Source organism: Castor canadensis, chromosome 12, assembly GCF_047511655.1.
Source record: "Castor canadensis chromosome 12, mCasCan1.hap1v2, whole genome shotgun sequence".
NCBI lineage: Eukaryota > Metazoa > Chordata > Mammalia > Rodentia > Castoridae > Castor > Castor canadensis.
In genome coordinates, this window is record NC_133397.1 from 94,689,910 (window position 1) to 94,834,088 (window position 144,179).

A 144,179-nucleotide genomic window follows, 5' to 3' on the forward strand; every position below is an offset into this window, starting at 1 on the left:
AATAGATTCATGTGTTTGTTTGGATATATTATGAAAAGTAGGTGTCTAGTTTCATTCTGCATGTGGGCACTTTCTATTGAAGAGACTGTCTTTTCCCCAGTGCCTGTTCTCAGGTCCTTTGTGGAAGATTGGTTGGCTGTAGATGTGTGGGCTAACTTCCAGGTTCTCTATTCAGTTCTATTGGTAAGATTTAATTTTAAATCTTAAGTAAGCATGCTAAAACAAGACATGGTGAAATTAATCTGAATAATGTATTTTTGTTTGAGCAAATATATTTATAATATCAGTTCAAGTGTAATTAAATATAACAAAATTATTGAGGAAGTTTACATCCATATTTCCCAGTTTTGGAAATCCAACGCGTATTTTACACTTCATGTCTCAATTCAGGACTAGTCGTATTTTAACTGCATAGTACCTGCCTGTGGCTCATGGCTCCTTTGCTTCCCTGTGCCCACCTGACACTTGTGATTGTTTACAGCATTTTTCTTTGTAGTGGTGGTGCGAAAGAATAGCATGTCTTTTATTTAATGATATCTTAGGTTTGATGGAATACTGTGAATATGGTAGTTTTTATTATTACTTGTTTGTTTTTGTGGTGCTGAACAGCAAACTCAGGATAGTGTGCCTGCTGAGCAAGTGATTCTCCAATGAGCTAATCCCCAGCTCTGGAAGTTTTCTTTTAAAGCATTTCTCTGTAGTTTTAAGTTGACATATAATAATTGACACATAATATTGTCTTCCTTTAGGTTTTCCAGAGCCTCCTGTTCTTTCCCAAACAGGTTGTAAAGATGGGAATAAAAGCAGATGGAAACACTTTTCTTTTCACCAGCGTTGTTTCTAAAACAATCACAGAAGCATGTTGTTGTTTTAATCCTCTTTTTTTCTCTCCACAGGAAGTCAGCGAGAACAGAGAAGTGGTGTTTTCCAAAGATGCTGATTTCTCCTCCACCTTGACCATTTTGATCACTTTCTCAGTTGGTGCCTCATTCTTCATGTGAAGGACTGCTCGTTTCTCCAGCATGAGGCAGTATAGTTAGGACAGAGGATGAGCATAGAACATGAAGCACCAGTCCTTGTGGCTGCTTTCTGTTGGCCACATTAGGGAGATTTTTCCCCTGGGCTGTGACAATCTGAGACGCTGGCTTCTTCCACAGAATGAAAGTTGTACTTGACTGGCACAAGTAGTTTAGGCACAGTTCAGTGCTGGGGATTTAAAGGCCTGGAGAAACCTCTGGAAAGGTCTGCAGTTCATCCCCATGCATTTCAAGGTACTGTTTCTCATAGTATTCAAAGTATAGTTGTATGTTGCTTAGTGACAGGATACATTCTGAGAACTGCATTCTAGTGATAGTTTCCTCATTGTGTGGATGTCACAGAGCCTGTGTACTCAAGCCCAGACAGCATGGCCCACTACACAACTAGCTACATAGTATACGTGGTTGCATACGCAATCCATCAGATGACTGAAATGTCATTGGGCAGGGCATGATTGCATAATGTCCTCTAACACTGGGCCCTTGGAGTTTTCAGGGCCTTGGGATTTTTTTAGTATTATGGCAGTAACTCAGGAAGGAGCTGCTTTAAACGACTAACATCCTATCTCTGAGCATGACTTTGAAGTCAGGCAGGATTGCAAGCCCCGTGCTGGCATCTCCTGGCTGTGTGATGGCAGGGTGATGACATAAGTTCTCTGGCCCCAATTTTCCTGCAGCAAATAGAATGTATACCTTGGAAGGTGATTTTGTGACCACAATGTCTACCCTGGAAGGTATAGGCACACCATCTGCTACAGGCTGGGCCTTATAGTTCTCAGCAGATCGTATTTATGATCAGGGTTACACTTCCTGTAAAGGACCAGATACTAATATTTTAGGTTTGGTGGACTATAAATCTCTGTCCTAATGACTCAGCTTAGCCTTTATTGAATGAAAGCAACCCGAGATGTGAAGGTGTGGCTGTGTTCCACTAAAACTTCCGATACAAAAGCAGTCACTGGGTTAGTTTGCCAATCCCTGCTCTAGGTATTAAGGGGATAGGAGAGCCAGTGTGGGAGGGCTTCCCTGTCAAGCCCTGTGTACCAGGATTCTCCAACAGCATGTCATTGCATCGTTGCCTCCAGCTGAATCAACAGGGTATGCCTTTAGTCACCAGGTGGTTTGGTTTCTGAATTAATGACTATGCAAATGACACCAGAGACCCCTGCTCTTACTTTTCACTCCCTCATTTTAGCCTCCCTTTCCTGACCCTGCTCTTCATTCCTGCCTCCTTTCATCCTAGATCACAAATGCACTGAATCCACCTAACCTCCCATGCTCAGCCATAGCACACTGTAGAGTGCAGTGGTTCCCCGGTGGCCATGGGGCTGACTGGGAGTCATGGCTCTTGTGCTGCCCAGCACGGGGTGGGCATGGGGACTGAGTATCATTGGCCCAGAAAAAGAAACATTCAAAATTTGAAGTACAGTTTCTACTTACATGGAACTGTAAGTGGAACCACTTCCTAGGTTGGGAACATCTCTCCTTCCTCCATTATCTCCTCGAGTGCTGCCTATTTAACATAAGTCCTTTCCTTCCCCTGAAGTCAAAGGACGCAGTCTCCTGCATATGCCACTTTTCCTCCAGCAGCATCCTTCGGTATTCACCTTGGCTCTTCCCACAAAGCTGCAGGAGCCAGGTTTGTTTTAATTACCTGGAAGAAAGCTGTCATCTTGTGGGGAGTAAGGTGGCCACAGTGTGGAGACGGGTTTCTCCCTGTGAATAGTATCTACTGGATTTCCCAGCTGCTCAAATGTGTCCTTACACCAAACACCTGACACCTCCTCTGATTTCAGGATTCCTTCTCATCTAACCAGAAAAGTACAAGTGACAAAGAACAACGGTTGCCCCAGGTGCCCAGTTGATCCCCCACCCCATTGGCAAGTATGAACACACTGAGGCTACCTTGACATTGCTGTAAGTTGTGGGTAACTCAACTTACAAGCAAGTTATTAAGCTTTCCTTTAATAACTTGCATATGGTTTTTCTGACATCAAGCCTTGGCAAGCTGGGAAGAGGAATAAATTAGTAAGGTGATTAATTAACCAGTACAATGCTGAGTTACTAAGTCATCATCAGGATATGTTAGCCACAAACATTCCTCTTCTCCTGATTTTGCTGCTGCCATTTTTCTGTATGTGGCATTGAACATGGAAGAAGTCCCCACCTGACCCTACTCTTGGGCCAAACAGCGGCCACAAGTGTAGTTCGGAGTCAGGCAAGCTGTTTCTTTTGCCAGTCTTCCACTTAGATTTCAGCTTGTACCATTTTCTTCCCTAGGAATGGCTCATTATTTTGCCTCTTACTCACTTATATGTAACTTCTACAAATTAAAACAGGGAAACTTCTAGGCAAATGAAAACATGTTTTATTTACAAGAAAAAGTCTGTACACTGTGTATACATAAAAATATACAAAACCAAAATAGAAAATATCAAAGTGTTAAAATGTGTACAAACACTTCCAAAATTCAATTCCTGGAAAACCTTAATCCTTAATTAGTTTGAATAGTACACATTTCATTCTAAAAATTATCATACAAAAAAATTCCCAAAGCCGTTAAAAAAGTTCACTGGTTTCCACTGGAAGGATTTCATAAGTATTTTATGTAGAGTAAAACAGGGTGTGTGTTACAAATGTTAGATTTTAATACTATCAATACATTTTATTTGCTTGAAACCTACCTAGCTAGAAGACTATTTTTCCACAGAACCAGTAAACATTTCTTTCTCCTAATCTTATAAAAGCCATGAGCTATAGATAGACTTCTCTTCAATGTTCAGAGTTAAATTAGGCTTCAGGCTAGGATACAATGGTAAGGTAATGGTTCTACTTTCTTAGTGCCTTTTAAATATTTCAGTCATACTTTTTTATGAATGTGTAGAATGTGGTTTGGAGGGGGTGGCTAAAGGATATTTTTTGTTTGCTTGTTTGTTTTGTTTTAACAGAAGAACATAGAACATTTGCTTCCTTCTCTTAAAAGTCAGTGTTTGCATAATTAAAATAAAATTTATTGTAAAGGTTTCATCATAAAAGATTAATGAAAAAGACAATATAAAACCAACCATGTGTGTAGATATGTGTATACACAATATAACTATATCTACATGCACACTTTTATACTAGGAGTAAGAACTAGATCAGTGTCTTTAATCTTCAAATTTCATAAACTTGTAGAGAATATGCTGGATTACTTTTTCTTACCAAAGGCTTCGTTCATCTACTAAAACAAGAATCAGAACTTACATTTTATTTCCATGAGCTGTCAGAGAAATGCCTTTCATTGACCAAGTGTTTAAATAATGCCCAAGTGACAGAAACATGCAGAATAATTTCACAATGGAAATATCCAGAATATAAAAACAAGTTAATCTCAGGCATATTTTACCTAAGCAGTGAAATTTCTAAACAGAGCTGCCTTGATCAGTCGTGTAACCACAGGGGAAGAGTTTTAAACTATCAGAAAATCAGAAATTGAAACAGATAATATGATAGAGCATAATATTCAGAGACTATATCCTACCTATCAATAACGTATGTGTCGAGAATTTCCCCAGTCCCATCCCTCTCCTTTTCTATGACTTTTCCCATAGCAGAGGAGAAATAGAAGCAGGTAACCGTGAAACCTGGAGAACTTTAATCATATCATTGGTGCATACAAAATTCTTCCATTATCTACCATTGCTCATCTAAGACTGATCCCACTTAATACACCCAAACAGCACCTAATTAATTCAGTAGATGTAAGTTTTTCTTACACTCAGAAGGGCCAGCCAACATGAGGTATAATCTGGTACACAGAATGAACTGGCTCATAAACACTAAAAGAGTGACCCAGGTCTTTTGATCTCCCAATACGAAAACACTAATGATTATCTGAGCTTTGTTTTGACAGAGGACTACTGGAGAGTCCAGGATCGATTAGGTATCAGGCTAAGGGCACCTTGAGCTCTGTGTCCCAGCAGACCAGCAGACAAAGACACAATAACTCAAAGATGTGTAAAAGCCCCTCACTTGCCCACTGAAGCACACCCGGACTCTTATGTGCAACTTTGAATTGGCCATCTTTTGTCCCTAGGCACCCATCCTCTACAGAAGCAGTCCTGGGAGGAGATCATGGGAAAGGTCAGTGACACAAGCCCAGCATTGGTATCCATGGGAACAGTGCAGGACTGAGAATCCTTAACCTGCTACACATTAACCTCCGCCTCACGTGAGTAGCTAGAGAAGTAAGGTAGAATCTAGATGTGCTTGAATTCAATCCCAGTCCACACCTGTCTTTGCAGCAACAACAAAACATAGAGTGGCGGTTATCTTGAGATGCAAAGGAATGTGACATCTGTTAATCCTGAGCACAAAAAGAAATGTCTGATGGCTTCAGGTTGCACCATGAAGACTTGATCAGCTTCCCTTCACAAAAGAGGATGGAGAGTTCTGGAAGGGACAGAGCCAGGGAGAAAGGAAGTGGACTCCATTTGGTGTTAACAGTTCCACAGAAGGACCATATGTTTACTGGAGCTCAGTAAATGTGGCATGTAAGGATTTAATCTGCCACTCAGGACCACTCAGCTAATGCCAGAAGTGACCAGCACATTGAATAGCAATATGTAACAGTTCTGAGGCTAAATTATTTAAACTTGTAACTCGAAGAGTGCCCAGCTGATACTATGTTAACATGTGCACCACATTTTCTGAATGTCTAACAGACTCTGATTTCCAAGAGTCCTTAGGGCCATAACAAATTTAAAAAAATAATTAAATTTTCTTTATGTGCTTCAATCTTTCTTGTAACCTCTGTAGAGAGTACCAAAAGTTCTCTTTCAAAAGCACATGTGCTGCAACAGAGTACTAGTTAGAAACATTTGAAGTGTTTTTCCAGGGCTCTTGAAATTGAATATTTACATTGACCTCAATAAATTATGCTCTGATCAAATGTTCATGTCACCAAAGCAGATTGTTCTTGGATATTAAGAATGCCCACAAGTGAATCTACTTGGAAGACCATAAAAGGAACTTTTTAATAGCTGGGAGCATTTAAAATGGCAGAGCCTGGAAGATCTAGAAAGATCCAGGGATTTTATGAGGAAATATTCGTCCTACTTTAGAGCTTCCACTCCAGAGTCACAGAAGTATCACACACTTAAACATGTGGCCAAGACTGAGCTCTTTCAGGAAATCACAAAGAAACATGGCTGCACCATGTCCACACAGACATGAGTTAGTACATAGGAAAAAGCTACCTGTCCTTTCTTACAGACTTAATGATGAGGCTTTCAAGATGGGCTTTGCTCAGATATTGTCATGGCTGAAACTTTCCATCCCTCCCATTTCACTATTGTAGTAAGCCACAGGGGGGTGTCTATTTCCAGTTTTATATCTGCTGTGTAGAAGAAGCAAATAGAAGCTGTCAGTCTCTGACTCTGAAAACCATTCTTGCTCAGGAAAGCCATCCTGAGAGCGTTTGGGAGCAAACCAATCTGGAAACAAAAATGCCTCATCCACTAAACTCTCCTGACAGGCACATACTTTGCCAGGGAGAGTGAATTTAATTAAGCTGCTACTGTCATTGACAAAAAGTCTTAACTGTACCACTGAGAAATGTTTTGGTTCAATACTGAAATGAAATAATAGCAGTACTATCTTCATAGAAGAGAGAGAGAGAGTGAGAGAGAGAGAGAGAGAGCGAGAGAGCGATAAACAGTATATCAGTGACAGACACTGAGATTTAAAAACCTGAATATAACACATTGGGATGCCTTTTAGCCTGAACATATATGTATTTTCTATGATGTTAAAGAGAAATATTTCCACCCAATTTTATATGATTATATGACTTTGTCATGCTGCTGGCAGAAGATATACCTGTGAACACAAGGACTGGATTCCTAAATGTTTGTCAGTAGAAAGAATTCATGAAAATTGAGAGTGCACCACTGACAGTTTCCCATAGCTGATCAAAGCAGCTCAGGATGGCTCCGAAGCCCTTCTTTGTAGTTTGGAGAACAAGTGTCCCTGGCTTCCTTACAGTCGTGTGTGTTACCTGCTATACAAAAGCTTAAGGTGGACCCACAGACCAGGAGGCATGAGGTGGAAAAGCCAGAGCTAGGGAGTGTCTAGGGCCACCTTGTGGCATGGTGGTCCTGCATGTACTAGTGGTGATGTCATCTGAGTGTGACTAATGCTTCTGGCCAGGTCATGGAACACTGACCGAGGCCACCTCTGTGCTGTCAGGAGTTTGGCTTTTCCTTGGGCTGCTCAGGAGGGCTGAGCTGTGGTCTCAGAAATTTGTCCCGATACACAGAGAACAAAGCATCATGGACAATGAGGAAGCAGAGATGGGGAATGCAGTACATGGAAACCCAGGTACCTGACCAGCTCTCTGGGGAATTTTTGTTAAAAACATCTGAGTGATAATTCACACATTCGTCATAAAAGACATTCACTGAGGAATGAATCGTATAAGTGACATGGTGGATATTGGACCTCAACTTGGGTGTTTCAAGACAGAAACCATTTCGTGTTATCAGGAGTGTCACTGAAACCTGTAGCTGAACCGATCCTCATAAAGAGTAGCTCTGGTCTAAGAGAAGGGTAACTTTTGTGGAGGTATTGGACCCATGGTTACACACTGTTTGCTTTCCAAACATCCTTTCTTGCATCTTTCTTGAATGTGTAAAATTCCATTTTGTATTCAAAGTGGTAATAAATACTCAATGGCTTAGGAAGAGAATTCTCATGGCCACCACTAGATTACAGTTTGACTCGACACTACATTGCCTAAAGTCTAGCTTCAAGTATGTGCTTGTGACTTGGAGGACTACAGTAGTACCTTATTGCACATTGATTCTCAACAGTCCCTTTTCAAGACTGAGCATCATCAGGGCTGGGCTCTGGGCAGCGCAGGGCCCGGAAGCCGGGCAGCACCACCTTGCCCTTGCGGTGCAGATCTGCCTGGGTGCCCGTGTTCAGGCGCTGCACCAGCAGCTTCTCATACAGCAGTGGGTGGTAGGCCCCCAGGGTGCAGGCCGCGTCATAGTACAGCTCATGGTAGTGGCAAAGCTCCGTCTGCCTGATGGACGGGATGTACTCGTACACGTGCACTTCCTTGCACATGGACATCATGATGAGGATTCCTGACATGGAAAGGAGATGAAAACCTAATGAGTGACTCCAGGAAAAAGGGTCCTTTTCTCAGTGGTGGTGGTGACGGACAGGGATGAACATGACATGAAATACCGTCTTTGTACTGGCTTTCTTGTCATCTTTACATCTGCAAGGTTACAACTTCTGTTAAGCGCTATGCATATGGTCCACGGGTATGGGGACGTAGGATGGTGTAATGCTATAAATATTCGCTCAATCAGTTGAACCCAAGAACAAGAGATAAAAGGACAAAACCATTGAATTTAAGGGGATCATGCTCTGATGAGTGACAGATTTGCAACCCCAAATTAGACACCCCTGTATCATATTCAATATACATGCCCCATGTAATTTGCAACAAAGGATGGTTATGCTCCAGAGAAACAAATATTATAAAAACTGATCATAAAACAGTTGCTTGATTATAAATTGACTATAAGCAGTTGTTGGTGAAGTTCTAATATAGAACTGTACATTGGATCTGTTATAAAATAGGTATTTTAATAGACTTAGGAGGATGTAGCGTTTAAGAGTTATATTAACAAATTTATGTGACACATGCCTGTAATCCTAACTACTCAGGAGGCTGAGGCAGGAAGATCACGTGAGCCCAGGCGTTTGAGACCAGCCTGGGCAATGTAGCGAGACCCTATGTCAACAACAAATAATAAGAGCAATCAATAATTATGTCTCTTACTGGAATTGTCAGCATTAAAGCTGTTTTCATTTCTCTTTTAAATATTTATGGTAGCTAAATAACCAAATCATCACTGAGTGACTGCCTGGTCATCTTGACCCAAGCTGAAGGTCTTCTTCCTTTTGCTAGCACCACTAGCACCATCATTAACTTAAGCTATGTAGCCCAAGCTGGCCTAAACTCTCAATCCTCCTACCTTGGCTTCCTGAGTGTTGGGATTACAGGTGTCAGCCACCACACCCAGCTAATTTGAAACTTAAAAAGAAATGCTTACCTATTTTCCAGAAGAAGTATCTTTATTATGAAAAACTATAGTCACACAACTCATGTTATGACCAATATTTGTCTACAGAAGAGAGTTAGATTATCCAATGCATTAAATATATTTATATTACAAAAATCCCAAATCAAGCCAAGGCTGGGGTTGTAGCTCAGTGATAGAGTGCTTGCCTTACATGTGCAAGGCCATGGGTTTGAACCCTAGTACAAAAAAAAAAAAAAAAAAGAAGAAGAAAAAGAAATCCCAAACCAGAGAAGTCCTGTATAAGGGATGCTGGGAGAGCAAAGAGAAGGAGCCTACTTTGGGGATCTGGAAAGGCTTCCCAGAGATGATGCCTGGAGCTAAAGGGGCTTCCTGGTAGGAAAGAGGTAGAAGGAAACAGGAGAAGGGATGCTGCTTCAGAGACTACAGTGATAACCTGTTCAAAGGACTGTAGGCCAATGGTATGGTATTGCAGCTGAGAGCCAATTGTTCCTAGCAGAAGACATTGTGTTCAGATTCTGTGAAGTGAGTTTTCTCAGAGCAATGTCATTATTGCTCTGAGAAATGGCCATTATTGGCCATTTCCTCTCCTTTTCCTACCAGCTTGCTCTACTTAGCTGCTGCTCAGCTGTGACTCTGTCCTTGGACCAGCCTCAATCAACTATGATCAGGTGGGGCCAACTGAGTACAAGGAATGGGTGCCTGCTGCATGCTTGATGTTTAGGCAGCAGCATGGAACATGTAACGCAGGCCACAAGAAGTCTTCTTTTGCATGGCAGTGGCGTTCTGTGAATACTTGCTCTCCCTGCATACTGCATAAATAAAATCATCTATGAGAAACTGACGTGGCGAATGCAAAGCCACGTACCCAGGGAGCCTTAACTTCTTTTACTCCTCATCAAACAAGACACTCTGGTATGTCTGTTCTTGGGAGGTGAAGTTTTTAGCAGCATCCATGTTCATGGAGCCAGCATGGCTTGAATGTTTTCTAATTGGAGCTGCAGATCTGCATTTTGCTTCAGAACCGGCTGCTCTTCTTCACCCAGGCACATGCACGCTGCACCGAGGGTTCCTTTCACATCATGGGCATCACTGATTAATACACAGTTAGCCCTTCATATTTCAGGGTTCCATATTTGTGGATTCAACTAGAAATATTCACAAAAACAGTTGCAGCAGAACCATACCTGGAAACCACAGGGCTGTTACCTGGTGTTCTATGCACACCATAGAACATGTAACACAACCGTATGTTGTGACTCCATTCACTGGAGTCAATTGTATCTGAATTGTGACCTTTACATCTCGGATTCTTAAACTTGATGGCTTTCCCACAGTCAATGCCACACTCAGAAAAATAAATCAGTTATAGCTTTGGCCCTCCCTGTAATACAGTAGTTCTTAAGTTTTAACATGAAAAAGAATGATCTAGGCAGCAGAGTGGCCCAGGCAGCTGTATGAGATGCAGATGTTGGGACTTGTCCTCTTCCCCAGAAAGTTGGGCTTCACTGGTTTCTGTGGGGTCCAGAAATCAGAATTTTTAACAAGCATTCCTAAACTATCTGTAGTGAAGGGCCATTTAGAAAAACAGAAAACTTGGTCCACCACAGTAAGGATTAAATATAGTAAGGATGGATTATTAGAAACATGATCACTGTTTGGATGTCATGACTGTCAAATTCCTCTAAGTTTCTAAACACTTTCCTTCCTACAGTGATCTAGTTGTGGTCCAGTAACAAGTGTTCTTGGAGCAGAGCCAGTGTGCTGATAGCGATGAGGACCAGGCTGGTTGAGCATACCTATCTGTGTGGGATCTCTGAGCTTCATCATTATAGAGAGATACCCTGCATATTGACAGCTAATCTTGAGTTGAGATTCTATCCAAACCCAAAAAAGAAGTAGGGCAGCTGGGCATGGTGGTGCATGCCTGCAATCCCAATGCTTGAGAGGCTGAGACAGGAGGATTGAAAGTCTGAGTTCAGTGTGGGCCAGAAAGTGATCACCTGTTGCAAAAGCAAAACCACCACCACACCCCCCCCACACACAAAATAAGCAAGTCAATAAATAGATAAAAGAACCTAGATGTCCTTGCTCTTGTCTTAGTCTCAAAAAGCTCTCAGATGCTTGAATCTGATCATTTTTTCTAGAGAAAATTTTTACTCTTGTTGCTCATTAATTTCACTTAAAAATCACATGTCTGCTAAACATTCAATGTATATTTTGCCATAAGACAGTTATGCTTTTGAGAATAAAGGCAACAGTTACGCTTTTGATAATAAAGGAAATGGGTATACTTTTAGTATTTTCTTGTCTAAGTACTTTATATATTAATTTAGAAAACTTGAGAAATGAAGAAATTTGTTGATATGTTCAAAGCCATGCAAACTTCAAGCCAAAAGAGGTTTAGAAAGGGTGTTCCTCTGATTTGTCTGCATAATTCTTTTTGATTTGGGCCTACCTGGTGAAGATTTAGCAATAAAGCTTTGGTGTTTTATTCTGTATTCTTATGTGACCTTGTGGCTTCTTATAACCATGCTCCTCAGCCCAGGACATTCTAAAACTCAAGTAATAGCATAATCTGCTAAGGTGTTTGAATAGTACCTGGCTATAATAGTATGGATAGGGAAGTTAGTATGAATAAAAAACTAATTTGCAACTCATTGGGTACATATGAAAGGTGAACCAGTCTGTCTGGAAGCGAGGGGGATAGTGGGGAGTGGAAGGAGCTTGGGGGAGAGGGGGAAGAGATAGCCCAAACAATGTATGCACATATGAATAAATGAATAAATAAACCATAAAAAAAAAACAAAAGAAAGGTGAACCAGGAGATTTATGGTACCAAAGGAGAATATTCTGTAATACTTTGAACTTAAAAATTAGCAGAGCTAATTCATTTGGCATATGTACACTTTGCCTTTTAATTGTCTTAAGGCTGTTATTAATACATAAATTTATATTTAGACTGTCATATAATTCAAATACCAAAAATCATCATTAAACGTTAGATATACACATCAGTTTTCCTAAGAGCTATTAATAGTGCATACCATACACAATCTCCTGAAGAATAAATTTCTTCATCCTTTTCAGAAGGAACTGGGCAGACATCGAATGTCTACAGGTGTGTAGCAGCCTTACCTGGTTCCCAGCAAGGGTATCAGGAACTGGGCACATGAAGAGCAGAACTGCAGAGAGGGAGGCAGGGCAGGACTGCGGAAGCACAGAGCCTTTCAGAGCTGTTGGATGCCTCTTCAGTTAACTGACATTTATCAAGTTACGTACAGTGCAAATCATTACAGATGTAGAGAAACTTTCTTTAAAAAGCTAAAGAATTCACCTTTAAGTTGAAAGATGAGGCACGCCCATGACTATTTTTACGATGACCTGGACAAAGTGTCCTAAACGTCACGCTGAGAAAAATGTTTGATAGCTACTCTGCAGCTCTTGGAAAGTGCTGTGACACAAAGTACAAATGACATAAATGACAACCGCACCAGGCTCTCACATGTTTCCTATATAACCACTGATTAGGCACTGTGTCTGAAGCCCTAACACACTCCTACATCTGGGTTTGCCAGGAAGACCCACAGGATCTTGCACACAGCTGTTCTCATAACCACATTCCACCACTTCTGACATGGTGGGTGGGTGAAAGATATAAAGTTCTATCAGCAAAGATGGTGGGAGGGAGCCGGGGGAGCCAGGCACAAGCTTCCAGAGTGCTCTCCCAGGAAGCCATACAGAATGATCTTAATTCCTCCAGCAACTAGTTGTGGCAATGGCTATGGACCTAACACATCCCACTGAAATTCATCTATTAAAATCCTAGTCCTCGGTGTGATGGTGTTGAAAGTGGGGCCTCTGGGAAGTGACTAAGTCATGAAGGACAGAGTCCTTGTGAATGGGACTCATGCCCTCATAAGGAGAGACAGGAGAAAGGATCTCTCTTGATGTTGTGTCAGGGCACAGCAAGATGGCAGCCGTGTACCAAGCAGTAAGACAGCCCTCACAAGGAATGGAACTGACCCTGACCAGCACCTTGATCTTGGATTTTTCAGCCTCCAAAACTGTGAGAGAGCAATTTTTGTTGTTTAAGCCCCTCTCTCTATGTTATTTCTGCTACAGTAGTATAAAATGACTAGACAGCAACACATATAAAATATCATTGACCAGGAGAGCTTTTTAGAGACTCAGTGCTCAGGGTTTTTCTTGCGAGCTGGCCACATATGCAGTCTCTGTCTTGCATGTGCCAAAATTCCACTTTCAGGAGGAGAGCAAGTGTTCAGCATAACCTATTTTGCTTGCGTAAACAGTACAGGCACAGCAACACACTCTTATCAGTTAAGAGGGGTGGAGCCTTCCCCAACCCCAAGTTTCTAGATGCTGGGTCAACCTTATATGCAGTTCTTCCTGAGGAGAAGCAGTCAAACCTGCTGTGTTACATCTTTTCTGCACTATTGCCATATGTATAAATTCAAAGGATCACATTACTTCATAACCACTTCCCCATGCCAGACTGACATGGGGGATTCACATCTAGTTATGCTAAAAATGTTCTTGATTTCTTTTTCATGTCCTTTTTTATGCATGCTCAGGATTACCTGAAATGCAAGAAGAGTACAAATTGCCCACTACTACACAATTCAGTGAAGTGTAACTTTTAGAAATCACTTCAGCAATTTTATGAGAAATAATTTTGCTAACTGACTACCAAAAATTAACTGCTTTCATCACTAATGAAAGTTTTACTGCTTTCAGCATGGAGTTGGACTTTTTGAAAGGCAGATGAATATTGAACCACTTTTAAATGTATTTTTTTTCCAAGCCAGCTATTTAAGATCTTTAACTAGAATTCAACTAATTTTAAATTTCTTGTGTGGCCAATTTTTACAGAAGAGTCTGTATGAGGAATTCATTTAAAGGAAAAAAGTTAGTATTTTTCAGGCAATTATGACTCAAAAGGTATTCATTTGCCAAATTGTAAGTTTTTAAAATATTGCATAATGCAATATAATTATCAAACCGATTAAAAAGTGTTTCAGCTGCTCTTAATAAAATGTCATGCTACATTATGCAGCACAAAAAGCAGATGGACACTTTTACTTATTTGCTTCAAAACCTGGATGAAACGCAAACTTGAACTTATGTTCGGATTATCTCAAGTTTGGAATGGAGAGGTGTCTGTCAAGTCCCATTTGCCTGTATAGGCAGATTTTATGTGCTATCAGAGCATAGTCTATTTTAGTCATTTAATATTGAACTTAATTATGATTCCTTCCAAAATTGTGCTTCTTTTCACTTGGCAGAATATTCAAAATGACACCCCAAGTTATTAAGAATAAGAGAATTTTCTCCTTTCATTGATTAGTGAAATGATCTACAGTAATAAAACAAAACATAATTCAAGTAACAGGGGAATATCAGCTTAAATCACTTCTAATATACACTTGAATATAATTCATAAGTGAAGTACATTAAGAATTTCTGAGCATGACCAATAGGACACTGCAAAAAACTTTTTTCAAAAAAAATGGTATGAGTGAAGGCTAAGGGTATTGAACGCTCCAGGCAAATGGAAATCTTGCAGCTGTTTTGTGGTTTGTCCATAAGTTTGACCATATAATGGAAAATTGTTAGCATTACTCTTAAGATTTCTCAAGGACAGTCAGTGATTTTTAAATGATATTGCCAGACAATATCTACCATGAAAAGATAGTTTGGAAATATGAAGTTGTTGTTATAAAATAATTTAAGAAGCATCTGCCATTTTAAAGAATTAATGGTGCAAGGATAATTAATAGTTGGCCAATTTTTAGCTCATGAGTATTGTAATTTGATTCATTTTTATAGGAAAATCAAAAGTTATGACACATTTTACACAATTACAAATAAAGATGGTTGTGGCTTATTATTTTGTGTTAATGATCTGAGTTTGGATGATCTATTGGAAAATTAGGTCCCTGAAGAGATATAAAATGGAAAAAAGGGAGCAAAGGAATAAAATGTCTTTATATTCTTCTTGTGTATGTATTAATACCTTAAAATGATACTGTTAATCTCATCTCTGTGGATTTCAAATATTACTTATAATATTATCAGTAGGGGTTGCCTTTGAATAAGAGAGGGTGGAAGTACTTATGGTTTCAAAAACTCAGCAACTGTACATTACAAACAAGTTCCCTATCTCTCTCTGCATTGAATTTAACACCTGGTTACAACACCTGACTATCTGACAGTGCTCAGGCTGTGAGCCAGGAGCAGGGAGCCTGGTCCCTTCTGGCTTGCCTGGATACCTTCTTCTTGTAGGTAGCAAACAGTGAGCCAGGCTTCATGAACCCCAGTGAGTTCACTCACCTTCTATAAAAATACCTAAAATCATGATGGCAAAATAGAAGCCATGGGAATCCAGGCAAATCGTTCCTTATTCAGTGAGGCTGCAGTGGAATCAAAATAACTTCATTGCTGTAAATAACAAGATAAAATCTCCAGTTTCCAGATAGGAAGGAAAGAGAGATATGCTTCTACAATGTGAACAAGCTGCTGCCCATGGGCTGAAGGGAAGGAACCTAGCAGGAAGAAAAAGCTGTGGGAAGAAACCAGTTCTTATGGATCATTTAATTACCTTGGTACATCCTTTTAACTTTACAATACATGTGCAGCTCCGTAGGTGTAAGAATCCTTTATTACTTCTCTGGAGAAGGGATGGGATCTATAACACATTGCCAGTGTACCTCTTGCTGTACACTGTGAGCACCAATATGGACTCTGATTGGAAGTCAGCCAGATAATTGTTGGGAAAGCAATATGTCAGCAATTGTCAAAATGCCATACTCTGCTGTGGCACTAGCAAGCCTGGGAACTTATCTTAAGGAAATAGTTTAAAGGAAAGTAAAATTTACATATCACATATACAATAAAATTGTATCTATCAGCACATGAATTATAGCAATGACTCTTTAACTTAATTATTTGATGGAATTGAACACTTTGAACAACTTAATACTCCACAGCAAAAGAAAGGCATAAATTACGAACACCTACTGGGATGTAATTATATGTTCTCTCTAACATCAAAGAAAACCAAAGTCTATTTCCATCTTGCTTATAGACCTTTCATTAAAGAGCAGTTCTTTTCTGCTTGGAAATTCAGTCTTATTTGAACTGGCATAGTTTTAGATGCGTGTCACAATTATGTTAAACCGTAAATATATTGTGTTCAGTCACATGACTCATTTAAAAGAACTATTTAGTATTTTGTTTTATAGGACAAAGAAGTGGAATTCAATGATGACAAACAACTTGCTTAGTCATATAGTTAGTGAAAGGTGAGGCCTCTGTAGAGTCCAAGGTTAACCACAGTGCACATGCAGTGACTGGTGAGGACATGATATCCTGCATGTGTCACTAGTGACATCAAAGGTAAGAGTCCATATGATGGCAGATAGCTACTTCCCATTTACTCCTTCACTCATTCACTCAGTAAGTAATTGCTCTGTGTCTGGTCTGCAGCATCCCACAGAGGGGGCTTATATACCACCCCAATGTCAAGATCTTGGCATGGAAGAGTATACACTGAAATAAAATCAGAGGCTGGGGGCTTGGTACTGTCCTGAGTTGGGGAGTCATTGGTGTCTTAAAAATGTTTAAACATTTAGTTAATAGTGTTATTTTCTCTGTTTTTATAAGGTCTGCAAAGTTTTAGGAAATGCTTAAAAAGGGTTGTCAAGCAAAAATAATGAAACAAGATGGAGCTGTCTGTTTCCTTAAGGTTTGGTGAAAACTTTGTACCTGCATCTACATGTGGATAAAAATATCTCTAAATCTCCTTAGACTTGCATAATAATAAAGTGGATTTTGTAAAGTCAGATTTTTCAATGATTTCTAATGACCTTTTACCAAAAGTTAAAACATATGCCAAGTTATTTTGAAATGTTTTGAAAAATAATTATCAGTAATTTGTGTGCAATTTTGAGTTAGGCTTTCATGTTTAATTGCAATAAATATGCATCTTTTTAATAATGATTCTTCAAAATATTTTGTTGGGCACAGTTGCTCAGTAATTACATGGATCTCATATTTAAAAAGTAGAAAACATGGTTTAAAAATATTATTTTGGAATTTGAGAGAACTAACTTCAGTATACATTTTAGATATTAAAACTTTAATAAATATCTTATTTAATACTAAAGTGTGTAATGGAAATATAGCTAAATTCATTAACATGAACATAAATTTATATTGTATCAGTAGTATTGTTCACATCTGTTGTATAATTCAGTTATTGTTTTGAATGTATAATAAATTATTACCTTTGATAAATTCTCTGTATACATAAATTGCAAACTTCTGAAATGAGATTTTTTTCAACAACAAGTTTTGGTGAAAAGTTTTTAAGAGTTTTCTTCCTTCAATATTTGGTCAGTGTGTTCCTCAAATCCTATAACATTTTGTTTTTTTCTCTTTAAGGAGAAAAAGAAGGCTTGTTTATTTGCAAATGTTTGTAAACTAAGTATTTCCATGCGCATCTGATTTCACTAGGTAATCTGATTTCCTTCTTCACTGAAGGTGATTAAGGCACAGATACTACAACACAAAGGAAAGGTTTAACCCTGCCCACAGGGCACTGGGGTCAAGTTTTGATGCCAAAACCTCTTTAGCCTCATTGGCCCAGGAGCACCCAGACTGGCACATTTAGCAGAAACTGCTTCTAGACACTTCTTCCCTTCCCTTCTTCCTTCCATTTTTCTCAGCACCTGCCTCCTAATCCAACAAGATCACAAAACTTGGGATACATCAGAGAGACTGCTGGTGCTGGACAAAGGATTGCTAATGCAGGTACAAAAAAGATGCCTATATTAAGACTTGAGGGTGTTGGCTGAATGTCTTGGTCTCTTCAGGCTGCTCTTAAACTGGTAATTTTAAACAGTAGAAATGTATTTCTCACAGTTTTGGAGGCTGAGAAACCTATGATCAAGGCACTGCAGATTCAATGTCTAGGGAGGACTCTGTTTCCTTGTTCAAGGATGACTGTCTTTTTTGCTGCTGTGTCCTCCCATGGTGGAGGGGGGCAATGCATTTTCTGGGACCTGTTGTATAGGGCTTTAATCCTATCCATAAGAGCTCCACCCTCATGACCTGCTCAACTCCCAAAGGTTCAACCTCCAAATATCAGCACCTTGGGATGAGGATTTCAACATATGAATTCAGGGAATATACACTAAACCATCTGACCAAATGTTACTGAGAAGGTGGTTTCCTAAAATCAATGAGAGTTGGTTTCCACACCACTAATCAGTACACCCAAGAAACTAGGATATAAAAGCAAGCAAGCAAATAAGCTACTTGTAAGGAGCCCATTTATAGTTAGCTATTATGTATGTCATTTCACAATTAATTTTAAGAACATAAAATGATTTTATTAGTAATCAGTAAATTTTATAGCTATGTTTTCAAAAGAAACAAAATAACAATTATATCTGTAGTTAAAAATCTAAGAGAGCTAGAAGGTAAGATTTAATGTTATATAATTTTAAATGACAAAGATAGATAAACAAGCTATATTTTAGTAATTCTTCATAGTTTAACTATACATAAATAAAAATAATCATTCCAATTGTGTTTTGAATAATATAATAAATAATCAATAGGAATAAATGAGACATGGGAAATCTGGCTCCTCCCACTGATCCCAGTGTTTACTAATTTGCTGATATATCTATCGATACACACCCTAGGAACCAGATTTCTAAAGTTCTCCCAATGATGGGGTTCTAAAAAGTTAAAAGAATGGTTCTCAAAGTGTGGTCCCAGGACTAGCATTATTAGCATCACTTGAGAACTTGTTAGAAATCAAAGTTCTCACCACCTCCACCTTCTCAGAATCTCTGGGGTCAGCCTAGTAATCTGCTTTGAAAAGCTGTGGTAGCTATCCTCCAAAATGTCTCCCAATGGTTCCTGCCTGCCTCCAGGCAGTCCTCCCATAGCAAGGGTGCTGAATTTTGTAACAAACAGAATGCAGCAAGTCTGATAGTTTATGACATCATAAAAGCATTGTGGTTTCACCTTTGTTCTCTCTCGGATCCCCTGCTCTTGGGAAGACAGCTGCCATGTTGCGGGGATTGCCCAAGCTGCCCTGTATCCACAAAGGATTGAGGCCTCCTGCCAACAGCCATACAAGTGAGCCATCTTGGCAGTCTAGGCCAAACTTGATGGCAGCCTCATGAGAAACTGAGCCAGAATCATCCAGCCGTTCTGGCCTCAGATTGCTGACCCACAGAAACTCTGCATGGTAAGAAATTCTTACTGTTTTGTTCAGTATCCAAGTTTTACTTTATAGCAATGAATTACTAATAATAGAAACTTATGAGTTATTGTGATAAATGCTAAGTTTTGAGAACAAAAATACACATTCATTCACCAAATACAATCATTCCTCAATATCTGAGGGGCTTGTTTCCAAGACCCCTGGAAGATAATAAAATCCAAGGATGTTCAAGTCATTCATAAAATGGTGTAGTATTGGCATTATAATCTTTGCACATCCTACTATATACTTTATGTCATCTCTCGGTGATTTACAATACCTCATACAAGGTACATACTATGAAAATAATTACTATATTATATTATTTAGGGAATAATGACATGAATAAAGGTCTGTACACAGGCAGTACAGTTGTGATTTATTTATTTATTTATTTAGTGTTGCTTGACTCCGTGGGTGTGGAACCCACAGCTATGTAGGGACAACTGTAATTTTTAAATATAGTATGTACCAAGCTAAGAATAAGAGCTCAAAGATGGGCAAAACAGGCACTCCCTGGCCTTGATGCACTGCTTTTTCCTTCATTGCACTCATCACAGTTTGCAGTTATATCTTACCTTACACATGCGTCTGTGTAATGCCTGCACTGCACTGCAAGTACCAGGTGGGCAAGATCCTTGCCTGGTTTTCTCACCACCAGACCCTTGGGGCCCAGCCCAGTGCTTGGGGTACCTGAGGTGATGAAGTAGCACGATTGATGAAGGCCTCTCCCCTTCCTTGTTTACCTCCTTCCTCCTATGTGATGAACTCAGGCCCCAGTAATGAGCCTCTGAAAAGCACCAGCAGCACTACATTTAAGGGGTTCAAGGGCATCTCCCTGGGAACCTAACTCTCCCATTGGACCTACTTCCATACAAAGAAATGTCTTGTGTTTAAAAAAGTCAACATTCAGAGTCTATTTCACACATGCAGATTCCTAAACGTGTGTAAGAACATGTAGGCAGGGGTTTAGAAGTACAGTATGCTCATGGATGAGCACATCAGCGAAGAAAGAAATTCCCACTGCCCAGTGGAGCTCAAGGTGGATGACAACAGTGGGACACCAAGGATGGAAGCTACCATGGTGCTGACTCTGGACAAGGACACCCTGGGCACGTTAGGCTGTGCAAACTGAAACATTCTAATTCTTCTTAACAGCTCTTTGGAGCTTATGTCAGAGGTGGGAGAGCTTGGAGATGAGGACGTGCTGAGACAAGAAGTCAGTACTTTTCAATGTGACTTTAGAATATGAAGAGGCATTTGAGAACACTTTTTGATAATGGGGGAAAACTCACTGGTTTTTTAAAAGTTCTTCATGGCAGATAAATTGAGATAAGGATGACACCATTCCGTTACTATTAAAGAACAGCAGATAAATGACAAATCAGACACTAATTCTCAGCATATTTCTGATCCAGAACAAAGAGTCCAGCAGCATCGGGGGTACTCAAGGGTGCTGGCAAAAGTCACCAGGTCCGTGCTTGGCGAGATCTCATGTACTTAACTATGGTGAGGTTCAAGGGTAGCTAGTGAATTTAATGTAGCCAGACTATGTCTTCGATCACATCTTCAATTCCCACCCACCTGCCCAGTGGGAACCTAATGATTTCTTATGAATTTGCTGTTTATCATTCTTTTTTTTTTTTTGTGGTGCTGGTTACCCAGGACCTTGAACATGCCAGGCAAGTGATCTACCACTGAGCTAAGTCCACATGCCTTGGTTTTTGAGATGGGGGTTTCCCTACGTAACCCAGGTTGGCCTTGTCAAACTCAAGATCCTCCCGCCTCCACCTCCTAAATGCTGGGATTAGAGGTTTGTGCCACCACACGTGGCTTTATTCTTTTTGATTGGCACAACTTATCAGTGCTATCCTCTAGAATTCTCTGTGATAATGGGAATGTTCCCTATCCCCGCTGCCCAATATGGCAGCAGGAAACTACTGAGAACTTTCAATGGGGTTAATAAGACTCAGAAGCACTTGTTATCTTCTTATTCAATTCAAATTAATTGAAATTTAAATAGTCACGTGTGAGTAATAGCTGCCGTTATTAGACAAGACAGTGCTTGAAAATACTGATTGCAAATTGGCCAGCTATCTCACCCTTAGAGCGCCTGTATTATACACCCATTTTTCTTCAAAGAATATAGAAGGTCACAGGATAAGCAACCTGCCCAAGTTCAGAAAGTTAGCTAGTGGCAGAGAAGAATCCCATCTCAAACCTAGGCAACCCCAATTTACACTCTTCCAATGCCCTAAAGGCAATCATGAGTCTTTGCAAACTCCAGGTTCTCAGTAAATAGCAATGAACGGAAGCTGGCCATATGTGGTGTGATTTCTTTCAACAAAAACACACAGGAAAGGACTTTTCTTGGCTACAATAATCTAACTTGAAAATTTGAAACTACATGCCAATAATAATTATATCTGACATTTTCTTCCTGCCCAATTATGCATTAAAACTTTTCCCCCAATCAAATGCTAGTTATATAAATTCAAGATGATGATATGGAAAAAGACAGTATCAAACTTGTCCTTTATCAAACATATACTAATATGCTGTCTATGCATTATTCTATACTGTTTACTCTCTGCTGACAAAACAAATACTTTCTTCTTAAACCCACAGGATTCTAAAAACTACATAAAAGATAAAGAATTTGAGATTTTAAGAGTTATTAGAAACAGTGTCAAAGGCATGACTTTAAAAGAGCAGGGAAAACCAGGGCTTAAGGAAAAAAAAACATGTAGTTATATTGTAGGGTTTTTCTTGAATTCTATGTAAAATATTTCACATTACTACAGTACTATGAACCCCTCCCAAACCTGCAAGCCTCACTTCAGGATATGTGGTGTATGTCCTGCAACCAAAATCAAACTAGTGTTGTCTCCATAAATCTCCCCTTTATTCACAGGACCTGCTACATAGCTCAAGGAAGGTGCAGGGTTATAAATTCATCAAAATTGAGGTGGCAACAAAACCAATATACTTTGGCTGTATTGTGACCTTTAATTTTCCCAGGCAGATCTAAAATATGCCTTAATATTGCCCATCTCAGGTAATATCAAGGAAATAATAGGGTGATAAGTCAAAACATGAAGAAATTTGGCAAAACCACAAACTTTGAGGATCCAAGTCAGGCTGAAAAAATACCAGCCAAGTATGATTATCTTACTGTATATAATCCATTGTTGGATATTAGAGCCAGTGACTCTCTGATTGAGAAAGCTTGATGAGGTACTGGAAGTAGTCTCAGCAAAGCCTTTACCTACCAGGAATCTTGCAATGTAACGAACCTCCAAGAGTCACATGTTTAGCTCATCAGTCAGGCCTTCCATAAACAAAGACAGTGGGTAAAAAATTCTTCCACATGCCTCCCTTGCCTCCCATCAAGGGGTGGGGTTTATGTTTCCTCTCCATGAATGTGGTAGTCCTGAGATTACTCTGACCAACAGAATAGCACCATGTGACTTTGTGCAAGTCTCCAGACTTTGGCCTTAAGAAACTGGCAGTTTCTGTTTCCTGTCTTTTGAACCACTCTCCCTAGTGTCACTGAGCTGCCTCATAAGAAGTCACCATGAGAAAAAGATGACATGCAGGCACTTGGCCAACAGTGCCAGGTGAGCCTGCTCTTAGCTGTCCCAGCAAGGGAGCTAGACTAAAAGTGTGACCATCCCATGAAGTAGCTGAAAACTACCAAGAGACACCGCTGACACCAGGGGATGCAAAAAATCACCCAGACAGGCCAGTCCTGACCCACAAAACCATGAGAGAAAATACAGCAGTTTTCATGTGAAAGCTTGAAATTTTTTAGTAGTCTGTGACTCAGTAACCGATAACTGAGACAGAGTGTTTCTCTTTTCCTTGGTTAGTCTCCAAAGCCACCTGTTAGTGGCTCTTACTGTATAATATGGCTGTGTATTTACTAAAGATGAGGTCTCATCCTGCTCACCCACCCATTCTTTCCAATTTTGCCATACACGTACCAATGAAACCAGAAGATGGTGGGTTTGGCTGAATCTTCTCCTTTGTGTTCTCCTGGATAATGTCCCAAAGCTGCCATATAAATTTAGGATGAAGAATGTAAAATGGCTGAGTTGGGTTTTTCTGTCGATGCTGAATATATGGAGTGAACAAGTTGTAATCTGGTTTCTTGTACCACTAAGAAAAAATAAATAAACAATTCAATCAAGGGCAGAGGACAACACTGTGGAAAGGAGACAGGACAGCATGTAGGCAGGTAGATTTAAAACTGAGCAGCCTGGCAGAAGCCAGAAGGAGGGGAAAGACCATGACTCATCACTTCTGTAGATGCTTCCTTAGAGATGGAGGACAAGTTCGAGAGAGATCAGCATTGTAGTACAAACAAGAGTTTATTCTTTGGTAAAATGAGAGAGATGGGCTAGATCAAGGTAAACAGACATTTTCTGCAAAGGGTCATGTGGTCTTTGTGGCTACTACTTAAATCTACCCCATACTGTGGATGCAGCCATAGAGAGTACATACTGAATGAGTGTGCTGTTTTCTAATAAAACTTTATAGGCATTTTTGGTGGCCGTATTTGGTCCATGTTCTAGTGTGCTCATCCTTGGGCTTGAGAAGGGTATTTTAAAAATAAGTTTTCCAAATTACATCTATAGTGCAGAAAGCACAACATTGCTGCCTGGGTCTGGAATGAAGGCCACAATGACTGACTAGGCTAGATCGACATGGAAATTCTTGGGGTGGTGGAGTTATTCTATTTCTTGATTATGATGATGGACACACAAGGGTATAAATTTGTAAATAGTACTGAATGTACACTACATTTATTATAGGTACATTGTACAAAAAAGCTAGTAAAGTTGTTTTGAAACAAAAATCTTCAGAAGTGTGTCAGGTATCACCATGATGTGGGATTTGGGGAGGGTATCTGATGAGAGGCTTAGTTCATAGAACTCAGAGAGCCCCATGTTTCTTTCAGGTAGATGCCATGGGATAGATACTAAGATTCTGGGTAATATTCCACTGATAAAACAATCGGTACTTTAAAACCTTTCTCATGACTGTATCAGATCCTCTTTAATAAACCAAGCCCTCAATCCTGGTGGCACTGGCAAACAAGCAAGAGGAATGTGGAACCAGAAGGAATCCCTCCTTCTCCAGCCTCACCCCAGTTCCTGGCATGCAGCATCAGCTCCACTGTAAGGGACTGTGTCACTTGGATTTTGGTACTGCCCACATACCTCAGGTGGGACAGCTCTGGACTCTGGACTTGGGTGAGGAAGAAACAAGGCCAACAGCCAGAAATGCTCCATCATTTCACAAACAGCTGGAAAGCTGATGGAGCTTAAGCCTGGGAAACCCAGACTGGGAAGAAAACTAGATGTTCTAAGGCCTCTTGGTGCTTGGTTTTCAGTAAAGCCAGCACAGGAGAATCACCAGAAAGCGTTCCCAGCAAATGCACATTGAGGCTGTGTCCTTCACTTCTGGAAATGGGGCTCTGTCAGATTGACTTTAAAAACTACTCTGAGGGTGATTTGGGTTTGCACCTTTGGTAGACAACCCATTAGCATTCATGTGAGGTGAATGTCAGCCCAGTCTCAACACGGACAGTAACCCCCACACTCATTTGGAGGGACTCGTTCTACCTTGGGTGGCTCTCTTGCAAAGTGATCTCTGGAGAAGCCAAGACCTGTTCCTCACATTCATCTTAAGAAATTTGCATGCTCTCTGGTTCCAGCAAATCAAAGACAAGATACTTGTTGACATAGCCAGCAGCAGCTCTTGCTAGGGAAAACATCATCCATCTTTCCCAGCCCTCATTACAAAAAGCTCACTGGCTTTTCCTGCAAGATTCTACCACAGGTAGCTATCTACTTGTTTAGGTTGATAATGTGTTGTTAGAGTTCCAAATGCAACCTGTTTGTATTTTGATGGCTAGCAATAAACTTGTCTGAGCTCTATTGCATAAAATTTAACAGACTTAAAAGCAGAAGCCAAACAGAAACACGTTCAGGAAAAACCTGGGACAGGCCATTTAGACAACAAGGTAATGTGGATGCCCAGTGTAAATCTTCTTGTCAAACACTTCCAATTTATTTCTAAAGATCTTGTAACAACTTCTGGGTGTGATGTCGTCCTATCACAGTGGAACAATTTTGAGTTTAATCATCCCAACCTTCAGTGTAACTAGGAATTTCTGTGCACTTAGAAATGCACATTTTCCCATCTCTCCAGAGTGAAAGCACTTTAGCATTAGATGAAAACTGGTCACCAAGCACACTACAGTAATGGCATTAAGATGGTGTGACTCAAAAGGGTTCGATTCCTACCTGTGATCAGTTTCACCGGCACTATCTGGCCACTGGGTTGAGGGCATCAAGGAAACACTTACCAGGTTAAGATTAGCAGAGTAAGGAGCTGGATCCCAGGCCACCAAAATGACATCTTTATATAAAGAGCTGTCAATGAAGTGATGGCTGGGGTTGGTCAGAATCTGCAAGCACACATTAAAAAAAATTTTTTTAAATCAGTACTTCCTTCTTCAAAAGAATGTTTTAGAAACTGGTAAAAATTAAAAAGAGGAACTAGAGTAAGAAAAAATGGCTCAGGTTTTCTGTTTTCCTTTGGGAGAGGAGAAAGGCTGGCATTGCTTGCTAAAGCACTCGAAGAATGTTTAGGGAAATGAGAGTTTAACAACAACAACAACAACAAACACCAATTCTCCAGCCATTCAAAGACCTAACTCCCTAGCTAATCTAGGCCCCCAACCTGCTCTCCAAAAGCCTTGACATGTAATTAAGAGGCATCATTGTGGGTGTGGGTGAACCAAGTTGTGAAGGAAGCTTCCAAAGTACCAGCCACAGGCCTTCTGGATTGATTGGTTAGTGTCACCTGTCAATCATCTTTTCTTAAGCTATCATTTTAGAGAAAAACATGTTGCTTTTTCTCAGTCTTTAAGATGCAATTTTTCACACTGAAAAGACCCACTTTTTTTCTTTATATTTTAATGTTTCTGAAGTGACACTGTATCTAGGGCAACACGTATTTTAATTTGGTGGGGCTTATCTCTTCCTCTCTGAGAAGCTGTTATTAAGTGAATGGTGCGGAATGTGGTAATTGTATCTCACCTCGCTGCAGGCTGCCTGGCGTAGCCAACTGTGCAGTGTGCTAATCGTTTGTTCTGCAAGCAATTCACCATAAATCACTCACCACCTCATTTATTTTACATATTTTTAAACTGTAGAAATCGTTGTGGTTTGAGAATAATTTTGCCATAAATTTTGGAAGCCATTCTTATTAAGAACATAAAGAAAGGAGTTATTTTCATTTCCAATTAAAAAACTCTTTTTTTGTGGGGGGGATCTTAAAATGTCCTAACAACAGACTAAAGAAAGTCTCAAAGTTATCCTATAAATCTGTAGATGTTACATCTTTCTTATTGTTGTTGCTTTGGTTTATTTTTTCTCAGTTTCATGTATACAATGGCATGTCTATACAAACTGATTTTTGCCTTTGATCTTACTTATTTCTTCCTATTCATACCACATTTAAATTCCCATTTCTCTGCAGTTTTCTTCATTAATTCTTTATAATTACAAGACCTACCAGCATGTATCTCCATGGATATCCAGGCAATTTCTGTTCACTCATCCAGTTAAACTATTTACCTACATAATGTGCTGTTGAAAACACTTCATCCATCTTACCTGGGAGTTAATGATGCGCACGGTGGTTTTATTTCCAACATCCTTCTCATAACCACGTGTAGGAGCAGAGTTAAATCTCAAAACTGCATCATGAGAATCTAGGGGACATAAGTGACAAGCTTACTTTTTTTTTCTCTAGAGAATGACATAATCTAGGAAAAAATGTTAAAGCAAATCTTGGCTAGGGAGATCTGCATAGAAACACACAGTGAAATACAGCAGTAGGGCATGGAAGTCAATAACAGATCACAAATACAATAATGGTCCCACAGATTACATTGCCTAGTGACACTGTAGTCATTTTAGTTATGTAAGTACACTCCACGATATTCATACAGTGAAGAAATTATCTAATGATTCATTTATTAGAACCTGCTCCTTTGTTAAGCAGCACATGAGTCTGTGTGTGTATACAAATTCATTCACTTCCAGGTAATCCTGCAGCTTGTAAGTTACATGCAGATGCTTGTTGTCTTCTCACACTCTTTACAAGTGACATAGTCTATACAGCCATTCTCTCAAAGGTTCTGAAACATTTGGAAGGTGGATCTCCAGGAGCAGGTAAAAATGCTGGGACAGAGCTTCTTACTGCTGAGGTTGGTTGCATCTATTGGTACTGCCTACATAGAGGTCAAAGTGCACCTCTCATAGGAAGAAAGCCATAGGCTTCAATTCCACATTGTCATGTTCTGGTGAAGACTATTGATGCTTAAAAAGAAAACCAACCCTGATTTCCATGCAGCCTTATAGAGACTGCAGCTGATGCCAAGAAGCCCTGTATGTGAGCAACCCTAGAGCTTCCACACTGCTAGAGCCATGGTTGGACTGACTGTACAGTTCTGGAGGCTGGGAGACACCACCAATGGCACCAGCTGCCAGGGCTCCTTGTACTCTGTAATATACCCCATGCTCCATTAAGCTACACTGCATACCGACATCACATTTCATTCCACTTGGCAGTCAGACTTCCCACTTCTGTGAATACCATGCAGAGGGTGTTTCGTGAAAACAAGGCCACGAGGCCAAGGGGGAGACAGAAGGAGTGGTAGAGGAAAGATGCTCATCAGATTCAGGGCAGGAAGTGAGGGGACACATTCCCTTTGCTTAAGGAAAGCTATAAACACACATCTTGAAATTCCCAGAATCCAGCCTGAAATCAAAGTGAATGAACTCAGGGAATCTCTATTGGCCGTGGTTAGTTCTCAACATCCCTTTCACAGCTCAAGGCAGCAATGGGGCCTGCATGTGAGAAGTGAGGTGACGTATTTCTGATTTGCATAGGAGCCACATGGTCATGTGCATGTTGCATTTACTGTGACTCTACCTGACACAACCCCATGGAAGCTTGCCTTCTTCACTTGGGTCCTGCTGCTCCCTCCTTGGGACTCTTCTTCCTACTCCCTAAAGAGTAGAAATTGCCATGCATACCCTACCAAAATATGGTTGAAAAAAGTGCTTTTATTGACAAGTCCTGAGTCCAAAAGAATTGGAGTTCCAGTTTAGAGCACCAAAATGATCAAACTCTGGGAATGCAATGAACGCATATAGAGTAACTCCCTGTGCCATCAAAAAATCCTACAATGCTTTTAGGGAAAATTTATAAGAGATGACAAGCTGTGACCTGCAGGCCATGCCTATTTTAGTAGATAAACTTGAAGTGCAACACAGACACTTATTCGTGTACATATGAGCTATAATGGCACAGCTGAGTTGTTGAAACAGAGACCCTGTGGCCTCCAAAGTCTAAAATATTTACAGCTTGACCCATAAAAAAATTGTGAATCTCTAGATTTGAGGGTCTATGTTCTGTATAAATGATATTAAATACCTGAGACTTGCAGCAAAGAGCTTGTTCTTTACTTCATCATTTAAGCACTTCTTTGCACTTTTTTGGCAATGAATTGCTTTATTACTTATTTTTATTGTTCAATAAAATCCAAATCATATGTGAGCTACAAAAATTAGATTACCCAAAGCAGTAGAACTCAAATTTTAGTCTCAGAAGTCTTTATAAAAATTATTGATAACCTGTTTACTTCATTTGAAAGTAGAATAGAAAAAAATTGTGCTTTATTACTTAATTTACATTACAATACATTTTTCATAAAAATAACTTAAAAACAAAGAAATAGTGAGACTGGCACTGCAAATCTAAACACTTGCAAATCTTTTCAACGTCTGGCTTCTTAGAAGACAGTTGGCTTCTCATCTCTGCTTCTGCCTTCACTCTGCTGCAATATGTTGTTTTAGATGAAGTAAATGAAGACTCAGATATATCACTGAAAAGGGAAGGCTATTTTAAGAGTTCTCACAGAGAACTGTGAACATTCCTTTTTGATACTTCATTAAAACTAGACAAAGGCTAGTTTGTTAAAAGTTTGGTTACAATGTGGCATCTGAAAACCATATCCATGAACATTTTTGTCTGAATAAATTGGTGACTCCAGATTTAAATATGAAATTAAAGCAAGACTCCACCATTAGTCAATGTCTGCATTCACCACCACCAAGCCAGTCTTCTTCCCAGGCCAGGGTTCTTAAACAGAACACTTCTGTTTAAGATAATGAGGCCTCCCAACTGAGAACTTTTAGAAAATTCATGTTAATGGGTACAAATCCAAGAGTCCAAGTCATTCTGCTACATTAAAATCCATTAGTCTATCTTGCCTTAAAGTGGGTCTTTCATCCATGCTTGATTTTATAATATTGTGCACTGATTACTTGAAAACTCTCATCAGAGAGATCTCTCAAATATTGACACATTTCATTATACAGTCTCAAAAAACCCACACTGTTTAGTATCACTATGGATCAACTCAGTTTTTTAAGTATGGGAAACATCCAAGTTCATGGTTGAAAGACTGAATTTTATCATTAACAACAAATACTGGCCAGTTATTCTCTTTTTAGAGAAAATACCTGCCAAATATCCAAGTTTGAATAAGTGAAGTATTTCTGTTGGTCATTTTTCTCAAGTACAAACTGTATTTCATGGCGTGAGTGGTTAGTTCGGCTCACAACACCAACCCCACAGGGTCTTTTTGCTGTACACTGAAACACAGAAGTGCCTTCTTTCATTCTCCCCTTGTCACACATGCACTTGAGTAGTTGAGATTTCATGAAACTGATCATTCTGACTGCTTCATAAGGCCATCTATATGCACAACTGACATCCTTTCCCCCCACTGCGATGCTTAATGGTGAAAATACTACGATGTCAAGTGTTATAGGGCTATTGCCCCATGGGTGCTCAGAAGCCAGCAGTTTTTTCCATCACTGCTTTCATGTCATGAGCAAATGTCAGAGCTACAAAAGAAAAGACTTTGGGGTTTTATTACAAAAATAGTTTTTACCTTGTGGACACCTGAAGGGGTCATAGGAACCCTAAATGCATTGCATTGTTTGAAATGGTGATGTGGGACAACCCTCTCAGAAGGGAAGAAGTGGGAGGGGATGCCAGACAGTGAGGGGCCCGTGGGGGTTCAGAAGGACTCAGTGACAGGCCAGGGAAGAGGTGTGCGGCTATGACTTCCCAATCCTAGCTCACCTAGAAAATGATGCTGCCCACCCATGACACAGACTGTCTGAGGTCAGATGGGCACGCCAAGGTCCCAAGCAGTGATGTAACCTCAAATAAATTGAAAAGTAATTCCAAATTAATCACATCACCCTTGGCCCATACCTTGCATCTTCCCCTTTCCTCCTCCTCCTTTGGATCTGTGCTGGCCAGAAAATGCAAATTCAGACAGCATTTTCAGACAGGACATTCCTCCAGCCACCAGGAAATAGCTGGCAGGGATCAGGACCATGGTCTGCAGGACTCCTCCTGATTCTCATGGCCCTTGTCTCCCTTTCAATGGGCCTGCACCCCTCACCTCTTGACTGTCTTCCCCTGGTCCTGAAACCCAGGCTCAGGAGTGATCTCCTAAAATAAAAATTGGCCCCACTGCTTCACTGCCTTTGTGTCCTGGGCACAGAGGTGAGAGCTTCAGTTCTTTGAGACCCAGACTGAGGGTTCAAGTCCAGGCTTTGCCCACGGGACTCCAGGTGTCTCCATTTCCTTTTTATAAAGTGGAACTGCACTATCTATCTATCTATCTATCCCTTACACTGTAAGGCATACAACAGTTAACACTTAAGCTGCACCAGAGTAACAGAACAAATCTTGTCTGTGGGAAACACCCTTGAGTTGTGATACTTTACAGTTATAGAGTGAAGTCTGGTTTTTGTAGGGCATCTATGCATTGCCCAACTGCCTTCCCACCCAGCTTCTCCCCTGATCCCTGCCCTAAACTCCCTGCAGCTTGATCACTTTCATACCACACTGTCCTGGTTCATGTCTCCCCATGATGCTGGGCATCTGGCCTGACCTCTCCTTCTGGGAGCAGTCTTTCCTGCCCTCTGCTCTCCCTACCCAGCCAGCAGCCCTCAGATGGGTTAGGATTCCACTGTCATTTTCTACCCTGTGTGCCTCCATATCTCCCTCTGTCCTTCTACCCACAGGGTAGTACAGCTATCTGTTTATTCCTCCTAGGTCTGGATTCCTCCTAGGACTGCACAGATTTTGAGGGCGGGGTCCGTGCCTTATTCATCTTTCTGTCTAGCACAGGGTCTGTTGGAGAAATCATGATCAATAAATAATGAATGATTATGGACGGCTTTCTTACCATTTTTAAGCTATGGTAACAAGAGTTTGCCAAACTCCAAGCTCTTCCCAGCAAGTAGCATGGGTTCCAATCCCCCACACACCTACTTCACTGCATCTCCTTTCTCCCATTTCACATCACTTGCTAGAATTCAGGAATCTAATGTGCAGGCCCTGGTCTTCCACCTAGATCTCTCTCCTCTGGAGGGCTTCCACAGGAGTGCTAGGAGTAACCTCATCAGCAAAGTAATATTGCTTAGGTGCATGGCTGATCAGGTGTCATGGCTCCGGGAAGAGTGTCCCTTGTTTCCAAAACAGTTCAGGCTGCTTTTCAATAGCATATTCAAAGTGGAAGTGTTTACAAGTGTTACACCTTTCTTACACAAAATAATTGTTCCATATGACTTGATCTAACAGAAGGGGGTCCAGGGACAGAGCAGTACTTACTGCCCATGAAACAAACACTAGGGGGAGACAAAGGGTAGCCAATCAGCGAACGGGAGGCAGGAGGCATGTGGGTCTCCCTTTTGAGGGAAGGAAGGAGCTGTGAGTATTATGAAGGGGCCGCCTGAGCGAAGAAGCACAGCCTGCCTCAGGTGCCTTCCAGTTCCGCCTGCAAGTTTTCATGGGATCACAACCTCTGCACTTAGGCAGTTCTCTGGCAGGTATTAAGGGCCAACCTAACTTTCCAAGGTGGCTCAGCAATCTGCTCCATGACTGTTTTTGCCATGAGAACCATTAGTGACTGTGAGTCTGCACTGCCACCTCCGGGTGAGCAGGAGAGAGGCTGATGCCTGGCCCACACAGTGCTGACGCTGAGACACCAGCTTAGAAAGATGAAGCTTTTCGTTTTTACAAATTGAGCCATGCCGGGGTTGTGTGTCTTGAAAATGCTAGGTACACAATCTGATTCAAAGGAAACTAGATAAAACAAGACAGACATTTAAAAAAAAAATTTCAAAGTGTGCTCTTCACTTGTAATTTTCCAGTTCTATTCATGAAGTCTCATAAGTGCATACAGCATAGATTAGATTTGGATACTAGGTACTAACAAATATGTAAGCAGGCATTTCCTGCTTCCCGGAAACACACTCTCCAGTGTTTTTCATGCCCTATTCCAAATTCTGAAGAGTTTAAAAGGCTCTGGACAGGAATATTTATGCAGGTATAAAGAGCAAGGGAATTCTCTCTGGGATGCAGGAGCTATCTAAATGCTACCTATTTACCATGCAGAAGTGTTTAAAACAACACAAAACCAGAAGTGAGTTACTGCCTGCTTTAAAGCATAATACCTAAATCCCTCCTCTGCATTATTAATGTTGGTCCTCAGAAATGAGAACGAATCTTGGTGTTATTTCACCCTGGGGACCTCTAAACCACTGCTCTTTCTTAATAATTGCAGGCCGTTTTGCTTTGGCGTTGGCTACACGCTTATGTGACACGTGGACAGTATTACTGTGGGCTTGCTGTCATATCAGCATGGAGATACAGGGACCCCAGACCACAAGTCCAGATTTCTTGTCTTGGGGCTTTTTAACTTTAAAAACTTTCCAATTCAGTCTCATTTCCAAGCACATCTGGGCTTAGGTCTGCATTTTTTCTGCCTATGGTGGCAGCACCTTATTCTAACATGGCTGCAGGCACCATCCATTCTTCATGGACACAGGAGGACTGAAGGGCCTGCTTGCAGTACAGCCTGAGCACAATTACTCCTTCGTAATGAGGGAATGATGCACCCAAATGTGACTTCCAGACCAGCTCCCACCTAGCACTGCTGGTGGCAGAATGCATTAGCTGTGGACTTGAGATCAAGGCTGTGTCTGAGCCATGTTGGTTTTCTGTACTGAATATGGAACTAGGCACACAGATAGAGAAAACATGCTTAGTAAGTGAATGACTTGTCCTATAGGGCTGAGATATTTGCTCACTGGTACAGCGGTGGATTAGCTGATCACAGACAGAGGTCCTGGGGAACAAAGGGATCAGAAGCTCCTGTCTGAAAGAAGAGCTCCAGGGACAGTTGACAGGCTAATGAATGTGTCTCTGTAGCAAGGACGGGTTAGAGCCTGGGAAGGTGGGGAAATGAGGACAGAATTCTGTGGAGAGCCAATGCCAGCACAGCCAGGGCAAGGCCTATGAGAAGTAAATTCACTCTATGAGACAGAATGTACTTCACCCCACTCCACTCCCTTCAACCACGAGATATTAGTACCCAGGTCTTCCATGAAGACTGCTAGGCAGCTATGATGGTTATTGCTAATGTGCCACCTTAGGTAGCCTGTGCCTACCTTGTTTGGTCAAGCAGCAGTCTAGGTATCACCATGAAGGTATATATACATATATATTTTAAGATGTAATTAACATTTAAATCAGTAGACTTTAAGGAAGGCAGAATACTCTCCACACGATAGGTGGTCATCACATAATCACTTGAAGGACTTAAGAACAAAGTGGAGGTTTCCTGAGGAAGGAAGAAACTCTGCCTCAAGAATGCAACATAGGAACCCTGTTTGAGTTTCCCACCCATTGGCATGGCCTACAAAATGCAGACTTGCAACTTCCTAAAACGAAAGCTCTCTCGTTTCTCTCTACCCTCCTGGCCAGTTTCTCTCCAGCTCCTTAGCCACACAGAACCTATGGAGTACATGCGCTGCAGGGTCCTGACACAGATTTGAAGGCAGGTCTACCATGTTGGAGAAGGGCCTCACTGTGTGCACTGGCTCCGACCCAAAGGTTGGGCTTGTGCCAAGAGTCGGCAGGCCAGAGCCCACTTCCCGTGGGAACCATGTCTTCCACAGCAGTCTGGCTTTTCTCAGAGCCCTACACTTGGATTTGGTCTGTAAAGTAGTCGAAACGATCGTCACATGTCCTCTTTTGGGGTACCACTAAGTGATCTCCTGCCCTTGTCCTCCCCGCTATTACACCACAGATGGGCTACTCGGCTCTTTGGGGCTATCACGGCAGCCTACTGATGTAGACCATGGTTTCTTCGGCCATGAGCAGTGAAAAGTGGTGGCGCTGCCTCCACTTCCACCAGCACTCTCGATGGGGAGCGCACCGTTCCTGTCCCCAGGATCCTTGAAACCCTGCTCCAAGAACACCTCTGCTGGGCCCCAGACTGACTCACGGTGGCAGCAGAGGGCGGGGAGCGGAGCCCCTGGGGCCCTCTGCTAACCGGCCGCCCGCCCACACCCATGTCCACACCCGTTCCCCCGGCCCCAGACGGGCGCCCATGCCGCCGTGGGACGCACCGATCTCCTGCCCCAGCGAGGAGTTGAGGATGGCGCCAGCGGACATGACCACGGCGCAGCTGCGGAGGCCGCGCGGGTGCAGCTGGCCGAGCGGCACGGCGGGCACCAGAGGTCGCCAGCCGAGCGCGGAGAAGGGCGCCTCGGTGCCGTCCAGGGTGCGCACGCGGCCGCGGCGCCGTAGCTCGCACAGCAGCTCAGCCCTGCTCCGCCGCGCCTCGCGCGGGCCGCGGAAGCGCACGCCGTGCTTGTTAGCGGCCACGTAGTCCCGCATGGCCTTCTGCAGGCGAGGGTTCAGCATCCGCGACGACACGTTCCCCTTCCAGAGCCGATACAGGAAGGCCCTAGACATGGAGGCGGACAGCCTGTCCAGGTCGTCGTCGTCCACCAACGTGCGGCTCTTTCCTGGCCTCGGGTGCCTCCTTTTCATCCGCCTCCTCTGGGCCGCTCCAGACCGCTGGGATGACTCCCCTGGGGAGGGGAACCCCAATGTCCCTGGCGTGTGGCTGTGCCACCCTGGCTGACCCGCAGCGAAAAAGTATTCGTCGCCCTCCGAGTAGAACGCACTTTGAGATTTCCTCCCGAATTGGGATGAAAAAAATTCCTCTCCATTTTCAAACCCATCTGGGGCTTGAGCCCATTTTTGTGGGTCCTCAGGCCCTGTGTGAAAGGGGCCAGCAGGGGGGACACCTGGCAGCGCCTTGTTGGCATCCCAGCTCCCTGGTGAGGAGGGCTCATGCATAGCTCCCATGATGGCTCGCTGCTTGCCCTGGATGGGCACCAGCCTTCGGGTCTCCAGGAAGGAGAAGGAACTGGGCACAGGCTCCGCAGGGTTGCTGTCTGTGAAGTAGATGAAAATTACCAAAAACAGGAGTCCCCAAACAAATATTCCGAAGAGCATTCGTTGTCTCCATTGTTTCAAGTGTGGTTTCATGGCAGACCTCGTGGACCAGCACCTCGGGGTCCTACAGCAGTGGGAGGCAGGAGGAACCTGAAAAACAACCAGGAGCTACAGTTAGTCCACCTGGGACACTTGGTCGGATATTTCTGGGGACCACCCAGCATGGGCAGGGTTTGGGGAGGCTGGGAAGGAGCATCAGAAACCAGAGTTGTTATCAGCGGTATTGCTAAATCCAGGCATCATGTCGATCCCAGCCTGGCCTCTTGACCTGTGCACATCAAAGGGTCTCAGGGAGAGAAGAGCCCTTCTCAGGTGACTCAGAGACATGTCTGCCTGGCAATATTGAGAGCCACTGTGCAGCTAGCGGCTTAGCAGGAACAATGTCCTTTGCATCTGACTTCAGAGAATTCCATTTGACTAGGCAAAGTGGGGGAAGGAAGCTAGTTCCTTGCTCTTATCTGCTTAGCAGTCTGCCAAGGCCTCTGAGCTCATAGGTTTAACAGCACCTGTGTATTTGTAAGGGCTGATCACCATGTCTGTTTCTGCATGGTCTCCCCAAACCCATCTGCTGAATTCTAGGGCTCATGCTTTTAACATTCAACTCTGGTTCCATCTGCTCATATCAACTAAAGTTGTATTTTCTAAATTAGACTTCTCAAACTCTCTGTGTTAAAGGATCATGATCCTCCAAATTGTCACTGTCTGATATAGTTTTGTATTTCTTCCATTTATGCCTGAATGTCAAGACAATGTCCAATTGCTGTCAAAGTGTCTAAGTGTTTACTGTGCAGTTCTGTACACAGCTCACTGGGAGCTGATAATGGACAGTTTGGTAAAGTTTAGTCTGAGGCCAACTTTGATAGGTATCTATGTCAGTTGCCTAACTGTCCACTCAGTGCTTCAAGCTGACAAAAGGTCTAAAAAACGGCTTCAAGTATTGCAAGTTATTTAATGACAATTATTACCCTTAATGACAATTATTCTGTTTCCACAACTGTGTCTATTACAAAATAATTCTGACATACTCCCTGGAGTCAGTGCAGACTCCACAAGTTAGGGGGTCCTGTATCCACAAAACTGCCTTCAGATGCTAGCTGCCTGTGGGGTCTCCAGGCCATCCATACTTCTGATGATCCAGGTTCTAATCTGGAAGTTCCTATAACATTCATAGGGTTTGAGAGTTTGTTAGAATGACTAACAGAAGTCAGGAAGGTGCTGAACTTGTAATTTCAGTTTTACAGTAATAGAGACATACGGGGTTAAATCTGGAGGGATATCACCTCCTAGTCTATCAAAATTTCATCAGCCAGAGAGCTCCACCGAGCTTAGTGCCATAGGTTTTATTGGGGTTTCATTACATGAGCATGATTGATTAAATCACTGGCCATGTGAGTAAACTCAATCTCCAGCTTGCCTTTCTTTCCTGAAAGCCAGGCTAGACCAAAGTTCAAATCTTATCATTGGTGACTCATCCCCAACCTGAAGCCATCGAAGGGTCTCTGAGTCACCTCATTTAGCACAACAAGCACAGTCTTATCACTCAGGAAGTTCCAAGAGTTTCAGAAGCTCCAGACTAGGATCCCAGGACACAGACCAGAAGAACTCTTTATCATACCATACCAAGGCTGCAGTTGCTAATTTAGAAGCCTGTCTTCCTGCTTCTGGCTGGGAATTACCACCCCCTGGTCTCCCTGCACTGAACAGCTGCTTTGGTGGGCAACTAACGAATAAGCAACAGGTTTCTCATTTCAGCATTCACTTGATAAAACAATTTTAAAACACAGAGACAAAGGTGAGGTGTTTGGAGAGTGGGGGGATGTGAAATAAGGAAAACAACAAAGTCTTGAGCTGTTGCAGAGCAGTCAGAAACCTCTGGTCTTGGGCCATTCCCTGGGCAGCAGATGACTTCATGTTGTTTAGTTCAGTGGCCTCAGGAAGCTGCATGAGCCTGGTGAGAAAGTGAATCTGTTTGATATCATGGAAAGATTCAGAGGATCAGATCCGGCCTAGTTCTAGGCTGAAGAAATACACAGAAGCCTTATCTGTCAAGAGAGATGATGGCAGACACGATAAGGAGGAGAGTAATCAGAGGGTATCTGGGGTCACACAGAAAGAAGCCCACAGAGTGGCCTGCCATGGGCCCAGGACCCCTGTGACAGCTTGTTCTTGTTCTTCCTGCCTCATGTGCTAGGAAGTAGAAGGTGACAGGATATGTGTTTCTAAGCTCCACAAAAGAAATAAGGAGCCCAATGCAAGCAGCAATGATGACTGTTCATCGGGTAAGACAGATGCAGCTCCTTAAGCACGGTAATTGTAGAAACAAGTGGCATTTCTGCCTCCCATTAGACACCAACTTTGAAGAATCCCAAAGCCTCTGCTGCAACTTCTGCATCTGTGAGCCTTCTGTTGCTAATTAAGGGAACATTCTCCAAAATGATTAAATCCCAAGGCCACAGCAAATCCTGTGCTAGCAAAATGCTACAGAAGCCACTCTACTAATCCCAGGTCTCTGTCATTGGAATATTTGTAAGGGATCCAGGACAGAAGTGGAGACATCGTCAAATTAAAGCCATGCATTGTTCTTTTCCATGTGGGAGGGAGGTTTGGCTAAGCAATAGAAAAGCATATTTTCCTTAATTCAGTACATCTGAACTATCATCGTGCTTAGCTTCCACCATCATCTGTTACACTCATTGCTATGTGCCGTCATTAGCTGGTATGCTCTAAATGGCATCAGGAAAGTATAAGAGGCCCATCAGGCAAGTCATCTGTCCCCAGGTGCCGGTGGACAAGTGCTCCCTAATCAGACCTTCACATGAGTTTTGTGGAAGGTGGTTTAAGTGACTGAGGCTGTTGAGTTCTCGCCAGCTTTCCCCTGGGAAGAGCTCTGGCAAGATTATACACCTGCTGGACACAGTATGGCTTTCTCGTCCTTTCCACAGCCGCTCTAGCTTATTACCTGGCAGTGGGCAGCTTGCCATCCCCAGTGGCTCTTCTCTGCCTGTAGACACTACTTTTCTTCCATTCCCATCCCCTTCTCCTATTCTGCTCCTTTTCTAGCCAAGCCTCTGGAAAACTTCTATTTTTGCAGCAAAATCAAAAGGGCTGCACTGCTGGAGATGATTTTGATTGTCCTGGTCTAGGCAGTCAGGGGTGATCATACCTTAGACACTGATTCCCAAACAAAGAAATGAGTTGCATCACTTTCTGGATATTCAGACCACTACAAAAGGGTGTTTAAATTCTCCTTCAAGTTGTTCTGAAAGAAATGACATCTTCTAAAGGGCACAACGTATCACACATTGTCAGGTGAAATTATGAAATGTAAACAGTGCTGTAGAAGGACATCACAATGCAGCTAACTACTTACTTTGTTCAAGGGCGAACAGAGGTTAATTCTAGGTCTTGCCACTTTAATGATGTCTCTCTCAGGCCTTGTAGGTAAGCTTTATCACCAGTTTTCTTGAGTGGAGTCTCTTTCTTTTTTTAAAACACACTTTGACCCATGCATCTGCTACAACCACCAGCTGGTCAGGTTTTCTGAGGGTCTGAGAAATGCTCGTGTGAGAGAGAGAGAGAGAGAGAGAGAGAGAGTTGTCTGGACTAATCTTAAATCTAGGTATTTATTTTAGTGTTGAAATCATAAAGATTTAGTGTGTGAGTTATAGTGAGCCACTCAAGTCTCATAATGGCCTTCGAGAGTCATTTTCTTTTGAGAACCATTTTTCTAAAATTAGCTCTTGTCACATGAGAGAAAATACAGGGTCTGCAGCAGAAGAAGCCGCCTCCCCCACCTGGAATATTTCTATCTCATCACAACCTCTTAGGCCCCTTTTTACAAATGGCCCCTTTCCCTTTTCATTTTTAAAAGTGTAAGAGTGTCTCCAAACAGCTAAGTGCAGAAGGCTAGGAGTCTCTCCCTCATTCCTTCTGTCATGCCCATTCTTAAGCTAATGTCCAGAACAGCAGAAAGAGAGAGGTCAACCAGGGAAGCAGAGCACTGTGGTGGTAGAACAAGAGTTCATTTCTAAAGAGCAGGACTTGTCAAGTCTTCGTCCAAGGAAGGGGCCTCCTCTTTGTGATCCAGGGATGACTGTCTCCATATGGTTGAGGCAATCCTCATCCTGTGTGCTAGGAAGGGTTCTCCCCAGTGCTGACTCAAGTGACCTTGCTTGGCAAAGGTGTAAGTTTAAAACATTGCAAAACTTCAAATACTTGAGTGTGCTACCATGGAAAGGACTATAAGCTTCCTGAAGGAGGGAGGCATATCTTACTCATCTTATAACCCAAAGTGGGTTGACACCTGGAATGTGTAAAATAAATGGGGGAAATGCCCTGCTGTGGGATTGCCCCTCTGGGGGCCGTTTGAGTTAGGAGGACAATTGTGTCTTGCTGGCAGTGCTGCTTAGCCTGAAGGAGTGTCTGTATGGTTGGGTGTTGGATGGCTAGATTTGCATTATCAACAGCAGTCACAGTACCGGTCAGGTGCTAGTGGAGCAAACGAGTACCAGCCATGTGTCAGGTGCTATACCAACATCCCATACACATTGGCCTACTTCAACCCCTCATCTCAGCTTAATCCATCACACTTCAATGAACATTATTCTCATAGAGCAGATAAGGAACTGAAGTTCCAAGAGGTTCTCTTCTAGCATTTGGTCCCTAAGCTCCTCTCATTTTTCACTATATAATGAAGGCTGAAAATTGTTAGGTGCTATGCAAGCACCAAGTTAAAATTTTTAATGAGTTTTGTTCCTCTCTGCTACAAAACTACTATGCCTGATTTTCAGACCAAGTGATTCCCTAACACCCTATTGTCCCCAACATCCCTGTTTTTGTTTGCTGCAGTAACTGACTTTCGCAGTGAGACTTCTGAAGTCATACCTCCTCATGCCTGGCATTTTCACTGGAGAAAAACTGGTCTTGGGACATCCCCAAATGGACTTTTTCTAGTCACAATTGGCATCCCATTGACTATAGGTCTCCCAGGGAGACTATAGGTGTCAAGGCTGGTGATGGCAAAAAGTGTGCCAACTGGGAAGGACAAGAGACTCCTACTGCGTTACTGCTCAGTCTCAGGACTGTACAGTGTATGGAGAAGAGATGTGAATGAAAGCAATCCTGGTGTGTTCAATGAGAAGGAGGTCTCTGGACACTTATGCATCAGTGTGAAAGAGGGTTGGTCATTTCAATACAGTAGAACACCTGGGCCAAGTGTGCTGGGCCAGCTTACTCTTATGAGACCATGATGTTACATTTCTGGGTCAGATCATTTCTGCAGTACAGGGCTTTTGCTGAAGAGGTAGGGCAGATGGGAAATAGTTTGAAAGGCAAATCTCACATATGTGAGCCACTTGGGCAGTTTTCAATTGGGCTAAGGGGGAGGGGGAACTGATTCCAGACGTCTATCGCTTGTCATGCAAAGACAACACAAGCTGCCCACAAGCCAGGGTCTGCTGGCTTCCTGAAACAGAATTCATCTGCTTTGGATACGGTGGCCTGTTTATTTTGCGATAATTAGCATTCAAATATTTGCACTTTATACCAATGATGTGCCAAGGCCCACGGCTGGAGCTGTAAATCCACTTCAGCACTGATGTCTAATTGTTGAGAAGACAGGAGGTTGCAGGCTTGCCCTTGGGACTTGGAAGGCTTATCTGAGTTCATAAAATGTTAAGTGTGTTTTGGGGTAAAATATAGGTGGCCGGCAGGTGGCTCTCACAAGGAGGCTGTGTACCAGCGTGGCTGGTATTTCCTGGGAGAAGCAATTAGGTTGCTTCTCATCCTTGCCCTGGGTGTGTGTTGGGAGGGGGCTGTGGAAATCTCAGGCATCACTGTGGACTAGCAGGGAACAGGCAAGGGAGTGCTGATACCACACAGGGGCTACCATCCTTGGCCTTACCACTGGGTGTTACAGAGTGACACGGGTGACAATGCCTCTATGAAGAGCAAAGGCAATGTATGGTTGACCAGAAAGCACTGGGGTCAGCTATGTAATTTTGGATAAGTCCTTGGAATCTCAGTTTCTTCATCAAATGTGAGACATAACAGCACTTAATCAACATTGTCTCTGAAATGAATGTATAGAGGGATATGCTTATTAGCACAGGGACTGGCTCAAAGTGAGAGCTCAATTAGTATTATTACTCAGTCCAGTTTGCAGAGTCTGTAAAAGTGGGATGGAGCATAACAAAAGTGGACCTCACTGAATGCATTTCCACGTGCTTACTCTTGAGCCCTTATCAGTAGGCTTCCTTCTCTTTAAAAGACCCTAAATTGACATGTCCCTTTTAGGTAAACACTAGTGCTGGACTCAAGCTAACGAGCACTAAATAAATCCTGTGTAAATAAGGACCTGTCTGTGGTGCTTCAGTCATGGAAAGTAAACCTGTCCTAGACTGCATGGCTAATAAGAGTCTTTTAGGATACATTGAGCTAATCAGAATCAGTTTATTATAATTTATGCTGCTGCAATACAACAAGTACTTATTAAGCCTAAGGTAAGACTGGACATACATCAGGTGATGCTTTGGCCTTGGGGAACTGACTTAGTTTTCAGGAAATTAATATTTAAATGCTTGAGTAACATAAGCACAAAGAGGACACTATAGATTCAAATTCAAAATCTCTCTTTGGTACAGACAATGAGGCCTCTCACAAGAACCCACAGAAGAAAGGGGGCATAGGGAACCCTTCAGAAGACTTCAAAGGCCCCATGTGATATTTGCTTCTCCTATTGAAAAAAGAGTTTTATGTGGAAAGAGCTACATAAATAAAATAAAATAAAAAGCTCAAAGTCTCAGCTCTGTCTCTATGAGTAAATCTCAAATGTAACCCTGAGAAGAAAACAGAGGCTTCAAAAATAAACACAAGACTGGCATTGATGCAAATTTTACAACACACAATGCAGACTGCACCTATAGAAATATTACTATGCATTAAATCTAGGCACATAAATTTTCTTACATTTCCTTGTTTTAACTCATAAAGATTTCAACAGTTGTAAACAATTTAAAAAGTTACAGAAAGTAAAGTTGTAATAAAAATTGTGAAAAGTTATTAAAATAAGAAAGGGAAATCATGAATTGTGTTTCTGTTCACATCTCTATTTCCAAAGCCCTTTAGGTAACAGTTACTGCTAACAGAGTGACACAAACATAAACTGAATATTTTACCCTGGACTCTGGAGTTCATGAAAGCTTTTGTGGGATGACATGTTAGTCAAGAAAGGATAAGTACAGTACAGTGGTATGTGAAAGAGAAGCACTGAGCTGACAGTGAAACAAGGCTCAGGCCCCGGCTCTTGCCATCCATATGAACTTTAAGCTTCAGCTCCTGTAACCAGAAGAGAATCCCAGCTCCAAAAGAGTCATTACAGAGTAAGCTAAAATATTATCTTAAAAATTTACCTTTTCTTTTTAATTGACACATCATAATTGTCCATTTTATAGGGTACAATGTGACATTTCAATATAATGTGTACTGATCAAATCAGAGTAATTAGTGTTTCCATCTTCTTTCTACTTTTATGTTTGGGAATCTTCAAGCTCCTCTCCTAGTTATTCATAAAATACATGGTAGGTTACTCTTTATTACAGTCACTCTACTGTGGAATGGAAAGCTAAACTTATTCCACCTATCTCGCAATGTGTTGGCACCTGTTATCCAACCTCTTTCTATTCCCTTTTCTCTACTCTTCCTGTGGCCACTGATTGACTCTTCTCCTTTGACATCAATCTTTTTAGGTACCACTTGTGGGAGAACATGTAGTATTTATCTCCTGTGTCTGGCTTATTTCACTTACCATAATATTGTCCTCCATTTCTACACACACACACACACACACACACACACACACACACACACACACACACACACACATTTTCTTTATCCATTCATCCATCAATGGCTACCTGAGTTGATTCCAAATCTTGGCTACTGTGAATAGAACTGCATTAAGAATGACAGTGCAGGTATCTTTTTGATAGGCTGATTACAAATTTTAAATAAGAAAATGTAACTAAAGTATCTATGGGTACTCCTATTAATAATATGCAAAAGTACCAACTATACTGCGAGACAGTAGGCTTTGCTGAGAACTCCCAACTGCTGGAGACAGTGGAGTCCCTCCACTGTTGGAGGGACATGGTTGCTCCTGTTTCCATGTTGGGGAAATCCCAATAACAGCATCCCCAGCCTCTTGCTGTACCCTTTAATTCTTCCCCATGAAAAGAGTCCCTAGTCTACAAAGAAACATGAATCATGGTGTGAATCTCTGTGGCCCAAACTGTCCCTCAGATTGGTTGGCCCAACGGCTAGGCTTGGGAGTAGAAGAAAGGAAGCAATTTATTCCTTAGACCCAGGTCACAAGCTTTGCATGTGACATTTTAACCTTTGTGTGTCTCCATCTTTCCTCCATCCTTGTAACCTTCATACTCATGGCCCCAGCCAAGGTACTGAGCAGTTTCTAGTAGTCTTCCCCAAATTCTATGACTAAGAACTGTAGTCAAGAGCATTTTAAGGGCCAGAAACACAAGTCACAGTGTTGCCACCTAAAGCTCCACTTGTCAGTATGTAGTGGGGCTGGAATGGACCTGGTGTCACTACAGGCAGACAAAAGGAAGACGATGATGTTTGTTCTCCAGTGTGGCTGAAAATAGTCAAGGAGAAGTCGCTCTACTGTGCTCTGGAATGCTAAAGTCATTCCTCCTACCAAGCAATATGTCGGCACCTGTTATTCAGTCTCCATCTACTCCCTTTCCTCTCTTCTCCCCAGTAACCACCGATCGGCTTTTAAGAACACTTTAAATTTGGATACCCTGCCACTTTAATTTAGTTTTCGTGATATGAGCAGCAGTCAATTATGTCACAATAATCTTAATCAGTGTTTTGTTTCATAAAATAAGTATAAATGAGAAGATGATTCTAGTATACATACAGAATTGCCTAGGCAGAGGTAGAAATTGCCAGAGTGAATCACAACCGGGTGAAATTTTTCTGGGCAAGTAAAGGTGGTAGTTCTTTCCTTTGTAAGCCTGTTCAGAGGCTATGGTAGGGTGAATTAACACTCCTGAAGTTTGGTCTCAGGATGGAACTTTTAGAGCCTTATTGAAAGAAAATGCCAAGTTGTTAGTAACCTAACTCCTTACGATGGGAGAAGTCAGGACATAAGCCAGTCATGTCTTTCTGGGGTGGTAATTTTAATAGAAGATGTAGTGAGAGAGAAGCATATTACTTTTTATATTAAAGTACACATATAGTTTGGAGCAAAATATAAAATCAAGTTGAATATTTACTATAAAATATGAGCCTTGCAAGAAATTTCTCAGTTTGGGGATTTCAACTTCACCTTCTGATTCCCTTAGAGTGGATGTTCTGTGTTTGCACATTTGTCCCCATGGGACCTGTGAGTGGCTGACTTTGGGTCTGTGAGAGGCCCACAGTGGGCTGCAGAACTCCTAGATGTGGGTCAGATGCCTTCTCTCCAGTACTCTGCTATGTTTTTCATGTTTCAAAGCTGGTAAAAGGTGACGATGAGGTGATTTCAGAGGTTTCTAACCTAGAGGGTGAGCTTGTGCTCACCTATCTTCCAGTTTCCAACAAGCTCCAGTCATGGCTCTCTCTGGGTCACTGTTGCCAAGTCAGCAGAAGCACAGAAGGCATTTCTGTGTTTGTATGGGAGTGGCATGGAACCAATGGTCCACAGCACACCCTCCTGCAGCTTTATTCATTCACTTGTTCTCAGACATCTGAGCACCTGCTAGACACTAATTATACAATGCTGAACAAATTGAGTATAGTTAGCCCTCTGTGTCCATTGGACTCAGTGTTTATGGAGTGAATCAACTGTGGGTTGAAAATAATTTGGGAAAAACTTGCACCTATACTAAACATGTGCAGACCTTTTTTCTTGTCATTATTCCCTGACTAATATAGTATGCCATATATCTTCATAGCATTTGCATTGTATTTGGAGTTGTAAGTAATCTAGAGATGACTTAATGTACCCAGGAGGATGTGTTTAGGTTCTATGCAAATACTACACTACTTTACATAAGGGACTTGAGTATTCACAGATTTTGGTAACCTTGCAAGGATGTCCTGGAACGAGCCCCTGCAGATTTGGAGGGATGGCTGTGTAACTTCTACCCTCGCTGAGAGGATGTGATGGGGGAGGCACACGTGGAGTACCCGTGCTGGCATTATGCTGTGCAGACTTAACTGATTTCCCCCACACTCCCTCCTACTCCATCTGCTGCCTTCCTCTATTCACAGAGAAGGAGTTTCATCTGCACAAAGGACTGGAGAACATTCATGTCAATCTTGGTTAAGTTCAAAAGGTGCATTTCAAGGGGTGAGGGCAACAAGGATTGGAAAGAACACTCTCTGGGTTAGTTTCCTCTTGGCCAAGAAGAGATGAAAGCCATGCCTACACTGATGGAGGGAGTTGAAGCAGAAGACTTAGATGCTGCCCAAGGTTTCTAAAGAGCTTCCACAGGCCCTGCCAACCCAGCACACTGGGGTTGATGCCAGGAGACAGAGAATAATACAACCCTGGGTAGTTTGGGGACTTAGTGTGGAAGGGATCTTAAGTTACCCTTCACCTCGGACCTTGGGACATTATGATCTTGCAAGAATCCTCCAACTACAGCAGCACTGAGGTGACTGTCCATGTGAGCTTCCTGTGCCCACAATGGCTTAGAGAACAGATGTATGTGGCCCTAAGGCAGAGAGGACCGTGGACCTAGAGGAACCTGCAGCACGTGTGTGGTAAGAAGGGAAGTACACATGTAATACAAGACAAGGCAAGAGGCCAGCTGAGAAGCCAGGGCCCAGCGTGTACAGCATGTGTAAGTGTACAGACATCAACCAAGGACTGCAGTCATGAGGCTATCATAGGCCTCAGGAATTCGAGGGGAACCAATGAACCACAGTTGACTAGATCTATGGATGTCAACTTTATATCTAAATTAATGAATTAAAAGGATTGGCTAAATTGGCAGTTAAGTTTCCTGATACTATGTGAAATGAGGTCTCAAAGTACAGATGACATTGAATTGAAAGTTGTATTTCTTGAACACTAGCAGGTGTGGGTTGAAAATACACACCTGCTATAGAAATGTACAGCTATGGTTGGGCTGTACTCTCTGTATACAGATGTTTTTCACATTTATATCTGCAGATGCTCCTCGACTTAAGAGTTACATTGCAACAAACCCATGGGAAGGTGAACATACTGTAAGTCAAAATGTATTTAATGCGCCTGACCCACTAATCATCACAGCTGGGCAATACATCCTGCTGCAGAGTGTCAGTTTACCTTTGGAATCTTGTAGCTGATGGGAAGCTGTGGCTTCCTTCCAGTGCGGCATCAGGAGAGAGCATTGCACCACACATCACTGGGGAGGGTCCAAACTCAAAGCACAGATTCTAGTGAATGCATAGACTTTCACAGCATCATAAGCCAAAAGGATCCTAAGTTGAGCCACTGTAAGTCAAACTGCTATAAGTCAGGGATTGTCTACAGTTTTAGTTCTTCCACATCACCTACTGCCATGTGATAGTCCCACCTAAATGTTTCCTAGGATTTTCAAACTTGAGATCCACACAAACATTTGTGGTTCTCTTTTCCTACCCTAGTCATCTCAATCCAGTAAACAGCATAGCCACTCATGCAGATGACAAGGTCAAAAACATTGCTGTTACTCTGTTTTCAACTTCTGCTCACATCCAGTTCCAACCCCTAGCAAAGCCCTACAGCCCTACCCAAAATATCTAGACTCCCCCAGCACATTACTTCCTCCATAGCCTGACCTGGTCTTAGCACCCCTCATCTACACCGGTGTCCTCACCTTTGAGCTCATCTCCCAGTTCCTTCCTAACTCTTCTGCAGAAGCACCATGATAGGCTGAGTGACCATTTGAACATGGAGATTTATTTAACATGGCCTATTTCCTGTTCTCAATTCTTCTTCTTCATCTTTTAAGCAAGTAAACCACTCTTTCACTGGCCACCAAGGCTTTGTGTGGTGAGCCTCTGTTTGCTTTTTGCCTCCTCTTCTAGCCCACATTGGCCTCTTCCCTCTACTGTCCCTGAACTCTGCTGCTTCCTGGGGACACTGGTTCATGCTGCCCAAGTGCTTTTGCACAGGCCCTTCCCTCTGCCTGAGGCCATCCTCCTCTAAAAACTAGTCTGCCTTTCTTCTGTCTTTAGTGAGGTCTCAGCTCAATTCCCACCCATTCAGAAAGGCTTTTCTGCCTATGATCCCTCACCCTCTCTACCCCTGAGATGGTTGTATTTTGATTTTTGATCCTGATCATAGTATGATATTTGTCTACTGCCTTTCTTCTCTGACAGGCTGTAGACCTTCTCATGGATCGCTGTGTCCTCAGTCCCTAGGACAGTGCCCTGCAGGTTGTATGTGCTTAGTCCATATAGGGAGGAGGTCAGGAAGGAAATGAATAAGCTGCTGTTAGTCAAAAGACTGCAGGGTGCAATTCCAGTCAGGGAGCTTGGGAAGCTCTTTTGAAGATGTGGGAAGGATTGGCTGGCCAGGAATTGGTTACTTGGGGGCAGGGATGCATTTTGAGCACAGCAAGCCAGCAGTGAAGGGTGAAGGTCACTCAGAGTCTGCCTGCCATGCCCTGCACTTCAGGTCAGTGCAGGCCACTCAACAGATTCTTTTCTGAAGGATTGAACCACTTGTCACCTTGTCTACAAACATGTCACAATACAGAAATGCTCTCTTCCATGGAGTACACTAACAACTTTGAAAATATTGCGCTTTTAACATCTTTGTGCCATCCAATGACTTAAATAAAATGTAGTGAGCTTCAGTAGTTAGCAGTCAGCAAACACCTTCCCTCATGGTGGTTCTGCCAAAACTCAGTCATGAAATAAAGGAAATTAGAAGTCTGACTTCTGGAAGTTTAATTGTGACTATGGAACTACAAAGAAGACAGAAAAGTAAAAACAGCAACACAGCCATGCCCGCCAGCTGTGACTGACTCAGCAGCATGTCTGCTGGCCTGGCTGACATGCACAGACACCAGCGTGTGGTTCTGGATCCCGATCTACTCTTGAAATGTCAGAGACAGTAAAAGGGGGAACAGAAGGGTGAGGTCACAGTCATGGCTAAATCATCACACTCTGAACTTACAACTAAACCGACGACATAAGGAAACAGAACAGCAAAGAAGAAGACAGCACTGTCATGACTGTGTGTCTCTGAGGTGACATCATGAATCCCAGACCTGAGAATTTGGCTGTCAAACCTGTGTCCAACAAGTCACCTGGTTTCTCTTCCCCAGTCCACCCCAGTCCTTTTCCTGACTGTCAAACATCTCTGGCCTGTGAGAAACATTCTTCCAATTTGTAAATTATTTATGGTATATGAACTACCCACCTACACCTACATGGGGATATTCACTTATACATATCTAGAACTATTCACACACACATATATATATATATATATGCACACACACATACATACCCCACCCCACACACATACATATGTTTATATATTTATCTACACACAACTTGATTGAGCATCCAAAGATTTCCAAAGCCAAACCTTCCTAAAAGCCAACCTAATGCCAGGGGTATGGAAAATTCCACACATGACCACATGTGGCAGGTGCAGTGAAATGCTGGAACACTAAAAATATGATAGGAGATCACCTGGGCACTGTGCATAAAGTGTGCCTAAAAGAAGTGAATTTCATGTTTACACGTCAGTCCCATGCCCCAGATGTGAATTATGTAAGTGAAAATATTCTAGGATCACTGACATGGTGCATGCCTGTAATCCCAGCTACTCAGGAGGTGGAGATTGGGTAGATCGCAGTCCAAGGGCAGCCTTAGAAAAAGTTCAAGACCTTATTCAAAAAATAACCAAAAAGCAATGAAGGGGCCAGAGGCATGGCTCAACTGGCAAGGCTCTGAGTTCAAAACCTAGTACTGCCAAGAAAAGAAAGAAAGAAAAAGAAAAGGTAATATTCCCAAATCCCCAAAATAGAAATCTAAGACACTTTGATTTCAAGCATTTAGTACAAAAGATGTTCATTCTGTATGGGTACACACACACACACACACACACACACACACACACACACAAACTGAGCATTTGTCATATGCCCAGGCACTGTGCTAGATGGTGGGGATTAACAGACAATATAACACAATCTTATCTTCCTTAATTCTATAGTTACTGGCAATAACTGGTAACTTTGTCTTCAAGATACCAAGGTTCATTTGTTCTTATTTCATACTTCATGTAAATATACAACTGGTGTTACAATTAGGATGTCTACATCATTTTCCATGTAGAGTAAATAACATTTCTGCAGCAGGAAAGAAATCACTTGTCCAACATTTATTCACTCAACAAACATCTCTTGCATAGCATGCGCTCACTCATACATAAAATTATTAGCGACCATAGCACATATATCTCATAGTTTGAAAGAAATGCTTCTAGCACCTCAGCTCCATGAAGAGGCAGCTCCGATCTTCATGCTGCCTCTCACTCCACTGTGCATTTACTCATTTTATTCTGCTGTTGGCAAGATTTAAATAAAGGCTCCTTTTCTTTGCTCTACAAATGTTTGCAGCAGCTATATTACGCTGACTTGACACTGCATTAACTACAGTCCAAACACACACTCCCCAGATTGCCTTTTGAAAAAGGAAAATGTTTATGACATCAATCACAGAAACACCGAATTTATCAGTTTCAAATTTATTTCAAATGTCAGATGAGTTGGATAAAAGTCTGTATCTGGAGCTCATTTCTGAACAGTGTAGTGTTATTTACTTTGCTTTCAAAGGGAAAAAATACCCCCCAAAATGTTCTGGTTCTCTGAGAATGTCAAGTTCAAGTTAGGCTGTGAAGGGCTACTGTGAGTTTGCACTGTGTTATGTGCTAGAAAAGCATTGCTGGTTTGGTTGCCTTTCTCGTTGGAGTAAAAATTTTAGTCCCAATGCATGGTGCTAATACCTCAGAATCTCTAGGAGTGTGTGTTTAAAATGCAACTTCCTGGGATCCACCCTAGACTAACCTGACCACAATGCCCAAGCCATGGCCCATGAGCTGCCTTGGAAAGCTCCCCACCCCCCACATACACATGCATGGGTCACATGTCCCTAAGGGACATGTGATTGACTGAGGGAAAGCCAGAAGAAGCTGAAAAAGTGGGCAACCACATTCCAGGTACGCCTCGGGTAGTTTGCACTCTGGCCATGCTTCCACAGAAACCATGTTCAACACATGGACTGGAACTCTCAAAGCACACATAAGATGCCTGTCTGACCACCATCTGAGAACTCCCTCCCATCACCACCACCAAGGCCAACCTCTCCCTGCAAACTGTAAAACCTGGAGAGCACGTGTGATGCCTGCACATGCCTACAAGCTCAGCAAGGGTGGCTTGCTTGCAGGACTTTCCTGACCTTCCTTGGCCTTGGTCCCTTCCTGCACTCTCTCAGTACTCCACATGTCACCAATCCCCAGGGAAAAACCTTCAAATCGTGTGTGGTTGGCACATTTTGCTCTCAACGTCTGATATACAAAAGTAAACAAGTACAACAATGAATGCCATATTAATTATGCTTGCAAAATCTTTTTTTCTTTTTGAAGTTTTAGTGTAACAGGATAAAGTATGGAGAAATGGGGAAAATTGTGGGAAACACCACCTGCTTGAAGTGCAGGAATGGGAGACAAACTGCACACACCTTAGACAGCACTTAACACTGTCCTCGTAGTATAATGCATTCAAGGTGGGCGTGGGCTACAGCTCAGGTAGAGTGCAGGCCTGGCAAGCGTGAGGTTCCATCCCCAGAACTGAAAAAAAAAAAAAATCCCAAATGTATTCAGATTTCTGTTGGATAAGGCAAAGATCCTCAGCATCTGAGTCACAAATACATTCCAACACAGATTTTTGTTTTTCAATTTAGTAGGTGTATCAACTTGGGCAAGTTATTAAACCACAGATCAGCTTTTTCAGCTACAAGTCTGGGGAAATCACACAGCTCACTTTGTCGTTAAGAGGATTTTAATTGGGCTCTATAAGAAAAGCAATTAATGTATTGCCAGGCACTGATGCTCAATGTTCATTCCCCTCTTCTCCTTCTCCCTTTCACACTCTCTAATGGGTTCTGTATTGGCCTACAATGGCCAAAGCTTATAACAAATCTTCCAAAGGGAACTTCTACACTAAACGTGATTCCTACTCTGCAGCATGCTGAAAAGTGTTTTAAGGATTGTCTCTGGGGGAGGGGAGGGAGCAGAGGCCTGAGTGTCAGCACTCGCCCAGGCTGTGGTGTAAGCACTGTCACCAGTGTGATATCCCAGGCAGACCTGGGAAGCGCTCCACAGAAGCTCCTCTGTGCAGAGCACACACCACACAGATGCACCAGACGCAAGTAACTGTGAGCGCACAGGTAATAGTGACGTCAATAAAACTGTCCTTGGAGGTGGGTGTCTAGTATTTACTAGCTTTGTTTTCAATCCTAGTTCCTAATTGACCTTGGAAATTTACAAGCTTGCTCCATGCTGACCACATGAGAATAGGAGTTCCAAGCACTTTGGCCTACCTACATACCTACAGGCCTTTATTGTGCAGGCTGCTTTAAAGAGACGCAGGAAGCACAGACTCAGAGCTTCTGCAGGGTGAAATGCAGCTACAGTGCGCATCTGTACATCCTGGCTTGGTGAAGGTGTGCATTGGTTCTGCTCGGTGACAGCACTGTCTGTCTGTAGAGAAGGAAAGCTGTCAACGCACAGCAAGTGCTCAGTCCATAAAAGGTGGTGACAACAAAACAAATGCACTGTGTGTCTCCTCCCCATCATGTCCTTTTACTTACGGTTATTGATGTGACTTCACTTTTACTTCAGGTCCATCTTAGTTGAAAGGCACTGTGCCTTTCAATCCTAAAGAGTGTGACATTCTTTAGGATTCATGTCACCTGTGATACTCCCTTTAGACATGAGGAAACTGAGGTAAGGAGGAAGACGGCAAGTTGACCACAGTTAAGGAGACGTGGAATCCAGCCCACTGGTTCACACCTATAATCATAGCTATTTGGGAGACAAAGATCTGGAGACCAGCCAGGGCAAAAAGTTTGCAAGACTCCATCTCAACCAGTAAAAACTGGGCATGGTGGTAATGTGGCACCATCGCAGCTACACTAAATGACCAACTTGGCTTCATTTAAGCAGAAAGACTGTCTATGACTTAGGTATCATTACTGCCTCAACTTTGTGCTGAGAAAGTGAGTCTCCCTGAGGCTAGGAATCTATTAGCTGTCACCATGGTCAGGGTGATGGGCACTTGACCTGAGCATTCACCCAACAACCTGTGCTCAGAAGGGTCGCACTGGCTAATGTTCTCCCATCACTAGCTTGAAGTGTTCAATGAAGTTGCCTCTGACATGGTGTTCTTTAAGTGGAGTCAGAGGGCAGAGAAAAGCAAGGAAAGCACATTTGTGGGCAGAGCAGATGTGTGTGACCTGTGTGCAACACAGGCGTCCACTGTGTCTGTGTCCACTCCCACAGCAGCATTCATGATGCCCTAGTGCACAGGGCTCTGGCAAGGTCACAGTGCATGGAGCTCAGCAAGACTGAAAAGGTTCACAGGCTAAATAAGGTGCATCATGACAAATGGGGGACCTGGCCGCCCTGAGTGGCTATTATTCTGCAAGAACCAGAGCTAGCTTCCAAAGCAAAAGGACACAATGGTATCCCAATAAACCCACCTGATGGAGGACCCCCATCCACCCTTTCCTAGTTCCCTGCCTCAGACAACCTTGTGCAGGAACAATGGTGACACAGGAGAGCCCAGCCTTACTAGTGAGCTGGAGGGAGAGGGTGCCAGGAGAACCTGCTTGGATCCAGAAGTGAAATTTAATAATTGAAAACAATGCCATTAAGCTAGTTTTCACAAGTGTTTCCACGGTCTGCTAAGAACAAAATACAACATAGGTGCCATCTATAAAATATGATCCGTGGAATCTTCAGTAATTCTGAAAATTAGTTAAGTGTTCTCGCTTACTTCATTTGAAACTGGCATGGCACAAGATAGCAATGAACAGAAAATTTCACACTAATAATTAAAAATTTAATTCTCCTTTATTTAGGATATTAAAAACACCATGCTAAGTTGAGGGGGAAGAGGAAGGGAGGAAAAGAAAGAGCAAAACATTTTGTTCAGGGCACTTTTTTTCTTGTTTTTTGAACAAAACACTACATTTTAATTTTGGCCAGCATCCCAAAAGCCAACCCTGAATGTCATAAGACTTATAAGTGGCAGCGTTGGTACCTGGAGCCAGGTTGGGTCCAGAACATCTTCACTCTGATGCCAGTCGCATTGGAAACAACAGGGTTTTCTGTTTAAAAAATGTTGTCATTATTCCACCATTAGAGATTTGCCTGGACACCTGGCAATTCATAGTTCATTCCCTTTGCCTTCACTTTCCTCTACCCATTTTACTGTACTTTCTCCATTCATTGAACAAACACTGTGCCAGGCAGACCTAACTCTGTGACCTGAAGGCACACCAGCCAAGCCCACAATTTTAGGCACAAGTATAACAAAGTCATTTCTAAGAACCTCAACAGAACAAAAAGGTGACAAGTTTTATGTACCCTCAAAGTCTTTCTACTGCTCTACCCTCCTCCCCCCGGATTTAGTGACCTCTAACCAGAGGCCATACTTCCTGTCAGATCTGATCTCTCAGAACACTAGCCCAGCTGAGAAGGAGGGGCCAGCAATTAGAGCTTGGCTGCTAAAAAACATCCAGTCAAAGAGGACTGGTCCTCATGAACACCTGAAGTGCCTAGAAACAAGAGATTAAAATTCTATGTGCTTGAGTCCTAGTGTGATCTCAAAGTCAGAGATTTCCATGCCAAGCCTTTTCTGCTCTTTCTTCCTCAAAGGCTTTGAAACCACTCTCTGGGTGCAAGTTACATCAACCATAAGTCACTTCAAAGACCAGGGCATTATATAAGAGGGTAATGCAAGAACAAAACAAACAAACAGAAAACCTATGTGGCTCTTTCCAGGCTGCTTAAGAGCCAAAATATTTGCTAGATGTGCAGCCAATTCCCTGTCCTTTGACCATTCTGTTGTGTTCTGATAAAGACAGTGAAGATGCCACCCAGGAGCTCTGTACAGGTGCACTGGTTGGCACTTAAAAATACTGTTTGCCAAAGAAAAAGCCAGCTAGTTTATGTTCACTTACAGAGGAAGAACCTGGAGCTTAGAACATGTTTTATATGTGTATGTGTGTTTTTTTAGAACAAAGAAAAATAGAGAAAAAATAAGAAAAGAGAAAAAATAACTCACACAAATCTCCCCAGGTGCGGCCCTGGGGTTAGAGACTACACTTGTTGACTCCACTGCATCTCTCTCAAAGCTGTCCTCTGTATCTCTCTCAAAGCTGTCCTTTGCAGTGCACAAAGCACTGTCATTGAGGTATAGCTCAGCACCATGGGCTTCAGATTAAATGTCTGATTTTGACCTCACAGTGAAAATAAACTCTTCATAGGTCATAAATTTTTAGAATGGTCATAATGAACTAAGTATCTGTGTACAAGTCCCAAAGCAAAGATACCCACCTTGGAAGCTTCAGCAGTCCTTGGGCAAGACTGGTTGTTAACTCTGAACTATGGATGTACTATATGGGAGAAAGAGGAGATGCTGGCAATAAATTCAACAGGAGACAAGACCAAGGGAACTTGAAGAAACAATCCCACATTAGAAAATGTCAGCAAACTAACATCCATGGAAAGGTCAGGGGCTCAACGGACAGTTACGGTAAACCAACTTGTGTCTGTTCTTTGGAAGGAAGTTTCTAACCTCTGCTTTTCTTCTCTAACTTTCTGCTCCCAAATGCATTAATTGAGGCTGAGAGTGGGAATTGGGGAGTGCAACAGAAAAAACTAAGCACTTGTTAAATTATTCCTTGAAGGAATGCAGCTGCATTCTGCAGTAAGTCAGAAGTGCGACATAAAGTATGTGGGTAGGGAGTGATTGCTAGGTTGAAACAAACACACATTTACTATGAAAGAGAAACTTCTTTTATTCAACAAATTTTATGGAAGACCTTGGTAGCCACCAGGGATACAAAGGGACATTAGCAATGCTGCCTTATCTTGAGGTCTTTGGAGGGGAGAGTTGGGTGGATTTGGGGATGGTGACCAAAGCATCCACAAGTATAAGATAGGAATTCCAGGAGACATAAGAAAGGCCAGGATAGCTTGGGAGGGACTGCAAACTCACTGGGATTGTCCATCTGGAACGGAAGGCCATCTTCCAAACAAGCGTGGCCAATCAGGAAGTGGGGGGCCCCTACATCTCTGGCAGCTTCTACAAGCAGAACTTAGCCACTTCCATTCAGATATTCTGAGAAAAACCAACCTCATGTGGCTATGCTAACTTCCTGTTACAGACAAAAACATGCCTTGTCTCATCCTCTCAACTCTTTCTCCAAGAGTGCCCCACCAACGGCCATCTGAAGTCAAGGGTGATTGTTCCTGTCCTAGGAAGTAAAGAAGCCCAGAGATTCTGAGTTGGGGAGAGTGAGCTGAGGAATGGCACACAGCCCCACCTACCAGTCAGGGAGGGAAAGGTCCAGCAACAGTTTAATGGGGCAGAAGCCCCCTCTTGCTTCCTGGGCTCCTTGGCAGGAGGGGGATTTCAGATCCTTCCAGAACAGGAAAGACTCGGGAGGGAAGACAAGATTTGTTTGCTTTTAAGCCTTTCTCATTACCTTGACCAATAGGAGACTCCATGCCCCACCTTACAACTGTGCAGATGGCCAGCCTGACCTCAGCTTTCCTCCGTAAAAGAAGCAGGTCTGAATAGAAGGCCTTGAGTCAGAGGCTCCTGAGTTTGGGGCTGGGAGAGAGATCATCTTTTATGCATTTGTGAAGACTGTAATGAGGCCAGCCCCTGTATGGGCTGCTCTCCACACCCACTATGCCTGAGTCTGAGCCACACAACTAACTTCACTGTGGCTGCTGGAGGCTCCTTGCAGAGTGGCGGCCAGTGAGGGCCAGCTCTGCCTTGACAGTCCCCTGGGGGACCCTGCAGTTTCTCCCTGCTGGGACAGGAGCTTCTCTAGCTCCTGTAGGGTGAGATTTTCAGAGGGGAGAGAGAGAGAGAGAGAGAAGGAGGAGGAAGAGGAGAAAGGTTGGGAAAGAGAGGAGAGGAGAATGAGATTGGGGGGGAAGAGAGAGAGAGAGAGAGAGAGAGACAGTTCTAAGCCATGATGGCATGACACTGAGGTGTGATGCATATCACTCAGTAGGAAGCTAGTTTTCCAAAGAGCAGGACTTTATTCCTTCAAAAGAATAAAGGCCATTATTCTGGCGCATGAACTTAAGCACTAATGGAAATTCACTAAGAGGCCCCACGTGGTTGAAATTTCCAATTGCCTCAGATATTCTTGACAGCTAAACAAACAAATGCAGGACTTCTTGTTAGATTGGCATTATTACCAGTTTTCTAGGAAGCCCCAAATTGTGTTTATTTTTACTGCCTGAGAATAAACCTTTTCAAAAACTCTAAAGCAGTTGAAAAGAGGAAAAAACAATCCAACAAACAAACACGCACAACACCAAACCAATGAGTGAAGGCACATCCAGACCTTTGAAGCTTGGGATCTTTCTGAAGCCACTCACTTCCAATTCCTGGTGCTTATGGGTTTCTTGCAGAATACAATGTTCTTTGGGCTGATGGGTTGGTTGTAGCACTGGGTAAGGCTTTCCTGGCTGGCACCAATATTCTGGAACAGTCATAGACTTTTCTAACCACATCTATTATCAAAAACCTTGTTAAGGACAATGACATAATTAAAGTACACACAACTGGCAAAGCAAGGCCTGTTAAATGGGCATAGCATGACTCATAAAGAAAATGAAAAAGGCTTGGGGCTGTATAGAGATCAAGATCATTAAAAACATGAAATAATTTTCACATTTTAACACACTACTATAAATAATAGCTATACTCCGATGCTCTGTGACCCAATAGGGCTTCTCCTAGTAGCCTGGGTTCTCTTACTTCAAAGCATCTCTTGCCTGGTGCAGGAATCCAGGCAGCTGGGTCTGGGCTGTGCTGTGGTGATCAGGACAGCCCAGGGCAGTGGAGGGGCTAACCAGACAGCAGCGCTGTAAGACTGTGACAATCTGCATGACAACTGCTAATAGCCAACACACACGAAGTCATTAAAATCCACTTAACGTGATTGTGGATGTGATTACAATTATTTCCACAGGCATGATGAAGCCCACTTTGGTTTTCTCTATTCACTCCCAGGCCATCCCTAGCATCTAGTGCATACATAAATGGAGCAGTGAAAACATGTTATTAAAAGGCTCTGTGTATTTTTCCTTTGTTTAAACTCCACTTTCTATGCTCTCCCTGCTCTGTGGGACAATCATTCAATGTTGCTAACTTCAACCACTGGTAACATTTTCAATTTCAATTCTTCTACAGATTCAAAGTGAAAGAAAGAGTCCCTTAAATTAACTGACATACCCAAGGCATGCACCCCAGTCCGTTTTAATTTGACCTTTTGGTAGACTGTAAAATTTCAAAAAATAAATTAGGACCAAACAGACCCTTGAGAAAGAAATGCACAGCACATAGGCTCAGGAGGCTGTGAATCCAAGAAGATGCTCAGAAGACACACAAACTTCCATACCAACTGATGACCCCAAATGTACACTGACCCTTGTCTCTGTTCTTGCAAGGCAAGGCATCTCTCAGCTCTGTGGCTGGTTCCTGTGGGAAGCACTGGCAGAATGAGGTCAGGGCCATGCATCTGACCCAAGGGCAGGGAACAGCCTGGTGCTGCCTCAGGCTTCAGGCTAACAGTGTATCAGATCCACCATCTGCAGCAGGGCTGGGTGGAACCCAGGGTCGAGGCACTGAATGTACAGTTCTTCAGAGACAGTTGTATTACCCCCATCTACGAGTGCCTTTTCCAAGTTCTAATAGGTGTTCATAGATGACACTGGGCAGGCAGGGGAAAAAAACAACACAGCCTTATAACAAAATGCTGCCGAGCCCTTCTGCTCTGCTGCTGCCTTATTCTCTCACCAGGTGCTGACACTCTGTGCAGTTCTAATTGTTAGGATTTGATGCAGCATTTGTGAATCTGAGACAACATGCTCTTAACAAACTCTCCACAGACAGATCCTGTGCCAATTATTTACCAATTACACAGGACCTCAGTTCTGAATGCTTTGCCAAAGAAAGGAACGAAGACATTCAACCCTATTTGTAATAATTATAAAAAGAAATGTGATTTTCCAGGTTTTCTCTGGGAGATTTACAAGCGGCACAAAAATTCTAAGGTTGAATGATTCAATGCTGGTTTACTGATGTTGCTAGTAAATGTGGTTCTCCAAAGTAACTATCTGCAATTCTGCAGTGCAAGTTGACGCGTACACAGAATGTTCTACCCAACCCTGGCCCTTTCTCCTTCAGACGTTCTGTTTATAAGTGGACTGATAGAATCTGGACAGCTAAATTCATGGTGATGCAACATGAACAAATAAAGGGCATGCTGCCCACTGCCCTTTAGTTTTAGAAGTCAGAAGGCCCATTTAGGAAGTGTGATTTCAAATTTCAATCATTTTAACTGAATAGAACTCTTAGCTGCATTCACTCAACAAGCATTTATGAAGCACCAACTGAGTTCAGTACCACAGCTTGGACACAGAGTCCTGGGGCCGCCAGCAGGGAATTTACAGTTAAGCAGGAGTGAGAGGGGAGCAAAGTCACCTCATACAACACAGAGTGGTAAATGCAGCAGCAGAGGACTGATGCTGTATAGGAAAAGAGTCATTAAATCTGTGTGTGAGACAGTGTGCAGGTGAGAGTGAGCATGTGTGTGAGTGTGTATGTAAGTGTGAGTTTGTGTGTGAGAGTGGAAGCGTGTGTGAGTGTGAGTGTGTGTGTGAAGGCCTATATGGAAAAAATCATAGGAATTGGTGGGGGTTGAGGGTCAGGGAAAAGGAACATGAAATAACAGGTTCTTAACAATCTGGTCAAAGGAGAGAGCTTGAAAGTGGATAAAGGAGAGAGCTTGAAAGTGGGGACCATGAGCTGGAGCTTAACACAGAAGTACCCAGTGTTCTAGAAGTTACAGACAGGTCATGCATGCACTGGGAGACAGCTGGGACATCTAAAGAGGACAGAATGCCATGTGATGGGGATTTGCCAAGTAGGTTACAAGCAGGTGTGGAGGAGCAAGTGTTTTCAACACAAAGAAATGCTAAATGTTTAAGGAGAAAGAAACACAATTGGATTATCAGATTGCACCCAATGAATATGTACAAATAAAAAGAAAATAGAAACAAAATTAATTAAAAGATTGGATGGAGACAAATGTAAAATGAATGCCTAATATAAAATGTTCCTTTTGCTATGAGCCGTGGAGAACTCTTCCTCAATTTTTTTCCACAAAGGATATGATAACATTGGGCATGGAAGCCCTCCAGAAACTCTAAATACTGTCTCTGTAAGGGAGACCCTGGACGAGTATGGGGTGCATGATCTCATTTTTCCAAGCCACTTAAATAACACAGCCCAAGGATCTGCCACAGAAGCGCTGGCACCGGCAGCAGCAGCAGCCAGCAGATACAGCACCCTGCGCGGGAGGCAGAGACAACCACCGAACCTTAATGTGCCTAACTCTGCTCCTCACCACACGGTATCATTTGCATCTGGCTTGGGACAGAAGCCAACTTCTTTTGGCTTTAGAAAAGCCTGACTTTACACAATATAGTCTGAGGAGAGCTGACCTTGATTGAGCAATGTGCTTGTTATCCTTCTTACTTAAATTACATTTGTTTCTTATTTTCTTTCTTTCTACTAAATTTTAAGATAACTTCCTCCTTTTCCTTTCTCTTTTTTTTTTTTTTTGTGGTACTGGTCTTTGAACTCAGGGCTCTGTGCCTTGAGCCATACCCCAGCCTTCCCTTTCCTTCATACCCCTTACCACCTGAACTTTCAGTAGAGTGGAAACATCTCTCAAAGTTGGTTGGCACACTCTAAGTACAAGTTAGGTAACCAGTGGGTACGGAACAGGCTTGGACTAGGGCTCTAGATTTTCATTTTAATATTTTCACATTGTGATATAGAGTTTCTCTACGAGGAAAAATGACTATATGACTTTGATCTTCTGTCTCATGTTGAATTTTTCTCTGAGCTAGTTCCTCTACAACACCTCCTACGGGAATTTAACTATGTTATATAAAACAGTTTCTAGAACTATACATGTATCAGTGTCCATTTGGCAATATTAAGTTACTTCAAATTCACAATTCCGAGGCTACATGTTGTCAAATGAAATTAAATTCAGTTAATAAAGCAAATTTCCTTTTTACAGCGTTTTCCGTATTATTAATGTACATCTGCAAAATAAAGAATATAATGTACTAGCTTTCGGGAAATTTTAAAATTTGGTTTTGATCTTTTGGTTACAGTCAAAAGAAAAATATACAGATAGCAATCAATAAGTTCTTGTGTTGTTAAGTCTATACACAACATAAAAGTTTCAGTGATGAGCAAAAGCAGAACTTTTTTACTTTTACTAGTACAACTGATACTTTCACTTTAATATAGTGTAAGATCTATTTACAGCAGAGTGTGGTTGTGTATGCCTGTAATCCCAGCACTCTGGAATGGAGGCAGGAGGATTGTGAGTTCCAGGCCAGCCTGGGCTATACAGCAAGAACTTTCTCAAAAACCCAAAGACCAAGGATGTAGTTCAGTGATAGAATGCTTGCCTGGCATGTGCAAAGACCCCAGCAGTATAAATAAAAAAGTTATTTGCATAGGATTTACATTGCTATTAGGTATTATAAGTCATCTAGAGATTATTTAAAGTACACAGTACACAGAAGGATGTGTGTAGGTGATATGCAAACACTATGTCATTTTGTATAAGGGACCTGAGCATCCACAGACTTTGCTAACTGCTCTTAGGGTGGGTGTCCTGTAACTAATCCCCTCTCTCCCACACTGAAAGGTATAATGTCCCATGAGCTCCAGATCTGTCTTGTTCAATTTTACTCAACCAGACGCCCGGATGTTCACCAAGCACTGCAGCACTGAGATTCTTTTGCTAAACTTTAAGAGTCATCTTCTATTCTGTCCTTCCAGTCTGTGACTTGTCACTCTTTTTCCCACCCTAGAGATTGTTGGAAGCAAATAAAGAAAATCTTATTTTTGAAGTACATAGCTGAACATGTCAAGGGGCTTTAACCTCTTATCTCTGAAAAAAGGATGTATTTAGCAACTACATAGTATAAACAAGAGGGTTTAAATTACCAATCCTTGTTTTCTACACTCAATATTGCAAAAGAAGAAAACAAGTTAAAGCAAACAAAACCATGCATGGCCTTCTTGCTAGAATTCTGTTCTATAGCGACCTCTCATCCCATGTACAACCTGAATTATTACCTGGGAGAGAAGATTATGTGGGTTCTTTGGAGATGTATACCCTGGAAAGCAAATTAATCAGTGTAGGTATGCCTTCCAGTTTAGCATCTACAAATGGCCTTCCAACTGTGCTTTGGCTGTCTGGACTCAGCAGAGCCCTGGAGAACAATCCTGGCATTTGGCTGAGTGTTATACCATCATAGTGAGTACTTAGGAGGTGCTACTCAAAGCACCACATGGACAACTGTGCAAGTGACCCACAGTGTCACTTTGTATGTATCAACATCCTAAACTCACTTGTCATTTTCAACACCTGTCTTGCTAAGTGCAAGGTAGACTGAATCTGGGCGAGTAAGAGGGGACCCGTGTGGAGGTCTGGAGAAAAGTGGACTGGTCTGGCCAGTCCAAAATATACATCATGCACTTGATCGAGCTCACAGGGTTTCATACAGTAACTGGGGTGTGCACACCACCCAGAAACAACAAAGCTTCCTTGACACAGGAGTCTTCAAACTGTTCCACAAGAGGCATATTTTGCAACACAGTCTAAAACTTTTCCTTTAGACCATTATAGCTTTCCATCTAATTCTGTGCTTACCAGTCATGAGATAATTTTGGAATACTCTAAACCAATAAATTTACTTCTGAGTTTTCTGTGTATGTATCAAACAGTGATGCATGGGGTATGATTATAACATGGTGCAGTATGTTTTAATTCTATGGTGCAAAAAGTAGAATGAAGCAAATATTAAAATGCTTGGGTTGAACTTAGGGAAGCAGTCACATTATTTTAAAGAACACCTTATAGACATTTTTCTATATGACTAAGTAAATTTTTGAAACTCTCCCACCTCAAATGATTGATAAAGTAATCTATTTAATAGTGCCCTGATGTTATTATAACATATTGGGCGCTGCCTTCTCTTGGCATTCACAGGAGATTTGCTCCAGGATCCCTATGGATACCCAAATCCATGGCTACTTAGGTCCCTTATGTAAAATGATGAGTACTGCATAGAACCACACACATCCTATAGTACTTAATGCTTTATAAATGCTACCTAAACAGTTGTTGTTCTGTATTGTTTACCAATGGTGATGAGAACAAATGTCCTAGAGGTTGGTGGAGTGGCTTAAGAAGTAAAGTGCCTATAGCAAGCCTAGCAAGTGTGAGGCCCTGAGTTCAAACCCTAGTGCCATCAAAAAAAAGAGAGAAAGAATAAATAAATGTCTGCACATGTTCGGTACAGACATAACTTTGTTCGAGTATTTTCAAGCCACAGCTGACTGATTCCATGGCTGTGGAGCTGCAGGTGAGGAAGGCCCCCGCACTAAATCAGGCAAATCACTTAATTAGTTCAGCTTGCCCATCTACTAATACTGAACTTCTGCTTTGCGCAGAAGACTTCAGTGTTGTTTTTTCTTTTTTAACTTACACTATGACTTAAGGAAATTATAGACCTACATCCATATTATACACACATTGCATACAAATACAAACATTGCTTTAAAATAAATCATGTGGCACTTATCCACTTTCCACTTACTCATAAATTACTGTACTCAAAAAATTACACTGAGAATTACAGTGTATTACTTTTTAAAAAATAGTTCTTGGGATTATTATTTGAATTCTGTAACCTATTGTCTACAGTAACAATCCTAGCTACTTGGGAGGCAAGGATCAGGAGGACTGTGGTTCTAGGCCAGCACATGCAAAAAGCTTACGAGATCCCATCTCAACCAATGGCTGGGCATAGTGGTTCATGCCTGCTGTCCCAACTATGCAGGGAAGCACAAATAGGAGGATCATGGTCCAGACAGGCCAGGGCACAAAGCAAGACACTGTCTTAAAAGTAACCAGCATAAAAAGGGCTGGAAGAGTAGGTCAAGTGGTAAAGTACCTGCCTAGCAAGCATGAGGCCCTGAATTCAACTTCTAGTATCACTCAAAAAGAAAAAGACACTATGATTCAGGAAAATGTCATATAGTAATGTGTTCCCCAGAAGTCAGATTGCGTCACCTACCACTATTTGGTCAAGTTCATGTTGATCTGAAACATAAGTGGCTCAGCCTGTCATCCTACCTTGTAGCTCATAGGGGTTGGGCATTCAGTCTTCCCCCTGTACCAGCTTCCCTGGGTGCCCTGCCTGGGGCGGGGGGTGGGTCTCTTCTGAGTCAGCCTCACTGGTTAAAAACATCCTGAAACCAGAAAGGCCCCCCGGACATGCAGACCACTCACAAGTATATGCAGAAGTAAATACAAGTGTGCTTTCCCCCCTGTATCCTGTTTATAAGAAATTAAGAGTTAAGCCCTCCACGTTTTTGTCTTCTTACACACCACATGTAACATGGAAATAATTCATACAGGAAAAAGAAGTTTCTTCTCTCAGTGAGAAGGCTTGGTGATAGACCTAATTTTGTTATTTAAAAGATGTGGCTCTCAAAAACTAATCTTCAAATCTTTTGATTCATGACCTAAGGACACATTAATGCAGGGACTTTGTTCCCCTGTATTTGTCACTATGTATACGAGTGTGTTTGTCTTTTTAAAGACAGTCCACTTCTTCATATGGAGATTTTTTTGTTTGTTTTTTATATTTTATTTCTGTTTATTTATTTTACTTTATTTTTCAAGGCAGAGGCTCCCTATGTGGCCAGGCTGGCCTTGAACTCCAGATCCTCTCAACTTAGCCTCCTGAGTGCTGGGATTACAGGCATGCATCAACATGTGGGATTCAAACAGAGATTTCTAGTGGGATATATTTTTTCCCCAATTTTAAAGTATAATTTACATAGCAAGACCCTTTCCAATAGTAAAAATGAACACATGCATTTAATCATTAATTATAATTTCATTTTGTAATTCAATAAACTGATGAAGAAATCCCCCATTAGATATTGTTCTTTACCTATTTGTGGTCAGTGGTACAAGTAGGTATTCAACCCACAGTAATAAACTTATACTCCAAAAAAATTGCTATCAAGATTTCAAGGAAGTTACTTCAAATTTATTTCTGAATAATAAAGTTACTGGATTATTTAAGATATTTACCCTTTCCCAAATTTAATTTAAAGCTGTCATCTTAAAAAAACATAATACTCACCACCACACAAGAATCTCTACTTGAAAAATATGTATAATTTGAACATGAAAAACCAATTGTTTGAAATTTAATAAAGCATTTTCCTCTCAGGCTCAAATACTAGAAGGAGTACAGATAGAACTAAATGTGTGAACTATAACGTTCTGAAAACAGAGGCTTATGACCAAGATGGTGGAGTCTTCTTTACAGTATATTTTCTAAGCTTTAGCCAATATATTTCTAAATGTCCCACGAGACTATTTCCAAGCTGGCTCTCTTCACCAACCCAATAACTCAAAGTTGGTGGATAATTCTCTCCAATCTTGGCTTAAATTTTTCTTTGAAAATTTCACCCAATATGACAACCTTCATATTATCCAGAATTTTAATCTAATACTGCCTGCCTGGATATTCTGAATTTCACGGCCCATTTTTAAAGTTTCAGCTTGCTGGTTCTGATGAATCCATGCCTTCTCCACCAGTGGGATCCCTGCTCCCTCCTTCCGTCCTATGCAGCCTTCCCCACATAGCCAGCTCATCCCGGAAGGAGTACATGAGGCTCACAGTCAGTCTTTGGCAGGGCACAAGCATGGAAGGAGTCATTCCTGTTCCTCTGCTGATTGGGTCTTAGTCTAACAGCATGGGGTTCAGACAACCAGACTCAGGTGCAAATCCAAGCTCTGCCAAGGCCCTTCACCTTTCTGAGGCCAGGTCTTCTCACCTGCAAAATGGGGTTAATAATGCCTCCCTGGATTGTGGCTAACGTGTACCTTGACAATCTAGCAAAGCAAATGGCAGGGTGTGGTGCATGATACATACAAATCAGTTGCTATTATTATTCTTTGAATTGCTACCCTCTCCTGGGGCTGCAGAGAGCTGCTTTTAAGTGCACTGAAACATACAATTATCACTCTTAAGGAATCCAGAACCAGAAGTCAACCTGGAGAAGATTAAATCTCAGCCTTCTTACAGCCCTGGAAGCTGAACTCTGGGGAGGTTAAACTTCCTTCAAGGCAGGTCACAATCAGGGCACTAGTCACCAGCTTTCCTTGTTCCTTTGTTCTCCAAGAAAGGGCAAAGCCAGCCCTCACACCCTTCCAGCTTTTTAGATCAATGTTGGCCTTGAATTTGGAATTCTTTCCTAAAGAGGACCACAGGGGGCAGCAGAGGCCAGGAGGGGCCCAGAACAGTTATGTGAAGATAGAATTCCCCCGGGGTGGGCAGCAGCTCTCTGATGTCACTTTCACCCAAAAGCCATTCCTTCCCAGTCCAGGAGGCACTTGGTATTGTAGGACAGCACCCAACCTGCAGGTGGCTGACAACTGCTGGGACCCAGCTTTTGCACGTGACAGGGCTAGGGCCCATGCTGGTGCCAGACCAGGTTCCCAGCTCCTGAAAAGCCTTAGGCCTGCCTAGTTCATGCCTTTCTGGACTAGGTAGGCTCTGGGTATATATTCCTAATTGCAGGGATATATCCATTCAAGGGGGTGCTGGGAATTCCAGATCAGAATCAAGTTCAGATTTGGTAAAAGGCATAATAAACCCATCTTTTTCCAGCGCTTCTGTCTTTGTTCTGTGTACTTAATAACATTTACAAACAAATTTCTCCAAAGTAGTACGGACTGCTTTCAGAAAAGTGGCAGCTCTCTGAAACTGAAAGTGTGATAGTCTGCTAACAGTGCCTGGTAATCTACCACAGCCCGTTCAGTCTTTCTTTGGCAATGACATCAACAGTTTCTGTTAAGAACACTGAAAATTTCTGTGTAAACATGCACCTGCATGCAGTTGCCTGAGTCCAAAATTAGTAACTGTTTCTATGAAATTTTTTCTTTTATACTCATTTGCGAACTTCATGCTATAGTTCTTTTTATAAAAGGATGAACTTTCAGCTTTCAAGCCTTAAAAAAAACCAAAACTTAATGTACACCTGCCATGAGAGTACTAGCTGTTTCTCTTAGACAGTTAAGCAAGTTGAATCAAGCATTTAATTTAATTTAAGCAATTTAAATTTAAGATTATAGTAAAAAAATATGCGGGAGGAAAAACAATCGAGTGGGAATAAGAATACAGTATATTTAAATAGGAAATACATTTTTTTTCAACAAGCCTACTCCTATTATCATACATACAATATTTTTATTCAGAGTATCATGAATGAGGCAGCACATCTGCAAATTAATTAAGAGTTTCCCAGAGGACAAATGTCTCCCAGTTTTTGGAGATTTATTTACGGAATCAGGAGCTGTAGAAGCCTAGGAATGAGTGTCATTTTAGAGAAGACCTGAGCACTTGAGAAGAAATGCTTGGTTAGGCAAGAGAATAAGCTTCCAGTTAGTCTAGCAATAGATCAGAGACTCACATACACAAGTCATCTCTGAAGGAGGTGATTCTCAGAGAACCAAAGCTCTAGAAACAAGCATGTAGAAGAATTTCCCAGCAGCCCCTTCACTACTTACCCCATCTTGCTGGCTAGATTGACCACAGCTCATAGACCCAACTTCCATCTCCTCCCCACAGAGCAAACTCTTTCCCTCTGAGTGGTCCTCCTCAGAAACCAAGCACAGGTGATTGCCTTGTTTTGCATAATAAATCATTTGCACACATTTTCATATCTTAAAGGGTGTCACCCTTCAGTCCACCAGTCTAAATATCTTCATCTTTACTTTCACTTCCTCGATTGTGCACACCACACCATAAACTCACCAAATGCTGGTCTTTCCTCTGCGTTCTCTCCACCACACTCTGCAGGCATTCTGAACAGTGCACTAGGAGCAAGACTCACATCAAAATCTCCACAGTAGTTGGCTCCTAACTCCAGCAACTTCAACAGCACTAAGCAAAAACCTAAGATGGTACAATTTCTACCCACTGCAATGATCAATTGGATCAAGAACCCTTGTGTATGTGAGTGCCTAGGTCTTTAACTTCCTTCTGAAATTCAAGGCATTCATCTACTAAGTTTTTCTCCAGTTTGGTCACAACATCTAATCACCTTGCCAAGAGTTTTTCTAATGCCTTACTACAACACACAAGACTTCAAGAGCTGTAAAAAATTTGGTCATCAGTTCCAGGGGGAAAAAATGGTGGAAGAATGGGTAAAAACAGGTTAAGACAATGTCATTATTTTTAAAAAAGAAGTATTAACTCTAAATTTGCAAGAGCAGCATGATATTCATAACATTCTGCTTTATTGGAATTCTTCCTTAGTCATAAATTATATTTCAAAATGGCAAAACATGTTTGATCAGAATTTCAAAAACAGTATCAAGTAATCCCACGAGTGTTTTTAAATGTGCAGAAAGTACTTTAGATACAAAACATAACCCAGCCCTCCCATGCCTCTCATCCAGGAAAGCAGTCCGCGTGCTTAGAATGCCCAATGGTCCAGAAGACAAAGATTTCAATCAAATATGGTTTACTGCTTGCCAAATTTTCAGCAGCACCAATAAAAGTAAGTTTACAAAATCCAGCTAAACATCCAGCTAAACTCACTCCAAAGTGCTTCTGAGATTCTAACACAGCTTTGGAAGTTCGGCCTGACAAAACAAATATGGTATAAGAGCAGAGACCTAGAAGGCAATCACAAAAAGTCTCATTTAAATTCCTGGAAAGCACAGCCTCTCCAAACACAGCTATTCAGTTCTCTTTGCATGGCATCATCTGACAGAGACATGAGCTTAACTTCACTCTGTCCCCAGCACCAGCGCCTTCATATTCAAAGGAGATGGATGTCGCATTCCCAACTCAAAAGAATGCATTAAATGTCTACTCTGTACTTCCTAAAACAGCCCCAAAGTGAAGTTTGCCGCCTGCCGAGTTCAGAGTTCAGAAGAATTGACACTCGCCTTTTTGGTCCTGAAGATCCCCTCTGTCCCTAAACAGTACAGCTATGGAGAACAAGAAATCAGTAGAACACACTTTCAGCTTTAAGGTTGCAGTTTTACATGGGGGTGAATGGAGACAGACAAATATCTTCGCTTCCTTCCGGGGTCAAAATAAAATAAAACAAAATAGCACCAACACTGAACTGCAAGGTAAAGTGTGTCCGCCTGTCGCCAAAGCGCAAGCCCTCCCTCCGGCTCGTTCACAGGCTCCCAAATCTCCTACTTCTCCCCAAATCACCCTCAATATACTCCCCCACACAAGTCTGGCTTCTTGTAGCCAAGTCTAACTCTGTGCGGAACAGCGAACAGCCTGCAGCAACACCGAGGAAGACATCGCCTACCGCGCGACCTCCGCTCACTCCCTTACTAACCTTCTCCCCACGCCGCGCCGCGACCCGGCGGTGTTCTGCGCTCTCTGGAACGCGCCGCGCCGAAGTCGAAGACGTGAGTGTCACATTTTATCCCCGGCAGCCACACGGGCGCGCGCGCCACGCGCTCCCACACTCACGCGGACGCCCTACGAAGTGAGGACCCGGGCTGGGGACGCCCGACGCGCGCCATGGAGCTTGGAAGCTCCGGCGTGCGGCCGCCCCCAGTCACCTCCTTGCGCCACCGGGGGCTCGCGGCGACCCTGCATTCGCGTCCTGGGCGGCCTGCGGAATCACGTCCCCGGGGCCAGTGCTGCTTCGCGCTGGAGGAAGCTGCAGGCTCAGGCAGCGGGGCGCGGAGGGTGGCTCGGCCTCGGAGCCAGTGCGAGGCTGCTCTCAGCCCCGCGCCGCGCGCCTCATTGTTCCGGGCAGCGCGGCGGTGGCGCTGGGGACGCCGACTGCTGGAGGGCCAGCTATCCAGAGCCCCTAGTGTGGCGGCGAATCCGGGCCGCGGAGCCAAGGCTGCGCCGCGCCCCACTCGGAGCTCCGCGCGCCCCCTCCGCCCGCCTCTGGGTCTTCTCCCCCTCCCCCATCCCTTCATCCTCCTCCCTCTGGGCCCGGGCTCACCTAACAGGCGGGCGCAGGGCGGTGGGAAGTTGCACTGCCTCCTCCAGGCGCCCCCGGCCCGCAGCTGTGCCCGCCGACGAGCGCAGGCGGGGCGCTCAGGCTCCGCGCTGAGCCCTGCCTCTCGTACAGAGTGATTGCAGACTTGGGCTGCGTGGGGCGGTGCGGCTGCCTGAAAAAAGGCAGACTTCTATCCAGCCACCGCCTCCATCCAGCCCTAGTTCCACCGAGGGTTACCTGCATAGTCCCCGCCTGCACCGCACCTGGCACCCAGGGGCACTCGCTTGGCACCCCGTCGGCGGCAGGGATGCAGGAATGCGAACGGAGGGCTGGGATGGCGGGAGGGAAAGTCCCGGAGCCGGGCCCCGCGGAAGTGAGTCTTTGTGTCCCCCGCTTGAACACACACCCTGCTGCAGAGCCGAGGACCCGGCTACCTGCGCGTCAGGCAGCGCCCATGAGCCGGGTGGGTGGGGCGCAGGGGAGCGCAGCATCTTCCCCGACCCGCTCGCTCTCTTTGTTCCTCCGGCTTTGCCAGGCTCCGCGCCGCCGCCTGGCCCTCGTTCCCGGAGATTCTGTGAGGCGCTCGGCAGATCGGGGATGGACTTGGGAGCGGGCCACCTTCCACTTGGAAAGGGCCGCCGGCCAAGTCTGGTGATGGAGCTCCCTGGGAACCCCCCCCCCACAACCCTCCCACCAAACACACACACACACACACACACACACACACACACACACCCACCACACACACACACACACACACACACACACACACACACACACACACACACACACGTCCCTAAACCCGAAAGGGGCCGGGAAGTTCTCCCAACTGGGATGCCTGGAGTTGCTGGCGGGGTACTGAGTGAACCGATCCCGGGAGGGGGCGGATGGCTGAAGGCCAGGCAGCTGGACCTGCGGACAGGGCTGTGGGGAGCCGCAGATTGGGTGTGTCTGTCTGTTCACGTGCGGAATGCCCTTTTGTCACCGCGGCCTTCGCATTTTCTAAAGGCAGCAGCAGCTGGTTCTGGGACCCTGGACCGCTCTGCTCTTTGTTTGCGGTAAACGCGCTCCTCTGAACTTCAGCGTGGTTCCAGAAGCACTGGTGATGGTGGCTGACACCCCTGCTGGTCCTGGTCCTCTCCCTGATGCAGACTGCTGTTCAGGAGTGGGGGTGGGGCCCAGGTGGAGCAAGATGGGTTGGGTGATATTGCCACGCAGAGCCCATCTCCAGAGGGACTGTTAGTCACCCACCACCACCAGTCCTACCCTCAGTCCTTGCAGCGACAAACATTGTTTGGAGACAGGTTTTCACTAAACCTATCATTTTTAAACCTGCAAGTATGTTACTTTAACTAATCCAGACTTTTTTATATTTAAGAAGAAAATATTTCAAACAATTCATCCAATTGAATTTCATCCAATTCATTCTAAATTCCTTGAGTGCCTGCTATGTGTGTGCCTGGGACTCAGCTCCATGATAGATGAACAAAGTTCTCCAAAAAGTTTACGAAAATTTGAAACATCTCAGGAGTTAAACTAAAACTAACTAGGCCTAATCAAGTGTGACTGAACCGCTTACTTGGGATTTTCCCAATTGTGACTATTTTGACACTTGGAATTCCGAAGAACTATCAGAAGGGACAACGTGTCACAAAAAAATTTTTTTAAACTATATCTCATAAATGTGTGGCTTATAGTTCCTTCCCCCAAAAGGGACATGACAGAGACCTGTGGCTAGTGGGGTGAAGGGAGAGAATAGTGCAGACAGCCACCTCCACAGAAGGGCACTGAAGTGACTCAAACTGCTGGCCTCTGCTTTCTCTTCCATAAAGTGGGTTACTAGTACCTAAATGCAAGGTGTTTTGTAAGAGTGGAGATAATGTGTTAAAATGTCTCCTCTACTGCCTGAAATGTGATACCTAATAAATTGGAGTAATTAATAAATGATGGCAGACATTTGTAAAGCATTTTACCATGAAATAGAAAAATATATTTTGCACATTCTTAAAATGTCTAGGTATTTACTTGCTTTGTGTTCTTTTGTAACAGTTGATGTCCTAGTGGCATCAAAACATAAAGAAATGTTAGTGAACTATGAGTGGCCTTTAACTTTGTGCCTGTAGAAAAATCATCAGCTTAAGACAAGTACGCAAATCGCTGTTGTAAAATTTTAAGTGCATTGAGTTTATTTTATGGTCTGAGTACAAAATGAAGAGGGACTACCTGACATAACGTGTTGCTTCCCATACAAATCATAAAGCCAGGTTTCTGCACCGAAGGCTGCAAGTTCATGGTTGTTTCTATCAACAGCACTGGTAAATAAGCTATTTAGACATCTTCTAGCTTGTTGCTCAGAGGAACCCCAAACAAGAGCCGATTACTTTTTTATTGGTTTATAGATTCGTGCAGAGTACCTGAGACTTTGGCACTATAATATTCCTTTCCTTAAAAAGTAAAAATAAATAGGAATCATTCAGAAATCCATTTGCTATTATCTTGCTCATAATGGCTAGTATTTCCTGGCACCTCCATTATCCTTTGTGTTACCCACCCTTCATAGGGAAATTTTCTCGTATTTTTAGAATCTTGAAGTCCATCATTGGTAAGCAGCCGAAACAAGAAGTTGTCACCAAGCTGAGAGGCATTTGGGGTGGGTTGGTGAGGAAGAGTGAATAAGTTCTAACGGTACTATTGTTGATTCTGGAATATCTTATCACTTAACTATCATTTCTAGAAACTCATTTTTCTCCCATTCATCATGCTATTCACCTTTCACAATAAACCCAGAGATTATTTTACAGATGAGGAAACTATTTTTAGTAGCTTTTTCTCTAAAGCAAATGTCTGTGGTCTTGATTAAGGTTAAGAAATCTTAACCCTAGTGCTTAATTCTATAGCATCACCAGAACATAGTAACTTCTCTTGCCTGGGAATATAGCACCTTAGGAAAGAAATCAGCTATATCCGGTTCATCATCTTTAATCAGGGAAACAAATTTGTGTCTGCAAGTTGGTATAAAACGAGTTTTAGACCCTTGCTTTTTGGAGTCCATTTTACAAGGCTAAGATAGCGCAGAAACATTTATTTCATAGCCAACCTATAGCTTTTTTATAAGTGAATTCATTTAATCTTTACAAATGTTATTCAGCAAATAGAGCATCATTAAGAAGAAAAGCCTCAGGAACTGTATTTGGGTGTGTGGAGGAGCCCAGGTCCTAGGCCAGCTGAGCTGTCCTGCTTAAATTCCATTCAGTATTTTCAGATATAGAGAAAAAAAAAAACCTTTGTTTTTCAGCATGAGAGGCAAGGAAGATGCCATTTGCAACTTCAGCTGTGGGAGAGATGACACTGACATGCAGTTGGTTGCTTTTTGTCTTGCCAGAATTCATAGTTTGCACCCGCCTGGAAGAGCCATGTGGTCCCCACCAAAAGAGTAGAAAAACTTGTTCTTTCCCACACTCTTCCTTGCAGCCCACAACCCGATATTAAAAGGATGAGACTGAAACCTGGAGTTAAGCCCAGACCTTGTCATGTGAGCTCTGTGCATCAATCACCTGACCAACAGTATAGATAAAGGTCACCTCAGTCCTGCCCACAAGAATCCGAGCCCACTTTGCACACAAGCTTACTCACTCACAAAGGCTTAGCACTCCACAGTTTATATGAAGGATGACAGGTATGTGCCACTATGGCCAGCTTTTTCTGTGGAGAAGGGGTCTTAAATTTTTTGCTCTGGCTGGTCTGGAACTGAGATCTCAGTCTCCCAAGAGCTAAGTACAGATGTGAGCCACTGCTCCTAGCCACATTTCCATGTCTTAAACATTTATCCTTAGGAAAAGTCTTTATTATATCAGCTGCTCTGTCTCATAAGTTTCTCTATTTTGGAACACTTTTTTGGTGTGCTTCTGTTACACAATCTTAACATCTTTGCAGAATTCAAACTATTTATTTTGTTAAATGTCCCTCAACTTGGGTTTGTCTATCATTCCTCACAGTTAGATTTAGATTAGTCTCAGGTTGTGCTTAAGCTTTTAGCTCTTCTTTTCTCTTTGACCAGGAATACCACAGAATGTTATCTCCCTCAGTGCATCATTCCAAAAGGCCTGTTATGTTTATTTCTTCCAACCCTGGGTAAGGTTAATTTGATTACTTGGTAAAGGTGGTAGCTGCCAGTTTTCTCTACTGCAAGGTCACTATCCATTCCTTTCTAGTTAAAAGGTAATTTATGAATATAGACTTTGAGTCTGTCTCCCCTCAGACTCCACTCCCTTCAAACTTCCACCCACTCTTAGCCTCTGCTCATGATTCCATCTGCAACATTACTGACCTTGTACTTTTCCTTCTTCCTATCCACTGAGTCACTGACATTTCTCCATAAAGAAGAGCATTTTTTCGCCCTTACTCACAACAAGACTTGCAGGCGTTTTTGTCATTTTACCCTAAAGAGGGGGAAACAGAAAGGTCCCAGAAAGAGGAAGTAAGTTGTCCTGGGAAAAACATTCTAGTAATGCAAGCAATCTAGACATGATAAAAACTAGGAAACTATTTCCCTAGCTGTAAAATAAGACTAATAATTTTGTGTCTCCAGGTTGTTCAGAAGATTAACTGAGATAATAAGTTCAAAATGCATACCCCAGTGGGGCAAATGGTAATTTTTCAATAAACAGTAGCTGTTGGTAAAAGGATGGAAATTCACCCTTTTGTAGTTAAGAGAATCTAGTTCAAGAGGGTGAGAGAATGCATTGGCGATTTGCTACTGAGGGGTGTTCTAATCACTAACCATTCCTCCTGCGACTGTTTGTTGAATGTCAGTGATCTGCATGTTCAGAATCTAGAGGCAGAAATGTTAATAAACAGGTGCTTGTTCTCACTACCTTACCTTTTTTGCCAGGTGAGACTGAGCCAACTATGTTCTCCTAACCAATCACGATGGAGACCTCATTTCAAGGCCGTCTACCTTCAGCCCCAGCCACCAAGCTCCAATCAGTACACACCTGAAGTCTTTCCTTCTTTCCACTCAGGTCTGCTTCTTCCACCTCTCTATCTGCCTTGAGCTTCTGCCAAACACACCTGGTAATGGCAAACTTCTTTGCTGTAGCCAGCTCTGAATGCATAGACGTGGCTTGCTCTTATTTGGAAGGTCTCTTATTTCCACCCAGAAGAAGGAGTACTAATCAGAAAATTACCAGAAGGACATCTTGGGAGTAGTTGAAGATGGACTGAACTAGTCAAGACTTTTCCATTTTGAAAAATAGTCCCAAGAGAACAAACAGCCCATATGTGATGTTTCTTTGATTACCTTCTCAAAGACTTCCTCCTAACAAGCCAGAAATGTAATCAATTAAAACCTACCTCAACCTGCTGGGTAATTTTTCCCTTGATTAGTCCAGCAATTCCTTATACACCTCTCACAAAACACAAATCATGCCGAGGTAAAGCTGCCCGTACTGACGCATAATCACTGCCAACTTGAAAACACCATTCCATTTCAGAAGTCTAAATCCTATAGCAATTTACATTTTTTCAGCCAATGATAGAAATGATACAAAATAGCTTTCGTTATAGAAACTAATGGATAATAATGGCACTAATTTAAGAGACTTCAGAAGCATGAATACAAAGTAGAAACTTTGGGCCAATTTTTTAAAAAAACCTACACATCTTTTAATAAAAAGTACTAAGTTGTCTGATATTTCTCTTGTACATTTTCCCTGACATATTTCTAGGTCTTATCTAACACAGTTTAAAATCAATACATGTTTCCCAAGAGTATTCTTAAATGATTGGGATTGATGGCAACTTATATATAAACAGCATGATTTAGACAGCCATACTAAATTAATTCAAAGATCACAAAAGTAAAAAAAAAAAAAGTCACCAAAAAAACTGTCTTATATTACATGAAAGAAATAATTAAAAAATTCAGTGACTTTCCTAAAGGGAACCAATTATCCTGTGACATGAAAACACTGGGGGGCCAGGGCCAGAATCAATCTCTTCTGCCCTTTCAGTGCAGCTGTAACTTACAGAGGCAGTGTTGATGACACTTGCTGAGTAATTTGTTCTGAAAAGGTTAGCAATTTAAAATTTACTGCTTTTATTTCTGGTTTACATGGGTTGTAAAGGATGCTCCTACCCATGGAGTCACCAAGCAATGGTAAAAGGAAAAATACTCATGATTTTGCTTTAAAAAATAATATCCACATAAAGACATCTTGAAAGGCATAGTTCAAGTCTGTGTGGGTTATGTGAATGTAGACAGGCTGCTTTCCACCTATTTTCCTAAGGGAGAAACCAAAGACATATAATCGTGGCCCAGGGTCCAGGGGGTCCTCAAGACCCTCTCAGAAAGGGTTCCTGAAGTCTTACAAGCATTATTTCCATAGTACAGTAATCACCCATCATCTACGGGTTTGCATTCTGCCATTTCAGATACCTGCAGTCAACCTCAGGTCTGACAAAATTAATTGAAAAATTCCAGAAAGAAAATAATTCATAACTTTATTTCAGTATATTATAATTATTCTATTTTATTCTTACTTATTATTAGTCTCCTACTGCACCTCATTTATAAAATAAACTTTATCATAGGTAAGTATGTGTAGGAAAAAACATGGTGCTTTTGGAGCTTGCTACTGTGTGTGACTTTCAGCATTTTGGCCTCCGTGGATAACAGGGCACCACTGTAACCCTCTCTTCTCAATGAGTGCACAGTGGAGTTTTTCACATCACTTGCAGAAGCAGCCATTAGCATCTACCCATTTTTTAAGCCAGATATGAAAGCAACTCCCAAAAATACAAAATAATGTGACTCAGTTTATTAGACTAAAAAAGTTACTTTTTTTCATAAAATTATGTGACTTCAGTTAATAGGTAATGGCTTATCATTACTATTATTTTTAAAGGAATTAAAAATATTACAAGCTTTCTAGTTCTAATGCCAAACACAGCAAATATGGATACAGCACACTTGGATAGCAGGTTCAGGAGTGGAAAGAAGCACTGAGATGACAGCTACTGGATTAGAGAGTTGGAACCAGTGTTAGCATGAAAATGCGCTGAAATGTGGTGAGAGTCCCTGACTGGTCAAATAGTCTGACCAGTCTCATTTTTCCTTAAGTCAATTCTTGATAGTTACCTCAAACGTCTTATCATTGTCCCTCCGGGCTTGTGCAATGTGGCCTTCCTGACTCTTGCCTCTTCCCAACACCACCATTCCCCTAGTCCTGCATGCAGGGCCTTCCCACCTGGCCTTTGCTCCATCCTTCCTCCTCCTGGTGTTCACCCTCTGCCTCATGAGCTGAGCATCTTCTCAATCTTCGCCTCTCGGCTTACATCTCACAGAAAACTTACTGGTACCTCAGGCCATGGTGAGTCCCATTTAAACATATGCCTTGGAAGGAAGTGTAACTACATTTAACAAGTATTTGTTGAGTGCTTTCTGTATGGTGGGACTTGTTATAGGTGAAAAATACCATCACCTCCATCAGTGGGAAATACAATCAGAAAATTCTAGGCCTCATAGGGCTGACATTCTGGTATGGGTGGAGAGGACACAGACAATAGGAAATAAATGTATAATCCATGCTAGATGATAATCAGAGCTACAGAGAACACAAAGGCAGGGAAGGAAGACAGACCGCTGGGGAGGAAGTGTTGCTGATCAGAGACACCTTGCTGGAAAGGTGAGTGAGAAACCTCATTCAGAGCAGGCCACCCAGTACCAGGAGGGCAAGGCCTAGCAAAAAGTCAGGACAACAGATGTTAGTTACTTACGAAATATTATAAGGAAATATATGCTTATAAAGTACAGTCACGCCAAGGCTTTGGCATTTTTACCCTGCTTAAATCAGTAGAGGCAAGGATGCCACTGGGTGCTTTCCATGCTCTGTAAACATTTGCTAGATGAATGCCACATGATCACTGCTAACTCTGCCTCCCGTGTCACTCCCATCAGCTGTAGCTTCCTCCTGACTACCCTGGCCCTTCCCAGGGAAAGCAGGCTTTTCTTCCGCTGTCCTCTTTCCACAATGCATCTCTGCAAAGGGAAGCTCCCCACGAGGGGGTGGACATGGCCTCCCAGCATTCATCAACAGGACACCACCACTTTTAATAAAATGAGGTTCCTATGCCTGGAACACCCAATGCCACTTTCCCCGGACAGACCCTCAAGGATGTCCGCCTGATGGGCACCCAGAGCTCTTCTGACTTTGACTGTGACCACAGTCTGTTTTCTCACCCAGAGTCCCATCTCTACTTAGAACAAGCAGTGACTGTATTCCTGAGGGAAGCTGGGCCATCTCTGTCACCCTGAGTACTAATCTTCCAAAAGTTGCCTGGGAGTGTTTATCAAAGGGCATAGGGTTGACTTCCTAAGGCGTGGCTAGAAAATGAAATGCGATAATAGCCTGGAAGTTATAGCCACACACTCCAAAAGCAATCATGCTTTAGGCTATCAGTGCTAGAGATGGTGTGACATTGGTAGAAAAGTAAATTTAGGATGGACACCAATGTTGTTTACCAGCAGCAGTGCCAAACATTGATTGGCACATCATGGCGTCTGAGTTTTAATTTATCCTCAGCTAACATCTGAAAGGAGAGCCACGAGGAACTTGGCTAAGTGCATCACTTCACCAAGCTGCCCACACTGGGAAGCCAAGAGTCCAGGGACAGGCTTTTTTCATCTGCAGCACCCCTTCAAGTTGCTTTGTCTCTTGAAAATATTCCTTCCCACCCCACTTCTATTGTTTAGTCAGGTTCTTATTATTTTACACTGAAATTATTGTATACTTTTATCTCCCTACCTCTAATTTTCTTCACTTCAATTTATCCTTCATAACCACCATATTGTGTTTCAAAAAAAAGTACAAAACACACACATTGATTTCTATGCATAGATACACCTATATATCACATAAACACATCTATGTTCACATTTGGCAATCCATTCTCTCCTCTGCAAAACCTTCTTTGGCTCTCTATTACCTTCATAATTAAAACTAAAATCTTTGAATGGGTGTTATGATTTTGAAATGCCCACTAAAGGCAGATGTGGTAAAGATTTGGTCCTTGGCCTGTGGCACTATTGGGAGGTGGTGGAACTTTTAGGAGGCATGGTCTGATAAAGAAAGTTTGGTCATTGGGAGCATGTCTTTGAAGGGGATCTGGGATGCCAGGCCCACAATTCCTCCTTCCCTACCTCTCTCCTTGTTTTAATTAGAGGAGGCTAGGGTGCCACAACAAAGCAGGCAAGATAGCAGGACGGGTCACATTTCCAAGGCAGGTAAAGAAGACTGTCTGTGTGTGAGACAATGTAGTTTGACAGCCCCACCATCACACATTGTACAATTTTTATAGATGATGTCTCATCTCCTTGAAATTGTGTGTCTAGGAGGTCTCGTGATTAAAAAGAATGATGTGAAATGCTGTGCAGACTCAGAAATGAAGGTCGTGGTGCTCAGCCTGATTCCATGTTTGAAAAGTTAAACAGGACTCCATGGACACACACATTAGCAAGTGATTGCGAGTGTTTAAGAATGAAATATGAATACTTTTCCCTTGAATATGTATGCATTATTTTTCAAATAGCTACAGTTAGTTCTTGTTATTTGGGGCAGTTATGTTCTATTAAGTCCTCTGGGATGCTGCACTAGTGAATACTGGACTAGTGAATACTGAGCTGTTCGCTCTAGAGGAAATATGGGATGGTTCCGGTGAATCTCTGGCCATGACATTCCATCTGTCATCAAACAAAGCATTGATTGATATGAGTTTCTGTTTACATATATCTTACTTAATATATATTGATTTATTTCCAATAGCACTATGACCAAGTGAAGTGTATCTCACACTCTCACTCTCTCTACAAGGCATAAGCATGCTTGCCATGCTTAGGAACACCAGGCAGCATGGCTGACCTGTGCTTAGCGCCATTTGAACCAGCAACAAACACAAAAATGAGAGCAAGTGGCATGAAATAAACCATAAAAAGGACACCTATTTATAGTAGGGGAACCTCAACAAGTTGACAGAGCACCGTATGTAGTTTGACCTCAGCTGGGAGTTTGACCTCACATTTTCACTACTGTGTGCATGTCCCTGATTGCTTTCAAAAACAATTATTGATTTTGGAATTAAAAATACTTTTTAGCAAGTGGGTGAATGATGAGAATCAACTGCACTAGGGCGGGAGTGCCACTCAGTGGTAGAGCACTTGTATGGCATGATCTAGGTCCTGGATTCAAATTCCAGCACTTAAAAAATGATTACATCAAGCTGTGAGAACATGTGTAACTTTTAAGTTGTTTGGACTAGACTATGAGATGTTTCTTTGGCCTAGGGGCACCTGGAAACATTTCTGAGACATGAAGGACATTGTAAATCAGGAAAGCCTGAGACCCTATGGCTTAGATTCTTCTTCCCAAGTTATTGGTGTCTTAGTGTTTTCCTGCACAACACAGTGCCCCTTCAGTTAACACTGGCTGCTTCTTCTTTTGGCTCCTGTATCATGAGTGATTAGTGCACTGTGATGCTAAGTCTCACGGTACAAAAGATCCTTCTCTGTCATGGGATTTGTGACTCTGAAACCCAGGGAATACTTTGTTCTTTGTCCATATTTCCTACAGGTCCCAGAATCTTAGCACCATCTACAGTAACAAACAGAATTTTGCCAGTTGGGTTTTTGGCTCTTTACTGAGAGCTGCTTTAACTTGTCTCAGTCTTTCCCTTTTTATTCCCAGGAATCCTGGATTTGTAGGGTGGGGGAGAGGTAGGACCTCAATGTGTGCCAAAGACAGCCCCCTGTTTGACCCCAGCTGAGAGCTATGTGCATTGCCAGTCCTGCCCACACTGCTGCATGTGCTCCAGCTGACACCCCAGGTTGAGGCACTGCTAGCTGCTGTCTCAGCACAGCAAGCCTGCCCCATGGCCACCTCCCTACTTAACTTCTTCCAAAGCTCCTCTGATGGGAACAAAACAGCCCTTCCCTTGGATAGGAAACTACTGTACAAAAAGGAGGTTCAACTGCAGGCATTACTAAGAGAAAATGTGGTTCACAGAATGGGAGGGGACACGTGCAGGTTTTACAAATCATTAAGCAAAAGACAACTTAGGAAACAGCAAGAGAACTGAGCATGTACATCATAGAAAAATAGCATACAAATGACCAATAAACATGACAAAGTATTCAACTTCCCTTGTAATCAGATATGAAAATTAAATCTGTATTAGTCTTTATGACAAAATAAAATTTAGTAAAAGACCAAAAATAACAATAAAAATAAGAATTTTTAACAGTATAATATTCATTATCTATATTGGAAGCATTCTTAAGTCCTTCAAACATAAAATGTAAATAAATGATGATATATTCATACATGGAATATTATATAATAATAAAAATGGACACACTCTAGCTACGTGCAGTAACATGCGATCTCAACAACACAGTGTTGAGTGAAACCATTCAGACGCAAGACAACGCACCTTATTCGAAAGTTGCTAGACCATCTTAGGCACCCACTAGTGATGTACAAGTGACGTTGTTCTGAGGCCTTGTCAGCACTTGTTACTGTTACCATTTTGTACTTTAGCTAATCTAATACATGTGTAGGGGTTCTTGTCATGTTCTTAATTTGCATTTTCTTAATAGTTATGATGTTGAACAGCAGTTTTGTATCTGTTAACTGTACAAATCTTTGCATGTTTTTGGACATTTTTCTAATTGAATTTTTTTAATGTTGATTTTTGAAAGTTCTTCATACAGTGTAAATATCAGTCCTGTATTATATATGTGATTTTCAATTACCCTGTAATTTCATCATCTTAACAGGGTCTTTTACAGAGGAGAAGTTGAAAATTTTTATTTACTCAACATCAATATTTTTATTTGATTAATCATGTTTTTAACATCATACCTTAGAACTCTTTACTAAATCTATGAGCCAAAGATTTTTCTATGTTGTCTTCTAAAAAGTTCAGTCATTTTACGCTTTACATTTAAATATATTTTGAGTTAGGTTTGAAGTTTAGGTCTAGATTCATGTTTTTCATAGTGATATCCAAAATTCCACACCATTTGTTGAAGATTTCCAGTGAAATGCATCAGCACCTTTGTCAAATATTGATTGGTTGCTATTGTGTTGGGTTATTTCCAAATTCTTTAATCTGGACCATTGATCTGTGTTTCTTTACCACTCCAGTACCACACAGACGTGACTACTGCAGCTATATGTCTTGGAATTGGGTTAAATGATTCCTGCCATTCATTCTTTATTCAATAAATTGATTTACTTATTTTATCTGGTTCCTCGGTCTTTCCACATAAATTTTAAAATGATCTCATCTAAATCTATAAAGATTCCTGGGATTTTGTTAGGAATTTTATTACTCTTGTATATTAATTTACTTCCAATCTATGAATCCAACATGTCTCTCCCTTTGTTTACAGCTTCTCTGATTAATTTCATCAACATTTCACACAACTCTTATATAGGAATTGGTAGATTTATTCCTAACTGTTTCATTTTTTAAATATAGGTTCCATGTGTCCATTGCCATTATAGAGATATAAAATTGATCTCTATATGTTGATCTTGTACACTGCAATTTTAATGAACTCTCTTATCAGCTCTAGTAGTTTATTTGTAGACACTTTGGGGTACTCTTTGTGGTCATCATGACATTAGTAAATATGGACAGCATTTTCTTCTCTCTTCTGGCTATACTTTGAGCTTTTAGTACTGTGATGAATAGCAGTGGTGACAATGAAAACATTTGCTTTGTTCTGATGTTAAGGTAAATCATTCCATCTTTCACAATTAAGTATGATGCTAGCTGCATATTTTAAAAATTGTTCTTTATCAAGGTGAAGTAATGCCCTTCATGGGTTTCTAGGGATTTTTTTTTAAATCATCAGTGGGTGCTGAATTCTTTCAAATGTTTTTCTGCATTAATTGATAGGTTGTGATTTTATTTCTTTAGCCTGTTAATGTAGTGGGTTGTATTGATTGCTTTTTGCATATTGAGCCAATCTTGCATCTTTGGGATAAACCCTAACTGGCTGCTGGCCGTGATATAAAGACCCTGATTGGTCTTTAAGTATTCCTGACTCTATTTGTTAATATTGTGCTGACATTAATAAAGAATATTGGATATTCTCTCTCTCTGTCTCTCTCTCTCTCTTTCTCTCTTCCCCTTCCTCAATTTATCAGAGTGATGCTGGCTTCATAGAATGGGTTAAGAGGTGGGTATTTCCTTATCTTCTGTCTTCTGGAAGAGGTTATGTAGAATGGGATAAATTATTTTTTAAACATTTGCTAAGGGCTGGTGGAGTGGCTCAAGTGGTAGAGTGCCTGCCTACCAAGTGTAAGACCCTGAGTTCAAGCCCAAGTACCACCAAAAAAATTAATAAATAGAATGAATATACAATATTTAAACCTGTTGAAGCCACCATAAAAATGGACTAAGGTAGAAAGAAGAAAAATAGAAGAAATGAATCAATTCAAGTTATAATACAAATATACACGGAAATGTCATAAGGAAAGTCCTTGTGTAGCTATCTTAAACAAGTAAAAACATCATTTTTTTTCTCTTTCTTTTACAAAACTGCAGAACAGGCCCTACGGGGGAGGGAGAGGGGGAGTTGGTACCACTGGGAGGGAGGAGAGGGTAGGAAAAGGGCATAGGAGGGTGAATATAGTGCAAAACTGTGCGCACACGTATATATATTGTTGAAACTATTCCAGGAATGGGGGAAGGGGGTAAAGGAGAATGATGGAGGGGGTGAATTCAAGTACCACATATTTGATATATTATAAGAACATTTGTAAAGTTCACAATGTACCCACACACAGCACAACAATAAAAAAAATAAACATTTGCTAGTTTCCACAATAAACTCTTCTGGGTCTGCAGTTTTCTTTTGCTGCCTAGAAATTTGCTGCTTCTTTTTGCTTAAAAATTATTGATTCAAATCTTTCATAGTTATAAGGCTATTTCTGTTATCTATTTCATATTGGGTGAGTTTGGTAGTTTGTAGTTTTTGACAAATTATTTGGTTTCATCTAAGTTGTCAAAATGATGTGTGTAGAGTTCTTTCTGGTATTTTCTTATTATTTGATTTATATCTATAGGGTCTGTACTAATAGATCCTATTTCATTTCCAATATTGGTAATTGTCAGTCTTCCTAGATGTCTGCTGACCTTAGGGACTATTTCCCTTTCCTGTGCCAGAGATGGAGCCCAGGGCTTCACCTTTACCCCTGCCACTGCCTTAGCTGCCTGTCATGAATTTTCACTTAAGTTCATTTTGATTCAGTTTAATGTATTTACAGTTCCACTGAGACTTTCTCTTTGACTCACAGAATTATTTTTATAAGTGTTTAGTTTCTGGGTTTTGGTGATTTCTCCATTATTGACTGCTGTTACTGATTCCATTGTGGTTCAAGATATTGCCTATCAGAGAGTTTATTTCTTAGATACTTGAAAAATAGGTCTTTTACCAGTGTTTGATGAAATATTCTATAAATGTCACTTAGGTTCTGTTAGTTGATGGAGCAACAGCTCTGTCAACTGAGTTCCTACTGATTTTCCTTTTAGCTACTCTACCAGTTCTAAACAAGTTTCTGGTTACCATGGTGGATTGGTTACCATTGTGTCTGTTTCAGTTTTTAGTCAGTTTTCATGTTTTTAGCTTTCTTGTTTGGTTCCCACAGATTTGGGATTTTTAGGTCTTCTTGATGTATTAACCTTTTTGTTATTATATCATGTCCATCTCTGTCTCTATTTTTTTTTTTTGCTCTCAAAGACACTTTATCTCATAGTCAGTAGTAATTCCTTCTTTATTTTGACTAATATTTATATTTAATATAACTAGTTATATAATACATTATTTTTTAAATCAAACTATGAATGCTATTGTATCTCAAGTGAGTTTCTTATAGATTTGGGTCACAGGGTTTCTTTTTTTTCTTTTTTGGTGGTACTGAGGATTGATCTCAGGACTTGGCACTTAGTAGACAGGTGCTCTACCACTTGAGTCATGTCTACAGCCCAGGTCACAGTTTTCATCCACTTTAGACCACTTAAATTTAACATAATTGTTGAGATTTTGAGTCTTAAGTCTACTATTTATATTTTGATTTCTGTTTAATATTTTGAAATTTTTATTTTTTTATTTTATTCCTGTGAGTTACTAAAATTTTTAGGCTTCTTTTTTCATTCCTGGTAGTGTTTTTGAGCATACCTCAGTTTACCTTATCAGCAGTTCCTGCAGGTGTTACATTAAAGACACATAGCTATCAATTTCTGCCAGGATCGGTATTTCATCAGCTTGAAGTATAGAAAACTTACACTTGCTTGTATCCATATATTTTCCTCACTGGTAATTATCTTAACTACTTCCTTAACATACAACAAGAACCACATTAGACAGTGTGATCATTTGTGTTTATCAAACACACTCTGGAAAACTCAGGAGGAGAAAGAAAGGCTTCTGAAGTTACTCCTGATTTTACACTTTCTGCTGTTACATTTTCTTTTGCCATTCCCGCTGGCCCTTAATTGCTTTTCTGTTTAGAGTCTTCCTTTAACCTATTTCTTTCAGGGTAGGTCTGCTGGTGACAAACTATTTTTGTCTTCTTTCACGTGGGAATATCTGCATTTTCCCTTCATGCCTGAGGACATTTTTAATGAGCCTAGAATTTTTGATTGATAGTTCTTTCCTTTTAGAACTAGAAAAAAAAATTTACTTTACTTCTTTCTGGCCCCTGTAGTTTCTTATCAGAAATTCTCTGTAATTTGAATTATTTTTCTCCTGTTGGTAATGAGTCATTGCTTTCAAGATTTTTTCTACTATTAGTTTTCAGAACTTTGCTTATAATTTGTCTAAGCATGGATTTCTTTGGGTTTAAGGTGATTGCTCACATATTGATCTGTAGGCTTGTACAGATAAAAACACATATCTGTGTGTGTGGTTTTTTTTTTTTCCAAACTTGTGAAGTTTTTACTCATCATTTCATGCCCATCCTTTCTTTTTTCCTGCTAGGATTCTGGTGACAGGAATGTTTGGTCTTTTGTTATAACCCCACATGTCCCTGAGGGGCTCTGTTGCTTTATTTTTCAATTTATTTCTTCTCCTTAATGTTCAGATTTGATCATTTATATTGTTCTGTCTTCAAATTCACTGATGAGTTCTTCTTTCCTCTTCATTCTGCCGCTGATCCCATTGTTGAGATTTTTATTCTGGGTGTTTTATTTTTTTTACTTCTAAACTTTTTATTGGCCCTTCTTTATATCTTCTGTGTCTTTCTGAGATGTTCTGTTTTTAAAGTTTGTTTCATAAGTGGTCATTAAAACATTTTTATGTTGCTACTTTAAATTCTTGTCACATAATCCTGGCATTGGTGTCGTCTTAGTGTTGCCATCTATTGTCTTTTCTCATTTAATTTCTAGTGTTTTGTATTACAAGATATTTTTAAAAACTTAAATCTGAGTATTTGGAGTATTACAAGATTCAGGATCTTATTAAAATCTTATGTTTTAGGGCTTCATTGGATGACCCTTCATTGCTCTTAAGGATGGTGGTGAAAAATCTACATTCTCCACTTGGCTCTGTTGATAGCTGGAAACAGGGTGGGAGTCAGTATTGCTGAGAGGGAGATGTTTAGGTACTCCCCTAGACCTTACAGAGACCACCCTGGCACCATGGCACACTGTCCTATCTACATTAAAACGGTACATCTGAAAGTATTTCTCTGTTAACAATTAAGTCATAAGGAAGATGGAAAATATGTACTTAGACCATATAAGAATTTTGTCTGATCCTTTCTTGAGAGAACAAGCTAGTACTCTACAGAGAACACCTTTGAATATACAAAGCAGTACTTTAGGCAGGGGAGCAGTTCCCGTTACAAATAACTGTGCCAACCACTTTAGCTTGGTTTCCTCAGAAGCAGACCTTGAGATAGTACATTTTTTTTTTGGAGGAGTTCCCAGGAAACACTAAGAAGAAGGGGAATGAGGAAGAAAGGCCACCAATGTAGAGTAGATTGTAAAGCAGTAACTAGCCTGAGTATTCTGAGTTCAGTCTTGCTGGGTAAGTGGGCAGCTCAGAATGTGAAGGAGCTAGAGTATTTATGCATTAGTTCCTGCTAGTCTCTGTTCAACAGCTGCCTGTTGCTGGCTGGAAAGGCTCCAGCTGCCAGAGAAATTTCTCAGGCAGAGAAATGAAATATTGGTATTTGGAAGTCAGCCTGGTGCAGGACAATGGCAAAGACTGATGGTCTATATGGGCACAGCACCAACAACATCAGAGGCACTAAACAAACAGGTAACTAGACGGTACCTCTAATGCTTCATGTCCACATTCTCAAATGAAAATGCCTCAATGAGAAGATGCTTCCTGTAGCTGGAGCCTTCCCTGTGTGATTTTTGCCTCTCTGTGTTGCAGGAAGCTGGTTCAGGAGGGTTGCTACTCCTCCCTGTGTCTTTTTTCAGCATTCTACTAACTTTTGAGTATTTTCTATACCCTAGTCCTTGTCAAGAGCTGTCAAACAACTGCATCTCATCTCTTGAAGAGGGCACTGGCAAACACACACTGGGATGTTAGCAAATGCATATGTTACCTCTCCAGGCTGAATTAAATTCTAAGAAGGAAATGAGAATCTAACGGGCAATTCAGCCCGAGAGTGGCGGCCCATGTGAGGTGGGAGAGGAAATGCCAGCTTTGATTTTCTGCCCTTGATAACAATTAGCAACAGAAAGTCCATCTCTGCCCACAGCTGTTCTGGGACCAGTACACTTCTGGTTTCAACGTAAGGTCAGCCAGCAATCCTCAGAGGATTTGATTGGGCAAATGAGCAATAGAAAGGAGTAAATCAATACTTAAGACCTGGGTTGGGAGGCAGAGATCTATCTTTCCTGAGCTACTGACTGGCTCGGGGAAAAATTGCTTAACACTTTGATTCTTCCTATCAGCAGTTCAGGGATAATACTGAACTTTCACACTGGGCCGTTGTAAGGATCAATTGAAAATATAATTATTTTATTTTCCCTACAATCACCATGGATGCTTTCCTTGTTGGAGATGCTGTAATGGTGTGTAAGAGGGAAGTGCCATTTCTGTTCCTCAGGTGTTTCAAGCCTTGGAAACATGTGAAAATTGGAGAAGCTAATTTAAATGTATGGAGGACACTGTGTCCCTGATTTCCTGAAGGATAACAGCGATTTTACCCTTCCCAAATGTTTTATCTTGGCCTGAAATGTAAGAATATAGAACCAGACAATGGAAGTCTTTTTAAATGCCATAAGTGTGTCTGTCAAAATACTCATAAGGCTAGAAATATCCCACCCTACATTAGAAGTCTGAAATTCATTCGAAGATAAAGACTCCCTTTTAAATTTTCTTTCTCTGCTACCTCTAGTGATAGTCAAAGTGGCATTGCTTTTGACTTAAGAAACAGAATTCAAAGTCAATGAAATCATGCCAGGACTTTCCCCAAAACTGGCTTAGCTTGAAAGAAAATATTTTGGATAAACATCAAGCATTTTGTTTAATATTCTTTTAATGTTAGACAGAATTAATACAAACAAGAAGCCTATAGCCAAATGTTTGAATGACTCAGTAACTATGGTTTTTAATATAGCATTTGAATTAATTTCTTATAGCTGCTATGACAAATTATCACAAATATGGTAGCTTTAAACAATATAAATTTATTTTCTCCCAGTTTTGGGAAGCTGATGTCCCAACTCAAAGCTATGGTTTTGGTAAGACCTCCATCCATAGAATCTAGGGGAACAGTGTTGCTTGCTTCTTTCAGTTCTTAGTGGCTCCAAAAATCCATTTGTTTGGGCCATATTACACTCTTCTCTGCCTTCACTTTCATGTAGCCTTCTCCTCTCTGCATCTATTTGTATCTGATAAAGACAGGATATTTCACAAAAATTAAAATCATAGTAAAGTTAAAATTAACGCTGTATCAGAAAAACTAAAGCTTTTCTTTTTGTTTTTTTCTTTTGCAATACTGGAATTTTGAACTCAGAGTCTTACTTGTGGTAAGCAGGGGCTCTACCACTTGAGCCACACCCCAGATATCTTTTTGCTTTAGTTATTTTTCAGGTAAATTCTCAAGTTCTAGCACGAGTCCACAATCCTCTTTTCTGGGCTTTCCAACTATCTGGTGTATGCCATCATTCCTACTTTTTTGAGGAAGTAGAGTTTGCTAACTTTTTGCTTCAGCTGGGCTGGAATCTCCCATTCTCCACCTCTCAAGTAGCTAGGATTACAGGTACGAGCCTTCACACCTGGCCTCATTCTTTATTCATATTTTCTCTTCACAGAATTTTTGCTCTTTGAGACCATGTTACTAATCCATTTAAATGTTTACAAATCCTTATAAAGACAGGAGGCAGAGCCTTAAGAATTGAAGTCAGTTCTATATCCCCCAAGATCAGAGGTCTCTGGTTACCTCAGCTTCCACTTCTGGCCAGCTCCTGTCAGACCAGTCAGGACAGAAGACTCTGACTGAGGAGACAGAGTCATGTAGCCACTCATCTATGTGACCATACATCCGCAGGGGAGTCATGGAGTGAAACAAGAGTGCCGAGCATGCAAAATCAAGAGCTGCCACAATGTTTGAAAACGTGTCTTGGTTAGGTGTCTAGTGGCAGGGCCTGGGTCAGTGGCCGTAGAGAGAGTGAATATTTCCCTAGCTGACCCCAAAGCTCCACTTGCTGAGGCTGTGTCTCACGGCATGTCTGACGGCCTGACGGGATCTCTTGTGGCCACAGACATCTCAGGTCACCCCAGGCTGTCCTGCTAAATGGAAGGACTCAGATGGCATGCATACCAAACAGGCTATCTGATGGGCCTCCCAGGTCACTGGCCACTCAAGTGGGCAGAAACAATGCTGTGATTTGCTTGGTTGTATGTGGAGGAGTTGACATCTTGGCTAAAACTTGCTTGTCTTCTTATTTCCAGAGAGCACCAACACCACCAGGTCAGACCAAGTGACAGAACTCATGCTTCTTATTCCTGTTTATAGTTCTGGAAGAGTCATTTGAGTCTTTCCCCAGCTTGCTCACATGTGGCCCAGAGGTCAGGTCACACTTTTTACAGACACAGCAGCTATGGGTCAACTGCTGACCTTAAACAATGTCTGTTTTACCTTGGTGTCCCAGTTACCTATGGTTAAAAACATTCTTCTTTTTTTGTTTTTTCGAAAGCCTATGAACTTCTTATTTTTGGGCAGGGGGAAGGGCATTTGGTTGGGCTTTTGTTTTTGTTTTCTGAGAAAGGGTCTTTCTATGGACCCCCCACGCTGGCCTCGAACTCACAATTTCTCTGTCTTAGCCTACTTACTGGCTGCTGGGATCACAGGTGTGCATCACCACACCCCAGTGATAGCATTAATACTTTTATACCTCAGAGGTGAAATGGACCTGATACAGAACAGCAGACCTTAGATAGTGGCGAGTCTGTGGTTCCAAGGAGACAGAGGTTGAGGGAAAACTGCGCATGCGTGGGGCTCCATGCCTGCCAGATGCTCAAACTATTTTTCTCACAATGCCATCCAGCTTCCTTTTGCTAAAGCCATGCTGCCTTTCCACAAGTCTCAAGTTTTCACTAGGTCACCTTGATTAAGCACACTCGCTTTTACTTTGCATTGGAGCACCAATTGCAGATTTTCACAAAATGAAGGGCAGAGAAACACTGCAGCTCACGCAACGATCCGCCGTTGATGATAATGCGGAACCCACAGCGTCTCCCATCATCTGAGCTGCAGAATGCACGCAGAAATATAACATTTTTAGTTTTGAAATTTCTTTTGATTTATTTATTTATCAGATTTTGAACACGGTTGGTCAAAACCACTTATAATAAATCTACAGATAAGGCGGGCTCACTACTACCGGACCCACTAGCCTGGGCAGCTGTAGAGCACATGACATGTGGCTAGTGTGACTAGAGAATTAAATGTTTAGGTTCACTTGTTTTTAATTAATATAAATTTAAATTGGCCACATACAAAGCACAGAGGATGGAGCAATAAATGGACAATAAAAACAATTAGAAAAAGGGTTCCTTCTGAAGCTTTATAGTGAGATGATGGGGTCCTAATCCAAAATCAGTCACTATGGCACTGTTAAAGTAGGCAAGAGCCAGACAAGACTGGGAAAGGGAATGGGTCCCACCCCACATCTGAGACTTTCCAAATGCACCAAGCACCCCAGACTTATGATTAAGGAACACAGTCCTAACAACTTGGACACACGTGTGCGTGCCCTGGCACATCTATGCAGAGTCTAGGGTGGACACGAGTGCACGCCAACAGATTTCCCCACCCCATGGGCAAACAACGAGTGCAAACAATGATAATCCAGGGCAGTTGGCCCTTCCTCCTGCCTCCTGCCTCACTCCAGGTGTACTGGAAGGTGATTTGGGGTGAGGTTAACATTTAAATCAGTGAACCTAGAATAGGCCAACTGTGGCCTATTCTGTTGATTTTTTTGGGGTTCTTTTCAATTTATTTAGCACTACTAACAACTGAGGTCAGGTGGCTGGGCATGAAGAGGGAGAACGGGTGACAAAATTGCCCAGCCACTGTGTGGATCACAGGTGAAGTCATACATGGGAGCCAGGACATAAACGAACGAGACACAAAGATCCCTTGAGCAGTCCTGCTTCTAACCTGCTAAACTTTAATATTTCATATTCTTAGGGACACTGTCACAGGGCACTCTAATTCTATTATTGGGGTGTGAAATTCATGTTTATTTATGTCCCTGGATACATAGAACAGCAGGGAAAGATGCAAAAAGTTATGAGTGAAAGAGGGGAGAAATGGTGCCTGTGCACAGAGGTAAGTGTGAACTTGTGGACACTATGACATTTTTAAATGAAATTATTTTTACTTTAGAGATAACAGTACCTGGACATCTGTGGAAGAAGGTGCAAGTGCCAAGAGGAACTTTTAAATCTCAGGGTCGAGACAGTGACAGGCAACAGTAAGGCAGAAAGAGATGGAGCTTGGGGTGAGAGCTATCTGAATCTTTGCTTCCTTTTCAAATCATTTTTATTTGGTAGACCGCATTCTTTCTAGCAGTTCTAGGTTTGCAGAGAGATTGAGGAAAAAGTACAGAGAGTTTCCAATGCCTCCTCCCCTCTCTAGCTCCTCCTGTTATTGACATATTGCATTGGAGTGGTATATTTGTTATAATTAACAGGTATGGATACAATATTATTAATTGAAGTTTATAGTTGACATTAAGGCTTATTTATCTTCTATTGGTTTGGACAAATGCATGACATCATGTATCCAGCATCACAATGTCGTGGCAGAATAGTTTCAGTGCCCAAAATATCCCCAATGTTCCTGGAATGTGGCAGTCTTCTCCTCTTGCTCTTCCTTCTTTTTTTGCAGTACTGGGATTTGAACTCTGAGCCTCATGCTAACTAGGCACACACTCTATCACAGCCCTTTTAGCTTTAGTTTATCTATTTATTTATTATTTTATTTTAGGTGGGACTGGGGTTTGAACTCAGAGCTTTGCCCTTGCGAAGCAGATGCTTGCAAAGCAGGTGCTATACTACTTGGGCCACACTTTCAGTTCATTTTGCTCTCGTTCTTTTGGAGATGTCATCTTGTGAACTATGTGCCTGGCTTCACATAGTTGAGTCTGACCTCAAACCACTATCCTCCCAATCTCAGCCTCCCAAGTAACTAAGACTATAAGGATGAGCCACTGGTGCCCAGCTACCTTTAGCTTGTTTTTCATAGGGTTTCCTGCTTTTGCCTGGAACAATCCTTCGACCTAGATGCTCCTATCTCTGCTGGAATTATAGACATGCACTACCCCTTTCAACCCCAAGACATCTTAACCCTTTCACATCTTAGCATCCCTGATGCCTAGCCCAGACCTTGCTCTGTGCATGTAAGTAGTGCCTACTGTAATACTTAGTGCAGAAATTCACTCTCACAACAAGAAGCCAGCCTCCTCTCTTTAGCAACTGTGTGACTTTGGTCAAGTTAATTAACACCTCTGGATTTCAGTTTTCTATGTTAAAAAATAATAAACTATAGAACTGTCAGGTGAAGTCATCAGCACAGTGTCTTATCCAATGAGCATCCCATAGGACAGCTATTCATAATTACCACTTATTAAAGTAAGGAAGGGTGACTCCTAGATAGAGCACTTTACAAGACTGCCCAGAGGTTCAGGGGCATGTGGCTTTCAGTAGGTGGCACCCTGCAGGAATGCCTCTTCACATGGGCTCTGGCTTCTCTGGGTACAAGTGGTGGCAAGGACTAAGTGACTCAGTGAAAGTGTGACATGGTTGGTTCTTCATGCAGAGCTGTGCAGAGCCACAATTATTAGCAGTAGCAGCAGCGGCAATGTAATTCTAGCTTTCCAAACCCCATCCTGCTGGTGTTTAAGGACCAAGTGAGTCAACGCACGTGAAATGCTTGGCACACATTGGCACAAAGTAGCTCCCAATGCATGCTGTCACCGTGCACCCTGCTCCACTTCTTAGGACCTGTACCTGGTGAGGAAGCTCTTCACTTCCCGGCTTCTCTGCCAGATGGCATCCCAACCCCTGGAACACCTTCTCCCCTGCTCTCACATTTCTCCTTAATTTTGTGTCATTCTGTGCAGAAGACACTAGGATTTTTATGTGAGAGGCACAAGGCAGCTTTCAGAGAATTTCACCTTCTAAGACAACATCAAAGGGCTGTGTTTGATGTCTGCAAAGCCCTGGGTGTTTTGCTTGATGACTGTGCAGTGACAGGTGGTTTGACTGGCTCTACTCTCTCGTCTTCACCCAGATGTTTGGCACCACTTGACAGGAAAAGCACTTGAGAACTGCTCTTCTTTCAGTGCTGAGAATGATTTGGGAATATGCTGAAAATCAAATAACTGAGATATATTCTTCTGTAGCTTTTCTTTTCACTATAAAACCCAATCACTATTCTCGATTTACTGAACACACCACAATATTCCTCCTGATGGGAATTTTGCCACGGCTTCACAATCCCCTGCAAGGGTGTTCCCCACATTCTAGTCTCATCTCCACCCCTGCCTAAGAGTTATTATTCAGAAATGCCATTTCTTATGGGCTTCCTCAATATTTGAGCTATGCCATGAGGTTATGACAGAAGGGGGAAAAAGATGAGCAAAAAGTTAAAGAAGGGAAAGAAAAAGAAGAAAATGAGGTAATATAGTTGATGTGTCCACAAAATGGTAAAAGGAAAAAGTAAAACAAGAAAAATGTCAGTAGACAGGTTCTTTTCTTTTTCCCCTCTCATGCTCAGGGTTGCCTGTCTTTGGTTCAGGGAGGCAAAATAATGGTTAAACAGTTAATGCAAATGTCATGGTCCTTGACTTCACGTGCCTCGCTGCATTTATTAAGACTTATATTTAACATCGCCTTACCCCAAATATAACATATGGGCTTGTGGGTGACTGCTGTAGGAACTTTCACTGTGGAGTCTGGCTGGGAGGTCTCAAAATAACCCAAATGTTAAACTGCTATTAAAAAGAGAGATTCTTACTTTCTAGAATCTTGAAAGGAAAGGAAATAACACCATATGCAGCAAGAGCCTCTCAGCAAGCAGAAGACTGAGATGGGCTTCTGAGCTCCAGGAAGGCAGGTATGAAGTCAGAGAGCGACTCCTAAGCAGGATGAAGCCTGCATGAGAGTCTTTGAACCCTAACAGTAGTGTGTGTGCCTAAAACTCAGGAAACTAACAGCAAGAACGCTCATTGTTAGTGTCTTAAAAAGGAAAATCCCAGTAGTGCATCTGGGAATCTGGTTTTTGTTACTGCATTGCAACCATAAAATTGAGTTCTTTGAAAAAGGACAGCAAATGAGCTGAGGTCAAAAATCCTTTGGATTTTCACAGTTTTCTTTAGTGTGTATCTTGAATCAGGTATAATAGAAGCCTGCTTTGTGATTAAAGAAAAAGAAAATTCTGTAGCACCCTGGTGCTGATGGCTCATTGCCTGTAATCCTAGCTACTTGGGAAGATAAAATGTAAGGATCAAGTTTCTAGGAGAGTCCTGGAAAAAAGTTCTCATCTCAACTAGTTATCTGGGTGTGGTGCCATGAACCTGTCATCTCTAACTACTTGGGAAATGAGATGGGAAGGATCTCAGCCCAGGCAAAAAAGTTTGTGAGACCCCATCTTAATGGAAAAAAGTTGGGTGTGGGGTGGGTACCTGTACATCCCAGCAATAGTAGGAAGTGTAAAACAGGAGAATTGAGGTCCAGTCAGGTCTGGGAAAAAGTGAGACTCTCTCTCCAGAGTAACCAGAGCAAAAAGGGCTGGAGACTGGCTCATGTGGAGAGCACAAGCATGAAAACCTGAGTTCAAATCTAGCACTGTAAAGCAAAACAAAACACAAAATACCCAAACTTTACCCTTATGATTAGTATGATCAACTTTTAAAGCAGGTAGAACAGTTGTAACAGGATCTGCTTTCTTTAAAAATGTGTTTGTTGCATTTTGCCTTAGAGAATGAATAGCATTTAAAAGCCATTTAAAAATTAAATCCCAGCTGTTAATTTCATCCTATTGTTTTTTTCTAACCTTTCAGTGACAGATTTCAAGGTTTAAAAGAGAGCCAAGCATCCGGTTTTGATAGTCTCTAAGTTAATTTGATCAATGTAGGTCACACTGTTATGAAATGTACACTTCCTGTTACACAGCTTCTGCAACAGGCATCTTGGGTTTGAGACCAACCGTCTGCTCCTCACCCAAGCCTCCTGTTCTCAAACAAGGCAGTTCACTAAGTTACCTGGCTGAGAGACATAAGGAGGTGGGATTGGACTCTGAATTGAATAGGGTGCTTCTAGAAAGTCAGGAAGTAAAACAGAAGAATAGAAGAAGGAGAAATTTTGAGGAATCAAAAATTATCAGCAGCTGGAAGCCATGATATTCTGCTAATGTTTTTTGTAGAAGTGGAAGAAAAGCAACTGTCAGAGGGAAAGGAATGGAGGGAAAGGAAAAAGGAGCAAAATCGCTTGGAAGCTGAGGCACTGGACCTGTGGAATGGAAGCTCAGCTTTAGGGGAGAGATGATTTCCTAGCATCTTTAAGATTTTACATTGCACTTTAGACTGTACAGATATATTGTCTAACTCCTTTATAAGAATGGAAGTTGGTGAGATCAAGGACTTTGGCTTGCAGTAGTTAGGCACTCTGATGCCTAGCATAGAGCAAATGTTAAATAAATATAGGTTGGATTAATGAAGGGGTATAATTTTATGCTTCTAGCCAAATTGTTTCCATTGACTTTGAGATTTATTCTCTAGTTAGCAAATCTTAGTCGTTGCCTCAGCCAAATTTTTACCCCATAATTTAAAGACCGTTTATAAATGTTCTTTATAAATGAGTTCATCTTATTTAAGATGGCTCAAATTCTATTCTTCAACAAGCCTAATATTTAACCTTTTTTATCAACAAAATGTCTTCTTAGTAAGTTTCTTCTATAATTCCTTCTTAATGATTTATTATTCTAAGTTTTCCAAAAATGGGTAACTAAGTATAGGCCACTGAGAATGAAAGTTGTAATTACAAAATAGAAATAAAAAGAAGTTACTAATGGTAACAAAATATATGATGATTTCTGATTTTCAAAATTCAGTTCTATGTTGAATAAAATTGAAGATGGAAGTACAAATCAGAATGTGAATGTCAGACACAAAACTATGACAAAGTAGAAGCTCAAATTCTGTGTGTGCATGCAAATTTACACCATTTGCATCTTCGCATCTTCAGGTTGTAAGGGGCGTGTCAGACAGGATGCGTTGCGTCTTGCTGCAGTAACATGCGCTCCTAGATTGCAGCGACTACCTCAATAAGGTTTATTTCTTATCACATGACCCCTTAAAATGGCCAGTAGGGGGTGTGCCCCAGTCATTCAGGTGTTCAGGGTACAGAGATTGGAACTGCACAGCTCGTGTGATCACTTGGGTGAAGTGGAGTGAATGTTGTAGTTCAAGTCTTCCCTTTTAGAACCTCTGCCCAGAAGCTCTGATTTTTCTTCTATTTTCACTTATGTTTTATGATAAAGCAAGAAATGTGTTCAGAACTAGTTGCAAAGGCCAAGGGAAATACAATGTGCTTATGAAGAACCAGAACATGACTTCCACAAAGGGTCTACTTTGGCCATGAACAAAGATCGGCAAACAGGACAGAACGCCTAGGCATGGAAGTGCCTGGCAACCCTCCACTTGTCATCTGCAGATATCCCTCCTTTCTTCAGGAAAACAATGTCAACACATGTAATAGATTAGATTGGATTAGATAGACCGATTAGAATCTTACATTGAACATTTATAATACATTGCACTATATATAATACATAATGCAAATGCATTATAACTTCTTAGATTATTCTATTTATAACCTTTAGCATTTGTTTTTTAAATAGCCTTCTTTATTGCATAAGAGTTAGGGTGGTTTCTTTCAATGAAAAAGGAAAAGTGATAGAACAGGTAGGAAAAGAGACAGAGTAACAACAAAAACAAACAACAGGTGGCAATAATAGAAAAGAAAGAAAATGATTAACTTAGACTCCACCTTACAAATAGTTACTTTAAATGTAAATAATATTAACACTCCATTTAAAATAAAGAGATTTTCTAATGACATAAGAAGAGCCAAACAAGAGTCTATAAAGAGGAAACAGATGTGTTAGATATGTTTCCATCACTGGGACAAAATACCTGAGATAATCAATTTAGAAGGAGGAAAAGTTTATTTGGGGTTATGGCTTCAGGGGAGTCAGTCTGTCTGCTTGGGCCTGTGCTGATAGAGAACATCAAGGAGGGAGCACATGGGGGGAGGAGATTTCCTTACCTCATGGCACCAGGAAGCAAAATCTCTTTTTAAGGGAATGCCCTAATGACCTAACTTCCTCCTACAGTGTTCATCACCTCAGCCACAAGCTGGGTACTAAGCCTTCACTACATGGGCTTTTGGATGACATTCAAGATCCAAATGTAGCAGCAGATTAGAATTGACATGAAAGCAAAAGGAAGTAGATAAGCAAGAATTTTAGCCAACTGCCAGTGGCTCACACATAGCTACTTGGGAGGTTGAGATTTAAGGCGATCACAGTTTGAGGCCAGCCCATGGAAAATGTTTCCAAGATTTCCAATGAAAAAAGTTGGGTACGGTGGCATATGCCTATCATCCCAGTGACAGCAGGAAACATAAAATAGGAGGATTTACAGGCTGGCCTGGGCAAAAAGTAAGACTCTTTAAAAAAAAAAAAAGAAACAGGGCCAAAAGGACTGGAGGTATGGGTCAAGTGGTAGAGCACCTGCCTAGCAAGCATAAGGTCCCAAGTTCATACCCTGTACTGCCAAAAAGAAGGAAGGAAAAAAGGTAGGAAGGAAGGAAAGAAGGAAGGAAGGAAGGAAGGAAGGAAAGAAGGAAGGAAGGAAAATGAACAAAGTCAAATGTTGGTTCTCTAAAGCCTATTTTTTTGTTTTCTTGTGGTACTGGGCTTGAACTCAGGGTCTACACCTTGAGCCACTCCACCAGCCCTTTTTAGGATAGGTATTTTCAAGATAAGGTCTTGTGATCTATTTCCCTGGGGTGGCTTCAAACCACAACCCTCCTGCTCTCTGCCTCCTGAGTAGCTTGGATTATAGATGTAAGCCACCAGTGCCTGGCCTATCTTGGCCACCATGATGGAATGCCTGCCAATCTGCAAATATGCAGGTGTACCTTCTCTCCAAAATCAGGACACTGAAATCCTGTCTCCCTCAGCCATTCCGCAATTCCGTCAAATGGGTTTTAAAATGTATTTTATCCAGAATGTACAGGTCTTCTCCGAGGGAGCACTGGTCTTCTGCAAGTCACAACACTGGAGCAAGAAGCAGTAATGCTCTGTAAATGGTCACTGACTGCACTGACTGTTACTGTTCATGAATTTAACCCTGTCAGCATTTTTCATCCCTTAAATGATTTAACTATAGAGTCATTTACAACAGAAATAGTGATAGTAGAAGCATTTTAAATTTAACATTTTAAATATACAACTCTGCTTAAAATACTTAAAAACATAGTTTTGCAACTATGGTTTAAAAACACAGCTGTTTTGCACAAACTCCCCAATGCCTGTCACATTGCAGGAGAAGAGAATCAGAAGCAGAAGTGGCCAAAACTCCTGTTATGGAAGCTTGCAGTGGTGGTGTGACAGTGACTATCACCTGTCAAAAATGTCGCTGTGAGTTTTAAGAGTAACCACATAACTCTCAGCAAAATATGGCTCCAGAAAGAAAATTAAGCCACACACTTAAGCATAGGGAACTCAGAGGAAATCCTAATATTTTCTGAAATGTTTGAAAATTATGCTGTTTTTCTAACGCTGCTAAGCATATCACAAACGAGACGATTTTGAAAGACAATATTGTCAGCATCTTAAAACTTTTGCTTTGAGATAGGGTCTCCTATATAGTCTGGCTAGTATTGAACTCAAGATAATCTTTCTTCAGCCTCCTGATTACTGAGATTATAGGCATATGCCACCACGCCTGGCTTTTACTCTAAAAACCTTTAATTTTTAGTCTCTAAATGTAAGAAATCTGTTAGAAAGAAATAATGATAAATTAGCATGTGATTTGCACACTATTATTGGGTAGGTTAGAAACACAAAACAAAACTGTGCATGTATTTTTCTTTCAGAACTCTATTATGAAATGGACGATGCAGCTTTCACTGGACAGTGTGGTAGCCTCAAGGAGCAATGTGAGTCTATATGAGAATAAGGAATAAGGGAACATGAGGCTTCTTATAGTGTTTAGTCTCAGTGTTTTATCAGTAGTCATTTTATTCTTGACTCACATCCAATTTTTGGCCTATTGATCATGTTGATTTAAAGGAGCTCTATGGTCAACCCATCACAACTCTGTTTTTGTATCTTAGGAAGTAATTCATCAAAGTAGCTTTTTTGTAGCCTGTGCTCTTATTGGCTTGCTTCTTACTGGTGTGGTGGCCATATCTTTCAGAAATACATTTTTGTGCTTTGAAATGCAAATTTCAGCCTGTGGGAGATTAAAAATATTGCCCCTTGCTTTGTGCTTTGCATGCTGGAGTAACTCATGGCCTACATTTTAGATGCTTGCTGACCATGATACTCTCTGAACATCTCATAATTAAAATGGATGACTTTTACCTTTGCAATCTCATTGGGTTTTCAATATATCCAATTAACTTTTACCTTTGAAGCTGATATTACAATGAGCAAGACAGTACTTTGAATAATATGTCTGGATTGTTTGAAAATATTTAGAGATCATTTAGAAAGCTAAAGTTTGCTCAACTCAGCACCATTTAAGAATTTCCAAATTATAAGGATTTCTTTGAAGTAGTTTGGAGTAGACATACTTTTAAATGGTATATTACAGGCCATTTAATTAAACTTGGCAATGTATGTCAGTATTAAAATAACATTAAAAGTTGACCATTACTAAGTTGAAATTATATTTAGTTTACATTGAAATTATAGATTGAGACTGTAGTTCAAGGTCACAAAGGGTATCTCATTGCATAAATGTCCTTTGGGATCACAAGTGGACATTATCTCGCCCCCATGCATTTTTTCCCTTTTTATTTAGATGAATATTTAAAGGTAGTCACAGGCAAATAGTAAAGAGATTAAGGTGCACAGAATCTCAGGACTGAGATTTCTGAACAAAGGCAAAGGCTTTTTCTCCTTTTAGGAACTTCACTGGCTTGAGAATGCACTTGAAGTTACGAGACACCCAGAAAAATCAGTACGTCTTCTATACCGCTCCTGACTTCAGAATCACCTGTCTCTAGGAACATTGGCCAGTTACTCTGCCTCATCCATTACTGATTCTTCATGTAATTTGCCATATGATTCAAAAGCTTTTCGAGTAAAATTACATGTTTTTAATAATTATCCTGAAACCATCTGGGACTCTATGAACCAGAATGTGTTGCCAAGTGACTCTGAAGAACTTGCTTCCTGTGGTCATGATCTGATGGAGACTTCTTGCCACCTGTAGCCACCCTCTAGGATTTTCTGATAAAACTGAAGTACAAGCATGAGATCTCATCTTAGTGCTTGTCTTAGTGATGCTGTGACAAAATACCAGAGACTACATAGTTATGGAGGCTAGGAAGCCCAAGATCAAGATACCAGCACATCCAGTGTCTGAGAAGGGCCTAGTCTGTAATTTTTAAGAAAGGGGCTGAGTTATCTCATGGTAGAAAGTAGGGGGCCTACCTAGTTCCCTCTAGCCCTTTCATAAGAGCACTAAGCCATTCATGGAGACAGAAACTTTGTGACCATTCACCTACCAGAGGTCATACCTTTTAATGACATTGTACTGAGAATTAAGTTTCAGTAGACTTTGGAGGGACACAAACACTCACACCACAGCATTGCCCCTGCACAGGCAACTGGGAAGGATGAGAGAATTAACACCTGTACAGCAAACATTTGGTTAGTGGGATTTGGGAATCAGTGGATTTATTTTTCTTTCTTTGTATGAACAGACTTTCAGAAAATAGGTGCCTAAAAAATGTTTCAAAGACAGAACTGGAAAAATAAATCCCCAGGCATGCTTGTGAAGTTGTGATAGCTCATACACGAAGTCATACACTTCGGAATTTTCCCTTTGTTTTCTTCTCTCTTTCCTTTACTCCCAATCCATGAGATCCCACTTCATCAAAAAGTACCAGAGAGGCTTATGCCTCAGGCTCTGCTCCTGGAGTACCCAGGCTGAGAAAACTTGGAACATTCCATCCATAAAATATATTTGGCACTATCTTACAGGAATCTATCTACTGAACGCCTTTCAGTGAGTGCCTAAGGAAATAGCTGGTAGCTCTTGGCTTTAGGCAGCTATACATTTCAGAGGTCAGGGGCTTCAAAAAAATATAATATTTATGACACACACAAACCTCTAGATGTAACAACTTTTTCAAAAGCTTTTGGAAACAGAACTCAGTGGCAGTAATCTTGAAAAGTGCTAGCAAAAGTAACATTTGGGAAGTAGTGGCTCTACACCTGGCAAAGTTGTGAAAAAGGAGGCTATGGCAATGGACCGCAGTGAAGAAAAGGAGATGCAGCAAATGCGGATGGGCACAGGAAACCATGACTGTACGAGGGAGCACATCTGGCCGGCTCAGAGCAAGGAGCAAACAGCACATCTGCAACCTTAGCGTGACTTCATTCCTTCCACGAAATATCCCACAGGTGGCTGGCTCAAAAGATGCTCAGTTGTATGAACAACATATTAGAAAAGGAACTAGAAAAGATACCAAAAAAGACACCAACAATGGAGTGAATGAAAGAAAAAAGCAGCAAAGATTACCCAAAGAAGAAAGTGTTCACCAGAAAGTTATTACTAGGAGAGATTAAAAGTACAAAAAATAACTCTTTTTGTTAATTTCAAAGAAATACCACGTTAATTAGCTTTCCCTTTCTGTAACAAAATACCTGAGGTAAATCAATTTATAAAAAGGAAAGGTTTGTTTTGGCTCATAGCTTCAGAGCTTCCAGTCCATGAACAGTTGGTCCTGTTGCTTTGGGGCCTGTGGTGAGGCAGCACACCATGGCATGGTGGAGTGACCAACACGTCCCATGGTGGCCAGGAAACAAAAAGAGAGAAAGAAGAAGGGACAAGGATCTACACTCTCCTTCAAGGACACATCCTTGATAACCTAACTTTCTTCAACTAGGTTCTACCACCTCCTAAAAGTGCCATCTGGGAACTAAACCTTTAACACATGGGCCTTTGGGGGATGTTTCAGATCTAAACCATAGCAAATGCCATTTTAAGAAGTGTACAGCGAAGGAGAAATACAAAGGGGTATAAGACTTCTACTGCCTGAGTCACGCCTCCAGTTCTTTTTGCTCTGGTTATTTTGGAGACATAGTCTTGCTTATTAAACATTAAATAGAGCCTCATGGAACTCAGGGTAGAAGTCAAATGAAACAACAAACCATCACCAAACCAACTCTAAAGAAAAGAAAATAAATTAAGAGAGAGAGAGAGAGAGAGAGAGAGAGGAGAGAAATCTGTGCAGAAGTATTCTGAATAACATATGCAGGTACTTCACCCTCATGGGTGTGGAGGATCACGCCCCACAATTAAGTGTGGGTTACATGCACGACTTACTTCTAGAGATTACCATGGGAAAGGGAGAAAAAGTAACTTCACAGGGACAAACCTGACACTACCTTGGTTAGACGTGAGTTGAACTCCCAAAGTGAGGAGTCCTGTTGATAGTGTGCACCCCTCATGTGCTGGGATGAGAAGGGCACTTTACCTTGTGGTATTCTTGCCAGTAACCCATAGCTCCACTACAATCTTTTCTTCTTCTTCTTTTTTTTTGGTAATATTGGAGCTTGGACTCGGTTATTTCAAGTTTGCAAGGTTGGTGCTCTAGGACTTGAACTAAGGCTCTAGCCCTTTTTGTTCTGGTTATTTTGGAGATAGAGGTTCGCTTTTTGCCCAGGCTGCCCTGGACCACTGTCACTGGGATGACAGGCACACATCCAGCTATTGATTGAGATAGGGTCTCACAAACTATTTGCCTGGGTTGGCCTGGAACCACGATCCTCCCAATATTGCTTCCCAAGTAGCTAGGATTACAGGTGTGAGATGTTGGCTGCACTCCAATCTTTATGAAGAAATGAGATAAATCCCAACTGACATTCTCCAAAATATTTTTCAAAACTGTCAAGGTGAGTAAAAACAAGGACAGAAAAGCTACAAGAATCAAAAGGGGCTTAGGGCGATGTGAAGACTCAAGGTAATGTGGTGTCCTTGGACAAAAGAAGGAGATTAGGTAAAATTTAAGGATTTCTGAGTAAAGTAGGGTCAGCCCTCCATATCTCAAGGTTCTGCATCTGCAGATTCAAACACCCTCAGATCAAGAATACTGTTAAAAATGTGCTGAACTGAGCATTGTTTCCTCTTGTCATTAGAATCTAAGCAACACAATACAACAGCTGTTTGATCGCACTTGCCCTGCGTTAGGTGTTGTAAGTAGTCTAAAGATAATTTAAAGTTCATGGGAGGTGTGCAGCTCCTCTGTGAGTATCGTGCCGTTCTCTGGAAGGAACTTGAGCATCTCAGGTCTTGGTATCCACTGGAGCACAGGAACTAGGTCCCCATGGACACCAAGGACTATTGTGCGGACCTCAGTTAATAAGAACATATCACTGTTGGGTCATTAATTGTGACAAATGTACCGTAATAGTATATGACATGAGTAATAGGGAAACCTGGTAAGGGATATGGGAAATCTCTGCACGATCTTTGTAATTTTTCTGTAAATCTGAAACTATTCTAAAACATTTTTAAAGTTTATTTTAAAAACTTGAGGTCCTCCATCCTACCCTGGACTGATGCCTGGGCTCTGAATTCTGCCTCCACATGGGTCAGACACAGTCCTTTTTTGCTGCTGTCCCCAGCACACACTGACTCTCAGCAGAAGATTCAAATGGCGCAAGGATTAGGCTCATTTCTGTGCATTCTCTCTTGCTTGTAGATTCCAAATCCTTTCCTGAAAACCCTGGAGATCTAAGTATTTATCCCTAGTCTGCTGCTGTGGCCAGGTCGTTAGCTTTCTGTAACTGTCATTGCCTGATTTCCTGGCTTCTGCTTTGACCTCCTTCTTCATTCTCTCAACTTGATTTATTTCTGAAAATGAATCAAAGGACATCAGTTATGGAAGGAAACTTAGACCAGATAGCAAATCCTTTCACTTTATAAGTAAAGCAAGCAAGATCCAGAGGAATGGCGCATATGCCAAGGACTCACACTTGGTTTTGACCTCATGGGCAACAGACCCTTAGTTTTAAATCATTTGGGGCAAATGTAAAATAAAATATTTACCCAGTCCCTTTACCATTTGTTTATAAAACTCCTATATTCAGAAGGAAAAAAATAGCCAGTGCTTGATTCATTGGTTAATGCAGCAGAATGTGAAAAATAGAATTAATTTTGACTTTCAAGCCTAATTCTATATTTGCCTTTAGAAACACAATTCACATTTTTCTTCAAGGAAATGAACTTGAGAATGTTATGCATTTGATGAATCATTGACCATGTGTCTCCTTTTAGACGACAGGGTAAAAATCTATAGGAGAAATCTCCACAAAGTCAGTCTAAATGCAGAGGTATGCTTTGGTATGTTGCAGGCTCTCAAAATAAAATATTCTAAATTTTTTTTCAAATTCTCCTTTGATTTTTGGTGATCCCCAAATAATAATAAAAATGAGGACATTGTTAAAGATATACCACTGGTCCATAGGCGTGGAAATCTGCCTCTTCTGAGTGGTCATATATCTGAAAATATCCATGCTGGAATTATGCTATTTTTCTCTCTTAAAATACCATAAGAGGAAGGGGAGGAGAAGGAGGAATCAATTAGTACCTCACTGAAACAATCTCACAGGATGGATTTAAAAAGTAGAAAATATTTGGGATTGGAATTCCCATGCACAGAAGGGCACCTTTTAGTAATAGTAATGGTTCTGTATGCTTTTCAGTGCTCACTGAACATCAGTCATGTCTGATGTTTGCTTGAATTCCCACCAAAGCCATAAAATAGGAGTATAATCACACACATTTCAAAGGAAAACACACTTGTATCTCCTAACTCTGTTATTTCTTTTGATTTCTAACATCAAAGAAAAGTTATTTTGAAAATTGTAACTATTTCCTAGGATTGACCCAGGTCATCTTTTTAATGAAGCTATAGGTAAGATAGCATTCAGTGATGAAAGCAAACACACTACCCACAAACAACAGCATGGAAGAGCCTCACAGACACAATGTTAAGTGAACATTAAGTGGACTCAGCACAGGTTGTGTTCCCTTAATAGAAAGTTCAGAAACAGACAGGACTAACCTACAGAATCGGGACATGGCTGTCAGTGGGAGATAGTAGCTGAGTGGTAAGGGCCTCTTTTGGTTCTGTTTCTTATTCTAGGTCTGATTATACAGGCTATTTTTTTTGGTGGTGGTAACTTAGGATACTGGTACTTGTCTTGATTTGTGTATAACATGCTTCAATGAAAGGATTATTGCAGAAAGTCAGTTTGAAGGTCTTTGCCTCAAGACAGATGGCCTATTATCTTGTGGTTCTTAATAAACCCAATGTGCATCCAATCAAGGAATGATTACACAAATGTTTAGAAAGGTTTTCCTGGATTTTAGGAGTGTTCCTTCAGGCATTAGCTGTGACATAAGTAGGGTCTTTGCTAATCAGTGATCTAAGGAAGCCACTTGCTCCAAATTCTAGTAGTTCTAAGGATCTCTGAGTCAGCCATCTTTCAGTTACTGTATGAATCCACACAACTACACCCAACTTATTTTTGGGAAAGGAACCAAAAACATACAATGGAGAAAGGACAGCCTCTTCAACAAATGTTACTGGGAAAAGTGGTTATCTGCCTGCAAAAAACTGAAACTCAATCCATGTTTATCACCCTGTACTAGTATCAACTCAAAATGGATGAAGGACCTTAATGTCAGACCTGAAACTCTGAAGTTAGTACAGGAAAGAGCAGGGTGTACTCTGGAAGCAATAGGTATAGCAAAGACTTCCTCAATATAACCCCAGCAGCTCAGCAACTACGAGAAAGGACAGACAAATGGGACTACAAACAATTAAAAAGCTTCTGTACAACAAAAGAAATGGTCTTTAAACTGAAGAGACCACCCAGAGAGTGGGAGAAAATATTTGCCAGCTATACGTCAAAGGACTGATAACCAGAATATACATGGAACTCAAAAAACTAAACTCCCCCCAATTCAATGAACCAATAAAGAAATGGGCAACTGAGCTGAACAGAGCTTTCTCAAAAGAAGAAATTCAAATGGCCAAAAAGCACATGAAAAAATGCTCACCATCACTGGCCATAAAGGAAATGCAGATCAAAACCACACTAAGATTCCACCTCGCCCCTGTTAGAATAGCTGTCATCAAAAACACCACCAACAACCAGTGTTGGTGAGGATGTGGGGAAAAAGGAACCCTTGTACACTGCTGGTGGGAATGCAAGCTAGTGCAAGCACTCTGGAAAACAATATGGAGGCTTCTTAAAAAACCAAACATAGATCTGCCATATGATCCAGCAATCCAACTCATAGGGATATACCCAAAGGAATCTGACTCAGGTTACTCCAGAGGCACCTGCACACCCATGTTTATTGCAGCTCTATTCACAATAGCCAAGTTATGGAAACAGCCATGATGCCCCACTATGGATGAATGGATCAAGATAATGTGGTATTTATACACAATGGAATTTTACTCAACCATGAAGAAAAATGAAATCTTATCATTTGCAAGCAAATGGATGGAACTGGAGAACATCATTCTGAGCGAGGTAGCCAGGCTCAGAAGACCAAAAATCCTATGTCCTGCCTCATATGTGGACTTTAGATCTAGGGCAAATGCAGCAGTGCTGTTGGACTTGGGTCACACACTAAGGGGAGAGCACATACGGGAGGAATGGGGATAGATAGGAAGCCCAAAACTTGAAAGTGTTTGATGCCCGCACTGCAGTGGAGCTAATACAGAAAACTTAAAATGACAAAGGTCAATATGGGAAGGTGACTGAGAAGTAGTGAAGAGGTCAGGTAGAGATGAATCAATTCGGGTTGTAACACACTTGCGCATCGAAGCAACGATAGGAATCTCCCTGTATAGCTATCCTTATCTCAACTAGCAAAAATGCTTTGTCTTCCTTATTATTGCTTATGTCTACTCTTCAACAAAATTAGAGAAAAGGGCAGAACAGGTTCTGCCTGGAAGCGAGGGGGGTGAAGGGGAGAGAGACGTGAGTGGGGGGTGAAGAGGGGAGAAATGGCCTCAACAATGTATGCACATGTGAATAAACGAATAAAAAAACAAAACAAAAAAAATAACAACAAAAAAACCAAATCCCTAAGATAAATCAACTTAAGGGGAGAAAAGGTTTATTTTGGCCCATTGTTTCAGAAGTTTCAGAAGTCGGTCCCATTGCCTTGGGCCTGTGGTGGGAGAGAATAGCAGAGGAAACTGCTTACCTCATGGTATCCAGGAAGCAAAAATGGAGGAAGAGGAGGAGATGGTGTCCCAATATCCTCTTCAAGGACATGCCCCAATAATTTAACTGCCTCCCACCATGCCACATCTCCTTAAGGTTCTACTGCCTCCCAATAGCTCCGCAGGCTGCTGACCAAGCCTTTAACATGTGGCCTTCTGGAGGACATTCAAGATCCAAACTATAGCAATCTGACTAATTTTTTCTAAGGTTGGGTGTCAAAAGCATTTAAATGTGTTGAAGTCAAGGAATTTTGCATAGAACTCAGGTGAAGAATTGAGTCTTGATTGTCCAGGACTGCTACTATAGTTCTGACATTATTCATTCCTATTTCAACCACAATGAAATTGCTTTGTAGAATTAAGAGAACAATTATATACAACAAGAGGAGGTCAATAGTATGTTACTGTGTTTTTCATTACGATGGTGTTTTCTTAGAACTGACACAGTACTTGGCATCAAACTCACCTCAGAAAGAAGTCACTGTTGCCTAGGGGATACTCTATGATTTTATTAATTCATTTTGACCTTCCTTAAAGCAAGTAAATGCACAAAGAATGGAAGTTTTAGCTTGATGTGTTAGTGAGGAAACTGGCATTAGCACAAACACTTACTTAGAACTAAAAATAGTTTGGACTCTTATCAATTCGATTTTCAGAAGAAAGGCATTTAAGATTGATCTTGAAACACAGCATTGAGTATCATTACATAGTGTGCACGTTTTAGCAAGTTTGAAAATACTGAGTGGATATCTTGGTAACTCTTATCACATTAGACAACAGCACATTAAAAAATCTGTCCATCATTGGTTGTTGCTATGGCAACAACCTAGTTCCAACTGGAGGGAACAGGATCACTGGGCTGGCTCCCACAGAACAGACTATAAGCTTGCTTTCCTCCCATTGTCCAGCTCTAAGCCACCGTTTCTGAGTGTTGGAGTAGAGTGTGTGGGGACCATGATATTCTAGCAGGAGATACACTTCTGGTGGACAAGAACACAGGGCCATTGTAGTGCCTGTTGTTTATTTGCTAACAAGTTATGTAATAACACCTGGGTAATCATAGGTAGATACCTTGTAATTTCTTCTGAGACCTTATCTTTGGATCAAGATTCTACACCAGGAAAAGCCATTGTGTATAATTTAAACTGAATTTTCACTCTTTGATTACCTCTGAAAGTTTTGTGACTATCTTTGAGCTGTCATTAGGCCCCATTATTCTCATAAGGACTTCTGATGCTACCAATGGAAATTCCTGCTAATGCTGTCCAGATGGAACTGGCTGATGGTGGTTTCCAGGCAGGAAGTCTGCTCTGAGTGGTTGGGAAGAGGCCCTCTTTGGCATGCCTGATTCCAGCCCGTTGTCCTCCCATGCAACATGTGGGTTTAATTCTCTAAGGCAGATCATCAGATGTATGGTGTCTCCTGTCTTATACCAAGCTGAGGGTGGAGACCCAAATAACCCCCGGGCCATAACAAGCTTCTCTTCAGATCTATGTAAATTCTGCTTTGAAATGCAGCACTTTAAAAGTAGCCAGACAGCAGAAATTATCTTTGCAGGATGGATCTGTGAGTAGTGATTGTTTTTCTTTTCTTCCTTTTAATCTTCTACAACCATAACCTTTAACTTTATAACATAAAATAATTGTGTTGCATTATTTAAATGACCTTACATTTTAAACTCTTCATCTCAAAATAATTTGAAATTTACAAAAAGTTCATCAAAGTAGAACTAACTCACCAAATGTTAACATTTGATGTAACCAACAGTATAATTTTTAAAACCTCATTTATTGAAATTCTACAGTATGAAGCTTTTCCTCCCCTTTTAGCTGTCTATCATAGTCATAATCATCATCTCTTAATCATTTATCATCTTTATATCATAATGGACTCAGGGATATATGATCCATTCTATGATTACAATCCATTTCTATCATCGTTTTATTGCTCTCCTATCTCTAATTTGGCCATTGGGACTGCTCCGCGGCACCTCCTATGGGCTTTTCTGTGGACAGCATCCTTTGAGCAGCTAGTCCTTGCTCTCCAAGCTCATCCTGTCCCCCTTCTGCCCCCCACCTAGGACAGGCCCCTGAAGATGCTACTTTCTTTTATAGAGAATGATACTTAGAAAACAACCTCTGAGGAATAGGGAAAATACACTCTGTTTTTAAAAAGAAACAGAAAACTTTGTGTACTCACCATTTTTCTTGGTCTTCATAAGAATAAGCTTCAGAATCAGAATTTTTATTCAAAATTGTCTTTATAATATATAAGATTTTTGGAAAAAGTTTATTTCCTTTCTGATTATAAAATTTATATGTATGCTATGGATAAAAACTAAAATATAGAAAGGTACAAACGAGAAATAACTTCTCATTACCAAGAGCTGATCACTGTAACATTATTTTTACTCATTCATATGTTTATTTGCATTTCTATACATTGAAATTAGTAAAAACTTGCTGTACATAATCATTTACTTCTATAACTTAATATACTTTCAAATAATTACCATATTATTAAAGTATTTATAAAATATATCTAAAATGCTCTTTTAATGGGTTTATAATATTACATCACACAGAGACTGTTTCTTAGAGCTTTAAGATTTTTTCAGGTTTTTATTGTTTGTACCTTGACAACAAATATTCTTATATATACATATTTGAGCTCACCAATGTTTATTACAGATCACATTTTAAAATAAAAATGCTTATTTTGTTAATTCTTCCATAAACTGACATAAACCAGTTTTCCATAAACTGTTTTGTTTTAGTATCTTTTAAAGATGGGATGGGAGATTTCCAGAATGCTATATAAATAAGTCACTGCTTCTCAGTAGGCTGTCAAACTCAGAACCTAATTTGTCATTCCTCTACTTTTGTTTCCCAGTTTACACAGTTGCTGTAGTTTGGATCTTGAATGTCCCCCAGAGGCTTTGTTCTTGGACAGTGGTGCTATTGGGAGGCTTAATTCTCAGATGGTGGCACTATAGGGCAGTAGGGGAGCCCTTAAGATCTTTTGGGAGGTCCTTAGGTCATTGGGGGTGTACCTTGAAGGAGATTGTGAGACCCCATCCTTCCCTTCTCCCTTTTGCTTCTTGCCATAAGGTAAGCAGTTGTGCTGCTCCAGGGTGCCCTGCCCTGATGTGCCACCTTGCCACAGGCTCAAAGTCACAGGGCCAACAGATTTTGGACTGGAGCCTCCAATAGCATGAGCCAAAATAAAGCCATTTTCTTTAAGTGTTAATTATCTCAGGTATTTGTTATACTGATGAAAGCTGGCTAACATAATCATTGTACCATGCCATATGAAAATAATAGTTTTAGAGGAGATGGCATTTCGATTTTGATCAGTACTATAAATATTTCTCTCTATTATGATAAGAATTTCACAATTGTTCATAAAATAAATTGGTAGCATTTTGAATCTTACCCTTCACTTTCCTCCCTCCCTCCCTCCCTCCCTCCGTCCTTTCCTTCCTTCCCTCCTTCTCTCCCTCTCCCTTCCCCCTTCCATCTTTCCTTCTTCTTTTTAAAAATACTTACCATATTAAAAATGCTTACCATATTTTTTCTTTTTAACTTCACAAATTTACTTAGCACAGTAAGCCTACAAGGAAATCATGATAAAATGAAAGATTTAAATTGAAGCTTCAGAATTTCATAAAAACGTCAAGACCCAAATCCTAAAGTACTAGTATTGCATATTAAAATTTTCCCTTTAACTTAAAAAAGCTTAAATTTATGTGCCTCACAGGTTATTAAATAGAACTAGAATTAGCACACATGCCAAGCATTTCACTTTTAATTATACACCCAAATCCTATATTGGATTTGACACAAAAGCATGACTTTGAATGTGCGTCCCAGTGGTGTTCAACGTAAAGTGGTAGAAGAGCAACATTTAATATAATTTAAATATACTTACCGCTTACACTGATCCTATAATAGAACTAGCGAGAAAAATTGAAATTTGTTTTACAGCTGTAGTTTATTCCCCTTCACTGTTAATCCTAGAGAATGTTGTGTTAAAAAAAATACTGGACGTCGAGTCTTTAAAATCAACATACTTGTGGAATAAACTTAAACCACAAGCTTGTATTGAAAAAGCTGGCAAACTGAAGTTTTGTTTTATTTTTGAAAAACTTGCCCAAGAGTAGGTCATCAGGATCAGTTACGTTTCTGATCCTGATTCAGTTACGTGCTGGGCATGCCAGGGATCGCTCTGTTCTGTTCTCACCTGAAGGTGGAGACGTAGCGTCTGCTATAATCACGGCTGCTACTCATTGTTCCTTGGGCACCCGTGTAATGTTTGAGTGGGAATTCCTGGTGTGTTTTCTTGTAAAACTTGGTTGTACCCAACTGTGGTGCTCTGGTCATCATTGTTGTGCCCGTAATTACCACTCGACTGCTGGCTGACAGGGCCACCATAACTGAACTGGTTTGAGAAGCCCATGCTACCCATCACTTGGCTGCCACAAGAGCCCCTTTCTCCTGCTGCAAAGCTCACTAACTGTTCAACATACCTGTGTTGCATATTTTCTTTGTCTTTCAATACAGCTGCCACTGCATCTTCATGAGTTGCCAACCTGACATCTGCTTCACCAGATATCTGTCATTAAGATTGATCTCAGGGTGGATTCTCACAAGGCTGAGAAGTGAAAAAACTGTAAATGTTAATCTTAGTAGCTCCGTGAGGTGATCCCTGCATGTGTGCACTGCATCCCATCATAGAGCCTAGAGCCACCGTCCCTGGATCTGTGATCAAACATTTCTGAAAAACAGTAATTGAGATTTCTCCCAAATCGATCTGGCACAAATCCATAGCCATCGTAGTCCTCAAAGCCTCCACAGCCTGCACTGTACCACTAGGCCTCAGCCTCTAAGAGCCAGATCCTCTGCCAAATTGAGACACCCTCTGCCAGCCCAGGTCTGTACAGGACCTGGCTTCTGCATGGTGATAGCTTTCTCTGTGGATCATAATGAGTTCTAACCTCAGTTTTTGTGTTCTTAAAGATTTTTATATACCTATGCCCTATTCTTTCCTTGTGTTTCTTTAGAACCTTTTTGGCTATTCAGCAGACTGTACAGAGCTCTCCACCATGCCTCCACCCTGGAAGCCTAAGGGCCATGTTATCTATCTTGGCATCATTTCCAGCTCTGAGAACTCAACACTTTCTTCCTTGCAACATCCACAGGGGCATCCTCTAAGTCATTCAAAGCCATCATGGCTGTGTCCGGACTATAGACCAATCTGCATGAATGCCTACTTAATTCCAGCATTATTTCACTCAATTCAGTATGATTGATTACATAAATAGGTATCAATTGTATTATTTATCATGGCCGACTGATATAATGAATTGATACTTAATTTGCCTATTTTTAAAAATTCTTTAAAATATATATTATCAGGAGGAAGCCACCTCTGAAGGTTTTAGTAATGACACATTCTATGTTCTATGAAAATTGACACATGGACCTGATAGTTTGTGAAGCTCAATGATCACTGCTCTTCCAAATAACGCTGAGGCTGAATCTAAGTGAGGGAAGTGGCATGTCACACTCCAGTGTGTTTTGGTGTGAACCTCATATGCAGTCATAAAGCAAAGCGATGGAAACACAGTCTTCTCCTACGCTTCTGAGAAAGTTAAGTGCTTGCCTTGCCAGGGCTAAAAAATGCCACTTCTCTCTGAGACTGTGGAATTCCTTACCTTGGCTGCAGAATCAGTGGGGAAGTTGAAGTTGGTGAAGCCTCTAAAAGTATGAAAAGTCTGATAGGTTCTGTAAATGTGGTGGTAGGAAGGGGAACAAGTCTTATTCACAAAGTTGTATAGTCCAGTTTCTATAGGTACAATCCCAGGGAGAAAGTTTTAAGAGCAAGGGTGTCACTCCAGTTTTTAACCTAAAGTAAAAATGTTTTCCTTCTTTGTAACTCTAAATAGAGCATTAGCAGACAAAAGCACAGAGTTTTGCTTTGTCAGATTCTGTTTTAATTGTAGCTTCCTGAAAAAATCTTGGACAAAGGGTGGACATGAGGTCCTGTCATCCTCTCCATTCCTTGGCCCATCTCCTGAGCTCACACAGTGGCAGAGACCCAAGCATGTGGTTCCTTCTCTCCAAGCTCTCACAGCACATGTAGAAACCAATGCATGAACTCATCATTTCAATAAATGGTGCTCAGCAATGAGATAGTGGGGTATGTGTGTGTGTGTGTGTGTGTGTGCGGCAAATTCCTGAAAAGAAAAAAAAGACTCCTTTAAAGGCATTTCCTCCTTTCCATGTTATATCAGCTTTAATTTAAATCATTTGACTCATAGACAACTCAGGAGAGATAGATTTCATATGTGAAAGCATTTGACATTTTCCTTTCTAGTGTTTCTGCTGATGTTAACCCTTGGAGGATTAGAAGCTCTGGACATAGCAATTTTAAAGGAAATTTTGTGCAGCGGAGTTCAGCATCCATGGGGCTCCTCCATGTGCTAGATGAGTCCACTCAGACATAGGCTGGGCCCTCACTGCCACTCAGGGTACAGACTGGAAGGGGATGTGCACAGCCCTTAAGGTGAGTCCTGATATGAAGGCAAGAAATGTGGACCGAATGGAAGGGGATGGCTTGATGGATAGGTAGGCAGAGACTCACCTTAGGTCCCTCCACAAACCCAGATAGCGGGCTTAATGCAATGGACCAGATCCATTTCAGGGGTGCCTATACAGGAGGATGAGATTTCAGGGTCACAGTGGGGTCTGTGCTCATTGATCTGAAGATAGGTGGTGTAGGTTTGAAGCTGAAAGCTTCTGGCCAAGCCTGGGAGAGCTGACAAGTGCTGATTACTAGCTGATTGCCATTTGGAACAAAAACTAGGGGGAGGATGAAGCCCCGCATACCCTGAAAACCTCTTCTCACCTATAATCAGCTCCTTACAACACCCGAGTCAGAAGATCAGTCCCTCAGCCTGATTCCCACTGGCTCCTTAGGAGGCTGGGGGAGCGCAGCTTCCACATATCACGTTAGGGATTTTTTTTTTTTTGAGATGGTGTCTTGCAATGTATTCCAGGGTGGCCATGATCCTCCTGCCTCAACCTCCTGTGATCTGGGATTACAGCATGTACCCCCACGCCCTGCTCACAGATCACATTTCTATGAGGACAAATAGCACTTCAGTGTGGTATGCAGTGGTGCAATGTGGGTTACCAAGTCTGTTCACAGCATGCGCTAGTGATGGCATGTCATTTGACTAAATAGACATTCTTTGTTCAAGTGTCCAAATAACTGTGTTTTGGACTTGAGCACTTAACAGCATGCCCTGGATTCTCAGCACGTCTGTTAATATTGAGGTCCTGGTTCTATGGAGACCAGTCACTGCAGCAGAATCTGTGGTTGTCACCAGAGACCCAGTGCTTATTCCCAGAGCATGGCTGCTCCAGCTTCCAGTTCCTGTCCTCGTTCACTTGCTATTGCTATAACAGACTACTCCAGGCTGGGGAATTTCTAAAGAAAAGAGGTTTATTTTGGCTTATGGTTGTGTCAGCTGAGATGTCCAAGATCAACTGTCCACCTTGGGTTGGGGCTTTGGGGCTTTGTGGAAAATAACTCCTGTGGACCCTTTGTTTCTACTATGTCACAATTCAGTCTTTCCTCTGCCCCTTCTTTCTTCCTCCCCCATGCTGTGCCCCAGTAGTGGCTCCTGTGCATTTTTCTCTATTGATATCACACACACCAGTCTTAGTCTCTCTCCAGGGAACCATTGTGCAACAGCTGCTGTAGGATCCAACTGTGGGGAGGGAGGAGGCTGCCAGCCATATGTGAGGTTTGACTTTATCACCATTTAAGGCCGTGGCTCCTCTCTAGCTATTGTCTGCGGAGGTGAGTTTATCCTCCAGGGGACATGTGGCAACTCCTGGTGATATTTTGATGCTCAAAGCTGGTGAGGGTAGAGGAATGGCATCTGAAGTAGAGGTCAAGAAGGCTGGTCAACACCTTGTAATGCTCAGGACAGTCCCCTGCAACAAGGGACTATGCAGCCTAAAATGTCAATAGCACCAAAATCAAGAATCCTTGATCTAAGGAATATCAATGAGACAATTCATAGCAGCACTTTTCTAGAAAAGAAATCCCCAGTGAAGACTGTCTGTGAGACCCATGGTTCTCAAAGTTGAGTAAACATCAGAATCTCCTGGTGGTCATGAGTGGGCTGCCCTGAGAGTTTCTGCATTGGTAGGTCTAGAGACTGTGGCTGGCAGGGCCTGATAGGTTGCAGGAACAGGTCCTGGGTGATTTTGGCACTCTGGTATGCAGTCCTCACATTGGGAAGCACAGTGTAAGGCTCAACTGTTTAACATCTGTTCTGTGTCATCCAGTAAGTGGCCTGTGCATGAAAAGAGTGGCATCCTCTGGCTTTGCTGTAGTGTACATGCATGTGGGTTTTTGTTTCCTATCTATAACCCGAGGAAAGGTCAGAAAGAATATAGTTCATCTCCAGTGTGAAAAGCTTGTGGGTCCCCAGGCTGCCTGGCAGGGGCTGGAAGGTCTGCAGCTGGGAGGAAAACAGCCACCAAAGTCCCAAGACATTGAGGGGCATTTCTGCAGGACTTCACAGTTTATAGGTCCCATCAAGTGGCAGAACAGGAGTAGCTGGCAGGTAGCTTATTTCTTATCAGGTTTTCCCTCTGAGGGATAAGGCTTGGGGACAGGAGGACCTTCCCACCAGCTCAGAGGCCACATAGCCACTGGAGAGTAGCAGAGCAGGGACTCAGTTCACACCCTTGACACTTGGTCTCCAGAGACTGAGAGGTAGAGACAAGACCTGGAACAGTGACTGTATACTGAGTCCCTGTGTATGGACAGCAAGAACAGGTTGCCGCAGTGGAGTGGCTCTGTGGCTGGAAGGACAGACAAGTCAGTGCTAAAAACGGATGAAGGCAGATGGGTATAGGGTGCCATGGTGGGGAAGAACACCAGAGGATGACTGACTGAGGTTGGAACTTCAAGTAAAACCCCAAAGGAAGTGAGTCACCTTTTAGAGTGAGGTGAGAGCAAGTTCCGAGGCCCTGAGGCCACTTGGCAGTGCTGATCCAGAGTGAGGGACTGGTGTGAGACACAGTAGGTAGAGAACGGACTGGGACAGTCCACTGTGGAGCCTTTGGTAACAGAGTAGAGACTTCTGTTTCTATCTGAGTGAGACACCGGTCGTCACAGGTTACCTGGAGTGGCGTGTGTTTTAATTAAATTACTCTGAGTAGAAATGGAAGGTCGAAGACAGTAGCATTGGCAGAGCTGCAGCCTCTCCTGTTTGGGAGTGGGAGCAACAGTGGGATGGGGAGAAGTTGCTGGAAAGCCCCTCCATACCCCCTACTGTTCTGAGAACTCCTGCATGGGGAAACCTGCTGCTATCTCAGGGAGCTGCCCTGGAGGGCTGAAGTGCTGTCTTCTTGGGCAGCCAGTGCTTTAAAAAGGTCCTTTCAGGTAGGAGATTCACAGGGAGGTAGATCCCAGGAGGGGAGGATCAGGGTGTCAGGAGAAATGACTGCCCAGCAGAGATGTTTCTGCAATGTGGAAGCATCAGCGCTAAACTGGGAGAGCCCTGGCAATCCGAGTGGTTGGTCACTCCAGCTGGACAGAAAGGGTTCCCAGTGATGTCCACAGAGGAGGCGCCTCAACCTTCAGGGACAAAGGAACCGGGAGTCTTCACCTTCGACCACTTGGCCTTCGATGAAGTGTCACACTATGAATTCTAACTTTACTTCCACAGGCAAAATGTGTCTGGTGGTGTAAGGACAGTCACCGTGAAGAGGAGCCGGGGCTGGCCATGTACAACAGGAGACTGGGTATGTGGAACGCTAGCAGGATGGGGACACTGGGCCATTCCTAGGCAGCTTCTGCTACAACTCTATAATCATTCATCATTGTTGAAACTCTAGGATGAAGATGTGCATGGCCTCTGAGGATTTCTCTTGAACTCTGGAAAATTCTCTGAATGCTGAGGTACTGAAGAATTCCATGCTTTGCTTCATTTCCATGCCGTGTGCTAATGCTTGGATATCACTGCATCCTTGAACCCTAGAATATGCAGGACGTTGCCCAGAGCCTCCTGCACCGAGGTCTTTCTTGGGTACAGCTTCTGCAGCAGGAGGGTGAGGAGTGGAGGCTGACTGCCTCTGTCACCTGAAAACACTGAGTTACAAGGGACAGAAGTTGAACGCCAGTGGGCACATGTCATAGCACCCACTTTCCTTGCAATACTGTCAAGAATCCTACTGGCATTTTCAGCTAGGATGGAGATTCATATCAGGTAACCAGTTTTGTAAAATGTGTGCCAAAATTTGTTTGATGTCTCCAGGAAGAGGGAAATGGTGTGTGTGGAAGGCAGATTAATTAATGCAATTTGCTGCTAGCATCACAGTCATTTACAAATAAATTGCGCCTTTCTTTCTGAGGGCAATGATTAGCTATCTTCCTGAAGAAGTATAATTTTCTTTCTTAATCAATAAAGGACCATCATATGAATCTGAGTATATAAAATTGGAATATGAGGACTATTATAACTATTGTATGCCTTCCCAAGTCAAGACATTTATAGAAAAAGAGAGAAAGAAAAAAAAGCAAGAAAGATAAAAAGAAAGAAAGGAAGGAAGGAAGAAAAGCTGAAAGAAAAAAGAAACAGAAAAGCCTGGCAGCTGTATGCATTTAAGTGGTTATAATTTAGTCTTTATTTCCACAAAGACGAAAGCAGGGAAAAATCACCTTATGTCTATAATTTATTTCTCTGAGCTAAGGGTGTGTGTGTGTGTGTGTGTGTGTGTGTGTGTGTGTGTGTGTGTATGTGTGTGTGATTTTTTTTTCCCTCTACAGACAGATTACACTGAGGTAAGTTGCTTCTCCTTTTCACTGACTTAAAAATGCCAAAGGATGCCATTACAAACCTTGTGTTAATGACCTTTGTTGATGATTGCTGGCCATTCTTCAGAATTATCCTCATTACACTTAGTACCACCAGAATGTCCCCAACATCACCAAACTCACCTCCTTATGCAAGAAGGAATGAGTGGCAGCCAGACATAAGGGCCTCTGGGCCAACCTCTTAAGAAAAGAAATGTGATATTGGTGAATTGTTCATAAGTGTATCAGCTGCACAAATATTGATCAAGTACACACCATGTGCTGGACCATGTTGAAAACAGGGTTGCAGAGGTGGCTGAGTCAGGCACTCTCCCAGACCTTGGTTGAAGACAAGGTTCTGAACACATGGAGGCCTGCAACCTAAGGAGTCCTACCACTGCCCACAGGGCACAAAGGAGACTGTGAAATCTTATGAGGTTTGAAAGAGGAATGGGAAGACCGGAGTACTCTCAGGTCCTGTGCTGAGGCCTGGAGGAGAGCAGCATGGGTGTGATGAGGAAATGGACACCCAGTAGGGATGTTCTCCCATGATGTCATCCAGGCGGGTGGCTGGCCAGTCCAAACTGCTGGTTGCACAAATTATTACAAAAAGAACATGTGAACTTCCAACATTTCAACTCACATCAAAATATATAGGGTACTGCATTTTTCTAATTTTTTATAAAGGGCCATGCCTTTTTTCCCCCTGTTTTTCTGTACTGGCAACTGAGCCAAGGGCCTCATATTTTCTAGCCATGTAAGCCATTATCCCTGCCCTTTTGCTTTTAGTTTGTTTTTCAGATAGGCTCTATGGCTAATTTTTCTCAGGCTGGCCATGGTCTGAGCTCCTCTTATCTCAGCTTTCCAAGTAGCTTGGATTACAGTTGGGCCCTGCCATTGGTTGTGTCCAACCAATCCCTTTTCTTGATTATGTATGGTTCCTTGTTTTCCTTCTGTGTGAGCTACACCCTTAAAGCATCCTCCAAAACTTGTTTCTCTTTCTTTCCAAGTAAGGGTAAGAAATTGAAGTCATTTGGAAACAATTTTCTTGAGGAAATTCCTAGAGATTTCCATCCCCTCTTGATCTTTTCCTGTGGTTTCATCCAAGTGAGAGAGTCATTATAATAAAACTCACCCTTGTCAAGTCTTTCCAAAGCATTCAATTTAGCTTTCATGGAAACAATCTCTTTTTGCCTTCATATTTTCCTGATTTATGTAGTTTTAAATTAAATTATACCGTAGCAATGACACGAAGCACCAGCATAAACAGAAATATCTCCAGATAAGCCCTTGTACAATTGGGTTTGTTTGTGAGTGGGCTGCCTGCAGCAGTCAGCATGTTTTACAGAGGTTGGGACATGGCAGTGAATCCCCCACACCTGCTAACCCGACCCATCAGCTGAAGGGCAGAATGCAAAGGATGTGAGAGTGAAAGTCCATGGCAGAACATAAAGCCCACACGTTGTACAAACTGACATTAAAGAACTCGGTAGAGGCTATGTGAGTGGCCCTGCCTGCTTAGACATCACAATTAAAATCGCTATTAAAAAATGTTTCAGTTTAGGATGTCCAGGAAGTGGACTAAAAGGAGGGATGCATGGAGGAAGTTAGGGTGGTTTTGAAGACTGGTGCTTTTTGGGATTGAAGGGAGATTTAAAGTGTAACACAGGCAGCTGATCTTGGAAAGCTCAAAAGCTGGGGTGGCCCTTCAGAGTAGCCCAGCTTGAGGCAAAAGAGTCATGCTTTTACACCAACCTTCCACCCCGCACATTGACCAATCCTCAGATGCAGGCTGCCTTCCACTAGGAGCAGTCACTATGTATGTTATAATAAATATATCTGGCTTTTGTTCTCAGTTTCTGGCATAGAGTTTCAAAATATTTGGAATTTCCTGAGTGACAGGACCGTCTTCAACATGCTGATGAAGTAAATCATTGTGGGCCCCTAGATAGCTTCAGGTTAGGGGCTGGTCACCTGAAAGACCAATCCTCTGAGTTCCTTCTGTGTTGCTTTAGCAATATACCTGAGACTGAGGACTTTGTAAAGAAAGTACTTGTTCATAAACTGCTCTAAAAGATGCATTACTCCCTTACAGAGGTGATCATGATCCAGTCATCTTCCCCTAGGACCTGCCTCTTAAAGGTTCTACCACCTTTCAACATTATTACTTGGTTACACAGGGAGCAAGCTTTCAGCACACAGAACACATCCACATACAAACCACAGCACCAACCACATGATTGTAACTTTGAACTGGCCCCTACTCTAGGAAGATGGAGTTCAATTACATGGCAAATACTTCACTAAGCTATGCCAACATAATAAAACCCCAATAAGCATGGAGACAGGTTCAGGGGAGCTTCCTGGTTATTGAGCACACTGAGCACTGGGAGAGTGGCACATCTGCATTCTAGGAGAGGACATGGAAACTCTGTGCTCCTGCTCTACCTCATCTTGTCCTGAATGTCTCTTCATTTCACTATTCCTATTCTGTGTTCTTTGTAATAGAACTGTAATTGTAAGTATAGCACCTTTGTGAGTTCTGTGGGTTGTTCAGTGAATTATCAAACCTGGGGGGATTATAGGAGCCTTCAAATTTACAGCTGGTTTGTCAGAAATGCAGACAGTTCCTAAGAATATGCTCCCAAGGCTAATGTGTGAAGTGGGGGCTGTCTGTGATGGACTTCCCCTTAATTTATGGAGTCTGCACTAACACTGGGTAGTAATTGTCAGAATTGAATTGAATTTAGTATATCCAGCTGGTATCAGAGACTTGGTGTTAAAATATAGCTTGGGTAAGAGGGTTACCTTTGCCTTTAGGGATTTCCAGGAGAGCAACTTAGCCAAGAACCATTAGCTGTCAACACTCAAAGCAGATTCCCTGCATCCTTAAGGGGGCACTTGAGTAGCAAACAGCAGCATCCATTACAATCCACTCCTTATGCTACTTGTTTCCATTTTTTCATATAATAAGTGGCTTGTTTATTTGCTTCAGAGTTAATGTCCTACTGGGGGCTCAGTTTTGTTCTGTTGCTGGTAGGTTAGAAGTTTGGTGGTAGTAATAGTTGGGTCATATAGATGGTACATAGCCTATTAGTATAGTCTACATCCCTGCCATTGTGGCTACTCTGTTCATGCTCCCATTGTGTCAGACCTGGACTGGACAATGACAAAGGCTGGCTGATGTCAGTTGACTAATCTGCTTGCTTGTGTAGTACTTCTTTCAGGATGATTACATTGGTCAAGCAAGGTGATGCTTTGGTAGACATTGCTGTGAGATAACAAATATCCTCTTTTTTTATTTTGCCAATATTCATCAAACCATCTATATTTTCCCTTCAGACTTCTTTTAATCTTTTTCTAATCTTTTTCCATCCAGATACCAATAAGCATTCAAGTCACTTGACACCTCCCATTTTTACCTTGAGTCACTTCTCTTTCTGCACAGTGCTTCCCTAAGCTCTGCCCATGAAAAGGACTTTCCCTTACTGCTCTCCCTCAGACCCACCCTCAATGGAAACACAAAGTAGTAGCAGTCAATTTCTTACTTGTTCCCACATATGGAACTAATAGATTTATGAACCCAAACTACTCCTCCCTGCTCTGTGAGAAAAGATATCCCATGTGACTATAGAATTGACTGAAGGAGAGGCACAAGTGTAAAAGGGGTGGATCACATTGCATTTGGGGTGACTTGACCATGAAGGTTATTTGTGTGTTCTGGCCCTGCCATGCCTTATCTCAGATGTATCACTTCTGTTTTACAAGGGTTTTCTGCTGTGTCCTGATATTATGACTCTTACAGAACCCAAGCCATGATGGAAGTTTGTCTGCAGGATCGCCATGCTGTCTGAAAGGAGTTATGACAGGGTTTCTTTTACTTCAGTTTGGACTTCCTGTTTTGGGCCCCAGTGAAAGTTGGCAACCTCCTGTGTCACCTGCTGTGAAGGTTAATTGTATGTGTCAAAATGGCTGGGCCATAGTGCCCAAGTCAAGTTGAATGTGTCTGATGACCTTTTTAGAATAAAAGTATTGGTAGACCCATCCTATCAGTGGACATCTTACAGAGAGCAAGATTGACATTCCTCAAGCAAGAAGGAATTCTACCAGTGGACAGTCTTCAAAATTTAACTGCAACATCAGCTCTTCCCGGTGTCCAGCCTGCCAGCCTGCTTATCATATGATCATGGACTTGCCAGCTTCCATGATTGCAAGAGTCATTTCCTTAAAATAAATCTCTCTTTATATATTCATATATATATATGAATATATATTCCCCCTAGTCTGTGTCAAGGCAAAATGTGGAGACAGGCCCTAAGGGAGGTTTGTGTTGTGCCGCAAGACAGAAGCCTGCTCATTGTCTTCAAGCAAGGGGAGGATTTTACTCTTTAACAGGAAAGAAAAGGCTTACTTTGGCAGAGATTCCAGAGGGGCCTAGAATCCTGGTATTGTAGCTTATATATTTCCATTCCATGACTCTGGGCCCTACACTTTTTCTGAGGACTTTGGCATATAAGAGTTGCTGGTATCCAGAATTCAACTGCTTCTGAAGCTCTACTACTTTTTTTTTTGTTGTTGTACTGGGGTTTGAACTCAGGGCTTTGTGCTTGCTATGCAGGCATTCTACTGCTTGAGCCACATCTCCATCCTTTTGCTCTCTGTTAGTTTTGAGATAGGATCTTAGTTTTTGCCCAGGCTGGGCCAGCTTGGACTGGTATCGTCCTATTTTATGCTTTTTGCCATAGCTGGGATGACAGCTACACAACACCATATCCAACTTTTTCTGGTGAGATGGGTCATACAAACTTCTTTGCCTGAGCTGGACTGGAACAGTGATCCACCAGATCTCAGACTCCCACGTAGCTGGGATGACAGGCACAGACCACCATGCCAAGCTATTGGTTGAGATGGGGACTCATGAGCTATTTCCCAGGCTGGCCACAAACCACAATGCTACTGATCTCAGCCATTCGAGTAGCTAGGATTATAAACATAAGCCATTGGTATGTGCTGCTTAAAAAAATGTTTCTTATTTTTGGTATTGGGGTTGATTTCAGTGCCTTCTACTTGCTAGGGAAGCACTCTACCACTTGAGTCATATTCCCAGCAAAGAGATAGATAGATAGATAGATAGACAGACAAACAATAGATAGTAGGGATATTTAGGGGTGAGGGTGGTACTGAGGTTTGAACTCAGGGTCTGCTTCTCTTATAAGCACACCATGGGCTTGATTCCAGGGCCTTTTGCCTGTTAGCTAAGAAAGATGGGTCATCCCGTATCATGCCAAAGAAGCCCTATGCCTCTTAGTCTTGTCAGACTGATCACCTTTTCATTGTTTTTCATCAGGGCACTGATTATATCCAAAAATAGCTACCTAATCCCCATAGTTTTTATAACTTCTGCTGTACTGAAACTTTTCAAGCATTTAGCTAATTTTCACCCCAGTATATTCCTCTCCATTGGTATCCCATCCCAGTTCAGCAATCGGGAGGTTTTAGCTAGTTCACTGCTGTAGAGGACTTGTAGCTCTTCATGCTCCACTTGACAGCAGTTGACCAGGGTAAATCCATGTCCATTTCCATTTTAGAGTTAGCTTCCTCAGAACACTCTTGACACCCAGTCTTAAGTTGGGCTCCCATGGAAGCAGGCACTAGACAGATTTATTTGCATGCAGACATTTATTAGAAATGATTCAGAGGAACAAAATCTGTAGGGCAATGATGGGAAGAAGTAACCTGCAGGACAGGACAGATCCCACAGGTGCTCTAGAACTGGGATGGCCCTTCACATTTATCCTTACTAGAAATTAGGTGGTCAGGCTTTCTATTTTTACATTGACTAATGCTTACAGGTGGACTGTTCTAGGAAGGGAATCCTACCTTGGGTGAAGCTGCTCTTTGGGTCAAGGGCAAAACCTGGAGGAGGGGAGTCACTCAGTGGACAGACATTATTTGCCAACACTCCAGGGGACAACCAGTGCTCAGTCCTAAGGACCTGCTTGGCACACAGCGTCCATACATAACTTTCAAGCTGGAAAATTAACACAATCAATTTCTTCCTTTGGATAATCAACCTGTCAAAAGTGAGAAGAAAGGATTGGAAGAGTTTATGACAAGTCTGTAATGCAATGCTAATAATGTCTCTGTAGTTATTTCTGTATGAAGTACAGCATATTTCTACCATGGAGGAATTCTAAGGTAGGAGCTACAAAAATGTATAGAAAAATAAATTTTATAATTGACAGCAATTCTGCCAGATATTTCCATTTCTAGTGGCTATAAATCTTCCTATAATTTCATTATGAGTCAACTTCCATTCACTTAACCACTCTCACCCCAAGGTCACTACGGAAGCAGAAGCAAAAAGGCAAATACTTCCTTACTTAGTGATAATAGGTTATACAAATTGAGATTCTTATGTAATTTTCATAAGCATCAGAATATGGGTAAGACCATAATGGATGCAGTAGTAATGAGAAACAGATGGGAAGCTAATGAATAAAAAAGGTAATAGACGTTGTGAGCACTTAGTTCAGGCTCCAAGCCTGGAAGAACATAAAGGAGGAGGAAAAGGAAGAGAAGAGAAAATGAAAAGGGAAGCACAATGCTTAAAAGTTTTTGATTCATTTTGCTTTATAAAGGTAATACACAGATACACTCCTTGTTAGAAGTTTATGACATGTAGAAATTAAAAAATAAAGAAAAAAACTCAAATTCTATAAACTGTTAATAAATAGTTCTATCCCACTAACAAATAATTATTGCTAAGACTTCCATTCTTTCTTCTATGATAATATTTGAACAAAACTATATCATGTATCACATTTTCATGGCTTGTTTCTCTTAACATTTTATTCTATATCATAATTTTGTTATTAAAACTAATTATATGAAAATTTATTTTTAGTTTCAATTATTAGTTATATAAAAATAGTATGTCATTTTTAGTGGGCATTGGAGCTTATTTTTCAGCTTTATTTACTATTATAATTAATGTTTACCGGGAAGAATATTTTTATAGAAATTTTTCAATATAACCCTTGTTAGTTTCAAAGAAAAACATCTAAAATCTAGGATCTTGGGTCAAATATCACAACTTTTTTGAAATGCCACTGATGAAATCACCAAATTGCTTCTAAAGCGTGGTTCCATTTTTCCTTTTCATCAGCAGTATATAGATGTATTCCTCTAACCATACTCTTTCCAAACTGAGTCTTGTTTTCACTTTGCCCTCATCTGAAAGAAGTAAATGTGATTTTATTGCTGCTGCCTTGTTCTGGATTTTTCTGCCTTGTTCTGTAATTTCTAGGCAGATCCTTTGGTCTTCCCAGAGTCATGCCTGAAGGACAGGTCAGTGCCCTTATAACCTTCACCCTGTTCTCAATTTCCAATGAGTATTGGGCTTGAGCAGCTCTAGAGGACCCCAGGCAGTGTGCCATGCCATATGACAAAACCTTAGCAACCTGACTTCCCATGGTGCCATGTCTCTGTACAAAAATAACTCATTATGAGGTTGAACATGTTCCCTAAATTCACACATTGAAGTCTTAACCCCTGGGACTGACCTCAAGATGTGATGTTATTTGAAGATCAGGCCTTTGAAGGGGTAACTGATTACAATGAGTTCATCAGGATAGTCCTTAATCCAATATGATAAAGGGAAAAGGGAAAATCTGGACACAGAGACATCATAGAAGGAGGACAGTGTGAAGAGACAAAGGAGAAGAGGTACACCTACAAACTAAGGACAAAGGCCAGGAAAAGATTCTTCCCTTACAGCCTCCAAAGACTCTGAGCCTGTCCCCACCTGGACCTGGGACTTGTAAAGTTGAGACCTGTGAAACAACAAATGCCTGTGGGTTAAACTCCTGAGGGCCCTTTGTTACAGCAGCTGTAGCAAACTCATACACATATTCCTAGGAATCTGATAAGTCCCAACACTTCATCTGTGGCTTGCGTGGTTATTTTCTGGAAGACTGAAGAACTCTTTTAGACAACCTGTCCCAGTGCAATGGGCCCATGTGGATAGGCTGTGCCACCCTGTCCTCCCTGGCCACACTGAGCTGGGATCTACCCTGGACCATGCAGAGTTGCCTCCAGGCAGTGCAAAAGCTGCCCTGGAGCCTACTCTGGAGAGCTCCTGGACTTGGTTTGATGGTGATCTTCAGGCTTCAGGGGCCATGTGAGGAGAGCCTGCTGGAGAGGGGAGAGCCAGAGAAAAGCAGAGTCCAGGAAGTGCAGCTTCTGAGACATGAAGGAGAAAAGTGAATTCAGAGCTTTTATCTTTGGCTTTAGCACCTGGCTCTCTGAGCGGCAGCTATACTCCTTACTTCTTACAGTTCTAGAAGTCTTTGCCTGGCAATGATATGATCCTACACCATGACAGCTTCTGATGAATTTGGGCTCTCTGAGGAAGAGGAACATGTCTCAATGTTGTGAGTGAGCAGAGGATGGCAGGGTTGGGGGAGATTGGGACTAGTAGGGTTCCAATGTCCAGCATGAGTGACCAACTGGTTCTGGCTTTATATTCAGTGACTTTTGTGAATCTGCAAAAATTTCCAGATTCTTTCACTAGAACTTTCAGGCCTAGATCTTGGGTGATAGTGCAGATTTTATATTTGTAATGTATTCTTTAGCATTTAAGTGAAGAGAAGAGAGAAGCAACTCCAGGGAGTGCCATGTGAAGCCAATGCGATAGAAACAGAGCCTCCTCAGCACAGCCTCACAATTACCTTTCCTCTTTTAGTTTGCAGTAATCAAGAAAGAATTGCAAAACCCTCCCCATTCTTTTCTAAGCCCCTATTAAAAGGCATGTGTATGGCTCAGAATAACAGCCCTAATCACATAATAGCATCTAACCATATAAAAACACGCCAAAGATAAGTGTAGAAAGAGCCTGTTTCTATGTGTGTATCCAGATATAATTACTTACCTCTACCACATTTCATTAGAACTTAAATCCTCCCTCCTCCTTATCCCCTAATCTATCTGCCTCCAAACGTGATTACTATGCTGTGTAAGATAAAGTCCTTGCCCTCAAATAAATAAGAATGTTTTTAGGGGAGTGGGAGATGAGAAAGGTAAACGAAGAACTATGATTCAGCATTTTATGTTATAATAATAAAGACAAACACAAAGGTACATGTACAAATGGCTATTGTGCAGTGTTTTGCATATTATACCTCCAATAAATACAAAGCCACATGAAGCCCAGGAGTGGCCCTGTCTGTGTGAGGGCTACTGTGAAGTTTTCCAAGAAGAGTAGCCCTTAGGTTATGTCTTCAAGGGTGAAAAGAAATATTTCAGGTGGTTAAGTGAGTAAAAGTTGTTCCAAAGAGCACAATCAGAGAGGCTGGCCAATACACTGAGAAGAGAAGTTGGAACGCAGGAGTGACGGATCGTAGTGGACATGCACAGAGTGACAGGGCATCAGCCTGAAGGCTCCTTCCAGATTTAGAGTCCTGTGATTACAAGGTCCAGCACCACCCTCCATGGAACCATGAAGACCACCTTTCATTGAGGTTTAAGTAGTCACCTGTTGGTTGAAGGAAAGCAACCATTTCTTCTATGTACACAGGAAGAATGATGGTGTACGCTATTGCCTTATCAGTGTCCTATGGCCAGGACGGCCTGACCACATAATCCTAGGGGGCAGGGAAGTAGGTTATTTATCTGCAAAACCTTCCTAACTAGAGTCCAGCCAGGTGGTGAGGGCCCCTGTACCCCCTGAAGTCCTCTATGGCACAAACATTTGTGACTGAAAGTGCATATAATCTGACAGACAGTGGACAACACTGTGTTCATCCTTGTTGCTCAGATATCATTGGTACCCACTGGAGCTTTCTGTCCAGTTAGGGCCTTTGCCCTCTACTCCCGATGTTGTCTTCCTGAATGTGCAGCTGTGGATGCTCAGGCTGTCTCCTCGCTCTACTGACGATTTCTGTTTATGACTTCTTTTTATTACCTGGGGGACCTCAGATTGTGAGTGGATACAGCACCCGTGCTGCTAGGAATTCTGCCTCAGAGTTTTAGCAATGCTTCATAGATTTCTGTTCATTTTCTGAACTGCATAGGACAGAGCTGAGTTTTCTGAAGGCATTAATGCAATCCAAGTGCATGTGGGGAAATTGGTTTTCACTGCTATTTCCCTGTGAAAATATTAATATTTCAGTGATGAGGTGGCAGTAGCATATGAGAAGGTTGACTATTACAATAGACAGGTAGATGAGAATAGAAAGAAAAATTCCGCTGCAAACATTCCCAGGTTGTGTTTGACAGAGTAAAAAAGAGCTGGGAGCACATGACCACTTGGATTAAGACCCCAGCAGACTCAGTTAAAGTACTGAGCCTCTTATTTTCTTAAAAGAAGATTTTATCTAGGTCTTTTTGAAGGATGGGAGTCAGAAATAAAATAAAAATCATCTTATCTGGTATTTTAATTAAAAAGTAAGATACAATGCCATGGTCACCTTCTGCAAGAGACCTATCTATTTCAGCCTGTGGCTCATGCCTGTAGTCCTAGCTACTCAGGAGGCAAAGATCAGGAGGATCATGCTTCAAAGCCAGCCTGGAGAAAATACTTCACAAGATCCTATCTCAAAAAAACTCAATGCAAAAATAGGGCTGGCAGAGTGGCTTACTTGGTAGAGTGTTTACTTAGCAAGTGTGAAGCCCTGAGTTCAAACCGCAGTACTGCCAAAAAAAAAAAAAAGGAGAAGAAGAAGAAACCTACCTGTTTCAGAGAAACATTCTAGCTACCATCTTTCTACCTCAGGGTCATTCAACATAGTGGAAAGGCTGGGAATTCAAAATCAGAGCAAAGTGGCCCAATTCTCATGCTGGCTCTGCAGAATGGGCATTTGGTTTGTGAGCACACCAGTACTCTCTGCTCAGCAGTGAAGGGACTGGTTCTTGGCAATCAAAGGAATCAGTGACAAAAACTTACCTTGGATGGTAAGGAAAAATTGGTTAAGAGTCCATAAATAACAGAAAATGGGAAAGTGGTTGTATTACCTTAGAAACTATAGAAGCAAAGAATAGAGGGACAGAATCCACTACAAACCCAAAGAAGATAGAGGTTTCATAATGTTCTCAGAAAAGTGAGTAACTCAGCTCTCTGATGGAAACATGGGCTACAAGGGACTGTGGCTCTCAGAAACAGGATCTCCACACCTAATTGTAGAGCTTCACAGTGAAGAGCAGAGGAGGAATGGGCAGAGAGGGATAGCTAAAAAAATGAGCACACAAAATATAAACAATAAACAAGAAAAATATATAAATGAGTAAAACAAATAAAAATTAAAAGTGAGCATGTTTCAAGTGACCTCAACATAGCACCATGAAGGATGGAGGTGTCATACTGAAGACTGAAAATAAAGAATGAGTTATCTTTTAAAATGCAGACTTGATGATATTACTCCTTCTTCAAATCCCATTCTCTGCAGGAAACACAACAACCTCCTTCACTTGGCACATAGACTATGGACATCCTTCTTCACTGTCCAGTTCCTAGACTGTACCTGAGGAGTGTTAAGAGGCATGGAGTCCCCTACATGTGACACTTGTGAAGCCATTCCTAGCTTCAACTGCCTTAGCTTCCTTCATGGTGCAATGCCTACTTGTCTTCTTAGATTCTTTTTCATTCTGTATGATGCTTATGCCAATAAACCAAAACAGTACAGGACTAAACAGAATATAAATGTGCGTATTATCATTCTCCACCTAGACAATGATTACCAATTCATTGTATATTTTTCTAGATTTTTATGTGTATACCCACAGACACTATTATTATCTTTAAATGAAATGATATTGTATACAGCTGTGTGTTGCTGAGAGCTGGAGGTACAGCAGAGAAATGATCATTAGGAAATGTCATCCTTGTGTGGATATCATATGGTGTGTTTATACAACCCTAGGTGGTCAAGTCTTCTACATGCTTAACAGTAAGCCTCAAACCTGTGCATTGTGTTCCTGTGCTGAACACTGTGGGCAACTCTGACACAATGGTGAGTATTTAGGTATTTAAATACATATAAACACAGAAAAGGTGTATTAAAAATACTAAGCTATAGTAAATTTTCAGGTCCATTATAGCTTTATGGGACCACCATTTTATGGGACCAAAACATTGCTATATAGAACATGCATGAGTATTGTATGCATGTGTGTGTATATGTATAATTCTATGTATATATTTTTGCAATTTTCTATATTCATTTATCCTACTAAATGTGATATTTTGAGTATCTTTACACACTAACAAATGAAACTTTTTTCCCTTTACTTTAATATAAAGTGTAGGTTATGTCTTATATAACCAATTCTTTCTTGAACATCCCTTAGATATATTGAATTTATTCCCATGATAAACAAAAACAAACTTGCAACTTGTATAATTTCCAAATATCGGCTCATTTTTCTTATTTTTAATTCATCATGTATTCAACAGCTATTTATTAAACACTTATTATTTACTGGAATCTGCTTAAAGCTCACCTGTGCTGTGAAACTGAAAATACCCAGCTTTCTAAATCTCTCATCTCTCTGCTAGAACATTCTTATCTGTATCTCTCTATCTGTCTGGACTGTGAGCATTGTAAAGCCTATTACCAGTGTTCCAACTTTCAAAAGATACAATAAAGGCAAATCTTCAGACTATAGATTAGAAAACTCAGAACTGTTCTGCTGCGGGCTTTGTAATACACTTACAGCAGTTCAAAGAAAGAGAGGAATGCTGATGAGTCAGAGTGGATTCTGTGAGAACAGGCCCTGCCAGATCACTCACATCTTAGGAAGTTTTTCATATGATAAATGTACATTAGGGAATGAATGGTGTACATAGAGACTATCTTGATTTCAGTGAGATTTTTTAAATAACTAAAATGTCAGGCTTGTAGCTAAAGGGAAAAAAAATGTATTGAACGGTAGTGTCCCAAGTAAACTTATAACTGTCTGAACAATTTTGCTTGAAAAATAGAGACTAATAAATCCCCTATTATTTTAAAAACTATTAATGTTGAGCTCACTGTAAATTCTCATGCATTGTAAGGAATAATTCAGAGCTTTGTATGTTGTCTACACCATTTCCTCCAGTGGTAACAACGTGCAAAGCTATAGTACAATATCACAAGAAGGAAACTGATGTTAAAGTAAATCAAATTTACTCAGATCTCATCAGCTTTACGTGCACTCATTTATGTGTGTGTATTTAGTTCTATGCAAGGTTGTCACATGTGACCCCCAGTCAACACGCAGGACAGTCCCATGGCAAGGTTCTCTTGCAGTATTTTTGGAGCCATAGCCATCCCCTGACCTCCTCCAGCTCCTATCCTCTGCAACCATTAGCCTGTTTTCCATCTCTATAATTTTCTTATTTCAGGAGTGCTATATAAATGGAACCATGCAGTATGCAACCTTTTGAAATTATCCTTTCTCCACTGAGCATTGTCCTCTTGAGATTCTTTAGGTTATGTATGTCAAGAGACTATTCCTTTTTATTGCTTAATAATATTCCATGGTATGGACACTTTGTTTAACCTTCACTCAGTGAGCAGCAATATTTGGTTTGTTTCCAGTTTGGGGCAGTTACTAACAAAGCTGCCATGAGCAATGTGTCTGAGTTTTTGTGAGAACTTGTTTAAATGCTTTTGTTGTCAAATGCCTATGAGCAATCACTGAGCATATGGCATGTGCTTGTTTAAGTTAAAAGAAATTGCCCTTCTCTTCTCCAGCATGGCTTTGCTATTTTACATTTCCACTGGTAATATATGAAAGATTCCACTTCTCTATTTTCTCATTAGCATTCAATGTCGCCATCATTAATATTACTAATTTGCTGTTCTAATATGTGTGAAATGACACCTTCTTGTGCTTTCAATTTGCATTTCTTTAATAGTGCTGGGTGCTAGGTGCTGGGCATCCTTTAATGTGCTCATCTGCTATCTGTAAATCCTCTTTAATGTGATGTCTTTTCATGTTCTTTGGGCATTTTATAATTGCCTTGCTTTTTTATTGTTGAGTCTTGAGAGTTCTTTACATAGAAAGCAGTCTTTTGTCTTATGTATGGTTTGCAAACATTTTCTCCCAGCTAGTGGCTTTATTTTTTCCAGGGAGAGAGGGACCTCAGGGCCTGTGCTTGCTAGGCAAACGTGCTACCACTTGAACCAAGCCCCAGTCCTTGATTTCTTTATAGGGTTTCTTTGAAGAGCAAACCTTTTAAATTTTGGGAAAGTCCATTTTATTAATCTTTGTATAGCTTATCCTTTCTGTAAAAAGTGAACTTTTAATTTCAGAATAGTTTCTTTCCTAGTGTGAGTCCTAGCCCTTCACATGTCTTTTGACTTCACAGATAGCCTGGCATTCTGTGAAATGAGAGCAAAATGAGATGATCACTTTCTCACAGTCACCATCAGGTTCTGAAGACCTGTCTGTGAAAACTTGTCATTTGTTGTAAAGTGACCAACCTTGCTATTTTACTAAAACCAAGAGGATTCCTACGACAAGAGACTTTTCACTGAAAATCTGAGTGATGTCGCATCTCATTGTGAAGGGTGGAACTTTGCAGCTACATTGATGTATGATATTGTATCTATATTGCATATTGAAATATATGATATGCATGCATATTGATATAACATTACATCCATAGGTTGATAGCCTAATAGAAAAATAACATGCTGCAAATAGCAGAGCAGAAAAATGGAAAGAGACTGGGTCTTTGATGACTTTGGTCAGGCCATTCTTAAGTTGCAATTGCTTTATAACATTTTTTCATGTGAAATAATAGCTATTCTTTTCTTTCTCTTTGTGATCCTTGGGATTAAACCTGGGTCTCATGCATACTGATAACTACTCTTTACTGTATTGTTTAAGTAATTTTTTTGCTTTCTGTTGCTTACAATCTAAGGCATTCTACTTGTCACTACAGATATTTGTGTTGAAATAAGGTTCAAGCACTAATGACATTACAATTATTAATTTGAGCACTAGTGGTTTCAATGTCTGGTTTTGGGCACAGATTTAACCTAATAAAGCAGCATTTTGATCTGTCTTTGTAAAAATTAATTCATTAATTTGTTCAGCCTTTTATTTCTTCATCTAGTTTTCAATTACTGACTACTGATAACAGGCTAGTGCTTGTGTTAGGCCCTGGGTATCTCTATACCTGGAAGCTCACAGTGCAGGGAAGGAGACAGTGATGTAACAATTAAATTGGCATCTGTGATAGGACCAGCAAATGAACATAGACTTTCAGAAAGAAACACAAATGATTTCAATGAATTTGAAAGGAGAAATTTTGTGACAGAATTAGAGAAGGAAAAACCAACTCAGTTTCTCACTCTGTATTTTCACAGCATAGTTCTCACACTGGGTATACGGGGACTCTCTACCCACCAAGCAAAGAATGCTGCAGAAATGGACCTCAGCTGAGTGGCCTCTAATTCAGTTCAGCTCTGACACTCTACATGGTGGTAGCATCAGGTTGAGAGCTTATGAGATTGCCCCCATGTCTGATGCCAATTGCAAGACTAGGTGCCCAACATGTCTGACTAATTGGGTATAAATTGGGGTTCCCATGATGCCCTCTTTGGTTTTGATTAATTTGCTAGAACAGCTCCCAGAGCTCAGGGCAAGATGCATACTTTATCATACTGCTGTATGATAAAGTGTATTACAGAGCATGCAGATAGACAGCAAGATGGAAGAGATGCATAGGCCTCAGAGTGTGGGGGGCACCACCACCTTCCAGGAATATCTGTGTGTTCAGCTATCCCTAAACTTCCCAGAACCAGTCCATTGGGTTTTTATGGAGGCTTCATTATTGCATAAGTGATTCTCTGAACCATTGGTTGTTGTTGATAAACTTAACCTTCAGTCACTTTTCCTTCTCTGGAGACTGGGGAATGGAGTTAAAAGTCCCAACTCTCTAATCCTGCTTTGGTCTTTCCAGGGATCAGCCTTGCATCTTGCTAACAAGGGATTCTCAGTCATCAGTCAACTTCTTAGCATACAGTAGGAAATTTCAAGGATTTTAGGAGATGTATGTCAGGGTATTGAGGACAAAGACCAAATATATATTCTACAATATTATTTGTTGGAATTAGAAAACAATAAAAAAAAGAAGAAAAGAAGGGCCTTCTAGGCTGAAGAAAATATAGGACCAATGTGTAGAGATGTGCACACAATCCTTTAAGGAGAATGGGCAATTAGTGAGGCTTAGTAGGAGCTTGGTGAAGAATAGGGGAAGGCAGGAAGGAGGTGATAGCATTATGTAGAAACAGACTTGGGGAGCTTCCAATGCCAGGCTAGTGATTTTGGATTTCAATCTTACTATAAGCCTCTTAATAAGTAAAAATTATGCAAGTTTTCTAATGTTTTTCTTTCAGTTCAAAAAAGTTTATGTTTGGCTGTAAAAACAAAATGTAAGGATATCATTTTTATTTCACTGATTCAGAGGAAATGTTTAAATGATCTGTTATGATTCATTTTGACAGTAAGGTACTCATTTCTTTCTTCTCCTTCTCTTTTTCCTCCTCTTTATCCTTTTAAGCAAGTTTTTCTTTCACATGTTGGTTTTATATACAATTATTTTTTTTTATTTCAAAAGTTTTGATATTTAATACATACAATTAGAAAATGTTTTCTTTCCATTAGACACTATTTGGCATACAAAACCATAGCTGATTTTATAGTTATCGATACTTTACATTTAAAGTACGTTTTCTATCTAAAACATGTTGGCATCATTGGCTTTAGTGATGGTACCATTGCCTTTAAAATTATGTTTGAGACTATGTTAATGGCAGAGTTTTTCAAACAGAATATCTGGGAGACTGGCAAACCAGCTGGAGGGTGGTCTTCCACAGATTTCCTACCTAGGGAGAAACTTTGAAAGCATCTTAGAATCTGTTTTGTTCTGTGAATCTTAAAGTATTTAAATACCACTGTTTAACTTCTTTTTATCAGATAATAAAAAACAGGAGAAATAGTTCAGTGAGACTTTAAAAAGTTTATGCTTTGAGTAACGTGGTAAGCAATTTAGAACATTTTTCATATTCTGTGTGTTAGGGATTTGCAAATCATCCTCAATGTATGTAGATACTCTTGGAGCAAGTAGGATTCAGGTAAACATTTACAGCACACTGTCCAGTGTTACGCGTGGTGTTGGTCTGGCTTCTTTTCCATTGTCGTGATTGCTAGGGAAGTATGTTCTCTTTATAAGTGAAGTGCCCATCACTTTCTGTACTTCTTTCTGGTATGTGAGGTGCAGCACACATCAACTTTAGCTGTTGAGCTGGTGTCAATTCCTGGATGGAGGCAGTGCTTTGTGTGCTACACTCATTCGCAATTGGACAATGATTTGGATTTGAAAAATTTTGACAAAATCTATTTTAAATTTGACTTTTCCAGATTCGTGTTTTACTGTCTGGCAGTTAGATTTAGTTTCTCAAATTCAGATTAGATGAATATGTCTTAGACATGGGAATTCCCAGGAGTACCTCACCCTCAGATCCACGCCTGTTCCTGTGGTTGATCTCTAGATCAGGGAATGGAACTGTGGCTTGGGGATCTGAGTCATTGCTTGTAATTGGGTTCACCATGCCTGCTGGAAACCATGTTCAGTTGTGGAACATGAAATGAATGACAAGGTTTGGGGGCATTCAAATGCAGTTCAGGTCCAGAGTAAAGTCAGCATCATAGTTACGGAAAATGGTAACCAACACTAATTCAATAGAAGACACAAGTGAGAGGAGAAAATGAAACTTAACAATCTCTGAATAAGAGGGTCTCTAGAGCCATTACAAAGGTAGCCAGGAAACACAGCCAGATTCTGGGACAAGTCCCCGTCACTGCCAGTAAAAGCGCAAGGTTGCAGTTGAAAATATGTCCACTGGATCAGAGTTTAGAGCATCTTTTCATAATAAAAAATTGAGGAAGGAAGGCATAAAATTGGGGTCAAGGGAAGAGGAAGATGAAGGAACAATCTGGATCATGGTAGTCCCTGGGGTGCTGGGCAGGGAGTCAGGGAAATGTATGGAAAAACAGAGGACTTATCATGGAGCTCGGGTGAGCAGAGACAGGTGCCTCCCATAACTTTGCACTCTCCCAGGAAGAGGCAAGGACTTGCCGGATGGCAGTCATGCATTCCCACTAGAAAGGTTAGGAAGGAGGCAGCTGCAGTCTACTCTGCCACATGTTGTTCAGAGCCCATAGTTCTACTCACAGATTTAGAGGGAAGTTGCTTGGTGATGCCCCATGGATGTTTATAAGTACTAGAGAGAGGAGGGTTTAGCCTCTCTCCACTGGAAATCCATGGCATGTGCTGATTCAGAAGAAAACTTCTACCTCAGGAATTGTAGAAACAGTTGTGTGATTTGGGTTTCATCTCCCATCCTTCCCATATTTTCATCTTATTGAGAAAGCTCTGCATAAGGAAGTGTGCCTCCACTCTCTCTTCCACCAAAGGAGTTCCAATTAAGAGCAGGTTGTGGAGGTAAAAAGGCAAAAGTATTAGACTAAAGCTTTGCCTCCCCCTCCGTAAGCTCCTCTTCCTCCAACTCTATCCCCTATGGATATCCTTGAGATGTGAATTGTCACGATGAGGACAATTGCAGTATTTATCTTGATTGATCTATGCTAGACCTCTAGGCTTTGATGTAGTTGTTGGGGAGAAAATGAAATTTGTAGTAAGCATCTATTTACCATTTTCTTACTATGCCTAATTTTTATGTCTCTATTTTTTTCAGTTATTACAAAGTAGTAGGGTGGTGACCTCCTACCTCAATGTTCAAAAACTGAAGCCCCTGGTGAGAAAGCTATTTGATATTTCTCAAGAATGTAAATATTTATTCTGAGTATTTTACAAAGAGGGAAAAATTACTTCAATTGAAGCATTCCTTTGGAAAGGATTCATTTCTTGCTGTAAATCCATACCTAAATCTCAAAAATTGTCACAAACACCTGCAGCACTTTTTATGTGAGTTTATAATAATCTCAAATTATAATGAGGTTCATTTTCTTGGGAAGTGACATGATTTGACACTTATGCAACTGCTGACTTTAGCAAATCGGTAACTTTTCCAATATTAAAGATAGATGTTTAAAACCACCAATTGAATTAAGGCATTAAATGTTATTTTAAGTAAAACTTTTTGAGGGTTATTCTGAAATTATTTAAAAATTAACTTGTTATAGGCTCCTCATTTGTAACACTTGACTAAGTAAGGCAATTAAAAAATTATAAATAAAATTCTTTTTTCAGCTCTGGCAATGATTGGACTGGTTCTGGGTGTCATAAACTGACAGAGGTATAAATCTTTGGAAAGTGGTGGTTGGAGTAAGCTCCACATAACTCATTTTTAACAGCCAGTCATCAACAACCATGTATAGTACAGCCATGTACAATAAGCTTTAGTGTTTCACAACCCTATTAGTAAATTTTCTATTAGTAGAGGCCTCTGGTAGGTCTTATATTCTATATTTCCATGCCCAAGTTTGGCATTCAATTAAAAACTTTTGTTCTAAATGTTTCCCTTTCTTCTGAAAGGAAGTAAACCATTCCCCTTGCTCCAAGTAATAGCAATGTCCTTTGAAATTTACATTGGTTGCCATATTGGTAGCTCATTTACTTGGTATCTCATTGTGCAAATATGTTCATTAACTCGTTCTAGACAGTCAAAGGTAAATTGTATCATTTCCATTATACCATTTGAAGTCATTGAGAGCCATTTCTAGTTTCTAGATATATAGTCTAATTTAAAGGCCAATTAATATCTTAGGAAGTTGAACCCTTTGTCATACCATCAGAAATTGCTACTTATACTCTTCCTTTGTGACATTATAGCGTCAAAACTAGTCAGACACTGATCATGTCTGCCAAATGGATGGTTAGATAGGAGGTCAGTCTGAACCAATTTGCACAGTTTCCCATCTGTCATCTGACTCATTCTGTGAAGCTGCTGGAAGTGGAGAAGGCCTATAGATGACTGTTACTAAAACATGACCATACATATGTGTTTTCTATTAAAAGATGTCAATGTGAATAGTGACATTGTTCATGGCTCCATTTCTTATTTTTAAAGAGGCCTAATAAAAATGTTTCTGATCTAACATTTCCTGATAACAAAGACTGTCAAACACTGGCCCAGTTAGTAAAAGAACTGGTAACATGCTTGAAGTGTACACACACACATTTTTATGGTAGGTTTATAAACTGTCCTAATTGGAGATAAAGATTCTAGAATAAAACATAGGGTTCTCTAGAGATTCTAAAACAACAATAATTACAATTTAGAGAGGGCAGTTATTCTCCCCACTGAAACACCCCCTTGTGTGGCAAAGCTATGAACTTAGCAATCCTCCCTAATCCTGAATTGTGCTGCCCGAAGCCCAGATATCCTCTGCAGCTTTTATTTTAATTTTAGGATTCTATTTCTGCTGATTGAAACCTACTCCCTTTTCCCCCAGGAACATCCACTATTGTTTGATCCAATGAAAGTTAGTTATGCTCATTTTATTGAGTGAAAAATGATAATGCGTAAAAAATAAAGGTTTCCATGAAAACTTCAAAGTAAATAACGGATACTCCTGGTAAAAGTAGCTTTGAGGGCAATAGGACAAGAGAAAATGTTCTGCATCATCAATCATAAGGGAAACACAGATGAAAACATACCGAGCCTCAGTCTCACACTCATAAAATAGCAAAAATCAAAATGAAAGTCAAAAAATAGAAAACAGCAAATGTTGGCAAAGATATGGAAGAACTGGGAATTCTTGTGATTATTGGTGTGAATGCAAAATGGTGTAGCCTCTCTTAATAAGTCAATGGTCCCTCCACAAATCAAACATAAAGTCAACATATGATTTGGCAAATCCACTTCTGGGTATTTATCCAGAAGAGTTGAAACCAGAAACTGGAAGAGGTATCTGAACACCCATGTTCAAAGTATTATTATTACAGTAGCCAAAGGGTGGAAGCAACTCAAGTGTCCATTGATGGATGGATGGACAAACAGAGCACATGCATTCAACAGGCCAGTCTTAAAGGAATGACTCCTGACACTGCTATTCTGGCACCTGCTGCAGCTTGAACGAACCTTAAAAACATTATGTATGGCAGACACAAAAGGACAAAAACTGTAGCATTCTATTTATAGAAGGTAACTAAAATAGTCAAATGCGTAGAGACAGACACTGAAGGAGTGGAGGATGGGTAGTCATTGCTTAATGAGTACAGACTTTCAATTTGGGAAGATGAAAAATTTTGGAGGTGGATGTTGGTGATAGTTGTTCAATAATATAAATATGTCAATAATGCTTCTGAAATATACTTTTAAAATGGTAAATTTTACAAAAGTACCTTTAAGGCTCATTCAGAGTGTTAGAATGAGAATAGATCCTTGTGTGAGCAGCTCTAGGTTTGACTTTGATTCTTGTGTTGGCTTTACCTTTGGAGCTGCTTTTCTGCATAAGCCATTTCCAAGTTTCTGTGAGAGACTCTTGCAGTGTGTTCACATGGAGTTATACATATTTTTTAATTTGCAAGGGTAGACTGTTTGCATCTCCATTGATAAGGTCATTTTCCTCTTTTTTTTTGCAATAAGGGGAGGGGTCAGAGTCAGGGGTCGTTGGCAAAAAAGATCTTACAGCGTCTTGTTTAGAAAATACATAAAACTGGAGCTAGAAGCACCAACCAAGATTCAAAGAGAATCTAAGATTAGTCACTCAGTATGAAAACTTGAAAAGCTCTGAAAATTTATAGCTTGTCTTTAGAAGAAACTTGATTCTAGTTTCCCCAAATTTGATAACAACCTTAAAACTCCACACAACAATATCAGTACTGAATTCTAAAGGAGAAAGAAAATTCTAAACCATAAATGATAAAAACAATTTCTTCAATGAAGAATTATATTTCTATTCTTTTGATAGAAAATATTACAAAATCATGGTGATAGAAAGAAGTCAAAGAAGACATAGATAAAATATTGGCAATAAAAGTGTTATAAAACTTAGTAGGCAGTGGATTCAGGAAAACAAGATATTTTACTGCATTTCAGAATGTTTTATGTTTGCTTTGAAAATATGTACCTTTTTCTCACTTTAAATAAATATTCACTATCATGTCTACCTTTAAATTTATGATTTTATATTAGAGTTCTTGAAAAACTTAGAAAGTTTCAGACCCATGTCACCTGGATCTACTCTGGTGTTGGATTGGGGTAACTCTTCACCAGACTTAGCTTTTGAGATTTAAAAATGGATAACCAGATCATCCAACAGGTTATGAGGAGGATAAGCATAGAGCATGAGTTTCTGGCACATAGGAAGGTTTTCATAAATGCTCATTTTCTTTTCTCTCTTCTTTACTCTGATGGTATAAATTTGTGATGTTAACTTTGACCTTTATATTTTTTCTTCCTGATGGATCATCCTTTTCTTTCTCTCAATGAATTCTGAATTTATTACCTCCTACCTGGTTTGTGCCTCTGGCCTCTTTCTCCTCATCCATCCTGCTTTTGAAGCCACAGTGATGTCAGAAAATCAGACCCAACCTGAGTTAGTATCTGACCTGCTTGAAAATCCTTAATGGCTCCTTTGGCCCTATAGTAAAGTTGAAATGTCTCAATATGGCACTTAAGGTCCATAACTTAAGATCCTGACTCAGCTGGAGAGCAGGGAGGCTCCCCAGAGGATGGGCTTCTCAACTCACAGTGCAGCAAGGGTTATCCAGACTGGGGTTGGGGGATCAGAGCTGGGATGTTGAGTAACCCCATCTGGTGCAAAGACTTGGGGCTCCTTTGGGGAGTTGGCTCTGGCCACCGTATGAATCTAATATAGAAAACTGGGAAATGTGTTGCTGAGGAGAGAAGTCTGGGGAGGGTCCCAGGATTAGCTTTGCTTGCTGCTATGGTCTGGTCCCTAGATGGCTGTATTAAGAGGTGGTGAAATGTTTAAGAGGTGGGATTTAGTGCAAGGTAATCATAGCCCAGGGGGGCCTGCCTTCTGAAAAGATGACTGTAGATCTTGTGGGACCCTGATTAGTACCTTCAAGGGTAGGTTGCTATAAAAGAGCTGGCCTGAAGCTCCCAGACTTCCTGTCTCACTGAGTGATCTCTCCTCTCACAAGTGCTCCCACTGTGCATCATACAGTCAAGGAAGCCTTATCACAGCCCAGGGTGATGCGGCCTTGGACATGTCTCCAAAGCTGTAAGCTAAATAAACTTCCTTTCTGTATAAAGTGCCAAGCCTCATAGCGCCACAATGAGACTAAGATAATTGCCTTACTAAGGAACTTAGAGGTTCTCTTGAAGGCCAGAAGGACAGTGAAAAGATTTTCAATTCTAGCTTTCCTTCTTTGACCTTCAAATTCTTATCTTTGTCTATGATGGTTAATTTTGTGTGTCAACTTGCCCAGGCCAAGGTACCTAAGTATTTGGTCAAACACTATTTTAGATGTTTAAATAAAGGTGAGTTTTTGTTTTCGGATGGGGTTTTGGATGTAAATTTAGATGACTCTTTGTAATGTGGCTAGGCTCATCCAATCAGTTGAAAACCTTAAGAAAGAGAGTGAAGTTTCCTTAGCAAGAAAGAATTGTGCAAACAGATTGCACTTGGACAGTGTGCAACTCTTCCCTGATCCCTAGCCTGGCAGATTTTGGTACACGCACACACACACACAACACCACTGTTGTTTCTGTTTCTCTGGAGAACCCTGAACACTGAGTAGTACACACTTTACGCTACCACTCATTTCAAATAGTCTACTATTTGTAAAATCTCTCCACCTCCAAATTAGTCATTCTTTACTCAGCCACTCCTGCAACATTTTCTGGGTAATACTCTTCAGGTCTCCCCAGTGATTCATTTTTATTCATATCTGTATCTCCCACAAATATGTGAGTAGTTTTGAAGACCAGATTTCATCCATCATCAGACACCCTGTGACTAACACTGACTGGTACTCAAAAAGATGCCCAACAAACGTTTATTCAGTGAATGAAAAAGAAAGAATAGATGAAGAACCATGCATATTTATAATTTCCTTAGAGATCAGAATGCATGACACATAGTAAGCAATCAATGAATATCCATGCTAACATGCTAACATTATGGGCAATGATTTCCTATGTTACTATGAGCCTGACACTATCCTAGGCTCTAAAAATATCATGGAACCTGAAAGAACTCACACAAATTTATTTTTGCTAAATTCAGCAGTTCTGCTGAAGTTTTTAGAATTAGCTTGTTGAGAGTTATCGCATCTACTATTAAGCCTCACAACAAACCTTGAATTCTCTTTAGTTCTAAGACAGTGTAGGGCTTATAACTACAGAAGGAGAAAGAGGACATGGTTAAAGGAACCAGAGGTAAAAGGGCTTGTATGGTAGCTAGAAGGTCACCATGGCATCTTTGACTTTTCATCTTCCTTCCCAGATCCCTGCAACCCTAAAACTCTCATGTTAGAACTCCCAAGCTTCCTAGAAACTGCTTTCAATGTGATGTGCTTTGAAATGCTCTTGTAGGTTAATCAAACCCCAGGCCAGCCATGGAGAAAGGCTCAAGGAAATACAATAGCTGGGAGAAAACAAGGCAATAAATCATGCGTTTCTGAAGCTGTACAGTTGAGAAAGATGACAATAGTGTTTGGTAATTTACTTTCCCCTTAAAAATGTTACCTCTTGCAGTGTGAGCACAAGATCCTTAAAAATAACTTACTAGTTTGTCATTGCGGATAAAGGCACATCAGCTTTTTCAGGAAATGTGAGGCTTCTGGGGTGGGAGGTTTCAAATGGAAGACAATAGAAATGGGAACAAAGACAGAACATTCTTCACTGGGTGTTCCAAGTAAGCAGG

General features: G+C 41.4%; 1 protein-coding gene across 10 annotated transcripts; it reads right to left on the reverse strand.

Moving 5' to 3' along the window:
- Positions 1 to 3,382: 3,382 nt before the first annotated feature.
- St6gal2 (ST6 beta-galactoside alpha-2,6-sialyltransferase 2) lies at positions 3,383 to 70,997 on the reverse strand. 10 transcript variants are annotated; one of them, XM_074050521.1, is made up of 9 exons: positions 55,546 to 67,440; positions 54,248 to 54,314; positions 52,532 to 52,683; positions 51,663 to 51,771; positions 35,030 to 36,017; positions 27,134 to 27,231; positions 25,819 to 25,920; positions 23,429 to 23,603; positions 3,383 to 8,170 (listed from the first exon to the last, which is right to left on the reverse strand). In XM_074050521.1, the coding sequence occupies exons 5-9, from the start codon at positions 35,958 to 35,960 to the stop codon at positions 7,899 to 7,901; spliced, it is 1,578 nt and encodes a 525-aa protein (XP_073906622.1). In that variant the 5' UTR covers positions 35,961 to 36,017; positions 51,663 to 51,771; positions 52,532 to 52,683; positions 54,248 to 54,314; positions 55,546 to 67,440; the 3' UTR covers positions 3,383 to 7,898. The 10 variants fall into 10 exon arrangements, with proteins under 10 accessions (XP_073906622.1, XP_073906623.1, XP_073906618.1 ...); XM_074050522.1 differs by lacking the exon at positions 55,546 to 67,440 and having other exon boundaries at positions 54,248 to 55,496; XM_074050517.1 differs by lacking the exon at positions 55,546 to 67,440 and having other exon boundaries at positions 52,532 to 55,496.
- Positions 70,998 to 144,179: the final 73,182 nt, after the last annotated feature.

Coding starts and splice junctions, on each gene's coding strand:
- St6gal2 (XM_074050515.1), bottom strand. CDS start 68,066: ATGATTTATTATGCAAAACAAGGCAATCACCTGTGCTTGGTTTCTGAG. Junction 36,018..67,928: donor AATCTAGCCAGCAAGATGGG/GTAAGTAGTGAA, acceptor GTTGTTTTTCAG/GTTCCTCCTGCCTCCCACTG. Junction 23,604..25,818: donor ACTCTGCTAATCTTAACCTG/GTAAGTGTTTCC, acceptor ATTTTTTCTTAG/TGGTACAAGAAACCAGATTA.